Raw genomic sequence first — 144,179 nt, 5'->3', positions numbered from 1 at the left:
CTCAACTGTTGGTCTTCTTCCTGCTAAAATAACCAAACCAAATGTAGATGAAGGGGCAAAAGGCCCAAAATCCTTTGATCATGATGAAAAAGGGTTATAAATACTGTTGCGCCGATGCAATTTTTTGGCCCCAATATAGATACCCGATACTTGGCTGTGAAGTATTGGCCAATACCGATACCATCTGTTTGAAATTGATCTGTGTGAGTATATATGAAGAACTGGATACTACTTGGATATAAAATAATTGCCATCATGGCTTTGTCAAGCTGCTGCCTACCTTAGTGAAGCAGGAAAAAGACTATTACAAAGTGAATCCAGTAGAGAAATAGTTGAATAAACTTTTACCTCTCAAAATTGTATCAGTGCCCTATTTGTTGGTACTCGAAACCAGCCTGATACCGGTATACACTAGTTACAAACATTGCATGTTTTCATAGTTTTAACTGATCAGAACTGTAACGAAGATATTTACTGTTCCAACCAAGCATAAAGATAAACACAACACCAAGATAAGAAATGATTTAATTGAAAATAAATAAAAGTCACAGGCTAAAAGCTTTTCCCTAGAATGAAAATTAAACGTAATAAAATTATATTTTACGGGTAAGTACATTGATGATCAGCCTTGAATAGTCTTTTTAACAATAACATATTATGATACTAGTATACCTGTTTAATTTTAAAGTGAAATGTTAGTTTTTCCACTTAAATGGTCTAAATGAAATTTGTCCGACCAGGGTCACTAGTCAGTTTCTTAGATTATTCTGCAGATTATGTATTAATTATAATTTCCATGTTATTTCTATATGATTAGATTATCTTAGAGAACCTACACCCTGATTTTACATTGAAACATATCCTGCAGCATGTTTGTCTGTTCTACTGTCCAGATCAAAACAATGTCACATTATCAAGATGGCTCCAGGCTTACATCAGAGGTAAAAATGTAGGAGACAGCGGTATTGTATTTGCAAAGCTAAGTGCCATACTTATGTGAAATAAATAGCTTTTTTCTATCCTAGATTGCATTTCCAAACATCTTCCCCGCACAGTTCGGTACACAGCAAATTAGACTCGACAAGACATGAAATTGGTGTTTTGACTGGGGAGTTCCTCATGTCAGCAGGCTATGTGTTTGTCCCTGCTCTCGTCACAGTAAGGCTGCAAGCTCCTCTTCAGCCGCTAACAACTTCTGTTTTCTGCTCTGCAGATTTGTTTACTAAGGAGAAGCAGAGGCTTGTTTTTTTTTCCACCTTCTGATATTCAAGATGAATTGGAATCAGAGCCGCTTGGCTTTGCTGAAACCATTTCAGAAATAGGAGCAAGATCAGGATGTGTGACATTTAGATTTTGCTTTGGTGAGTGAGAGTGCTGTTTCCAAAAAGATGCTTCTTCTCTGCCTTTGTCACTTAAGTCAGTGTTTCCCAACCTTTTTTGACTTGTGGACCCATTTCGATATTTTGTCTTACTATGATTACAAGTCTTAGTCAAAAGTATTGATGATTGTCCAAAAGTGGATGTACAATAACTAATTATAAAAAAAAAAAGCTTTTTTAAGTAATTCGTTTTAGCCTGAGCATTTAATTCTTAAGCATTTCATGCTTTCCAAATAAAATCATGTTATACGTAAATCTGGTTTTATAAAACTGGAGAGAAACTCCCTTATAATAACATTTAAACTTAATGAATTGGGAACAATATTCAGAACAAAAATTACAGTCAGACCAACTTAATTAGTTTTACTTTGTTTTCATCAAGACGTCTGAGCTGCTTTGATGAGCTCTGTTAGTTCAGTGTGAAAAACAGTGGATACCAGTCTGTTCTTTACTACCAATTTGTTCCTCTATCTTGTTTTGGTAAAACATATAAGAAAAAAATCCTTTTTGGTTGTTAAATGCTTATTTATTTATTTTTCAATGGGGTCCTAACAAAGGAAAACTGACCTCAGCTGTATTTTATTTTACTACCTTAGAAATACGATATTTTCATGTACCCCTTGCAATGCACTCACGGACCACTAGGAGTACACCTACCCCCGGTTTGGAATCCATTTAGAGAGCTGGAATGACATGTTTTGATTGTCTATTTTATTTGATTGTACTAATTTTGAAATGCATCTTATTTTATTTAGTTAAAGAAACCAACCAAATAGCCTAATATATATACTTGTTAAAAAAATGCAAATTTAAAAATTTCTGAACTTGTTAAAAAAAATAAAACAAATGTTGTTGATCACATGCAAGTTTCATGTCCCAGACCTGCAGAATCAAGGAATGACTTAAGTAGAACCTGACTGCTAACATGAAGCAAGCTAAAAGATATTTAAATCAAAATCAATAAGATTAACCGGCATAGAAATATGAAATCGTTTCTCAACCAATTGCTCCACTAAAAAACAAAAACACACCGATAAAACTTCCTAGTTGCTGGCAGCTTATCAAACATACTCTAAGAGCACACTGATGACGCCTCACGGAGATCACCAAAAAAAGTCCAAAAGCGCCATCTGAAATCACTTACCTGAGCAAAGGTCAGCGTTCATAATTCAACAATAAAGAAGGAAACCTGTCAAAGATGTTAACCATGGAAAAGTTCCAAGGTTTAGACCACCGCTGATATGAAAGAAGCAATAAGAGGCGTCTTGATGGTCCCAAAAACGTTCTATTTACTGATGAGAGAAGAGTCAAAATTAACTAAAGTTATTCATCCTGGTTCATCTACTGTAAAACTAACAGCTTCTGAAAAGGCTTTAAATCATTGGAATGAGAAAAATTTAGGACATGTTAAAATAGTCAATTCTTAATAACTTGGTAAACCTTATTTAATCATCCTTTATCATTCTAGATTCTAAATTTAGTTTGGATAATATTAATAATTACTCCACATCTAACAGGGCTAACTTAACATGATTTACAGTTAAATTGACTCTGATGTAATAACGATTTATTCACAAATACAACAGAAAATTTCAACATACAAACTTTTGTCTATTTTAGATTTGAGTGTCTACAAATGTTTTACATTTTTTATTTAATGTCATCCGTTTTGTTTAGGACTTGTTTGCCAACATTTCACTTTTATCATCTAAATATGCGCCTGAAGCTGAGCGCGTAAACTAAGAAAAACCACCCCAGGCTGTGTAAGACAATGTTACTAGTAATTAATAAGTCAGGAAGTGGCAGAAAACACATCACTTCAGGTTTGGAATAATGCCATTCTTTGCCGTGTATGTGTGTGCATGTGTACAAGCTACGCGCTAAGTGCAGTATTATTACTGTGACCCCAGGAGGCAAAGTGATTAAATTATAATCAGCACAGATTAATTAATCTATAATATTTATTCCTATTGTGGCGAGGGGAAAGAAGGCACAGTGCTTAGAAAAGGTTACGTGTGCACGCTTCCTCGCTTTTTGTTTCAGTCAAAAGCGACGCTCAGGGGTGGGAGAGGCAACAAGGCCCCCTTGACAACACTCGCAGAAGGTTATTGCTGATATCAAACGCCCTGCATGCAATTATCTGTCACAACAAATAATAATTAAGAGGGCTGATAATGAGGAAATTAACATTTCCATTGTGGAGATGCTTTATTGTCTGCGAGGGTCATTGCAGAGGCGGCTTCGAGTGGGCCAGAATAAATTATCTTTTATGTGCCAGAGTGTGTGTTTCAGTCTTTAGGGGATGATAAACAGACAAGCAGAGAAATGTACCGTATGAGGGAAGAAAGCTTGTCTTTGCACAGAGGCATTTTTGTTTAAAACTACATAGCAATTACAGCTTGAAAGCAGAAATATGTTCAATCATTGACTCATTCTGTCAATTTACAACCACAACTATCAATTTATTATAAAATATATTTTTTTTTTGCATTTAATGGAATTCTCATCCAAACTGAAACATCTGTAATAATTTTCAGTTTAATAATTGGATTTTGCTCCCAGCGACATTATATTACAGCTGTAATTGTTTTTTTTGGGCGTTTTTTTCAGCTTTTCAGTTTCTTTTCCGTATTTTCCAGAATCCCACCAACACAGACAAATTTTCCAGTTGCTGCTAAAAAAAATGAAGTGTCCCACAGCATAATGCTTCCAGCACCGTATCTCGGTGATACAATTTTTAGCCTCTGCATGGCGTGGTAACTTAAAACTGGTCTTTTTAGAGTTTAGTAATTAGTAATTATCATCTTTTTGCTCTAAAAGGACAAATTTGTTGAGCGTATGCCTAAAGTACCAGACAAACTGCTTCCATCGGATTTTTCTGACTTACTTGGTGGGTAGAAGGTCCCTCTACAGACGTTTGAACTCAAAGATTTGAGTATTGAAACACAATTACAGACAACTGTCAGTATATACAAGCAGTTGCTCAACAAGTGAAAAATGATTTGCTGTTTCACTTCTTATCCGACTTTTTGTCCAAGAACAATACTGATTCAGAGATTTTACTTGGTATTTTCCCTTAAGTGGACATTTAAATTTGTCTCTGTGTCTAATGACTTTCCTATAGTTTGTTCCATAGTTTCGACCCAGATAGACCTTGGTCAGAACAAACAGACACAGAAAATCTGTTCGCTAGAACCGTGTTTCATTGGCACGACTTTACATGATCCGATTTTTCATCCGATCGGAAGCCAAATTTAATCCGCCGTAAGTCATGCTTAATAGTTGTTTGATTGACAGATACTTCAACTCTAGCTCTGAATCTCTGCAGCTCATCCAGGGTTACCAAATGCAAACCACATGCTTGTTTTTTTACTTATAAAACATTGTGAACACCACACATCTTTTTATTTCTTACTGTCAGTGATAAAATCCCATTCAGAAACAAATTTACCGCATTTTTTCATGTATTAATTACTTCACTAGAAAAATCCAAATCTAGATAAGTCATTTTTTCTTAAAATAAATTCCTTTGTTCTTGGATTGAGGAGGTAAAGGAGACATTTTGCCAATGGAACAAGACAATTTACACTTAAAATAAGAAAACAGAATTACATTTGTCTTTTTTCAAGTACATATTATCTAATTATCTTATTTTAAGAGTAAAAATACTCATTCCATTGGCAAACTATCTCAATTACCTACTCAAATTAAGGTTAAATACACTTAATTTAAGAAATTTTTACTTATTTCTAGATTGTTTTTCCAGTGTTTAAAGTACGGTGAATGAATGCAAGGTACTATATGCTAAACGAAAATAATTTTTTTTGCCCAGTGAGGGAAATGTGAAGCACAACCCATGCTGCCCCCCAAAGGCCCCACTGTTAGAGGAAACAAGGCTGGATGAGTTGATTATTAACTGGGATCGCAGCATGACACGGTGGTCTCCACAACAACGACGTGTTTAGATCAGAGGACGAGCATTCTGGCTCTGTATCTGGTGGAGTTGGTGCGCTAAGGGGCGAGGGGGGGGCGCTTTGGTGGATCTCTGGGAGGGACTTGTGTTTTCACAGGAACTTGACCCCCAGAGACTCTCACACACACATTTACACTCACTCACCATGAATGAGCCCTGGTTGCCATGTGTTTTGACTGACATATCTTTGAGACTCTGTGTGCAGCCAAGTTTAGCTCGCTCTACGTGTGTGTGGGTGTGTGTGTGGAGGAATATTTCCTGGCTTTTGAACTCCTCCTGATTGACACAAATGGATTCGGAACAGCCCCCCTATAGGTCAGAGTATGTATGTATCGGTCCGTGTGTGTTGGTATGACAACTCTTGCTCCTGCCCCACCCCTGTGGCTCATATTGGGGGTAAATATAATACCCCAACATGTTTAGGAAGAGGTAGTGACACCACATTGTCCACCCACAATGGAGGGCAGACGGAGGGAGCCAGAGGTCGGAGGGGAGGGGGTCACCGGACAAAAGGAAGTGCAAGCGCTCCCGGTTCGAATCTTTTCACCAACCGCGTCTAGACGGAGGGTCTTGGATAAAAAAGAACAGGACGGAAGCAGAGGGGAAAGGAAGACAGGATGTGGTAGAGGAGGGGTCGGAAGTTCCTTGATGTCCTGAGCATGTCCCTTACTGTCCCATCAGGGGACAGATGGGCATAAAACATCCCTTCTTACTCACCTTGGCCTCTAACATCCATAGCATCACAGCTGTGGGTAAAAGGAGAAGAAAAATATTAAGCTTAATTGATTCTTTAATTAACTTTTATCCTTATTTGTGAAAGAAATAATCCTTTAACCTTAATCTGGTTATAAAAGAGTTTTTAATCCACTCTGAATCCTTCATATTGTAGTTCGTAACAAAATAACCTCTCCAGTGTAGGTTTTTAATTCGGTAAACATGGAAGGTACAGAAGGACATAAGCAGATATGCAGGTGTTGATGACTTTACACCAATAAATGGCTTTGTGTATGGAGAGTATTAGTGTGTGTGGATGTTCTTGCTCATGGCAGGTGGCAGCAGTCGCGGCCGGGACGGAGAGACCTCCCAGCCTTCACCGAATCCTTATTTTAGCCCTGGACTAAGTAGTCCGGACCAATAAACCTTTCACCTTGAAGGTTGTAAATCAAAAACAACTGGTGTGGCTGGCCCTGCCACCCACTGTGACGCGCCAGCATGCGGGCGTAAAGCGGGCATGTCAAATGCCATCAGAGAGGGAACTCTAGAGGCCCGCCGGCTGTGTCTTTTTCTCTTGAAGAGGCGGAGGTGCAGGAAGTGGCACTAACGTCCATAGAGCAGATTTAGATGTTTCAGCTGCACATATTATGACTGACAGAGGAACCAGATCTGTGCTTCATAACTTCGTTTTAAGGCCCTTGTTTTTATTTTTCCTAATGCTTAGTTGCTTTCTCTTTCCCTGCTTTCCTGTCTGCTGATGTAGCTCCTCCTCTACTCATCACACACTCCCCTGCTCACACTCTGTCTCCTCCCGGTGCCAGCTTGGCCCCTCATTTCCATACGGGGGGCCCAGCGGTCCCCTGAGCGCGCCAGCAGACCATGCATCTCCCCCCATTCTGCTCTCATTCCCCCTCCTACCGCAAGGCCCTTCTAGATCCATTGTATTTCCGCTTCAGCACTATCTACCACCGTTAGCAGTGCATGTTATCACTCCGCTGCTCTAATATAAGGAAAAAAAGAATAAAAACTGGATTTTATGCAAGTCAAGCTATGGCACACTCTCTTCCACCATCTGTCAATAAGTGGGACAGCACTTAGAGAACTGATTCAGCTAATTAGCAATCAATTAGCTTGTTACCACCAGCAGTAATTACCTTTTATAGAGCCAGAGAGGAGTGCAGCTGCTGCCACTAATAAAACCTGGAGCCTCCCCTCTGCCTCTCCACAGCTAACAAGGCCTGTCTGAAGCAGAGTTATAGACCGAAGGGAGCAGCCACTGTGTGTGTGCGAATACGAGAGGGAGAGAAAGTGTGTGTCTGCAGGCAGGGGGCCCAGCAGAGCAAACAGCGTCTCCGAGGGGCCTCTCTCTTCTCCCTTTTTAACGGGTTTAAATCCTCTTTTAATGAATATAGGGTCAAGCTAAATGGGAAATCCATCATGGCAATAAAAGCAGGAGGCTTCAGCCTGGGAGGTTTTTAAATGTGAATGGTTTGACTTTTGTCCCGACAGGGCAGTGTTAAGGATCCAACTTTTCTCCTTTTTTTCCTATTATACTGTAAGAGCAGCTATGTTATATCAGTCTGTCCACTACTTTGACCTATTGGATGGATGGACATGGAAATTCATTCAGACATGATCTCCAGAGGTTGAAGCCTAATAACTTTGGAGAATCTTTAATTTTTTTTATTTCACTGTGGTGAAACGAACTCCAGTCCTATTGTCCTGTCGATTAATCAATCACTTTTGCACATATATTTTTCTTCCCTGATTATTTTACTTACATTTTATTTGATAATATTAAATATTTAGATAACATGTGGCAAAAATAACCAGAGGAAAATACAAAATGTAATTTTTAAATGGTTATTTTCTGTATTCTTTTAAAAGCAGCCTGAATCTGTGGGGAAGTAACTAATGTTTACAGTAACCAAGTCCTTTCTTCATTATTCAGGAAGTTTGTTCCTTTCCTCCTTTAAAAAAAGATTTAAATCCACCTTTGTTTTCTGTTCTTGAACAACATGTTTAAAGTTATGCCATAGCAACACAGCTCCAAATCTTTGTCAGTCAGATGGACTTACTCACAAGCTTTGGATCGATATCTTGCCGTATACCTGAAGCTCGCTCAAGCTGATGGTGAAAATCCCCAAATCCTCAAGAGTTTACCACTAGATAAAATAATTATTGGTTTCATTGATTATGGCGGGTGGTCTAGGCCACGCTTCTCTAAAGCAGCCCCAAGCATCCCGCTACTACCACCATGCTAGTCTTTGGGCATGATCCCTATTCTGAAAGGAATTTTTCTGTCAGTCTAAAGAATATTTTTCCAAAAGTCTTTAGGATGAACCAGTGAATTTTGATTTTACACAGGTAGATATTAGATTTGTTTTCTCAGTCAGAAGTAGTTTTGGTCTTGGAAGCGTCCAATAGAGACCATTTTTGCAAGGGAATTAAATGAGAATAGAGTAAGTTAGTCAAGGGGCCTCATGTAAGAAATATTTGCCCAAAGATTGCAGTACAATGTTTCATGCATAACTTAGCTGTATGAAATTTGTAAAATCCACCCCAGTAACCAGGTATTTCGTGCACTTTGGTTTCACAGCCATACAAACTTCAAACTCCTTTTAAGTCTTTAAACTCTGCTAAATATATAATTGTCAACAAGAGGGGTGAGGTTGCTTGAGGACCCAAAAGCAGAGATGAGTGAGGCAAAGTTGAGTTCAAAAACACAAAAATACTGAGAATAAAAAAAACAGCAAATATCAGGGAAAACTCACTTTGGGAGCCAAAGACGAGAAAGATGAGACCAGCAATGAAGAACTGCACAGGGAGAGTGTATACAGGAGACAGAAGAAAGACTGGTGTAACCGGACGATATTGAGCAGGTGTGAATGGAAGTGACTAGAAGGGAGCTATGGGAAGTGAGACAGGCACAAGGGGGCAACAGAGAGTAACTAAAGACTGGCTTAAATATAACACAACATCAAAAATAAACCAAAGATCAACAAAACAGAATTACTTAGATAGTGAAACTGAAAACTAAAAATCTCAAAAGAGGAGAACCATAACAATATTAAGGTAAATGTGCTTTAGTCTTTACCCAGCGGAGCTTAAGATTAGTGTTAATTATCCTAGAGAGAACTTTGATTCTCTTTGAAAAGAAACTATTTGTTATGAATCATGGTTTAGATTGGGCATATAGAACAACCTGATCTTTATATTGGTATGGTGCTCAAATATATAACATTCCTTGAAACTATGGTTCTCTCTGAGCTGATTTGCAAAAACAATCAAAGCTTTGACTGCAGTACTATAAACCTTTAAAACCAAAATATCTCTGACTGGACGCCCTCCAACAGCCATTTTCTAAACTTGGGGCGATCCATGAACCTCGTTGCTTATATCTGCTTATAAGTTAGCATCATGTTTGGGACTCCTTCATAATTATTAGAGAAAATCCCTGTTTTGTTTAACTTTCGATCCAAGTATTATCTCAATTTAAGATATATTTATTGATTTTCAGATTCATGTAAAGCACTTGGTGCCTAACAGTTCTCCATGCAGGCTGCTGTTCTCAAAGACCCACCTATGTAACATGAGGGGGTCGGATCCATCACTAAATGGGTCATGTCAGCCAGTGCGCCGCTTTGTGACAACAAACCTCCCTTTAAACGGGAGAGCCATGTGAGCTAAAAGTTGTTGTTAGTCAAACGAGCCATATATGACATTTACCTGATCAGCAAATATGTCTGATCAGGTAAGTGTCGTATCTGCTAGTTGCCTTATAAGATTAGGAGGGTTAATGTGGTCTTGGATTTTTGTGTAACTCCAGGACTTCGCAACTTCTGGTCTAAAGTGATCTGCTAACAAATTTTAAAACACTGTTTAAAAGAATGTTTGATATTGAGTAGGGCTGGGTATTTTCACCAAAGTCCTGAATCGATTGGATTTTGATTCATACAGTTCTAAATCGATTAATTTCAATTCAGTCTGTTTTTACTATAATGAAAGTGGCTCAACTGTGTTTCAAAATACTCATGTATTTAATTGTTTCCTGTCATATTAAACACAAACTGTAAACTTGTAAATCAGAGAGTTTAAACTTGAGATGTGAACCAAACTGTCTCAAAAGAGCAAACTTGTTCGTGAAAAGTGAAAAAGTGAAGCCTCACTCGAGCAAGCGGACGTAACACAGTGGGGACATAGCAGACATGCATGAGCTGCATCATCTTCACTGCACATACCATATTTGCAGCGTTGTCTGTAACATCCACAGGGTGTTTGCTGGTCAGCCCCCATTTGTTAATGTCTTCAGTCAACCATTTGGCCATATTTGCAGCTGTCTGGCTTGATGCCATCTTGGTGGTATGTAGCATGAGATGCGAGGTGCCACTCATTATCAATGTAGTGGGAAGTGGAAGTCACCTTAATGTCACATATCCAGCACATTATCTTTAGCTGTTTTAAATCCAAAATGGTTCCAGACTTCAGTTGGGACAGCTTGCTGAGCGTGGTTTTACTTGGGTCGGCATTTGTACACGCCTGCTCATTTGAAAATGAACGTCACGCGCGTCACTATAAAACTAATTGATTTCATTCCCTACACATCAATTTTGCATAAATGTAAAGGAATCAATCCAAAATCGATGAAATCGATTTTTTTTTACAAAGCCCTAATATTGAGAGAGCATTCAGGGTGGTTGGTGGCCTTCTAGTGTGCTAAACCAGGAAGTTATGCCTCTAGCGCCTCTAGTGGCTAAAGGTTGCAGAGAATTAAAAAGGGGTCTGTTCTTCTGTTTTCTGTGTGTTAATCTCAATTATGAACACAAAAAGATGTGCAGCCGGACCTACAATGGGCCGCGCAATATTAAAGGATTTTTATTAAAGTTGTTATAATAATGTTGAACAGAAGCCGTGTTTCCATTCAACTGAAATTCAAATTTTAAGTGAATTATTTATATCTGCTAATGTATTTCATGGATGCCATAGGGATCCTGATGTTGATGCTTTAATGGGTCATAAGGACGTATTAAATGTAAAGAAATCGTCCAAAGAGGCCTAGCTGACATGTATCTCCCCTCTTCTCCTCCTCATGTCTCTAAGCTTCCAGATGACTCCTTTTTTGAAATTCATCTCCTATAATCCACCATGCTTTGCTCTCTTCTGCCTGTGACTACCAGGGCTTTCACTATTTATTAAACGCAAACTTTGAATCCTTTAATCCTAAATGCACCACTTTATCCCCTGAAGCAGGGAGAAAATAAATCAGTTTCTTTTATCCAGCAGCACAGGGGCTCGCAAATACCTTTTCACAGCAGCAGCCCCCTGTTTACTTGTAGCAGCATGTGGGCTAACAAAGGCCCCAAGTGGCAACCAAGGTTAATCCTATATGTCGGCATTATGCAGGGTCAAGCTGCCTTGCCATATATTCAGTGTGTCATTAATTTCCAACCTGCTTCTTCTGCAGCAGGAGCAGATCCCTGAGTGCACACAGACACACACACAGGTCCATGGGTATGCAGATGGATACACACAGACACACACTCACACAATGACTCGCTACATTAGCTAAATGGCCAGAGCTCCGTCTCTCTCTTTTCCTCTCCCTAATGAGACGGGTCTCTGGATCGTGTAGTCTATTCATCATCCTGCTTGTTCCAATCTAGCTCTTCCTTTATCAGGGTTTGGTTCGCCGGCCGGAGTCGTCACAGGCGACATAAATCACCTGTCACCACTGGTCCCTGGGCTCCCATAATGCTCTATTAGCACTTCCAGCAGCATTACTGCCAAAGCAGAGGCCAGGTGCTCTGAGCACTGAGCTGCAATGATTCTCCTTTTTGTCTTTTTCAAAGAGCTGCTGCTACTTGTTCATTATTTTTGTTGTGAACTTAGTGCTAATAGTCATTACAAGGGGGATGTTGTAGTTTAGCTTTAGCTACGGTGCTTAGTTCCAGTTTTGAAGAGGAGCTATGAGGCTATGTGCAAATTAGATCTCGAACAGGGTGTACAAATAACAAGCACACTGGAGATGCAGCTACTTGACCACTTAATAGGGAATTAAATTACTGTCTGGCTGCTTGGTGTGGAGGAGCAGCCTTCATATAGCCACATTGAGGTACTTGGTTTCTATGGGTATAAAATATTTAATTTTCTGCACTTGAAAGTAGTTTTATTACATACTGTACTAATCTTAAAAAGTGTTTTTTTTTTCAAATGTAACAAACCAGCAAATTAGCGAAGAATTTTCAAATGACTGGAAGATCAGTTTCTATGCAGGTTTATATGGGAAAAAAAAACATATCTTAAATTTTACACTTTTAGGAATTGTACAAAAGAGAAAAAGCTCAATCAAATGTAAAAAAAAATCAAATGTCAAATCAAATCAAATCAAAAATTAAATGCAAAAATGAAGACAGATATAGAACAAATCAAGAGTTTATGGAGTTTAAATTAGCACATGTGTATCTTAGAAAGCATATGCCTGATGAATTTTATTATCTGCCAGTAAAAGGGCAGATGAAAATATTTCAAGCAGTTAATGGTTCATTAATTTGTTTTTTAATGTAAAGAATATTATAAAAATCTAACGTATATTTTAGCAAATGTTTCTTGGAAAGAAGGGAAATGTGTGTGAACCCTGGAGGTTTCAATAAATATTCCATCTAGAGTTGCCTATACAATAATTTTATAATTCTTTCAACCTGCTAATATAGGCTATATATATTTTATTCCAGCAACTATAGCTGATAAATAAATAAAAAAAACACTTAATGAATAAAGCTTATATTTTCCTTTCCTGGGCAACATGGGGTGAGATTTTTTCTTCTGAATTTGAATCAAATTCTAGTTCATCAGTAGCAAGCAGACGGCGCCTTACATTTAAGTTCGACGGTTTGGAGATATCTGCCCTTATTTATCTGCTTCTCTTAGGGCTGGGCAATTTAAAAAAATCAATATATATAATATGATTGATTCCTTATCTGTAGCAATAGAAAAAATGCCTGATAAAATGTTCTATAATTTTACTAACCTCTAAATCAGAACCACATAGCTTTCTGTGGGATGCTTCTGCCTTGCTCTTTTAACCGCACGGTTAGATTTAAAGCTACTCAAATTTTTTGTTTCTTCAGCCTGATTTTTTTAATTATTAGTTTTATGGAAATCGATCGAAAAAAGTATATTTTCAACGTAACTACCCGTGCAAACCTTTGTCTCTGCGGTTTCACATCCCTCTTCCTAGAATCCTTTCTAATTAAAAAATCAAACTAATTATATAACAGCAGGCTATGCGAAAAGAATAGTCCAGTTAACAGATAAAGCAAGTTTCTGTCTGCTCCAAAGTTAAAAAGTATTGCAACACATTAGACATCTTTGCATGCTGTTTATGATGGAAGTCACTGCCTCCTTGATGATTATAGCAGCTGGATAGTGTTTGCAAGACTTCACTTTAACAATAAATATAACATCTTATCTGCTGGACTATAAGTGAATAACTTTCCTAGGACTACCTGAGATCAAATTGAGTTTTTCTTTTTGTTTTAAATAATTTAAGATGATTTAAAACATTTGCTTTATAATAACGAGAGAAGGAATTTTCGGGACATCCCTAATTTAAATAGGGATCTCTGCCATATTGCTCTTATGAATGTGTAAAACCAAAAAAACTAAACGGTAATTATCAATATCCCCTAATATGAATGCTTTATATCCTGATTGTTCTTTTAATCTAATTTTTCTTAATTTCTTAGCTTGTTTTCAACCTTTATAGAGCATCATCATATCATCATCATCACTCTTACAGATGCTCGACCTGATTCAGTGTAAAATTCAAAATCATTTTCAGTCCAGGACCCTTCCCAGCAGTAGGCCATGGTATGAAAAACAGTGATTACACTACTTCTGTGTAGTTATTATACTGAAGATACTGGTGAACTCCAATCAAAGCATCCAGAGTCTGCACATATGTGGTTTCTGTTAAGCTGTGTTGCGTTTTCATCAGCTGAGATGGCCACAGACGTCCCTCTGAACATGAGAATTCTCAAATGCTTTTTGCACATGTGGCAGGTTCATGACTCGCTTCAGATACAAGGGGGGCTCTCAGTATATTTTTAGGTCACTTTAATGATGCGTCCCGAGAGGGAAGAATATCGCTCACATGCAGAAACATTTGAGCTCCCCTCAAAACTCTGAGAAATTGAAAACAAAAGCTTCCAAGAGAAGATGCCTTTGCTATCTCTTTTCATGAGACACCTGACCTCTCGGCCCCCACATCTGCTGGCAGTCCCTCAGGTCTGATCAGAAAAGACAGGATGTGACCTCATCTGTGATCTTGCGCGCTGAGGAAGTACTTCAAAAGAAATCGAGAGTTCAGCAAGGGAAGACTTGCTCAAAAGAGGAGTTTTCTCTTTGACCTTTTATGGAACCGATGCTTAGCCTTAGCTCTGCTTCATGATAAACATTTGTCAAATAGATCACTAAAAATGCTGTCTTTGTTTATTCTGCTCTACTCTGATGGACTTAGTTTTGTTTAAACGCCCTGCCAAGTTCATTTACTCATCAAAATGTCTATTACCGAGCATGCTTGACTGACACACTAAAGTAAAGGCTAACCCACCAGAGAACAAAGATTTTCGCTTTTCAATATAATGCAAACTTTTTAAATATAGTCATTATTTAATGGATCATGTGGTTTATAGTCAACCAGCTTAAAACACCTGCTTCAAGATCAGTGTACTATTAATAGAAAAAGTGTTTAGCTCCTTGCAGATCACAGATGGAACAGTAGTTTTGGAGTAACTTAGCTAGGTGTGGCTACCCCCAGAATCAAATATTAACATAACCCGTCTGATGTACGAAAGTAGCCTAAAAAGTTCTGAGCTAAGAAAATTTAATGACAGTAAAACAGTATCTTTTATAAAGAAGTTTCATTGAGTCTTCTTCCACAGATGGAGAACACATGGAACAGTGGCAAACCTTTGGAGCAGCGCTTGGCCTGTCAAAGGGAGCTCATTAAGAGCTAATTTAAAGGTCAAAAACGAACCTAAACACATCTGAAGCACTGCAAACTTCTCCTACCTTAATTAAGGTCAGAGTGTATGATTCAATGATGGCAATGAGAGACTGGGCAACAATAACGTCTATAGGGAGATTTCCGTGGCCTGAACTACTGCTGACCGCCAAGATAACACATTTTTTTCCCATGAAACATCACGATAATCAGGATCAGACTTTTGGAAATGTTGGATGTTTTGTTTGCTGACCAGACAAATGCAAAACATTTTAGAGCTTTAGAAAAAAGATTATCATGTCGGTTGTCAAACAAGCCGAAGATAATGTGATTGTCTGGGATAGTTTTTTTTTTCAGGACCAAAATGACCCGCTGTTACTGAGGAGTCATCAATTCTAGCAAAGCAATTTGAAGGGGAAACATCCAGCCATCTGTTTGTGATCTTAAATTCATGCACAATTCAGATTTGATTCATGACAATTATGCAAACACACAGCAGAGGTTTTGCGTTGGCCTAGTCAAAGTCAAGACTTAAATAAATTTCAAAATCCAGTTACTAAATAAAAAAAAAAATTGCAAAGAGACTGAAACACATTTCCTCAGTTGTAAAAGAACTAATTTATATGCTGTCTTAGTACTGGACAATAAAACAAATACAATATTTAATGTAATTAATTCCTGATCATTATCAATAGAGAAAATGCCTGATAAAGGCAGCTTTCTGGGTGATGCAAGCAGGCACAAAAAAGGCTTCTGCTTTGCTCTTTTAACCTCTAACTCCCAATTTAGATTAATTTACTCAGCAAAATATCAAGATAGAAATGCAATATGCATTGTCTACACACAATAAAACAATGCTTTGGGTCTAAATACATTTTCCTTAAATAGCTTTCTGACATTTATTCCAGCTCAATTACAGTTTAACTTACTTACAGTGCAATAATGTTCAATTTGACAATATATATTTTGCAGGTTTGATTTAAACAGTTGTTTTTGCCAAACAACTCTGTTTCTGAGTGTCTGCATGAGCCTCATTCAATCCAGCATCTAAAATTTAAGAGTTTTACATGAATTCAAACCGACCAATACTTTCTATCCCATTAAATCAAAGGACGGCTTATATTGAGCATGTAGAGCTTCACCAGGTCACCCAAAGCGACAACTCTAAAATAGAACATAGGGCTCCTTTGCTAATGATTACAATAATATGGATAAATAGACGGTCCTTGTGGCTACATATACCAATACAGAGGCAGAGAAAACTGAGTCATTGCCTCAGAAAAAAAGAGCCTCCATCCATCTTATAAAGTCATTTTAAATGCCTTCACCTGACCTTGTTTTATCTTAATGTGAAGCAGTGTTTTCAATGTCGTGTCAGAAGCACATGTAAACATTTCCTGAGCATGTAGCCTTGCCATTTTATGTCTCTTGTGTAGAAAACAGGTTATTTTCCTTGTTTCGTCAAGCAGCAGAAACATCAAGCCTCTCATTCAAGCGTGCATCTTTATGTGCGTTTTTTTTTTTTTTTTTTTTCCCTCTGCTTAGCTGCTCTCCCATCAGCCGTCGGCACCGAACGCTGTTTGTCTGGTCATGCATGGCGGTCCACGCATGTTTATATTTGTGTGAGTGAAACCGATGCAAACCAAGCGAGACAAAGAAGGGGGACAACAAGGGAGAAGATGGAGGTGATGGCATACCCCGCGCTGAAAGAATAGAAAGGATGATAAAAAAAAAAAGGCGATTCATGGGTGTGGGGGTAATGAAAGGGAGGCAGACGCTGGAAAATGGACAAAGAGGCTTTACACAACAGAGTCTGGTCTGCAGCCAAGTGCACAGATCAGTCCAATGCGAATGCAGTCTGTACACCTGTTCCAACCAGCTGGCCAACCCTACCTGTCTCAGTGGCAGCTTCACCCACAGACCGACCCACACAATCATTAAGGCGAGAGGAGGGGTGGATTTGGCAGTAGGCAGGTGGGTGTGAAGTTCTTAGAGGAGGCAGCAGTCTGAGTCTGAGATGCTGGGTGGATGTATCTCGCTGCTCCTCCAAACCAGAACAGGAATCTGCTTATATAGAGAAAAATAGAAGAAAATGGAAAGAGGCCAAATGAAACATCTTTTACCGTTTATATTCTGTTGCATAAGAACATAATGTAGTGCTGAAATATGAAGCTCTGTATACCTTTTAAAACAGATCATATTAATGGTTGCTCTTGTAATACAATTTGTAATGACTCTTGTGTTTTTTTTGTCATAATCATTATAGTAATAAGATACCCGACAGCATAAATTGATTTAAGAATAACTAAACATTCTTGAAATAAATGTTCAGTCCTTCATTTGAGCAGGTTAGTAAAATTATCTACCAATGGAATCAGTATTTTGGTACCTAAAATAGAGATGTTTGTTTCTTTTATTTCAAGTGCAAAAATCTTATTCCATTCATAGATGGTTTTACTTATCTACAAAAATTAAGAGCAAATTCACTTGTTTCATTACAGGTTTACCTACTTTTAGTTCCGTTTTTGTAGTAAGTGAAAGAATGACGGACTTTTCTCTGACTGTATTTAGCTCTCCCCCCACCTGTTGCTGTTTTCTCCCTATCACTTGGCTGAAATATCCTCTATTTACAAGATAACTTTTGCTTTGAAGTTAAAAAATGTCAGGTCAGCCGAGTATAATCTAATTTTATACGATGGCCTTTCAAAATGTGCAAAATTTTAAAATTCAATATATCACAATTCAAGTACAGATTTCTTTTTTTCTGTGTAATTTTGTTAAAATAATTGCAGCAGGTCCTAACTAGCGCTGAAAGAATTAATCAGATTAATCACGTTTAATCGATTATTTAAATAATCATCTACTAATTTAGTAATTGCTTAATCGTTAACTGGAGTATAGAGACTCTAAAACATGCCTTTAGCTGACAGAGCAACCCACTAAGGGCAGCAATTATAACAAAACTAAAGAAACATATAAACATTTTGCATTTAAGATAAGAAAAAAAACTTTTAAGTTTTTGTCAATAGCTGTATCGAGAACTCCTTAAATGGTAAAGTTTTAGTATTCCTGTGCTTTAATTCTTGAAAAAAAATAATTTTTGAGGTACCTTTGGGTATCTGATTATTAATCGACTCATTAAAAAAATAATAAACAGACACATACAAACTGCTGCTACACTTGCAAATAAAATCACAGCCTCCTTGATGATTATAGCAGCTGGATATTGTTTGCAAGACTTAACCTTAATAATAAATATCACATCTTATTTTCTGGACTGTAAGTGAATAACTTTCCTATGACTTCCTTTCTTTTTCTTGTTTTAAATCAGTTTAGATGATTTAAAACATTTGTTTTATCCTAACAAGAGAATGAATATTATTGGAGTTTTATTTATTTTTTATGCAGACGGTGCCATGGCTTTGTAAGCTTCTAATATGAGTTAAATAGAGGTATACCTGTATTTTAATGCAACACTGAAAACAAGTGGCTTCCTTGGTTGACATCATGAAAAAATCCAAAATAGGTCAACCTGGATGTAATGGAGGAAATGTGGACCTTTTTAATCTGGGCCCTTCTTGGATAAAGTTACCTGGACGGCTGTCTTTAGGAAGGTGATGCATCATTAGGATGAAGGGGATTTTATCCAAAATAGCTGAATCAAAACGCCTTTTGGGAACGCCGGCCTTAACTGGTAAAAGAGCATGGACACTTTAGAAATGAACTGATGGACAGAGATCTATATTTTTAGAAGCTGATTTTTAATGACCATAATTACAGTTGAAGGGAAGAGGGGGGAGCCTAAAATTGTAACAACACTACAGTATCCTAACAGGGCGCAAAATCCAGCAAACTGCGGCGAGAAGCTTCTAGAAAAACGCAGACAACAATAGGATTCAACACAGTAATACCCAACACAAGAATTGTTACAGTTGCCTGATATTTGTGGTTTTACTTAATCATCTCGGTTTGCCACTGCGTCTTACTTCCTGTCCAACATAAAGTACGGTCTCTGTTGCTGAGACCATCAGAGATGCAGTCACTAATAATACACCTTAATGTGTTTCAAATGCTACGAATGACGTAGCCTAATATTTGATTTTTAAAATTTCTTTTGTCTGAATGGATACGGAAAAAGACCCGATAGGTTTTGGGGTAAAGGGGCCAACTCTTGTGTCCATTGTGGTGCTCAAACCATTTTCTTATGGTTGGTTCAAGGAACAAGAGAATAGCAGCGTCCCATTAAAGGCACTGGAAATAAAAAGGATAAAACAGTGGAAATTTAGGCAAATGATTACCGTATATCTATCTTAAACTGATAAATGGTCAAATAAAAGCCAACAAAAACCCTTTGACTCCACAGATTTTTGAATTAGCAAGTTGGGGGAAAAAGGGAGCAGCGGACATTGAATAGATAATGGAAAAGGTGGAAATATCTTCTGAATGAATGAACAGATGATTCCCGACACCTCCCATCCTCAGGGCTCCACAGATGTGAGTCGGGTGATAAACGGCGGACCAATTGAAGGGGATACAACATTGAGCGTATTAAAATGGCCTAAATGTCATTTGCATGGTGTAATTACCGCTGGCTGGTCTGCTCTTTGTGTCCACGGCCACCGGGGTCCTGTTGAGAAATTAACCCTGAATGGTTCTCTACAAAATGAGGTGCGATGATGAGCAGGGAGGTCGTGTTCACAGCCAGCTGATGCTCTGAAAGGGCCAAAAAAATGGCAGGCAGCGTGTCTTTCTAAAACCCTTAAGTTGCATTGAAACCAGGATGTTTGCACCTGACTGGAATGATTGGAACCCTGCTCATAATGCGGTTCCTGCCATGGAATATCACGTTCAGTACACACATCCACCATGGCCTGAAAACGTAAATCCCACCATATTAAATGAGTGTAAGCAGATTATATGTGTGAAGGTGACTCAAAAAAGGATGAAAAGAATCAGGTGTTTATGTGTGTATTCCTTTCACCAAATCCACTGGAATAGAGTCTGAATAGAATTATATAATCCAAATGTTTATTTTGAGGGTAAACACATGTCTAGCAGTGCATCAGCTGCTTACTTACACTGCTGCATAATATTAGCTTCATTCATTAGAAGCTAAGGTTTCAAACCGCTACTCTAAATATTTATCTTTAGATTCAGACATATCAGTATGAAACATTAACCTGTCATGCTGGTGTGAAACCATTTTTAGCTTTCAGGCTGTAACCACAGATCGTCACTGATACAACACAACCAACGTTTTCTGTCTAAATGTCTTTGGGAGGATTAGACTAAGCGAATGGCAGTATTGATCAGCGATGCGTGATATCTTATTTTCTCTCCTCCAGTCATTCTACCCTTACGCTGTATGTTGTGGTATGCACTTTAATGTCGTTAGGTTAAACTTAAAGCTGCATCACATGGACTGGCAAAAACTCACCATCATAGTTGAAAATAATTTATAACTTCTTCACACCCTTCTGGTTTGTTATTAAGTTGTAAAGAGCCTAATGGTTCTCAGCCTTATTACATTGCAAAAACGATCTAGAAAGAAGTACAAAAATTCTTAAATTAAGGGAATTTACTCTTAATTTGAGCAGGTAAATAAGATCGTTTGCCAATGCAATGAGTATTTTTACTCTTAGAATAAGATAATGAGATAATATGTACTTGAAATAAGACAATGCACCATTGGCAAAGTGTCTCACTTACCCCCTCAATTTAAGAAAACAATTACTTATTTTAAGAAAAAATTACTTATTTAGATTTACATTTTTTTGCAGTGTAGAAGTTATTTTGAGGGGATTTAAAAAACAAAACAACGCGTAAGCATTGTTTTAGTTATTAATTACTTTAATGTGAAGACTAACATCACGTCTGACCATTAAAAAAAAAATTATCACAGCAAACATGATCCAAATTAGGTGCCATGGATTTGCAAAGACCTTTTTTTTTAACAAAGATGCTTTATAAGTCAACATCCCAATCCAGAATAGTTATCCTGAGCTATATTCTATATTTGTATTTATGCTGCTATATGTTTAGGCTGCTGGAGGACATAGAGACCCCTTTTCATCATTCTGCTTCATTCTATCTCTATTCTTCCATTCTGTAGTATTTGTTAGTTCCACCCATAACCATACTTTCTCCCTTCTTTTTTTTTGGTCATGGTAGCTTCATCTGGTCTGCTACTGTGACTGCGACTGCATCCTGGAATGATTTATCAGTTGTACTGCTGCCATCTCGGTTTATAGATGTTGCTTTTCGACCTGCTCTCTTTCATTCTTTTACATGGAAGGTAGGTCGGAGCTCGTCTACCTGACTGTGTCTTTCCTGGACGGGGGCGCCCGTGGAGCTAGTTAACAGTTCCCTTTTGTATCTCTGCTTCTTTTTGTATGTCTGCTTCTATCTCCACGAACCCCAGTCAGCCTCGGCAGATGGCCTTTCTGCTGGAGGATTCTTCCTGTTAAAAGGGAGTTTTTCCTCTCCACTGTCGCTGCATGCCTCACCGGTGTGAAAGTGAAATCTTCGCTGTAAGCAAATCCATGTCTTTCAAGTCAATGACCGGATGCAATCAGCTGGTTTTCCTTGACAGAAACTTTTAGCTAATCTGAATGTATTATCTCTGTAAAGTGCCTTGAGATGACAGGTATTGTGAATTGGCGCCATATAAATAAGCTAAATCGAATTGAAAGCGATGACATGGCAGCCTGCTATGCACATGCTCAGTGCTGCTTTCAGCTCTTGAAACCACAACAGGCATATAGTTTTTCTGCATCTCTCTTCCTTTTTCCATCCATCTTCAAACACAAGCGGCTTATATTTTGCCTTTTTCAAGAGAAGTCTTCTTTATTCTGTCATAATTGAGACCCTCTGTGCTTAAAGGGTGAATAAAAAACTTGAAATCTTTGTTTCTGGATAGGGTGGGTCTTAGATGTTACAATTACAATTAATCAAAAACAAACATTTGCTTTCCACAAATTTGAGCTTCATTTTCCCTCTTTTTGACTGACATATTTTTTCTTCACTAAGCCCCTCCCACCTCCCTGTCCCCCAGCGCTTGAACTACAGAGTGGGTTTTTTTCCCACCTGCTGAGCCTGTAAAAAGTCCTCAGTGCTTGTTTCGCTCTGGATGATTATGAGCGCGTTTGCGCTGTTGACTAGGCGTGCAGAAAAAACACCTCAGCACGTGCATACATGCACGCCGAGCGGCGTGTGTGCATGCAGGAGTGTGTGTAGTTCTAGTATGTGCATGTGTCAGCATCAGCGCTGCATCTCCCTCTGCGTCTGCTGGAAACTGACAACTGGATAATAGCTTTTTACTTTTCCAGAGCAGGGCTCCGGAGAGCACTAATATGATTATAAATCATTATTCAAATAGAAAGGTGAAGAGCGGCACTCGGGATTGCAAGGGAGCATGACAATAGCATCATTACCTTTTATTTATAATTCTGATATTATTTTTCTTTCATCGCAATTGGAGACTTAGTAAATCTGGTATGGAGAGCATGAATCAGAACGTTCCAAGGCAGAGACGTGAAGAAGAATTGATGATTTTTACCAGCAGGCAGTTAATGGGTTGTTGTGTTGCAGTTTGTCCAATAACCTAATTATACTCTTTTGAATTTTTTCCTCTTTTGTCTTCTTGAAATCACAGTGTTAATTTTGCGCAGCACTGTTTGTTGGAACGTTTCGCTTTATTTTAGCTGCTGATTTAATTAATATACCTTAGCTATAGAGACTTTCTCTGCATCCTCAATATTCCAAGAAGGGCTTTGAAAATAAAAGGAACATTTAGACTTGGGGGCCCGGATAAGTTTGGGATTCCTGTCGGGATGTCAGGTAGAAACCTCTTTGTTCTCTAAAAGCTAAAGCTTTTGATTTTATCCCAAGATTCATCTGTGTCTGTTTGAACTTGGCCGACATGGAAATATCAGAACCTTGTTTTATAATTAAATCAGCTCTCTAAGTCCTAGTTTCAAGGATTTATCTGATGTTCTTCTCCAGACAAAGGTTTTTGTTTCATTTGAGTGGAGAAAACCTATCTGTAATCTTACCCGCCACTTAGTTAAAATGCATCTGCTGGGCTCAGAGGGGACTGATGAGCAGGCAGTTGCTGAAAATCGGATGATGTTGCAGCTTATTAGCCAGGATGAGGCGAGAGAGAGCGGAGCAAAGCCTCCTCTGTCAGATCACTGCGATGCTGCAGGATTCCCTCAATCCCAATTCAAAACTATGTAAATCTGACAAAAGGTGAAGAGACTCAAACAATCCTGTCTAATGTTAGAGATGAATCTTCCGTTAAGCAATGTAAGAATAAAGAGATGTGGACTGCTGAGCTGATGTAGAATCAGTTTTTCCTTTGAGGTTATGTCAGCTTTTTCCAGCCTAAGATAACAATCAAGCCTTGATGTTTGCTCTGCAGAATGGTTCTGCTTAATCCATCCATATAATGAGCCTTGGTGGCTTGATTTTGTCGTGTTTTTAAAATAAAATGCATCTGTTAAGTCGGCGCACAGTTGCAGGGATGCGTGCAGTTTTTTGTTTTTTGTCCCTCATGGGTAAGAATCTCACCATTTGTCCTCCAGCTGATTTCTGTAAATGCAGTAAAGGGGGCCCATCCCGGTAACTTTATTTTTGGCCTTCCAGCTCTAAGGCTTAACAGATGTCACTCCCAGCTCCTCTGCTGTTCACTGTGCTGCAAAGAAAATACTTCTCACAAAACACTGGTTTTCATATCGGAAAGGAGGACGAAGCCAAAAAGTGTTGGTTAAGCTCCTTGAGCCACTAAGAATGAAAGGATTTTGAGCGGTGGCGTTTGGCAGGAGGGAACTACGCAGAGTTCTAACATGTGCATCACATGGTCTAATCACTATCTTAAGGAGGATAGATATGCAGTTTTCTTAATGAACGAAGACATGACACTATCCTTCCTATTGTTATGATACATCATGAATCAAAGAGATGTCAAAATACCCAGTGCTAATTCAAAAAGGCTGGAGTCATCCCAGCAGTGAGTCAGTGTAAGGCGGCGAACACCAAGCCATTACGGGGGCCTTTCTGCTTTGTTTGCGGTTTAGATTTATTTGTTGTTGGTAGCCGTGGCAGATCCACGGTTTTTATTTTAACAGCCGGTGAAAAGAAACAACTTTTTAATTTTTATCACTTAGTATTGGATATCTTTAAGAGAAGGAGATATGTTTTGCAAGGTAACCAGGTCAAAAATCCCTGTTCCTCTGCTAGTTTTTCCCAACAAGACAAAACGGAGGTGTTGCATGAAAGATCAGGAACGATTAAAAAGATTAGGAACTACTAAGTGTTATTGGTACGTACATCCATGCGGCGTCAGGTTAGGGGTTTATTGCTTGGCTTGAGTTGCTTTTAAGGTTCACTGGCTATCTGATTGGTGGATTAGCTTCGTTTTATTTAATTTAGGATTAGATGGATATCCGACTGGATATCTTTACTTTCTGTGTCTCTTATCTCTGTGTAGAAGCGGAGACTTTTAATCTGCACCCTAATAGGTAGCTACTTAAAAAAATAAACACAAGAAAGTCTCCTTGTTGTTGTTTTAGTTGTTTTAGCTGCAGAAATTAGGAAAATAATTCAAAATCATTAGCCACATACTGTCTTCTTTGGCTTTTAAACATGTAGTTCTCAGTATAAAATGTTAGCAATCAATTCTAAGAGTGAATAGTTTGAAAGGTTAGCAGGTAGTGTTAATGGGTAAAACATAATTCATGGTATGAACAGGATTTGCCTTCAGGGAGAATTTGATGCCGCCAGGGTTCGATGCAGATCAAGATTTGATCACATATCCTTTGACTTGAACAGATTAAGATCAACAGTTTATGTTCAGGCTTGTTGTGTGAACACATACCACTGCTGAATACGATTGCAGACACCATCACAACCTGCGAGATCAAAGTAAAACATCCTGTCCTCTTCATTTAGTTTCTTATAGGAACTCCTGCTGATAACGGTCTTATCGCTTCTTCCAGTTCCTGCTAATACTAGGCGCCTCGGTTAAATGTGTGGTTACCTTTCCATAGCAATTATGTCTGATGTGCCCTTAAGCAAGGCTCTGGGCCTCTAATTACCTCAGCTTCTTTATAGAGGACAAAAGAAGTAGAACGTAGGTGAAAACAGCAAATCATGCAGATTCTCCATTTGCAGCCTGTGCTAAGGTATGCCCCTGTATTTTCTTAGGATTCAGAGATGGTCAAAGAATGTAGGTTGGATCCTTGCCAGCACAATAAAATCACCTTTAGAAGCCATGACTGTCAGAGCCGCAGAGTTCTGCTGATGGATGATAAAGCAGGTTTAGGTGGAAGACTTGACCTTCCAACCCAGAGGAAGGGGGAGGCATCATTAGTGTGGCACCAGGAAGGTTGTACACTTGACCTGATAGCCCTCACTGTCGAGATAAGAGTGAAGGATGAGCTTCAAACCCTCCCTCCTTTCCTTGTTTCTTCTACCTTGTCCTCCACCACCTCAGATCAGTCCCGTTTATACAGTATTAAAGCCACCAGCCTCAGAAAGAGCCGAGAGGAATCCTCCCTGCTCTGGCTGCTGCGTTTCCTGCCTCAGCAACACTTCTTCATCTCCCTCCCTCTCCATCCCCTCTGACAGCGCGGGGACCTGTTAGAAGACTGATGTCTGCCCCAGTTTAACTAATTAATCTCCATCAACTCCAGCAAAGCCCATCAGGTCGCTGAGTGATCACACCTTGGTTTTCTCGCAGGAGATTCATCAGCTTACATCAGACAATGGAATAACTACCTAGGTTGTTGAGACCTGGCATTAAAAAAAAAGATTTGATCTGCCACAAACTATTTATTAGCCCCATTGGCTATATTAGTTTCATGCAAAGACTAATTCAGATGGTCACATTGGAGCAACTTACTGCAGTTTTGCAAGATGGGCTGGTCAGAGTATATCAGAAACTGCTGATCTATTGGGAATTTTATGCAAAGGACAGCTCTCAGCTTTCTGCAGAATAGCTGAAAAAAGGAGCAGTTAACTACAGGGAAATATAATATTGGTCTCAGAGTAGAGGGGAGACTAGTTCTATATAATAGAAATGTAACAGGGGCTCCATAGCCACTCATGACAACCAAGTAATACAGAGCAGCAACTCATCCGCATCTACTGTATGTCTAAAATGGTTGAAAAGGCAATTTAATTTAAATCTAAAATGAAATGTACATGTCCTTTTCATTAAATTACATTATTTTCCATTATGATTAAAAAACCCAAATAAGGCTGAAGGCTCATTTGTGTTTTTTACATAAAATTATTGCATCAACTTTTGCATATATACTCAGATATAAAAATTAGGACATCCCATTAATTTTGCTTTTCTTGACATTTTTGTATGACATAGAATCTGAAATATTTTCCTTAAATTTCAGTTTTAATTGTTGTACTCATTAAATACAGAGAAATTAAGGTTCTAATGAAAGAGTGGATTACTCCCCTCAGTGAGATGCTTATTTTACGCCTCTAGCAGCTTCTTACCGTCTGATGGTTTGTCCCACCGCTCATTTTCAGCTTTGAGATGTTTGAGAAGTTTTCTGTTTCAAATAAGCGTAAGAAAGAGTTCTGGGCTTTGGTTAAGTCCAGAACTTTCTATTCTTCAGCCAGTCAATGGTAGTTAGTCTAGAAAGCTGTCCAGGTGCCTCTTTAATTATCTCTATGACACCTCCACTCCTATGCTTCACAGTTGGTATGGGGTTGTTTTTTTCAGAGTAGTATTTGATTCATACATTCAAAAATTTGAGAAAATGAATTAAAAATGCAATTTTTTTGTTATATTGTTTATTCATGGAATATTTCTTGGTATTTTTTTTTATTTTTTCATCCAAATAGGTTAGAATATTCACAGTGTGTCAAATGCTGTTTTTTTGCATTTGAGACTTTTATTTTGAAATAAAGAAAGTATTTCTATGGCTGCTGTGTTAATTTCACAAAGGAGTCAAAAGTATTCATGTTTATTTTCTGAAGTAGAAATCCTACTGTTTAAAAACACTTTTGTAGAATTACGAGTATTAACTTGTTTTTTACCCAAGTAAAAGTGTACAAGTACAATTTTAAAAACTTCTTAACTTCTTAAAAATGTTAAGTACAGATTATTCACTGCACTAGCCTTTTAAAGGAACATTATTCTACAATTTTGGATGATTATTCACTCATAATTACTTTTCTTAGTTTTTCAACTAATGTGTCAACTTTAACTTTGCGTTATCTTGAAAAAATGTTGGTATGTAGTGAAAAAGATGTTGGTGCAGTAACAAGTCTAACCACAAAATAATTACATTTTGGATGAAAAAAAAAAATATTTTGCTGTTTTTTTCTTTTTAATACCAACAGACCATAAATAAAATGACTTCAAATTAAAAAATGTACAAGTTTTTTTTTTTTTTTTTATGTAAGGAGTAGAAAGTAGAAATAATTCCAAAAAATTTAAGGAGTAGAAGTTCAGTTTTCAAAAAATTTATAACTCAAGTAAAGTATAGCCAAAATTTCCACTTAAGTAAGGTCATAACATATTTGTACTTTAGTACTAGACACCTCTGTCATCTCAACTGCATCTATCTGGTTAAATGAAGGTCAGATACATACTATGAAATTACCGTCTCTCTTTTAAAAATTCCTTACGGAACCTGCAGACATGAAAACATAAAAAATATTGGTTTGGTTAAAAAAAATACGATTAATATTATTTAAAACATTTACAAGCAACAACTTAATTTCTAAACTGGTTTACAATGGCAACAAATTGATGAACATCAGTTGTGTACAAGGGGTGCAGAATCTGCTAGAACCACTCAGTCAGGGAACGGTAGCCTCTAATTTCCCTGAAGTTGGCAAAACATTGGATCATGTTCATCTTAAAATCCGACATACTTAGACACATCTGAACTCAAGCATTTAAAAAATCACACAAAACACAAAAAAAGGAAGAATATCCATCTTCCTTTTGGAAACAAGGGCACCTTTAAACAAGAAAATAGTACTAATAACCTGAAATCAATCAGATTATATCAGATAAATATTTGAGCAAAAGCAGTTTAATCCAAAGCAAATCGACTGAAAGATTTATACAATAATGTGCCTGTAATGTAGACAAATGGCCAAAACTAATCTGCCCTGACCTCATTTGTTTGTCACTGTGGCTAGTTGCTGCAGGTAATTTGACAGTGATATATGAATGCTATTAATTAAATATAGCAGTTTTAAAATCTGACCTTTTGAACATGAGCCGTTTTCTTCAGACAGTAACAAATGATGTCTTGTTCATCGTAAATCCCAAGCAGATAAGGCAGCTCCACTGTCTGGGCCAGGTAGGATTGTCTGTCTGCAGTGGAGCTGAGTATGAGCTCCTATGTCAAAGCTTCATTAAGTCCCTCTCTGTAGTGATTGTTACCAGCTGTACTCTGTGATACTACAGTTATTGCTTCATGTGTACAGTAGACAGTGAGTTATATCCCAGCCCATCAGATGAGTATCGTTGGACGGAAGACAGGAAGCTCCCAGTATGTCCTGGAAATATGATGCCAGAAAGTATCTCTGATGTGTTTTTTGTCTTTCTTTTGCTCCTGATTGAGATGACAAGACACTAAATTCAAAGTTGGAAAAAGAGCGGCATCAGTGTTCATCTGCCTGTTTTATTACAAAAAACATATATAGATATATGAAAATGTACACAAAAAACAAGCAGATCATTCATAAAAAATGTTATGCAACAAAAACAATCTATCTTATTTTTTTTTTTAATCCAAATTTTGCTTCAGATACAAAGAATGTGGCATTAGGAGCTTTATGATTGTCTTCAGTTCTTGTGAAAAGAAGATGAAAAGGGATTATCTGGAGTAGTTGTCAACAGTCATTATCTTCCTGCACTAGCCTACAATGAAATCTTAATTTAAAGAAAAAGAAAGGAATGTCCATACAAGAAAAAAACAGGCCTGACTGTAAGCCACTCAGAGTGTGCCAACATGAACCCAACCGTGATCCATTCTACCTAAAAAATCAAAAGTTTTCACTCATAGGGAGGAATATGTGGGCTTTGATAACATCTGTTAACAGTCATCTTCTGTTTTTTGGTTTATTTTTTTTGCTTTTGGAAATTACATTCCAGGACTTTGCCTGCAAAGCTAGTGGGTTGCAATCCGCTGCAGGACCAGCAGGTTCTGCAACAGCTTTTCCCCCACTGCCATCAGACTGTTGAACTATACACTGGACTCTTTATCACACTTGCAACATGCTGACAACTTTTATAATCCTTTAAGATAGGACACAACTCAATTTTCTACTGCATTATACTGCATGACTATATATATAAATATCCATCTATATAAATACTAGGGGTGGAACGGTTCACAAAATCCACGGTTCGGTTCGATTCACGGTTTCTAGTCACGGTTTTCGGTTCGGTTCGATACATGTTGATTGTTACACCGAAATCCCATAAAAATATATGGAATTAATGAAAAATATCCCCCAAAAAATAATGGATTGTAATTATTTTAAATGATCCGCGGAAACCCTGGATCATTTACGTATGTTTTGCTGCTTTGAATTTAATCATCTTGCGCATGCTCTCTACCATCTCCAAGGGACTCAGAGGGGAGCGGACGAAGCCACAGTGGGGGCTGTAGGCTTTGCTTTGTGCAGGCGGTCTGGAGCGCAGCGGGGCGGAGCGGGGGTTGCTGACGGAGTATGAGGGATTTCGGGGTTAGCATGACATGTTGGTCATGTTGCTGTTAGCGTAAACAAAACGTGTTGCACAATGCTTGCGCACTGTTGCACTTTTATCCACAACTTTCTTTCCGCCGTCATCGTAGGTCACTCTAAATGCAAAGTGGTCCCATACAGCAGACTTATAAAGTGCTGCTGGCGCATCTTCCAACTGCTGTTCTTTCCCAGTCGCCATTCCGACACAATTCTCCACAACAACTGTTTTTTTTTCCCTGCTACACCCGGCTAAGCTGCTTCGCTTCTTCTTCTTCTTGTTTACTACTGGTGGTTGGCTTTGGTCGCAGTACCGCCACCTTCTGCTCTGGAGTGTAAACGCTTCGCCTATGAGAAAAAGGAGCCGCGCATGAACCGAACGAAGCACACGCGAACTGAACCGAGACAGTCGAACCGAACGGTTCTGACGGTTTTCATAAATCGTCTCATCCCTAATAAATACCCATGTAAATAACCCTGTATAATAACCCTGTTATATAAAAAAGGTGTCATATGTGGATGTACTGTATTATATACTGTATATCTCCCATGCACCTTTTTCTTTCTCTGGCACTTCTTCTCTTTTTGACAATTTGAGCTGATGTAGCGAGTAAATTAAAAAAAATAAAGCCAATCAATCAAAATCCATCAATCATTTTGCACCATATTTATTTTGCATTGCACTTAACGTTTTCATATTAATGCCCTTTTTGCACCATTATTTTTTCTCCTACACGGGTTATATTCTGCACTTTATAAATGGTAATGTTCATTTCAATGTTTCACTTTCCTAAGATGCTCATTTCACTATTGTAAGCTGTATGCAAAGGAATTTCATTTTGCATACACTTTGCGCATACAAAATGACAATAAAATCTGTGCTACAAGTAGATGTTGACAGAGAGCTCATGATGACCAAAATGGGCAGCATCAAAGTAAAAAAATAAATTAACTTGATTGGGTTAGGAGACAGGAAGCCAGATTGGGATATAAGAACTGGGTCTAAGTCTAGTCAGACCAAGATCCCTGGTCTAGGCAGGTTGTATCATTAAAAAAGGGCATTTCTTATTATATGTAACATAGAAGAACAATGTTTATCTACAAGTCCTGCTGCAAAACCTCCATGAAACAGTACAACCAAAGAGAAAAACACAAATTTGTTTTTGGGTTTCCATTGCATTCCAAAAAGCTGTTAAACTCAACGCATTTCTGCTTCTTTCTGGTTCCACTAAACAGTTTTATCTCCGAACACTTCAGCTGCCAATTGTCTGGTGTGAATAACTGCGATGCACCGTGGCGCTGCTCCTTCATGACTTGACGGTTACTTAGTGCGGAAGAACTGCTAGCTACAGAGAAAAACAGAGACAGATGAGAGAGGAAAGACATTGGAAACCTCAGTGAACACCGTCTGCCAGGTGGATTACGTAAAATCACTGGATTTTGCTGCAATCACTCTCCAGCTGCTACGGCTGCTCTGTGTGCCCAATGGCACAACTTCACAGTCTACCCAGCAATTAGGCCAACTTTCCTCAATCATTGTAATAGCCATTAATGCCAAAACAAATGCATCCGACTCAGCAGGACCTGATCCATAAGATTACTTAGCTCTTGGCTGTCCGCATGATGAGTATCAGGTAATCAAGAGAACCGATACACCCAGCAACCATGGCATGAGTCGAACTACACATCCTGATGTTTGAAATTGTTATTTTACCCTGGGAAAACCTCTAAGCAGTCTCTAAGGTGGGTACACATCAGATTAGGCCTTGACAAGGTTAAAACTCATTGGCTTGTGCACTAAAAGCAGCTCCCTTTTTCAAAAAGCAAAAAAATTCTACAAAATTGTTTGGGAAAATCCAGAGAACCACACATAAAGCTGTGCTCACTTAGATCACAGTTGAAGCCGCTTTTTTTCAGTTCAAAAATCTGATTTCCTTTTGTAGAATGCTGTTTCACGTTGAGTTAATAAAATCACACCTAGTCCTCTGTGGGACCCTCACACTCTCACGGTGGTTTGATCCCCACACTCAGCTTCCTTCCAACGCCAATAAACAGCCATCACATACCGATCAAAGGGAAGCGTAAGTGTTACTTTTGGCTCCCTGTTCTGTGCTTTGATGTATCGTTGCTGGTCGACCTTGGTATATAGACTAAATATGTAGACATCTGCACCTCACTTCAGTCTTGTTTTATGTTCTTTGCTAACATTATTTCTTTTTGCAGCGTCGGCGCAGACAGCCACGGAAGGTTAATGAAAATCGGCTGCCGAGCGTCATTGATTGCACGAACAGCCAATTGGAACCCCACTACTCCGAAAATTGATTTCTTATAAAACAACAGTGGCGCTGCTGTTTCTTCATTTCATTAAGCGTGCCGGGGTTTCAATCTTTTTCCCTTTTTTTCTCTCTTTTCCTTCTTTCAATCCATGCCTGGTATTGAATGAAGGTGAGCCAAACAGGATGCCCTTGGATCCAGAACCATGTGGCCAACAGTGCAAATAATTATATATATATTTTTTATTCTTTTACCCCAAGAGAGAATCAACAGAGGGAAGGTCAGAGTTAAGCAGAGCAGAAAAATAAAGCATGTGCCAGATGAATTAGTGAGGAATATATAATGGAAAATGACTTCTTTACAAAGCGAGGGTCATGTACCTGTGTAGGATTTTAAAAGCTTATATGAGTTATCATGCTCTCATTCCACTCTGTCAGTGCCTTATTATTTGGAGGATCGCTGACGCTTGGATTATGTTTCACTCCGTGCTCGGTTAGGCAACCTTTCGGCTGCAGCCCTGCTGGGCCCGCTCATAACTCGAGGACTTTTAGGACTTCATAAGTTTTCCTGGGGAAAAGCCGCAAGACTGATTTAGCTGTAATCTTATCCAATGTCTTTATAGAAGCCAGACCCAGAGCACTGCGAGCTGCACAGGCAGATATAATGTTCACCATGGAGATGACAGCCACCTCTTAAGTTACAGGGTACTACTTGAGGGATGAACCATTGTAGAGGCTGCATATGATTGGTAAGAGGGAAACAAGCTGTAAAAACACTTCACTTATACAAAGGTTAAGTGAAACAGTCGAAGGGCAGAAAGAATTCTGCAGCAGAGGCGATAATGTTTAAGTACCTAACACAAGATGCCTGAAAATGTATAAAAAAATACATAAAGAAGGTGCCCTGCACTTGATCTAAAGGCTAGAGCTGACTCGGTATCATTTAGCTCAAAGAGAATAGCAGGGATCTCAGGACGAGAACTGTCAGTCAGATCAATTTATGCTGCAAAATTCTTCAAGGTGTCTGCTGAAAGCTGGAGGGGTATTCTGTGGCATGCTTGTTTACAGCTGATGAAGGATAATTTCATATTCTCCGCGCGGCAGGAGTCACCTGATATTCGCTCATCGTGCCGTATGGAAAAAAAAAAAAGAAATCGGGGCCACGATCGCAGCGGGGCTGTAATGACATATCAGTCTGCTGCAGCAGCGAGGCTACTCGTATACCTCGCGGCTGGATGGGTCAATTTAGATCACGTTCAGACAATAAATTAATCAGGGAGCTGGGGGAGAGCATTTCAATTAAGGGAACCTGGATTTAATTGTCCTTGTCGTGGGTTTTATGAACTTGCATTAATACTGTGTCGGAACAAATTTCTCACATTATTACTTGTTTAGCTATAGAGAGAAAAAAGGCAGCATGCAAGCTTTAGTAGAAACCAGATGTTTTAAGCCAGATAATATTACCAAATGATTTTTGCCCAAAAAAATAAGCCAAAAATATGTTTTTGAGCATTTTTTTATGTTGTTGCATTTGAAAGAATTGTCTTTAAAGCTGTACAATTTGGGTTGTACATTGTTGTCCGTCTACGAGGTTCTCACAATGGTTTGCTGTGAATTTGGCCCCTTCCTCCTTGCAGAACCAAAGTAACTCGATCAGGTTTATTTCAAACAGAATGATTAAAAAAAAAGTTAATTTTTGGGGGGTTTTCTTTAATATAAAGCGTGTAATATTTGGCTTCAGAAATAATTCCGGAACTCCTGCTGCTTCTTATTTGAATTCATGCATCTTTGCAAAATAAGTGATTCATATCATGCAAACTGCCAACACAAATCCCATTATTGGCTGTTTTTTTTTTTTAACCAATGCCTGAGAAGCAGTGCGTCGGCTTATCCCAAATGCAGATGTCAGGGCAGGCTTACTGCTTATCTGATCTGACATGTAACATGGCAGACGGATCGTGGCATAAGGCAGGAAATGAAAACAACTTTGGTCTCCTCTCTTCTACTTAAAGACCATTTTCCATGATCTTTGTTCCATGATGTGGTAAGCTAGACGTTGGGTAGCATAGCTTTGCTTCACAGACGTTAAGAGGTTGGATTACAATAAGTATAATGTGGCATTGGGCGACCTTGCATAGAAACTTGCTTGGGTGAAATTTTAATGTCAGAGCAGAATGGCCAAGGACCATGTAGAGGGAAAATGCCTTGTTCACAGTTTGTTTAAGATGGCATATGAACCAGCTGTCACCTTCCAGTGTGGATACCAAAAATAAAGGAAAGTAATCAGTCAGAGGTTTAGTGTGGATGCAGGAGAGAGACTTTTAATGTCACCAAATATAAATATATGTCCAGGCACATTTAATTTCACTAAAGCATCTATCTCGAATTTTTTTAATATAAACTGAAATAAGTGAAACGGTTAGTACAGACGGTGCAAATTACCATACTTAAATACCACCTTAGCTACATTTACATGCTCAAAATTTCCACAATCTGACCTTAATCTTGGTTGATTGGGAATCCAAAATATCTGTTTACATGGACACTAAATGAAATGCTTCAATCATGACATTGTTATACATGTACCAAGTATTTCATTGGATTAAATCATTTGAACAAGCGTAGAATGGTCTAGTTTTCTGGAGAAGCTTTAGTAGTAAAAGAAGTAGCCGCCTGTTTTGTGAACAAACTAATACTTGTTTATCCTCAACCTTAAGCCAGGCGTAAACTGTGTGATATTTTTCAATTGTTGCGCACAGCTACTGCTCACACTGTACGACTAAACTGCAAACATGTTTGATTTTCTCCCGACCTCATGATTCCTGATCGGGAGGTGGTCGTGAGAGGCTGATCGCCCCTCGTTACCCCCGGTACACTACACGACTCACGATGCACGATCAGGCTGAAAGTCGGACCGATTGAAAAATTCTTACACAACTGGAAAATCGCACCGAAAATCGCACAATGTATGCCCGGCTTTAGCTAGTCTTTGTGCCTGCCCCGCACATTTCTTTTTCTTCCAAACTTCAGTTGTGTCTGTTTATGTATTTGTCCCCATTATTAACCTTCGTCACATCTTTGGATCTGTGGTTTAGTTTTTGGTGGTCATTTTAGTTAAGTGTTCAGCGGTAATTATGCTACTGCTCCTTGGCTAAAGGGGTAGGGGGCAGGATGGCATGTTCATCTGCACATTACATTTAGAGCCACCTCCTTGGAATGTTAATCAGAAAAAAACCCACCTCTGTACTTCGGAATGATTGTTCTTTACGATCGAATGGAATCAGATCAGAATCTTCAGTCCGACGTCTTTACATGAAACAATTTTGATCTGATCAGGCCTTCAATTTCATTATTTGTGTCTATGTAGACCCAGCTAATTGTAAACATTGAACTTATTTGTAAACCTCTTATCTGTATCTAATTATTTTTTTTCTAACTGTGTGATTTATTGAATCAATAATACATCTTGCATCAGAATATGATCTTAAAACATAGGGATTATTGGTGGATGGGTGTAGAACAGTAAGGGTGTCTCTGTTGAGTGGTACCCCACTGTGAAACTTTGTCAAAGCAGCAGAAAGTAGGTAGCCTCAACGCCCGAGGGCCACACCAGTAGTTTCTCTATAAATTTGCCAAATATCTTAATACCCCTTTAAAACCCTTTCATCTGCATTAAGCATAAAACATCACCGGAAGGAAAGGAGCCACAAATAGGGTCTATTCTGATTCTGAGAAGATGGTACATTTTTTATAATTTCCATCACTGTTGGAGACACAGCAAACATGTTGAAGAAGGGACTCTGATCAAATGCCAGTTTGTGGAGGTAAACCGATGCTGAATACACCACCCCCAGCTTGGACCACGGATTTCACAGTAGCATCACACTGTCCAGCAAAGACGGGCTTATGTTGCTGCCCAAAATGAGAAGATAGATGGAGATGAATGCAGGGCAATCATGGACGTAAATCTGTCGAAAGCTGGAAAAAGCAGGATAAAATCCCTAAAGCCATGCATACAATGTGCAATTTTTTCAATCGTTGCACGCAGCTACAGCTCACACTGTAAGGCGAAACAGCAGGGTTTTGTCGTAGAGTGTGAGTTCACAGCTCACGATGTATGTTCTCACTCTGTGCAGCGCTCTCGATCTACCCTCTCACACTGTACGTCTAAAAACCACGTCGGACTCAGCTCCGCAGTGAGATGGCGCTGCTCGGACTCGTCTATCTGGAAGCCAAACCAGTACAAGAGGAATATGAAGCTCACTAGAGAGAAACGCCATGGCAATTTGTTCAATTTTGTGCTGAAAGCCCCAAAAAGAAAAGACGAGGACATATTTGGACAAATACAGGGCTGAGCAAACGTGGCTACTACGGTTTGTCAATTTTACAGAAAGAACTCCATTTTACTCGCACCCCTGACATGCTATTGTGTTTTCGTCTGAGAGAAAGAAGAAGAGTCCTTGTTTGCACACTGAGCGATTTGCCCACGATGGCTGACTGAAAATCCTACATGTCCTGATCGGGAGGTGCTCATGAGAGGCTGATCGCCCCTGGTTACCCCCTGTACACTACACGATGCATGAATAGGCTGAAAGTCGGGCCGATCGGAAAATTTGCGCAATGTACACCCGGCTTAAATATAGAACCAGAGCTAAAGTCTGACTCTCTGGATGAGCAAAGCAAGAGATTCACAAAGCCTTTTTTTTTTTTTTTTTTTACGACTTTATGGCAGTATATAGCAGAAAATCAAAATTAAATACTGCAAACGCTGCAGTAGCATCATGACGAAATGTGAACACATTCAGTGGGTGTATTTTTAGGATGGCAGTGTGCGCCTATTTCCCTCCTTTGGTGAAACTTTACTTCATTTCACATATGGAGAGAGAGATGTTGGCTTATTTTGTCTCGCTACCTTCACTAGTTTTCAAGGACCTGTAAAATGCTGACAGAAGCACATGTTCCTGATCACAAACCATGGTCCGATTGCTGGGATTTGAAGCAAACAACGTGCCAAATGAAGCTCACAGGGACGCAGGGATTGGGTGAGGCCATCCCGTGGGTCCGACTTGGCTCTGTGGAATACCACTCTGTAAAGGAGACATCGCTCATCACTGTGTTACACAACTTGATGAGAAGTCAGCAAAGGCTAACAGGGAAAGAGAGCAACATAAATAAGAGCTAAATACAGATGCAGCCTCAATGTGGAGAGGGAAAATGGAGCTGGTTTGTGGCTATAGACATAAACTCAAAGAGAACCCCACCCCCCCGTTGCTCTGGCGGCCTCAACGGGACGAGGCATTCGGGTACAACTCCGAGAGGTTGACATCAAACCGACAGCAAGACATGATATCTTATTTTCCTGAGCTATGCTGACACAAACTCATCTCTCTTCCTATTTTAACATGGCTGTAGAGAGGCAACATGTAGGAGGAAACTTAGCAATCAGTTCCCAGATGTTCGTCAGGTTCCTTTACATTGAATTCCTGCAGCCTGCTGATTGTTTTCTTGATGGTGGATAAAGACGTCCCTCTTGTCTTACTTTCTGATTGAAAGAAAATCCTTGACCTTCGAGTCTCTTCAAATTAGACGCAAAGCGGAAGACTGCATGTGCATGCAATTGTATCTGTCAATCCTTTTATGACTGTAAGGCATGCGGACAAGCCTTCATGGTATGTATGGGACTCGCTGTGTGTGTGTGTGTGAGAGGCTGAAAAAGAGAGATTGTGTTGCAGCTGACATCATTGCTGACATCGTCGTTTGCAGCCTAAAGAGATAAACCTGAGGTTAAAATATACATTACACCTAAACTGTTGATCGCGTCACGCCTGACAGCCGCAGACGTGTTTCGGATTTGGTCCTGTGCTAATTTCAAAGCGAGCCTCATAGCTGGTATCAAATTTTCTCTGATTCTGTGCCAGTATGTCACCTCTAGGCAGCTGCGCCCCCCGCGCTTTACTGACAGGAGCTTCAACAATTAAAGCTGAACAAATAAATGCCTATCACATCCAGCAGGGAGGTGAAATTGGCCCACTTCAAGCATATCAATCAGGATAGATATGTGTTTAGATAATAGAAGGACCACTGCAGGGCACATTTTTATCAAGAATTGGAGAGCAGGTCACAGTTCTGCTAAAGGATTCTTACCCTGTGAAGATAAGGTGTCATATCATTTCTAATCCTTAAGTAATTCAAATATTCTAATGTGGTGTCATTTATACAGCTCTGTTCCATTTAGACTTTTGCTTTTGTGGCCAGTGCACATCAAAAAACACACCAGTGAAGAAAGAAAATCTGTGATTAGTGAATCCTTTTAACTCTGGGTTTTGATAGTGTTTGAACCTGCTTCAAGTTTAGGAAGATCTAGCAGCAAGAAAAAATTTAAAAAGCTATATTTTTCTTAGTTTCCTTAAAAAGTATTAAAGTAAAATAAATAAATTTGATTCTGCTTTTTCGACTAGACATCATCAAGGCAAATTTTCATCTTCATGGGTGAACATTTAGCCACACCTTTTAGAATCCGCTGAAAGTACCAGGAACCAACTTCAATCATTATCTAAAAAAATGCATTTTAGGATTTCTTCTATCTAAACCAGTTAATTAACCATTAAACAATTGGTTAATGCGTTAACACATTATTGATCAACTATAAATAATAAAGCTTTTGAATTCTTCAGCTCCTTTTTAATATGAAGCCCTTATTTATTATGGAAAAGCATATCAGGCATGCAAGTCCTAAAATCTAATTCTGATTAATCTTCGAAATCTGAGTTTTATTTCTCTAGCCACACCCTGTTCTGATGCTGCAAAAAATAATTCAAGCAGAACCTGTCTGGCAACATGAAGTTGGCTCAGAGTTAAAAAAAAAAGATAAAGATGCGTGAGGCCTTTCATGCAGGAAACCCAGAAGACTTATTTTCACTTCATTAAACTATGTAAACATAAAAAAAACAACCAAATGTTCTTTTGCATTGTTTATCTTTGTCTCATACTATATATAAACGTGCAAAGAAAAAGGTTTAAATATGAAAAAAAGCAAAACAAACATAAAGGAATCTTGAGGTAGCCGTACAAATTTCCTGGCTGGGCCATGTTAAGACTGAGACTGAAGCAGTTCAATGTTTCTATCAAGGTAAAAGTCTGAGGATTAAGCCCCCTGTGTTTTTTCTTTTCATTAAATTTGTTTAAAGAATGTAAAGAATTTGTTTAAAAAATGTGCTGAATCATAGAATTAACAAATGGTTTGAGAAACTTCAAAGTTGGCAAAAACTTTGTTTTTTTCCCATTCCACAAGGACAATTGCACCTTTACCATTAATCGTCTGACAGCAGAGTCAGAGTCATCATGACAACTGTATTTATGTGGTAATATAAAATTTAACCATAGAGATGAGACTCATTCAAATGATGTCAATCCAAGTAAAACATATTGAAACACAACCTTTGCATTCTGATGCAGAGAAGGACGGCATGCAGAACCTGCTAAACCGCATTCATCATTCCTCAACAGCTAAAAGGCTGCATCAATAGCTGAATGAAATGTAAACAAGCTTTCAAATTTACAGAAAGCTAACAAAAGAAACTTACATCTCTTTCAAAGTACAAATGATTTGGATTTACTTAATTACTATACAGAAAAAAAATCTAAACGTTTAACTGAGCCTATGTGGCCATTTATGCCTCATACTGCTAATTTTAATCATTTTATAAATTTTCTAGATTTTCTAGTGTTATATCATCTGCTTGTTTTCTATAACTGTAAAAACTTTCAGGCAGTAAGACATTAAGATGTGAAACATCTGAAAATCTTTAAATCTACCTAGAATGATCTAAGCAAAAGGTTTTAGTTTAGTCACATGCGATCTTAATTTGGTCATAATTACAATTACAATGGAGCAATTTTTTTCTATTTTCAATTTAGATCAAATATATACAGTAGATACAAGGTTTCCTGTAATTTATTGTATGGTTTTTTTACAGTAAATTACAGGAAAGTAAACTAACAGAAAATCGTTTATAAGTAAAATGAAGAGATTTAGATCTAAAATAACACCAATCGCTTTTTACTGGAGAACTTGAGTTTTCTTTTATTTTTTTTGTTTTTGTTTTCCCTAGTTTGTTTGTCTGTTTTTAACCCCTATGGCCAAGTCTCTAGAATGAGTCATGCATTTACATCTAAAATAAAAACCCTGTCATATATATAGATTTTAGCCAGTTAAAAGGCGTTAAACCCTCAATGTTTTTCCTCAGACAGCTGCTCCTCTTTAGACAGTAATTATGAAGATTTGAAGAAAAAAAAATAACCCCGGAATAATTATCCACCCTAACAGATGTTCTCTGTGTCAAAGTTTGTTTTCAATCCATCATAATTTATTCCTGATTGAAGATCATAATTTCTGGGAAAGTTTTATATTCAGGCCACCTGCTTGCATAGGAATGCTTTGTTTTCACCCACCTACCTGCTTTAACTCTGCTCTCCCAGCCCAGCCAGGTAGAGTAATATCCAAGTAAAAGCCTGGTTCTCAGTACCAGCGGCAGCATCTTCAACTGTTTTGTTTTACTGCCACAACTGCACATTCCAAATACAGTCTCGGCTGAGCTGGAATGCGTGCAGCTCTGGCCAAAAACCCAGCCGAATTAGCATAAGTGCCATGTTCGATCCGTCAGAGGTGAACTCAAATGGCTGCTGGTTTCACTCTCATCCCATTTTGGCCTTGTTTGCAGAGTAAGTCATGAACTCGGAAAAGAAGGGAGAAGGGAGACGCAGATTGTTTAAGTTGATATTTGCTCTCAGAGTAATTTGGAGCAGATTTTTGGGAATCGGTGAAAGGGTTTCGCTGTAATTCCCTTTCATGCTCATCTTCTATCTCTGAAGTCACCATGGGGCCTAAACAGCAGCATAAGGATGCCAGATGGATTACAGGGATTCCTGTTTTCTCTCTCTCACTTCATCTCTTTCAGTTGCAACACGGTCTGTGTACAGGGATCAAGACGGCAGATGACAGAGGACCAAATCAAGCTGGCTCCTTCTCGCTGTCATCCTTCTTTTTCCCCACTGTAACTTACTTTGACAACTGGCTTTTTCTTTTCCGTCACTCCTTGTTGAACTGATTTCCTTTCTCACTTGGTGACTTGCTAGAGCAGCTGCTTGGACCGTACAACAAAAACCATTTAGGCACTTACAATGCCTATTTAAAAAATAATCTCTTAATCCCAAATGGGACATAATTTTCATTATAACGTAATATCGTTTTGCTTTTTTCCATAGAGTTGTTGTAGATGTCAATAGGCAAAGGCAGGAGGGATCTCCTGTAGTGGTCCGTCTTGCTGTGAATCTGGTAAAGCCTCTGACGGAAAACACTTGCTGTCCATAGACTGATCGAGATAATGCTCTGGGTTCTGTCATGATTTATTTAAGGTCTGACCCAAAGATGCAGAGAACCACTCAGAGAGCAAGGCTTAACAGGTTTATTGAGGTAGGGTTGAAGGGGGGAGGTCTGGAACTCAGAAAGCTGGTGAACAGGAACTAAAAAAGTCTGGAGAGGATTTCACAACGGTTAGTTCAGGGACCATAGGAATCTTGAATGCCGTAAGGTTGATGCTAGTGAGGAACTCACGTTTGGGGGGATTCTTCTCTTACTTTGAATCCAGAATGTGTGGGTTGATCCTGAGAAGAGGGGAATTGTTGAAGAGTGGACTGGGACCCGAAGGAGCAATGGAGCGGACTGTCACTTGGATTTCCGTGAGGGACTTGAACGGCACATGTGGAGATTTCTCCCCTGCTCAGTGTGAACTCAGTAAACAATCCTTGCAGGGGAAGAAGGCCAAACATCCAGTACGCAAGAGGACTTCCTGCCAAAGACAAAAACAAGACTCTGCTAATCTAAGCATGGCTAGAGTACCCAAAACTGGCAAACACTCTGGCGTCGAGGTAGTGACAGTCCACTGCTTAAGTACTCCTCCAGGTAATGATCCAAAGAGCCGCAGGTGTGCGGGGAGGACCAACAATGACAGGGCGCCACCTGGTGGTGGAGGGAGAGACAAACACAAAACAAACCATGCAAACTGGATTCCTGACAAGTTCTATCTGATGTTCTTCATTTAATGTTCCCATAACAGATCTTAGCTTCTTTATTAGCTTGTTGTACAGTTTAACAAGCTAATTGTTCAGTTATTGAAAAATTTACTATTTTAAGTTTGACCTTTTCCATGTTTAACTATGTTATGGAGAAAAAAAACTATCTAAACACTTTTTCATTGAATGGACATTCCCATCATTTACAAACCTTGCAGAAATGTTTAATATCCCATGTACACATTTCTTCTGCTACTTAAACTGCGGTATTTTGTGATGAATAGATATCCCTTATATCCTGGCCTCCCCGAGGAGACAACTCTGGATCAAATCATAGGTATAAACATTCATAAGAAGGGGGGTGATTAAAGAGATTTATACCATACTATTAGATATAAAATCTTCCTCCCTTTCCATTATTAAGTCACATTGGGAGAAAGATATTGCAGTGACATTAACAAATGAGCTCTGGCAGTCTGTTCTTTGCAGGGTGCACTCTTCTGCGCCAGACATGGGCTCCTTCCATTCACGGCCAGCACCTGTTACATATTACAAAAGAAAAGCTAGCAAAGTTTTATCCAGGGACTGATTCTGGTTTGTTTTTTGTGTGTGTTATGTGGGGGCTTTGTGAGAGCAGCTTTCACTTCAGTGACAGTTTCTAAATTTGGAACTGTGGCTGTTGCTCCTCTGGGATTTTAAAGTTTTGCCCCCAGTTAGGTTTTTCAGGTTTGGTTTAAATATATTTTACGTATTTAGGTACTCAAACTCATACCTATTTTTTCTGCAAAATTGTATAATCTCAGTCATTGGCTTTGGGGTCTGAACTTTGACTAGGCCACCCTAACAAATAAACACATTTTGCTCTAAAACAACTCCTGACCTTATGAGATGGTGTCCTCTGTTCTTTAAAGGAGCCTCGGCCCTGACACAGTAAAATTAATGGCTGATAAGCTGTTCTGGATGTCATTAAGTTTTGAAGATGCATCATAGTTGCCAGGAGGAACATATAAAAGAGGCAGGGTCTTGGGTGTTGCTGCCTACAACTTTTGGGGCATCAATGCAGAGGGATTCATGTCACCCTTCAATTATTTTAAAAAGTTAAAAACATCTACCTCCTACGAGGGGCTTTCAATAAGTAATGCCCACTTCCAGATATTAGATCAAGCTGAAATTTTGCATTTGAAGTATTTTTAATCTCTATAGATTAAATAGCAAATTACAGCTCTGAACTAATAGTGGATTCTGATTTACTGGTTTTAAAACTGAGTCAAGAGTTTTGATCAAATAAAAGTAGCTTATATTGATAATGTCCCATAATATAACCTTGTAAAACATTTTGCAAGATCATATAACAGGCCTCATCACTATTAGTTACTTTCATTTCATCAAAAGTCTCCTGTGGTGTGAGTCCTTTCCAATAAAAAAAAACGGATCACTGCTCGACACTCAACAGGCTCTGTTTCAGGCTTTACTCAGTTCAAACACCAGTAAGACAGAAACCACAAATAGTTCTGAGCTGTAATTTGCTACTTAATCTATTGAGATTTAAATATCATCACATGCAAAGTTTCAGCTCGATCAAACATCTGGAAGTGGGTCAGGGGCATTACTTATTGAACGCCCCATGTACTTTAAAATTATGTTAATTCGTTGTGTTAAAGTACTGAACACTAAACAGGGCAAAATGTCAAAGGGGTGTGAATACTTTGCAGTGCAGTTACTGCCTATTTTACATCAAAATAAACTCTCTAAAGTAACCGAATTTGCACCAGGCCTCACTCTTAACACATACTTTAAAAGTAATTAGTTAGAAATCCTCATAAGGGAATTTCTATACGCTCACGGTTCCTGCAACCTCTCAGAAACAAAACTAGCTTTTAAACTGATGAGCTGCTTCACTTGAGATTATTCCAAGCAGTAAAACCCACTCCCTACAAAGACAGATAGAGGTAACATGTTAAGTGTTATAGTGGAAAATGGGAGAAACAAAACTCCCAAAAAAATAGCTGAGCCGGCCGAGACTGAAGTCTTCTGTCTGGGATCCGTCTGACCGGATACAAAGATCCTTATAAATATCTCCCACCAGCTCATCAGCTGCATCGCTTTCCTGCCAGGATGAGCTGTGATGGACTCAGTGTGGCACGCTGATAAAACAGAGGAGCGAACGCGTTGGTGTATTTGCAGATTATCTGGACATATTTTATTTAAGCTATCGTTAGCTTGCTCTGTGTGTGTAGCAAATGATTACAGCAGTCTAGTTTTCCTGGAAACTATTCAAGGATCTAACAAAGAAAGGCAGAAATCCTAAATAAAAGCTCTTCGTCGAGGCCACTGCATCCTCATGTTAGTGCTAAAACTGCAGGCTTAACATGGATATTGTTAAAGTGACAGCCACTGCCCACTTATGCCAAGGTCTGTTTGTTGGCGAGGTGTCTGCCTGGACAGACGTGAAATCTTTGTGTTGCGTGCCATCTCCCCTGTCATGCTGCTTGTAAAACAATTATTCAGCTGCTGTTAGCTGCGACACATAAAACAAACAAACTGAGTCCAGAATTTTTCTTTTTTTTGCAAGAACTCGGTTCTAAGCTACTCTAACTCCACATGTCGTATCATATACAGTGTGTGGCATTGTAAGGATTTAGCCAAAAGCCGAGCACCTTCTCGCACCTCCACGGTAGCTCAGCCTTGCCAGGTGATTTGACTTTACAGCCACTTTTCCAATTGAGCCCTTAATACCGACACGCAGTCCCAGCTGGAACCCATTAGGTTCATGGCTGAGCCACTGGGGCCAAACTCATAACACTAGTTCAGTCAGCTGGTACAGAGGGCTGGAGTGGAGACAAGGTCACTGTTTGTTATTACCTATAAAGGTTACAGTAAATAAAAAAGGTCTAGGTAAAGTTTAGAACTCAAACGGTAAAAATATTAATGTTAGTTATATAGCAAACCGATATTGGTGAATTTCATCTTAAACAAACACTGTTTTTATGCACAGTTTTATTTTCTGGTTGCCCCAAAAAATCCAAATACAATGAAAACAAAGTCTTATTTAGACACGGATTGCCGCTCCTAATTAATTAATGCTAGAAAGCATAATTCATTATGCCATTAATTTCATCAAATTGAAATATAAGTCCTAATTAGCAAAGAAACCCTTAAGAATTACACCACTAACAAGTTTTCTTCTTTTCTTTAAAAGCTGAGTTACTTTCTGTCATCCTTGATCTCATTATACCATCAAAAATGTATTTAAAAGCCGTGAGAATTATTTCAGATAGTTTTTGCATATATTAAAAGTTTTTTTTTTCGTTTTGTTTTTTTCCTCTGCGTTCTTAGATTTCCCGAGTGACTCATTAAAGCACACTTGGGGTTGTTTAAGTATTCTAACCATTCCTGGGAACGTTCACCACTGATCCATGAGTTAATGGCTTCCTCAGTTCATAGAAGTTATTTCATAACCCTTTGCTGACAAATCCCCAAATGAAGTTTAATTTGACATTTGGTAAATGACCTAAAGGACTGGGTCACATGATTTCCATAGAATATAGAGAACCCACTAAAGTCTATAGTCCATGCATCTGCGGATCCAACTGTCAGACAAGGACTGACGAGGGGCCTCATATACAAATCCTTTTTACGCATGGAAAAAAAAAAGTTTAACGCATAACTCAGGATGTATAAATATAATTGTTGAAGTTCTGGCTGCCACACAATTTTTTATATCCACAGTAACAATCTAAAAGTACTAAAAGTTACCCAACAAAATGAAATGTTAGTCTATTCCGTTCATTTAAACTGAAGAGGATTACAATTGGCTTTCTATGAATTTGACCTTTAATTATTCAAAGCTGAGTGATAAAACTGAATCTCATTTAGAATCATGAATCACCACAACACACATTAAAAAAAAGTGATGAAAACAACCTATATATTTAGGTCATACGAACATGCTTCAGTAAATTCTTCAGCATATTCTCATTCGAACAGAATAGACGTGACGCATCAGAACATGTAACTAGTCAGATTCTTCCAGGTACTGATGTCCATGCGTGTTAGGGGCAGGGGTCAGTTGGGTACACGTGATCAATTCCACACTGATTGCTATGTATTAAAGTAGAGTGTGAGTCGTTTCCTTTTGGTTTCATAGATTTGACTTTTTAGGTGGGCCGCAAGTTTTCAAATCTTTAGCTTCCACCAAACTTTGAGAATGAAATCGCCCAGTAAAGTACAATTGAGGCCTCAGGTGTTTGTTTTATCCATCCATCTATCCATCCATCCCTCCATCCATCCATCCATCCATCCAGCCATCCATCCATTTTCTCCCGCTTATGTACAGTCTACACACTTGACAGGTTTCCAGTCTGTTGCAGGGCAATACAGAGACACACATCCATGCACACACACACTCACACCTAAGGACAATTTAGATAAGCTAATTGACCTAACAGTCATGTTTTTGGACTGTGGGAGGAAGGCGGAGTACCCAGAGAGAACCCACTCATGCACAGGCAAACCAAACTTCAAACTTCTGGCATATACTGTACAATACATGTTAATGCACAACTTATTTGGTGACTGTGATCTGAAAAGGAGTGTGATGAAGTTTCCATCCGTCCATATTCTGTCACGCTTAATCCCAGTTGGTGGCGAGAGGTGGGGTACGTCCTGGACATGTCTCCAGTCCATCACAGGGCAACACAGAGACAGTATGATGAAGTTTAACTTATATAATTACACCCCAAATAATCTCGTTTCATGTATCCTTTCCAAAATGAGGGAAAAAGAACAACAAAAACAAAATGATGATGATAACAATGATAATAATAAGTATATTAATATTTCCTTAACCAGATGAAAATAATACATACACCCATCTATATATATATATATATATATATATATATATATATATATATATATATATATATATATATAGTTCTGTAATTCCCTGCCATATTTGTCACCCATGTTCATCCTTATACTGTTGAATAGTAACTATTTTAAGTCTTTTCTTAAAATATCTCATGCTTGGACTTTGCTTCAGCTCTTTAGTGAGTTTATTCCAGATCTTCACTACAATCATAAAAATGCACCTTTTTTCATTGTTGTTCGAATATTCAAAGTTCTGAAGTTGAGATTTTCTCTATAGTCACTATATCAGTAAATCATTTTTGAAATTTTTCTGGTAATAGTTTGTTTCTAACTTTATGCCCTGTTTAATTAACCTACTCAGCTAATGACAGGAATATCAGTGGTTGAACAGGAAGTGTGACGAGGTGGAAAAGTAGAACACATTCGCTTTGGATGTAGTACCAACAGAAACAGGCTCGTTCACAGAGGAAACAGTGAATTTTTCACGCAAAAAAGTTCATTTTTAAGTTTAGTCCCAAATTAGCTTGTGTTTATAGATCGATCTGGTATTAGGTGATCTCTGGATTTTCACTACATACTTGATTTTTTAGGTATTCACGCACAAATAATTAAACAGTTTAACTTTATTCAGGTTTATTTACATCTTTATTTTTTTTATTGTTTTCATGATGTATAGAAATTAGCACATTTTAAAGTAGGCTAACAAAGTAGTGAGTTGAACCTTTTTTATTGATTAAATACTCATTTTCTACCATAATTTACAAAGTTCTTTAGAAATCCCACAAAAATCCTAATTTTGACTTTTATCCTTGAAGTGTACCTATGATGAGAATCTCTCTCTTCTTTCTAAGTAGGAGTACTTGCACAATAAGTAGCTGACTATATACTTTTTTTCAATTATCTGTTGTGTAAAGTAAAAAGGGATACACTAAGCAAAATAATTAGCCAAACAAAAATCTGTATATATTTTTATACAGCAAGGAACAACGGAGGATATTGCAATAATTTCTGGGTCAACAGACAAGAGGAGCACCTGGTGAATGCGGGATGTCTCAATGTACGGGGCACATCTATTATGTACTGTTCACATCTAATGCAGTTATTTTAAAAGGTAAACGATCAAGGAGTTAGCAGATGGTCCCTCGGGTCAATCAGGGCACAACCTGGTCTCTCGATGCTCCTTTGCTGCGTGACGCCAACAAACACAGGCTGGTTTAGCCTTTGGCTGACCTGGCCTTGGCATCTTGACCGCTTTTGCAGCATATGGTCCTTGTGTTAGCAGGTCGTGGACATATTTCCAATTCTGATGAGAAAAAATTAATTTGTATCAGAGCTTTTATATTCGCCTCGTCTATTTGAAAGAGAGGAAAAAGATCCGAATTTGCTGCAGATTATAGACGTGGAATATAGAGCAATTAGATAACATTAATGGGTTTTTTTCTTTTAGGTAATTAGCATTATTCACCTTTTGCATTGATTTTTGAATTTTAAAAATGTATGTATTTTTTAAATGACTTTAGATGCTAGTTGGGACGGGGGACTTTTTCCAGGATTAAATAACTGACTCTGGTTTTGCATGGTCTGCTCTGCGTTTTGGGAGGTTGAGTCAGCTCTAAGGGTCTTTAAAGGTCCGTGGGGTCGGGGAGGGCTGAGCCAAGGCGAACAGAGAGACATCTGTCTGGGCCTGGAAGGATTTCACGCTTCTGGCCGTCCACATGATTTAGGCCCTCCAAGACTACCTGCTGCGAGGCGCTCCCCACGGGTTAACCTGACACAGATGGATCTCCACCCAGCTCTGAACACACACATGGACAGACTCACATGCACATACGAGGTCCGTGGCAGACGCAGGTGTGGATTTGTAGGAGCACATTCAGAGCTGACACTCAGAAAGCGCGCCGACATGATCGCACAGGCTGAATTTCACTGTCAACTCCTGCTCGTACAGCAGGAGGACAACACAGATGCACATTTTCTACAGACAGACAGACTGATGGATGTTAATACCACACAGGCATTACTGGGATTACCCAGGTGAACAGGGACGACATTGGAGAAACTGAACATGTGCTTTCTGTTTTTCACCTGTTTGAGGCCCATTTTATTTGAGAAGTTATTTTAAGAAAATCACACTGGAAATTCTACTTGGTCAGCTGCAGCCAATGTAAATAACTTAACAGCATTTATTCCCCTTTACATTAAAACCATATTTGAGTTTTAATTGCTAACGTTCTGAAAAAAAATCCCTTATTTTAAACTGGTCCAGAAAATTAGTTTTTATTGAAATGAGCTGAATTTCAAGAGAAGGAATTTACAAAGTATATTTCTTCTACTCCAGTCAATAGGATATTAGTAGAACTACATTTCCCTATAACCAGCTGCTTGCCTCTATAAAAGTTGGAAGTAAAATAACCATCACTCTGGTCTCCCACTTTCAAACTTCAGAAGGCTTCAGATGTTCAGAAAATGCAATAAAAGACCTATTATTCCTATTATATATTATTACCAAAGGGCAGAAGTTTAAAAGTATATAATTTATTACGCCGTCTCTAAAACTGTAGTAACAGAGCAAGGAGTTGTAGTAGTTTACTGTTAAATATAATCAAGATGAGTTTTAAACCATTGCGGCAACATCCTCACTAAATGAAATTGTGTTGTTTTGTGTTGGTGATAGATTTAAAGTGATACGAACACAAGAAAATACTTTTTTTCTTTTTTTTATCTGATTACTTGATGCTATATTTAATGGGTTTAGAGCTGCAACTTTGGAAATAAATCTGTGGCTTTCCAAAATTAATGGTATAGTGGAGGATGTCTTTTTCCAGGTGGATCATCAAAATAAGTGGTCGCCCTAATTGTCAATCATTCTGATATGTTTACCTAAGGCCATCCTGCGTGTTCGTCCCCATTTTCACTCACTGGTGGTGAGTTTGACATAGTGGAAAAATTGCAAATCTTCTTTTGCAAAGTAAGCTTGTATGAGCGATGCAACTGCAACTTTTAAACAGAGCATGCACAAGGAGAAATGGGCTCGTTCATGCTCTCTCTTTAAAAGTCGTTCCCTATCGGGTGCAGGTAAAGGGTTATGCATGTGCATTTTTTTTTTCAAAAGTGAAGAGGGCAGGTCTTTTCAAAAATTAGGCAAAATCCTTCACAATACCTTCAAAATACCGATCTCTTTAGGATTGGACATTTCAGCCTCTCTCTATCTCATAAAGAAGTCTTTGATTTCTTTTTATTATGTTTCTGTTAAGTCGCGCAAACACAAATCAAGTTTCTGCAAATGTATATAGATGTTAATAAATGTGTTACATAGGTAAACATGTATGATATCACTGTAGCTGTACTATCTGGTCGCCATGGCGATGATGATGTTGATTATATGATGATACTTATTTCATTTCAGAAAGACATCTCTGCAACAAAATATAACAACAATATATACTTTAATTTTTCTAAATGTAAATACAGTACCTTACTATCAAATTTACAGACTCAAATACATGTTAATGCACAACTTATTTGGTGACTGTTAGTCTGAAAAGGAGTGTGATGAAGTTTCCATCCATCCATATTCTGTCACGCTTAATCCCAGTTGGTGTCATAAGGGTTGCTGGTGTCCAGCTGTCTGTGGGCGAGAGGCAGGGTACGTCCTGGACATGTCACCAGTCCATTGCAGGGCAACACAGTGTGATGAAGTTTAACTTATATAATCACACCCCAAATAATCTTGTGTATATATATATATATATATATATATATATATATATATATATATATATATATATATATATATATATATATATATATATATATATATAAATATATATACATACATACATACATACACAAACCTGCACCCAATTTCCCAAGTCATCCCCAGTTCTTTAATTCCCTGCCGAATTTGTCACCCCTGTTCATCCTTAAAATATTAAATAGTAACCATTTTAAGTCTTTACTTTAAATATCTCATGCTTGGACTTTGCTTCAGCTCTTTAGTGAGTTTATTCCAGATCTTCACTAAAATCATAAAAATACACCTTTTTTTCATTGTTGTTCGAATATTCAAAGTTCCTAAGTTGAGATTTCCTCTATTGTCACTATATCAGTAAATCATTTTTGAAATTTTTCTGGTAATAGTTTGTTTCTAACCTAATGCATAAACTGTGCTGCTTGAAAATACAAAATTTGGAAGTTTCAAGAAATAGGAATCTATAAATAAACTGTTGGTTTGACAGTGAAAATCAACCTTGTGAACTATTCGAATGGCTCTTTTTTGTAATGCTATGTTTAGCTATTTTAGGTTTAACATATTTAATATGAGGTTTCCAACAGATCTTATTATGAATCAATACTTCCAAATATTGAATTTTAGTCTTTCTCTCCACAATCACATTATCAATTATATTTTTGAAATCTATGGATGTTAAACATGCCTTGATTGAGCCAAATCGAGTTTACAGTGGGAGGTTTCAAATCACCCGTGGCGTTGGTGCCAAGAGTGAGTCAGACACGGATGCAAGGGAGAAAGTCCATTGATTTTTCAAAATAAAACACTGAAAATAAGCCAGAAATAATGGAATATTATTTCTTCTTTTTGTGCAGCATGGTAACAAATAACCTGGTACCGGGCTGGAGCTCAAGGGTATCGCATGATGTTAATTGCAAACTTCCTAATAGAAGTTGAATAACATCATATGTGACAGACGGATATCTGTAGACATCATATTGTTTTTAAGCAAATCAATACAACATAGTATCATGATAAAGCTGGTGATTAATAAATTCCAACATGTTGGTGTAAAAATTTAGAGCAACCCTGATCTATTTTGTTCTAGAGCAGAAATATGATTTACATTTACGTATTAGCCGCCATTTTTTCCATATTTTACTATGACAGATTATTTTACAGCATTTTGAATAATCTGAGTCTAAAATACATATTTTATGATACTTAAAGAGGTCAGATTATTAGGTAAAGGAGGCTTCCTTTTCATGAATTTATTAAACTGATCCAAGTTTAGCTGCAGAGTGAAACCAAATAATTTGAACTAAAGGACAGAAAATACATTGATGTTAAATTAATTATCATACTGATGCATTTCTCATTCTAAAATAGAGAGTTTAAGACAGATCTTATCATCTATTATTTGTCAAGAGACGTAAAATTATTTCCATTGGCTAAATGCCAGAATAATGGGAGAAAAATCATTTTTTTTCCATTTTTAAATCAAAGCTTTACATCGAGTAACATAATTTTTTTTCTCCAAAGGATGCTGGAAAACCTTTAATCATCTTTAAATACAACGTCCAGATTAGTGTGACATCTATTTAAACCTGTTCTATGTAAACTTCCTGAAAATAACCCTGTTTACCAATTTAGTATTGTGTGATTAAGCACAGTGGTTTGCAACAGCTGTTATAAATTTCTAAACTCTATGCCATATTTGGTAAAGAAGGCAGACAGAACAATTTCATTTTAAAAATGAAATGCCTTAATTAATTATAATAATAAATGCAAAAAGAATACTGGGCTACACCTTTTGGTAAACATTCCTCATTTGTAGAAATATCATTAACATTACAATTGATTGAATTCTAATAAGACTATTAAGGTACACGATACTTTACTATATGTTCAGCTGAATAATGTACCACCCAGTGAGTAAATAAAAGAGGCCATTTTTCTTTAAAGTTGAACTAGATGTGTCCGGTGGGTCTACCCTGCTCGTCCCAGTTGTCTCTCCTAATGCGATGTAAACTCTCTGCTTCTCCACTGTGGCAGGGATCAGCAACATCTGGCTAGGACATCAGGAAACGCCTCGCTTTCTCCCTTTAACACACACACACACAGTGAGGCACAGTGGTGCTGCAGTGAGCACTCCAGCGAGCGTGAGGCTTTGGAACATCTGGCTTCCCAGACTTCCCAGGAGGGAATCAACTTTTTTGTTGTTTTTCACCAACTGCTTCTCATTTCAGATTTTTTTTATTTATTTTTTTATTGTATTGCACTTGGTCCGTGTAAATACTGACAAACTTGGCTGTGTAATCCTACCTGCCATCCATACTGAAACCAAGAGTTATTTTGAAGTTGGTTAAAAACAACAACGTGCTTTGATGTTTTTCAAGGGAAAAGTTGAAGATTGATAGGCAAATACAAAGCTAAAAATAGATATTGCACGTTATTTTTACCCCTTCGACAACATTTTACCTCCTTTAATATCTTGCACTTTCTTATTCAGGTTTTCTTTACAACAGTAATCACTGTATAATAACAAAATCACTTAAATTTCATTACTTCTATGTTTGCGTCTTTTTGGCTGCTCCCATATTAGCGGATTCCCACAGTAAATTATTAGAATTTGCTTATAGACTTGGCAAAGTTTTTTAATCTGGACACCTTTCTAGAAGGAATCAGGATTCTAACCCAGGTTCTCCGTATCCTGCACTGAAAAAAAAATGACTTTTTGGTCCTGTAAATATTACCTTGGTTTTTATTTAAAATTTACTGCAAATAGCGATGTAAGTTTCTTTACTTCAGAATGATATTTTGTAAATCTTTATTTATCAAAAGACAAGTATATTTAATTCATCTTATAAAATAATATTAACAAAACTCTTTAAATAAATTCCCAACTTAACAGATGCAAGTAAAATCTACTTTGATATTAGGAGTAAATTTTGTTTTTTTTATCCTTTCCGTATCATGTTTAGGTCAGAAGTAGAAGATATTTTTTACCTGTTGGCTGCACAGTGTTGCAGTGTATAGCACTGTTGAAATGCAGCAGGAAGGTTCTGGGTTTGATTCCCGGCCTGCGGGCTTTCTGCATGGAGTTTGCATTTTCTACCTGTCCATGTGTGTCTTCACTTGGTGTACTCTGGCTTCCTCCCACAGTCCAAAAAACATGGCTGTTATGTTAATTAATTCCTGCTTATTCCATCAGGAATGGATGGACGGATGGATAGACGGATATTGACTTTTTTGTTTTATTCACCAAATGCACACTATTTGTCTGAATCTGATCAGATTACTTTCCACTGTTTTCATACAGCCCAAGCCTGATTAGCACAGTTGCAAGTTGATATACAGACTGTGTGTTTGGTTTAACACTGTTTTTGGGGTTTTGTTTTTTGCTCCTTTAAATTGACATAAAAGGTTTGTAGTTTCATAATGCTATATTGAGGTTTATTGAATGAGTTGTGTATATTGAAAATAAAAAAAAAGTATAAAGATGAGATTTAAAGCAGTTGAGTAAAACGTATTTAAATATCAATTAAAAATAAAGCAAAGAAAAATCATTACTTTTTTAACTTAAGTTTCGGAATTGAATAAATTAGGGTGCAAAATTTACCAACAAAACAAAAGTACATCTTTTATTGATAAGAGAAATTTGGTAGTAACATTTTCTTGAGTTTGCTTTTTAAAACAACTCTAATTAGATTTTATTGAGTAAACATTACAAAAAAATTCTATGTGGAAAGGTTACCAAGCTTTTTCTAAAGTTTCCAGATTTGTCTGAACATCCATTTTGGTTCTGATCCCTGTTAGAAAGCTCAGATTGGGAACCCTGATTAACCAAGACACCACTTGTGATTAAAGAAAACATTTTTTAGGATAATATCACTGAATTTTAATGAACTATACTATGGTCTGTATAAAATGTCCAGTACTAGAGATATCCATTCAAAACAGGAAGAAAAGAACAACCAAAACACTAAAGGGTGAGAAATGAAAAACACCCAGTAAAAAAATAAGTCTAGGTCAAAATTGATGAAACACTTTTTGACTAATTAATTTGTTTATATGGTAAAGCCCAAAATAATTAAACTGGAAAATATGAATTTCAAACCAGTTTGTTTTTGTCATGATGAGAGAAACTTTTCTAATAAGTCAATTAAACGAGAAATCTATTTTAAAAATTTGCTCTTTTTTTTTTACTGCATATCAAAATTTGATTTCTATCTTCATCAAACAAGGAATAAAATATTTCTATGACAGTTTTCTATTTCAGTTCCCTAACCCTAATCCTTCCAAAGATTCTCCATCAGGTTTAAAATTCTGTTTCAGGCTGCATAACGTTAATATCCCTCTTGCTGTAGACCATTAGCACATTCTGCATGTAAACTGATATACAGACTGAGCAAAATGCAGAAATATTATGCCAACTTTTTCCTGTTAATGTCTGACTAAACAATAGGTTGGGCTTGACAAAGACACATAACAGTTACAGCTTCTATACTCCATGCGCCATTTCTGCACTGTACCTAATATTCTGGTTGATGCCAGGAGAGAGGTCACAGTCCAGACCACAAGCTTAGAATACCACATAAGATGTAGAAGTAGAAACCTCAGCTGTTTTCAACATTTTCAAGGCCTCTTAATGTCATCCAAGAGCGACACTAATTTCTTTTCAAGAGTTTTTTTCCCGATCTGTCGATGGCGATGACATTTATGGCCAAATCATGATGTCTCTGGATGCTTTTATTTGCCAACTCTCGACAGTAGGAGCTGTCACTCATCCGCCGTGTTTACGAATTTCCCTAGGTTCACCGTGTGGAAAATCAGACGCCACTCAGAGCGGCGTTGATGCTAAAATGACGTCATTTTGTCGACTGACCTCACAGACACATCAAGCACAAACCAAGGTTTTTCAAATCTGCCAATGAAGAATCATGATGATGAAGGAGGAGCAGCAGGTGAAGGCATTTAAGCTTCCAGAAGAAGTGAAGACGACTTGCTGCTAAAGTGCAAACCAAGCGTCACAGACAGGAAGGAAAGGGATATACTGTAGCGGCTCTGAGGGGGTGAATGTAGTGACCAAATAGTTTTTCTTTGTCTTAGTTATTTTAATGTTTTTAAAATACAAGTATCCCCCATAGTATCCGAGATTTAGGTTTTTATTAACCACATTTTCTCATCAAATTCAAATCTGGCTCAAATACAGAGGCTTATGTACCGGTAACCCCTATATCGGAATTAATAAAAATTCTGAGAAAAACAATAAACAGGCTTGTTTTTCTCATAGTAATTAGCACTGCTCATTTATTTCTCATTTATTGCTCATTTATTTCATTCTTGCAACGTCTGTCATCCAATGCAGAATTAGCAGGTTTATTTCTTTTTAACCAGCATATTGTCCTGAATCTAAAAAACACATTTTATGAGCAGGTCGTGTTTTTATTGTCAGTTATTTGAAAACGTATATGACTGCTGAGTATTTCCGTAGCCTCCTTGTAGAACCACATATAGACTGACTGTGGCGTTTTAGTTTATTACAAGTTTTTTTTTGCATGGTAGAATACTGTTGTGTGTATATTTGTTTACCAGAAACAATACATTTTCTGGAGAAACTCTTTTCTCACATTAAGCTCTGAGAAAATCAATCATGGTTGTTTAGCTGCTCCACTGGATAGATTAATAAAACTCATTTGACTCATCATCCAATCATTATTCATCCTGCATAACTCCTAAATCTATATTTTGTAGAATCTTAATAACATGAATTCTTTGCAAGATATTTTTCGACTTGTTCTTGTCAGCAAAGTCTGGAGGAGGCTCAACTCACACAAAGCACTCCTCCTTTGGCATTCCTGTTTAATTCATCTGTTTAATCCCATTTGGACTCCGTGGGGCCTATTTTGGTTTCTTTTGTGAAGCAAGTGAGCCAAATAAACTGTCGAAGCGAGCTACTGTGTTCCTTTCCTCGGGGGGCGAGCGCTGCTTTCCCCTCAGCCCATCGGGGGCCTGCTTCTACGCACATTAGTGGTTAATTATTATCAGCCCGCAGCCATAATGAGCTCTGCATCGACCTGTGGCTGTTATGTAGCAGCAATATTACTTAATGGAAAAACAATCACCCCACTCTTCCCATCGAGTGTTTAAGGGGTTTGCATAGAGATCAGATGATAGATCTGAGAGTAAAGAGTCAGAGTTAGTCCAGCAGTGTTATTTCTCTATTTGCATATGTGTGTACCCTGTTCTTTCTTTAAAATCGGGTGAAAAAGATGAAAACATCTAAAATAATCAGAAAAGGCTGCTTTCTTGTCAAGATCATCTTTGTCTCAGGCAGAAGTTAGGGAAAGTCCAAGAAGAAACAATGCGACTCTGTAATGGAAAAAAAGCTTTTCACATCTGTCTTTAAAAATCATCCAAACCTACAAAATGTCTTTATGGAAAAGCCCCTCAATTTTAATGTAATAATTCAGCCCGTCACTGTTCTTTTTTAAATAACACAATAAGGACCTGCTATCTGAACTTTTTAGACTGATTTAACTATGTTTTAAAAGCAATAAAGCCCACACACTAATATCTGTTTAATGTGTGAGGAGAAAATGTGTTTAATGCCTGCAGCTATGGCACATATTAATTTGCTATTGTCAGGTCTAGGTCATATGTATATGTAGCTCTATGAAGCAGTTCTACATTTCTCTGCCTGCGTTGGCATCTGAATACTCCCTGGGGAAACATGTTTAGCCTTTCATGCCAAATGAAATGAAATTTTCTGATTATCCTGTCGTTTTTGGTCCACTTTTAAGCATAGAGACACAATTGCAACAAGATGTATAAACTGAAGGATAGACACCATTTATCATTTTCCATCTCTCGATGATTGAATTATATGGGTAGCATGTCTAAGAGGGAAAATTCTCTCTGTGTTTTTTCCTTCTGTGACTCCCAATAAGTTCCCAGGGTAAAATGTTAATGTACTCTTCAAAATGAGTTTTGGGTTCATGCTGAATCTCTTCCGAGTAAGACGTGCCTCAAAAACCTCCAAAATAAATATTTCAAAGGCAGATGTTTGAGCTACAATATCTGAGGGATGCAAATATGCTGTGAAATCAGGACTATGCAGCAAATACAAAAGTAGCACAAGGACCAAAAAGAGACTAAGACACAAAATATTTGCAAAGGAAAAATGCTGCAAAGGACGAATGTTGAAATAAGAGATGGAGAGTAGCAAAGTGCATATACAAAAATAAATACTGACGCAATAAATACAGGACATGAGAAATGCTACAAAGAGCAAAAACACCTGCAAGAGCTAAAAGAGCTGCAAACTAGCGCTACATAGCAGAATTACTCCAGGCCACTAGGGGGGAACAGTCATCTTATATGGGACCAGAAACAAGATATTTTAAGAAATAATGTCCATGGATCAGACCCGTACCAAAATCATAAACAGGATGCCAGCCCCGAGGACATTTAAGGGAAAAAAGTCAAAGTAGATTTTTCTTTGTTCTTTTTATTCATCTTTAAACAACGCTTTCTGTTTATGTCTACATTACGAGTTGGTGATCATCTCCCCCTAGTGGCCCAGGCAATTCTGTTTCCGGTACGGATCGGGTAATGACAGAGCTCAATCACTGTGCATTCTGATTGCCCTGGATCTAAGAGCACTGTATTATCTTAAAATGGCTGGATCCAGTTAAGTCTCCTCGTTTACAAACATTGGTAAAATGTGTCAGGATGTGACACTTGAGATGTATAAAATGCTTCTTTTAACCATTATCTGGGGCTGCTGCTGACTTTGAGACAAAGTGAGCTTGATGGTCCTATCGTATCCCTGCAACCTACCTGGCCTGAATAAGATTACAATTTTGTTGAAACTGTCGTCATGCTTTCTAGTCGTCTAAAGGCCATTTATGCTTCTGAAGCATAGCCTCTGCAACCGTCAAATTTGTCTCTGTGCTGCAGTTGTCGCTCACCTAAAAAAAAATCCTGACTAGGAGTTGGATGGTCGCAAAACCTGGCAGACCTCAAGCTTAAGTGCGCAGACAAAAAGCAGCTGTGATTGGTCCTTGGTATGGCTTTCAGTGCGGTCATTGGTCGTCCTTCTCAATTTAGTGCCGGGGTGCGCCATTTTTAAAAACCGAGGAACAACTACAATGGACAACTATGACGAAAGGTTAATAGAGGAGGTTCGGAAGCACAATCCATGAAAGTTCTTGTGAGTTCTCGAATAGATTCCCCCTTGTGCTTTGGTGGGAAACTGCAGTGCGTCCCTAGAAATTCCAGACCGACGGTTTAGAAGCATACCAGCAAAACCGGTTCGCGACCAGAGCCAAGTGACATTGGATGTGTGCGGTTTCAGAAGTCTAATCTGCCCTTAATACATAAACCTTATAAAGTGTACAGTGTTAAGATGTAAACACACAGCTGTCCTTTCCTATGCTTAAGTCAAAGACTGACGCCAGAACTGGTAAGGAGATATCAAAACCTTTTTATTTATGATCCATCCTCCTATACAGTATGTAGCAAAGTTAACTTTATTTCAAACTGCTTTAAACTGTCTTGTAAAGTCCTATATTTACTCAGTCCTCAATGCCTACAGAACTGTTGCCCTGACATCCCACATTATGAAGGTTCAAACAAAAGTACTGTTGGCCCACCTGAACAAGCAAGCAACCTTCTCTCAGGACCCCCTTATAAGATATCATCATGCACTCATTTAGACAAGTTGAAAATCACAGTTATGATAATGTTCTTTAAATTCTCCAGCACATTCAACATGATTCTTTTTTATTTGCTTTGTTAGACATTCGTCAGGATCAAAGACTATCTGAAAAACAGTCCACAGTTTGTAAGACGGAAGAGCGAAGTGTCTAATCTACTAGTTAATGGCACAGAAGCACCACAGGGAACAGTACTTTCACCACTTCTTTTTACTTTGTACACCTCTAATTTCTATTACAAGACGGAGTCCTGCTTTCTGCAGAAATACTTGGATGACTCTTCAGTCAAGAAGCTAAGTACAGAGAGCTGGTGAAAAGCTTCGAGGCATGGTGTGGAAACAATCATCTACACTGGAAAAAAACGAAATCTAGATTAGTCATTTTTTTCTTAAAATAAGTGGATTTGTTCTTGAATTGAGGGGATAAAAGGGACATGTTGGCAATGGAACAAGACATTTTACACTTAAAATAAGAAAACACAATTCCATTGTAGGGATGCACGATATAATCGGCCCCCTATCGGTATCGGCCTTAAAACTGAATATCGGACATCGGCCACCCCACCGATATTAACCCGATAATTGATCAGCTTCTGAGTTTCTAAAGTCTAAAAAAAAAAAAAAAAAAAAAATACTACTCTTCTTCCTCAAAAACTTATTTTTTACGGACTTAAAAACTTCTAAAGACGAGGGAAAAAATATTGATACATTAAAATATCACAATATCTTCATATGCTGATATATTGCCATTTAAAAACACCATATCAATCTCTTTTATTAATGATATATTGCCATTTAAAAACACCATATCAATCTCTTTTACTAATAAATTATAGCTATATGTCATCGTTATGCTACGAAATCCCCTTGAAAATTCACAAAATGTTGCCATATTTTTATATGTTGATATATTGACGCGGTATCGATCTATTTTACTAACAAAATCTCACAAGAATTTGCAAAATATCACGAGAGTTTGTAACAGAACGATGAAATTTCACGAGATTTTAAAATGTAAAATAAATCGATACCGCGTTTTTAAAAATCTATTTGATATCAGCATATGAAAATATATTTGAGTATATTATTTTTCAAAGTGTCAGAGATGGATAACAAAACTGCTATTTTTAATGACTACTTATTTTTGTCCAGCTTTAACATCAGTATCGGTATCGGTTATCGGCTACATGAGTTTTAAAATATCGGCATATCGGATATCGGCCAAAATCCCAATATCGTGCATCCCTATTCCATTGTCTTATTTCAAATACATATTATCTAATTATCTTATTTTAAGAGTAAAAATACTTATTCCATTGGCAAACTTTCTGATTTACCTACTCAAATTAAGGGTAAATACAGTTAATTTAAGAAAGTTGTACTTATTTCTAGATCGTTTTTGTAGTGTGATCAAGAATGAGAACAAAACAAGGTGATTATATATTTAAAAAGAAACAGGAACAAGTTGAATCCTATAAACATCATGGGAGAAGATGTGGAAGTGAAGGAGTAGTATGAATATAAAAGACAGAACTGTGAAGTTGTCTACAAGAATGGACAGAGTAGACTGTACTTGTTGAGGAAGCTTGAGTCCAACAAGATGCTGCATAACTTCTATACGTTTGTGGAGAGTGTGATCTGTAACACCATCAGAGCAACTCTTCTAGAGCCAGTGGATGGAGATGATTTTACAAAGAAGAATACTTAATTATTAGTAGAACACAGACAACGCTGATCCTACTCTTCATCAGATTGTCGTTTAACAAGCTCTTCAGTCAGAGGCACTTACAGAACTGCTGTAAGACAGAAAGATACGAAAGATCCTTCATGCAACAAATTGCTGAACTACCTTTTAAATATGAGGTAAAGCAAGATTTAATTTCCTTTAGGGATTAATGAAGTGTTTTTTTAAGTGAATTAAATTGCCAAATGGCAAGCTAAAGGAGACAGGACAATTTCTTTGAAAAGTTTGCTGTGACTGAGGTTTACCCCAACTAGACACGCTCCTTTCAAAAACCAATGCTTTGAGGTCCTATCCATTGTAATCACAAATCAGACCAGGCTTAGCCCTAAAGGAGTCCAACATGCAGCAGGAACAAGTAAGAATGTCTCCATACAATAGGTGGCATCAGTCAGTCCAAGCAGTCATATGCTGCACTTATCTTAGGTCTAATTTTAGCTTTCTTTTTTTCAGCTTTATGCTGAACAGTTCTGTGAATTACTGCCTCCTCATGGTAACAGAAAAACGTTTATCAGAAAAAAACAATTACGGCAAATTTATGCGGTGGTTTTGTTCATTATTTGACCATTAAACAAGCAGCAGTATAACACTTCTTATTACCTTTTCATTTATTTGTATTAGTATAGATGTTTCATCCTATTTTCCAATGTTAACTGTTAATCATAGATCTATTAGTTTTAATACCTTGAAGTAGCAAAGGCTATTTTATTACATAATGATAAATCCCACTTTGCATGTAGTTTCTTCTAAATTCTTTTTATTGTAGGAGGTCGTCTGCTTACAGACAGAAATCTGATCCCTGACCAGCTGTTAGAGATGGCTCTTCCTCTGTCGACAAACATCTGTGGTTCGGATCCACACTTTTGACAGGAAAATGCAGGACTCTGGCTCCCTTCTGTTCCTCTTTTTCCTCCTTTATTCCCGATCTCCATTCTCTCTCTCTGATGTTTGTTTTTCGCCTCAGAGCCATCTGCTCTCGATATTATCTGAAATTCTGACTTTAATAGAGGCAGGCTGAGATGGAAAGAGAAGGGCTGAAATTGAGATCAGAGCTTCTGCTTTATTTTCTTCTCCTTCCTTCTCAGTGTTGAATAAGGCTTCAACGGTCGTGGAACATGTCTTCCACATTGCATGTTTGAACTTGCACCTCTGATTCGTCATAGCCGGCATGCAGGTGCTCAGCTTCACACCTGCTAGCCAAAAACAGGGTCAAAGAGGTCAAAACACATCAGGAATGGACCTTTGACCCAACGGTTTTTAATTGGGAATATTATTTTATAATAAGAGATAAATCGGTTAGCTCTGTTTACATTATCAGTTGGTAGCTAGTTAATATAAAAAGTCCACTCTAATCCAAATGCAAGATAAAATCCATAGACTAATTTATTTGTTGCCCTTGTTAAATATTTAATTTAAAGATTTAATCATTCTCAATACAATTCAATTATATTTTCAAACTAAATTTAATATCTAATTTAAATATGTTGAATTGAAAATTATATGAATTATTGAGTATTTTCATAGTGTGAGTATAACGACAACCCTAGTTGGTTGTAGCAAAAAAAGGGTTAACAAAAGAAAGAAAGAGCTAAGTGTATCATTTATAGAAGGAGAACACGAAGGCGCCATGCAGAAACCCGGGTGATCCTGTCTCTAGGTTCACAGCTTAATTCCAGGCTGGATGTAGCTATAATAAAGAGATAAAATATACATTTAAAAGTTGCAATAGCTGCAAATACATGCAAAGTTGTAGTATGGTAGGAGAATGTAACAGGGGGAGGAAAAGTTGTAATCATGCCTTCCAGCAGCCTAGCCCTTTAGCAGCATGACAACAGTATAACCTATGCCACTCTAACAAAAAGTTTTATTAAAAGGGGAAGTTTGTACCCTAGATTATAAAACAGCATGATACCTGAAACATCTGGCAGTCCCAATTCAGTACTAGTCATTCAGTGTGTTGACAGATTAAAAGTAGCATTAGCAAATGGCTAAGAATATTTGGTTGTACAGTATATTTACATATAAAGTTGAAATTAAGTGTTTTTTTCCCCTTAAAAATGTATCTTCTTAAACCTGAAATAAATCACTCCTTTGTATGTTAGAAGCTAAAACCAGACAAGGGCTCTCACAGGCGTACTGTATCCTGTTAAATAAGAAGCATGATACAGATCCGAAAGTAATTTGTCTGTTGATATGCAGACCAGGAAACAATTTGCATTTTGGATGTTTAACTGATTTGCTCATCAGCCATAAAACAGCATGGATGGCAATTTACCACATTAAAAAAAAAAAAAACTCTTGAGCTGCTCCGGCATAGAGCTTTAGGACTTTTCTGCATAGAAAAATCAATGGTATGCTGTGTCACCAATAATAACATTCATAATGTTATGAATGTAGCTCACACATCCACACATGCCTGTAAAACTAAAGCAGCTTGACAGCCTGACGTCAAGTAAGCAAACACACAAACAAAAGCACCCTATTAGACAGACACAGAATATGGAAGACTGTATGCTGCAGACCACACATTGTGCTGGCTTCATGTTAAAACAGTCATTCATGCTCTTGCATTCTGCTGCCCAGATACAGTTGAGTCGGCTTTGTAACCACAACTGTTACCCAGTGTGAGTGTTTGTGTGTGTGTGCATGCAGCTTATGTATATGAGAATTTCACCCTGACTTTAAATGTGTATACTTTAAAGAAAGTGGAAATTACTGGAGTTAATCTGTTGCACACATAAGTTGCCTTCAAATTGCATTTAATGTTTGTGACGGAAAAGTGAGATTCACTGAATATAGGAAGCTATAGCCTTCAGTAAAACCAGGCCTCATAAATAACTTTGACTTCCTCCTTTGGATTCCTGCCAGTGGATGATCACTGGAAGCTACACAACCCTTCATGACTTAGTCCTCAAGCAGCCTTCTGCAAAATACACCTCCGGCATTTGACCCCTTGAAGAGTCATGGAAATGGTGCCATAATCTTATTTATGTCATGTTTTTTTTTTCATATTTATTCATATCTATCTATCAATCTGTCCGTCCATCCATCCATCATTTAAAGATAGGTACAAGTTTTTGAATCAGCTTTGGTTTGAAAGTAAAAGCAACCAATGAGATATATCCCTTCATACTTACCTTTAAATACTGCTTATGTTGTTAAACTGTGAGATGGAATCAGAACATTTCTTTGAATTATAAAAATAAAAAATAATAAAAAAATATTTTTTTTGTCACTAGTTTTTAAGAATTTGATTTAAAAAAATAATATATTATTTGCCTTGCTGGTTTTATAATGTAATACCACTTATTTCCAGCAGTGGGTAGAATACCCAACAATTATATTTAAGTAAAAGTAGCACTACTTCCTAATATTTTTACTCAAGTAAAAGTAAAAACAAGCCTTTAAAGTAATTATTGAATTAAGAGTAAAATAAAAGTAGTGATAAAAAGGTTACTCAAGTAACTGGTCCACTGACAACCCATGATCATAACAACTGATATAAAATCAATAGTTACAGTATGTAGGATGGGTTAATTAATAGTATACTGCATAGTGTACTATCACTCTACTCAAAACATGGAAAATAACATTTACTTGAGTTCAAAACAGAAGAAAGTGTCTCTTAATGTTGCATATTTGTTTAAAACAAGCTTGTTTTTGTACAGTAAAGTTACTCACAATGGCCATACATTTTATTCAAGTAAAAGTAAGGATACTTTACAAAAGGTTACTCAAGTAAGTGTAACTGATTAAATGGACAGTAACTAGTTACTACCCATCTCTGCATATTTCCTGAAGTCTACCGCTAATTGGCCGATTAGGACTTTGTGATAACTCCTCTCCTGAAAACATATTCTGGCCAGAGCTCGGCAGATGTCTGAGTCTGAGAACCCAGCTTACATTTGGCTCATTAGATCAAATAAGTATGATTCCCCTCTTGAATTTGGTTTTGATAAACATTTGCATCTGTATCAGAGACATTGCTTCATTTGTCTCATTTCTTTGTTAAATTGCAGGATTTATGCATTTTTGTTCCTTTTGTGGGGACTTTTGTTGGGCTTTGTTCAGTAACTCTGACAATACCTTTTTTTTCTCTATTTTAGCTTGGTCGTGAAAAAAAAAAAAAAAAACACCATGACATTTAGTGAACTGGGCCAGAAACGCAGCTGCTGGCTATGATTGGTGGATCAACACCCATTTCCACTCCGCTCAGTAAGGAACTAATTTTTTCTTTGGTGCTGGTTTCGGTGTTGAAAGCTTGTGGCTTTTGTGGGTTTCAAAAATTCTACATGCTCGTCCTTTTTCCCTTTTTCACCCTGATTAATGTGAAATATTTAGAAGTTTAAATTTTAGGGTTTGTTTAGAGTATTTTAAAACTTGTAGATTTTGTGAAAAGAAAAAAAATTCCCTAAGTACTGTGCATGAAAGAATGAGCAATAAATGGACAGAGTCACATTATATATGCCTATAAGGTGATCCATCTATCCTGATAGTGTTTTGATGATCCTTTTGAGCTTAAATAGAATTCCAGCACCAGGTTCGACGACTACACATACACAGATGTTTGAGCATCTGTCTGCAGCACTGCAGAACTATCAGAAATCCAGATGGTGGCAATATGCAGCTGCATCATAGAGGTCGGCCATCATTCAATGCATCATCGTAAAGCAGCTTGGCGCAGTCAAAGACCAACGTTTAATAATAATGAATTAAACCAATTGATTGTGACTTTAAGTTCTAGTGAAACCTTCCCAGCGCCTCCTACCAGAACATGAAGGACTAAAAAAATCAAATAGGGACACATCATCAAGGTAAGAAAATATTTCAGTTAAATATATTTATAAAAAAGTAAACGGGTAAAAGCTTATTTATTGTAATGAACCCAAATTAAACTTATTAAAATGCTGTTTCCCTATGAAGAGTAGTATTGCTAACTCTAGGAGATGTATTTATGATAACATTTACTCAAGCATCTATCAACTCTGCAGCAACATCTGAATGCATCCATAGTTTTAGCTCCCGCTTCAGTGAACGCCAACATTTGTTGTTTTCCATTCTGGATATCGGGAGTTTTCTTCATCATTTCAAGGGCTAACTAGCTTAGCCACATTACTTCATAGTTACCCCCAGGCACACATGTACAGGATTGTACCTGTTATTGTAGGTTCAAAGGACTTTATTTACAAAAAACTTTGCAAAAACAAAAAATATGCTAGCAGGATGTGGTTATGTTTAGCTACTGCTTCATAAATTAAAATAAAATGTTATTAAACATAACTATGTCCCTTTAACAACTTTTTCCCTTTGTGTTTTTTATTTAGTTAGATCAAATCATTTCTAAATAGACATTTGTATGATTATTAAGCAAGTAAAATACTGATTGCGTTAATTGTTAATTACTGTTTATTTTTTTCTGTTATCATTTTGGTATTGACCCTAGAAATATTTACATTTCTTTAAATTTGCAATAAAAATGAAATTATTATTATTAGATTTGTATTTCTATGATTTATTAAGACTCATATTTTAGCAGACTTTCATAAATTCTATAAATAGTAATACTTATTAATATTAGATGTATTACATTCAATTTAAAAACACTTTACACTACTCTGTTGTAGGGGTGGGTATTGGCAAAGAAGTCACGATGCGATTCTATCACGATGCATCACGATACTTGAAATATTGCGATGCATCGCGGTGCTTTAAGCTAATAAAATGAAAACATTTAAATGTATATTTCCCCTTTTGCAAATGACGTGCATCATATCAATTTCATTTTTACCTTCTTAGTTTTTAAAGCCAAAATGCATCCAAGCATCTGACTTGAAATTTGATGGAACCGCGGGGCGAATTTTCATAGTGTCCTCCATGTTTTATTTCATATGACTCATCGCAGTATCCCACGGCCGGACATGCTTGTGACACAAAGCAGCGGGCGTCAACACATCCACAGCGACATCTGCTGGACTGGAAGTTGTATTCCACTTGGTTTGGCTGATGTGCGCCAACCATTAATGTATTTTATTTGTTCATTTTTTTTTTTTTTATAATCGATTTTTGCCTTCAAGAATCGATGCAGTAGATCACAAAAATTAGAATCGCAATGCATCGTTATGACGATTATTTTGCACACCCTTACTCTGTTGTGGAAATCACTTTAAGCACTCGGCATGCAGAGGTGAGTGAAGCTCAGTGAGAGAGTCTGCATACAGCAGTGTCATTTACAATTAAGAATTAATGCTGCACATTTGTCAAGAGCTTGTAGTAAAGATGGCGCCTAACATAGGATTTTGAACAAATTAATGCGGAATGGACCAGCTAGAGATCCATTTACACTCTATTTAGATCCAGGGATTAATTAGACTGATGGGGTATTAGAGACATCGGTGAGATACATAAAATATACAGTAGGACTCACATTTATGCTTTTGGTGAAAAGCCTAATGTAACTTAATAATGCATTTGGTTATATTCAAACATTCCTCATGTGAACCCAAAGAATTTTCAATGAACATAAATTCCTCAGTAGGAACCAAGAGTTGATCTTTAGAGATGTTTCTGTCAATATAAAGACAAACCTTAAGCAAGAGTTAGGATAACACTTCCTGCCTGATTTCTTTCAGGGTTGGACCAGTATTTTGCTGTATACACAGGAAAAAGTAAAGCTCATCCACCAACATCACCGCCTATAAACACACAGACACATAGAAAACTGCTACCCCACATTTATCATGCTGCAGGAACGGTGAAGCTGCTCCCAAGAGGGAAAGGTTCTCTACCCCCCATGACAGGGAGAAGTCTTCCCATGCACCGGGTCGCCAAAGAGGGCCCCACGCACCGATGACATCACTGCTCAGCCTGGAGGAGTTTTGTGACAGCCATATGTAAATTGAATATGACAAATCGCTTCCCTGAATCACCTCTCGGCACCTCTGGGCCGCCGCGAAGAAAGACAGAATGGGGAAGGCAGGCAGGCAGAGATCCATAGGCGCTTGTGCTTTTGAAGTGTGAGAAGAGGGCATGAGGGTAGCCAACCACACGGACACACAAGTCAACTATTGTTTTTTGTTCTAATAAATAAACTAACAAATGGCTTCATAGATTAAAAGAGTATTACATTTTGGCTAGTTACCTGCTGAAATACGGTCACGGGTCACACTTGCTCGATGTTTTCACCACTACTGGCAGTAGAAACCAGCATGCCGATCTCCATAGAATGTTCTGCTTTGCTTTTACAGCGCATAGAGGATGTGGGTCAGCGGATTTAAGGACGATCAACATTTTCATCGATGGCCATCCCGTTCTCACGGCTCCGGCTTTCCGAGTGTCTTACCCTGACGATGAGATGAAGTGAGGGAGGAGTGAGAAGGTAAATGGTTTCCACATTTGAAAGACATCAAGAAGAGGCAGAGGTGTATGCGACCACCCATACACCAGTGGAGTCCCAGGTGGATAACTGTGTGCATTCACACGTCTCTGCAAAATATGTATTTATTAGCGTGGATTTGAGAATCACACAATGTGTTCACACACAGAAAATACTTTAGTTTGTCTGTTTTCTGCAGTTTTGGGATAACATTTCTATGAAAGACCTTTTAACTCTCTCTGTAACTTTTGCACTAGTTGTATTTTGAAGCTATGAAATGTTAATTAACCATGAAAAGTAACGTTTCAGGGTAAAACTAGTATCGTGAAAAGAAATTATTATTTGTCTGTTTATTTTTTATTTTAATCTATAAGGTGATTAACGATAAGCCTCAAAAGAAAATAAAAAGTACACTTGACAATTGACATTAACTTTGAAGTGGGCTGGTTGCGTTACATGCGGGGTTATCAATGCCCGACGCTCCTCTCAAATCACCCCCTGACGAGCAGTGTAAACAAGTGGCGCTGTGTATATCCCCCATGTAATCTGGATTTAGCGCGGTGAGATCACGGCTGCTGGAGCAAAGAGCCCCCCTTGATGCTCAGCTGCATTGTGGGAGGTTCCCTCTCAATGCCACCTTTGTCCATTTGTGTGTGTCACTCTGAGATAGTGTGGTCCCGTTGACAGGCCACAATAAGCAAAGAGTAAATTTCCCTCGTGGTGAGAAGCAGGCTGTGTACTCCTGCAGCAAAAAAAATAATAAAAAAAGAACTAAAAAAATGAGAATCAAACTATATGAATTTTTTTTTTTGCAGATCTTTTCTAAGCCAAATTTGCACAAATAGTGCAACTGTTTTTGATCCCATGATGATTCAGTTTGTTTTCATATTATTTCTTTCCCTATATAATTTTTATTTCTTTATCTATAGTAAACCACTAAAATACTTTTATATTATAATGTAATGATTACTACGTTTAAGCATATAAAGATAAATATATGTAGTTACTGTAAAAAATTTAACTAGCTCTTGAAAATCTATCCAAAAACATGTTTAGCTTTAGTTAAAAAAAATTACTGTCAACTATGGATGAATGTGCATTTTATTTAATTGTACATTTCCTAAAACAGTAATTTGTTGCTTTGTAAATTTATATATATTTTTGAATTTATTAGAAATAAAAACCTGGAGGAATTGTTGCTAAAGGTAAGGCTGACTCTTTAGCATTAATGGGGGAGACATCCTTTGTTAATTGTGACTTTTTGTGTAATTACATTTAAACTATTTTATATATTTTTTATGTCTGTATTAAAGTAAACATTCAGGTTTCATTAAAATTAGGATTTAAATATTTATAAATAATCTAATTCATCAAAAAACTGACCATAAAATTAGATATCAAAGAATTATTTTTTAGGTTTTGCTGTTTCTCTCTTTTAATTATCTTATTTTTTAAACTTCTGGTATTTGCATCATAATTGATACTGAAAGCATATTATTCTGCTGTGTTTATCGTTTGACTGTATCAGCTGCTCAATTTTGTTTTTATTTTTATTAAAAAGCCACAGCTGCACCTAAATTGCGCTTGCAAGTGTTTTTAATTTGCCTAGCACACTCAGAAAAGACATATTTTTAATGTAAAACATGTTTTTTATCCCAGTTAAAAAGACAGAAAATTAAAAAAAATAGCCAGTAAAAACAAGTCATTTTCTTCTCTTGTTTCGTCTATTGTTTGTCTGTATTCGTGTTTTAGATGGAGAAAGGTGTAGCTTTTACAATTACTAAAGGAAAAACGGCACGGAGGGACACACATGAAGGGCTTCTCTCTTTGTCTCCCTTTACTTCTACAGCTCGGAACGAATTACTCCAAAATGCTCAACATTGCACCTCCATCGTCTCAGGGTGGTGATCTAAGAAGCTCTTTGAAATGGCTTTGTCCTTGTCTGTGTGTGTGTGTGTGTGTGTCTTCCTTTTCATGCATGCTTGAGTATTTTATTGTATGTTTCTCTATGCCTTTGTAGCTCCAACAGGAAGCACAGTTATTGTGTGGTCCCATCGTGGTCCAAGGATATTCCTAAACTGCTTTTTAAAAGGAGTAGATGTGTTTTTTTTTAACGGTACGCTAAGTATTTTTATATCAAATAAATTACTGAAATAAAAAAATTTAATTTTTTTTTTCCTTCTCTACCTAGCCTACCATTATGGAGAAGAATGCTTATTGGAAATGGAAAATGACAGATTATGACAGTAAATGAACTTAAAAACATCAAGGCTTCACAGATATATGTTATTCTGTATTCCTGGTGACTTGATGTTATTCACTGCTTCATATAATTTTGCAGTAAATCTTATTAAATTGTGCCCTGGCTGTTTGTGCTGCTCTGCTGCTGTTTTCTCCAAGTTATATAACTGTGTTGTTCTCAGCCCAGGCTCTTCATGCCTCATTTTGTGGATGTGCACTACCTGCGTTAAATCCAACTCTTCCTCCCTATTAAAGAGCAGAGATTTCCAGTGTGTATTCTCCCTTTTATTGCTTTCATTTGCATATAAATTAAATCCATATTGTGCCTGCAAGGCAGACTATGCTAACTATGCAAACGATCCCTGGCTTTTCTTTGTTTTACAGATAAACCCTCGCCTTCCTCGGTGACAAGGTGGGAGGGAGGGCAGCCGAGGCAGAGAAATGCTCCCGCTGTTTCATAATTGTATGAATTTTAAATACACTGTCATAAGAGTCTCTTCCGCATTCACAGCGGGGGAATGGGACTATCATGATAATATTAGAGCTACAGGGTTAGCTGACCGTGAAGAGTGAGGCGCTCTCGCCACCTCTGTTCACACATGCAGGCCAGATGGCCGGAGAGACTGCATTCAGAATCAAATTAGGTGTGTGTGTGTTTTCTAAACATAACCTTTTTTTATTGCTATTATTAAATTCCTTCCTTCTCCTAATGCAAAGGTGCAGAATATTACTCATAAAGTATTTTGTGCTACGTTAGCAATTGCAGGCTGAATTAGAAGATGTCCAACTAAAATAAAGTCCTATGAATATTCAAATATGATGCTAAACAGTGATATCAAATTAGGCCTAACTGAAGGACCTCTGGAGGTTTCTGTTGGCTGCAGGAGATGCTGCAGGCAGACAGATGGTTATTAAAGGGGAAGTTATTCGCATCTGATACAAAGCCATCTAGAAACAACCACTGCATTCTGAAAACAAAGCAAGAAACTAAAAGATTAAACTAATCATCAACAAATATGCTCTTATGTTGAAGTGTTAAGATTTATGCACACTTTGCAATTAATGGATGCAAAAAATATAAACAAATGCATTTTAAACTCACAAGGTTAAACCTGCTTGTGAATCATTTGCTCGTCCCTGAAATCAATTAAAATCACCCTCGACAATGCGCGCCTGCTAACCCTCGGCTCTCTGAGAAAAAAATCAAAGAACAAATAATTAGAAAAAAGTCACACAAAAACAGCAAAGGCCTTGAACTCCTCAGCTGCAGATCTTTCACAGCCTCGTTAGCCCTTAATTGAATAAAACTGATCATAGGTCAGCGGAATTAAACTGTGTGATGAGCAGAAATGATAGGAATGTGCAGTCAGCCTTATTAGCTCCTATTACAGGAAATTACTTTTGTATTTAAAAAAAACTGAACCTGACATCCCTGAGGCTCATTTAGGTATTTCTTTGCATTTTTGACCATGGTACAGAAAGTTACAGAAAGTACAGAAGCATTTTCCTCCCCCTAAAACGCTTTATTTTATTCTTTCTATTGTTAAAACCGAAGAAGCTTTTGTGTAATTTATGTCGTTGTGAGACTCCTGACACATTCCCTAACACTGCAGGGTTTTATGAGCTCTGTTTTTCTCCCATTTTGGTTTTTTTGTAATGAGGGACATAAAATTTCGACATACATTCACACTTTTCTCCAAGCAATGGGCGTCTATTGACATATTTCATAGCCATTTAACCGTAGACAACTATTGCATCTAATTTAAGTAAAAACAAATACCCTAAAACATCAACACTTTCCTCATCTTTGACAGAACGAGATGCCTGGATCATCCCTCAAGAACGTACCTACAATTTCTACCAAACAAGGTAAAACGTCCCTCACTTTTTGTAGTTTAGTCACTTATTTAGGAGGTTTCAGTGTTACAGGAAATGCTTATGTTTGTTTTTTTATTCAAAATTGTCTCTGTCTGAACTTAAAAAACTAATCCAGAGAGCGGAGGTCATAGGTCAGAGGAGATAGCAGCCAACAGGTCAGGAGGAGAACGCAAAGATTCTGAAAAACCAAAGTATGTGGAATGCCTTCTCCGAGCCTTAAAGTAGACGACCACAACGGGTGCTGAGGCTGTAATTTACAAGGACGCACCAAAATTGGACAATGATGTTTTAGAAAAGATTATGGTTTCTATAACTCTTGAATTAAACTTTCAGTTTAATTGGAGGGTCAGGTGGAGTCGGAATTTGGCATAAACAACACGAAAACCTGGATCAGTGTGAAAATGAAGCCAGTTATTCATTACTAACAAATTTTACATAATAATCAGTCATAGGCGGGTATGATGACAGTCTGAAATTTTAGCCAAATGTATGCCCACTCCAAATCTCGGCTCCCTATGAGTTGATAATCATCATAATAATATCGAACTTTATTGATCTAACATTGGAGAAATTCAACTCTGCATTTAACCCATCCCGTTGAGGAGCAGTGGGCTGCCATTGTGTGGCGCACGGGGAGCAATCGGGGATTAAGGGTCTTGCTCAGGGACCCAGAGTACAGGCTGCGGGGTATTCGCTTCTGGTGAAACTGGATAACCTAAAGTATGTAAAAAAATCTCTATATATTATACATATTAGCACATGTGTAATTTTTCTGAGGAGATATATTCTGAATGTATTTATATTAAATAATCAAGCAGTTTTTACTTGAGAAGACACAACTTTTGTATCATTTATGCAACTATATGTATAGCTTATGTTGAAAATGTGAGTCTGAAGCCTGTTTTTTAAGGAAAAATCATATTTATCCAAATTGAAACTTACCAAACCAGCTAGTTGAGGACTTTTTTTTTATTTTTCATCCCATCATTTAGTTTTTTTTTCCCAGAAGGGATTCGATTTCTCTGCTACCAATGACCTCTAGAGTAGAGCACCCAGAAGCACCGACACACTCTCTGTTTCAGCCAGCTCACAGCTAAACTGTGTAAACCTCAACCTGAGGGGGTCAGACAGGCTCAAACATGCAGCAAATAAAAAAAAAAAAAAAAAAAAAAAAAAACTGCTAAATGACAAGGACAAGGCCTCTGTGGTGAGTAGGTTAAAGCTCAGCGATGAGCTGGTTGGAGCAGCGTCAGCATTGGGAAAACTTGTAAATGACTAAAATAGTTTAATGGGGGAAACGGTATCCAGGCGTGGGATGGGGGGAGGCGGGGTGTTGGAAACAGGAACTGTACCTGAACTGCATGCATGTGTGTTAAAGCTTTTGGTTAAACTGTTGTTTCTCACGAGAATCTATCTAAAAAAAAAACAAAAAAAAACTGAATCATATTTTAAGAAACAGCTGACACTAAATAGTGGGTAAAGTTTTAGCTTGTAGTTGGGAGGGGAGAAAAAAAAGGAAGAAGAAAAATGCAATTTATGTTTCTATAATAACAGGAATAATTCAAATGGATTTCTATAATAATAAAAAGTGTAAATTAGGCCGTTCTGTCTTGCTCTTTTCTTTCTGTTTTATTTCAGACTACATGTGAACATAGTAAAAATCTTTGGCTTGGCTGAGTCCGGTGGACTGGTTAGCTGAAGGGAAATATGGCGCAAACATGAAGAACGAGGAGAGCGAGACAACCTATAAAATCAGACATCCCTAAAAAAAAAAAAAAAAAATGTTGGATTGAATCTGAGCCTGGAATCTAATATGCAGTGATGTATACAACATGATAACTGTGTGGCTATATAAATTTTAATAACGGTCGTTCATTTTTTTTTATATAATTATGTCCATATACTGTTACCATAAACAGAAATCTGTGTTTTTAAATAGCGATCCCCCCACTTCCAGTTCTGTTTTTTATGTATCTCCATGAGTCCAGAGTCAGCCAGCCCAGCAGCAGCCCTGCGTGGGGAAATGTCCCGAGGAGGGGTGGGGTGGGGGGGCCCTCACTCGCTCTCCTCCTTCTCCTCCTGCACGGTGGTCGTTGAGTGGTTGTACAGTCCCTGCGCCATGAGCTGCAGCGCCAGACCGTTCTTGTAGCCGCTGGCCTTTTTAATCTTGGCCCTCTTGTTCTGGAACCAGATTTTAATCTGGGACTCGTTCAGGTTCAGTTCCTGGGCGAGGGACTGTCTCCTCTGCTCTGTTATGTACCGGTTGGCCTGGAACTCGGTTTTGAGTCTCTGCAGCTGCTCAGCCGTAAACGCCGTCCGGGGCCGCTTGTCCTCCTTGCTGTTCTTCTTCTTCTTCAGTTTCCGTGTCCTTGGGCCTGGCGTGGAAACAACAAGGGGAATAAAAATATTTATTCTACGGCTGGTCACCACAGCCTTATTAATCCACCATCTTATGTTTCCTTCGTCGTCGTTATTCCAGTAAAAATATCTTTGGGATTTATTTTTTTTTTTTTGTAAAAAGGCTAATTTATTATCCATCTGCCGTGGTCCTTCAGATGGGGTGACGAAAACCCTTCTAGATTAGCTGGCGGGTTTATATGCATATCATGTTTTATGTATTCATTTTATATGCTTCAACAACTTATAACATCATTTAATTTTACTTTGTATTGCACCCCTATTTGAATATCTGTCACTCAATCCTGGCCCCGCCTTCTTTTGAAAACATTAGTACTTGCTAGTTTAAAAAATATATAAATATATATTTTTCTTTTCAGACTCAGTGGCTTAAGCAGTGGAAAAGTTAATCAAATTAATTTATTTTTGCTAAATGTGTGGCTAAAAATATGCATTAACAGTCAAAGCAGCCAGGCTAAATGAAGCTCCTTTCTGGAGGTGTCTCTGCTTATCACCTCTTGTATTCTAATGTCTCAATTTTTTTGATTAAATAATTTAGCAGGGAGCTAACAAGCAAGTTTCTGATATAACTTCTGATTAAATGTATGTTTTGCACAGATACTATTTTAAATTAGTGCACATATTTCTGTAGTTTAATAACTGGTAAATGCCTTTCATAACCCTGCACTTCAGCATGTCAGAGGAGACAGCAGGAATCTTAAGACGTTTTAAAAAATATATATTATTTCACCACCAAATAGACACCCTGAAATGACTTGGGTCCCTTTTTTTTTAAACAGCTGTAAATATATCTAGAAAATATAGACATTTTTGTCAATTTTAAGAACTGAAAAAAAGGGAGTTACAAGATAAAACTGTTGTTAACTTTAACTGTACTAACTAAAAAAAAAAAAAAAAAAAATGCTTATTAGCAGGTCACCATGTTGGCACCATCCTCCTGCATGTGGCCCTGGGCATCACTTCTGCTCCAATAAACACACAAAAAACTCCCTACTGTTCTTACTTCATGAAATAAAGCACATACTTCTATAAATTCTACTGTATGTAATGCTCCTCTATTGTACATTACAATCTTTTTCAAAAAAATCATCATAGATTGTGTATTTAGATGCTGATGGGCCAATCCAGCCTAAAGTTCCCAACCTTTAAATTCACATAGATTTGCAGAAATTATCTTTTAAAACTCATTTTTGCTGTATTTAGTTTTAAAATAGTGAGCTGCTTAGTTGTTCTGTATGGAATTCGCTTTTATTATTAAACTTAGCTAATCAAGTTGGAAGTGTGTACAACTGTGTATCAACAAGGGTGTCTGAAAAAAACGATTCCTTAACTAAAAGATAATAAATAGTTGATATAGGCAGAAATGATTTAAATTGAATAAAAAAGTGAATGGAACCACATAAAACGGAGTTTGTTTAGGTATAAAATGTTTAGTTATTAAGGTACACACATACCAAGCTGCGGAGAAGCTATTGATCCATAATTACAAGTCCCATTCCGTGTCCATCTAAAGTTTGAAGGTGGGTTTAGTGTTGAATGAACCACAGCCTATCTCAGCAAGCTTTACAAATGAGTAAGTTACAGTTTGCCCAAAGGCTGTGCAGGTTGCAACATTTCACTGCTCTTCCTTTCTTTAAAAAGAAAAATAGCATGTTGCTGAATCATACTTTGAATTTAAACCCGACACCAATCACGTTCACGGCGTTACCATTTGAATCAACTGTTAAGTTTTCTTAAACTATCTCTAAAACCAACAAAAATAAACAATCGCTGTGAAAATGTTTTAGTTTAGCTTGTCATTTTATTTACATTTTCTTAGATTTTTCCTAAAGATGATGCACCAAGTAAAAAAAATTATTTATAGCAGCACAGTATATCCACAGTGATAAGTCAATTCTCTGTTAAAACAATAGGATTTTTACACACACACACACATATATATGTGTGTGTGTGTTTTTGGATCATGTTTAAACTGTAAAAATATTGTTGTTGTATATATATATATATATATATATATATATATATATATATATATATATATATATATATATATATATATATATATATATATATATATATATATATATATATAATGGACCCAGTTTTTTTTTTTTATTTTATTTAAGAATAAAAGTAAAATGTTCATGTGCCGGCTGACTTTGGAGATATAAGTTTGACGCAATTTTCTTTTTGAATTGAAAAAAAAAAAAAAACTGCACAACTTCAATTGGTGTTTTGATTTGTTTTTTTTGTTTTGTTTTTGATTTTTTTTTTTTGAGGGGGTCAAGCGTCACCATTTATATAAAATGACAATATGCCATGTAAACAGGTATAGACCTAAAGGACCATGAATAGTGATGTGTATTAAAGCTTATATGTGTTCCAGCGTGGAGTTACGCCACTTCTGGTATCATTTACGGCCATAAAAAAATATTAAGTAAATATGCATTTAAGAGGAACCAACGGGGACATCTCATATTCACTTTAACAGCCCCACACAAACATAAAGTGAAATTAAAGTTCATGTCTCTTTAAGGATGCGAGTCCGTCCATAAGATTAGACTAATTAATTATTAATAACAGGTGCGCTAAACACAGAGTAAGGGGGAGGAATTAACCAATCAGATCACAGCACGCGGCCTTACAGTGAGTGGCGGCAATTAAGGGAATTAATATGCAGCTGCAACCCGTTTAACCTGCTGTAAAAATGTATAAAACATTAATACTGTTCCTGAGAATATAAGAAGGCTTTCAAACGAAGAGAAGAAATTGAAGTAAGTCGAATTTGACTTCAGTTTTCTTTTACTTTTAAACTCTAAATTATCTCTTTATATACTAATAAATGCGTTATGTATAGAGTTAGGGACGGGACAAATAAGCCAGCTGCAAACAGCGCTATAGAGCATTATCTAGCGGTACAACTAATATAAAATAATAATAATAATTCAGTTTTACTCTGTATTTCACTTCCATGCACAGTCGCAATTTATACTAGAAAAATGCAAACAAACGAGCCTACATTTAGGCCCTAATATCGGTAAAATATTATTTTCCAAACCTTAATTGTAATATTTGGGTGTAAATATAAGCGCGTGCCCCTTTAAGACTCTGAGGTCAAAGCCATTAAAGGTCTATACTGTATAGTACCAACTGTAAGGGAACTAAGCAGTAAAAGTTAATTAATAAAGAAGACAAAAACACAATAAAATAGAAGCTATATGTGTTTTTATCTCGTCGATAAATAGCTGTTGTGCGTCAAATGGCGCAGACTGACTCTGTGCACCCGCCGCTCTGTTTCAAATGCAGAAAGTCGCTTTTCTCCAAATATTAGGAATGACAGCAAAGGAGGAAAAGGTGAAACGAAATGAGTCTGATGACCACTGTGTGACTGCGCTATATACAAATCAGCCGAGAAATGTCTAATACTAAGGCACGCATAGTATAATATACATACTTATTTAAATAATGTTTAATTTGACTTTAATTAGCCTGATAAGATATTGAAAATTCTCAAATTTAGTACAATACACTGTGTGTAAGACATTACACACAATCACCTAATAAAAACAAGATTATTTGAAGCATTAAAACTCAAAGACTACTAGAAAATAAAGCAATACGTGGAATATAAATGTTTAGTTATATATTTGGTTTAAATCATCTATACATTAGTAATCACGGGCATGCGGGTTGGATTAGATTAGATCCAAATAAATTTGAGCACTTTTTATTAAAATAAACTTCATTATATAGAATAAACCTAAATTGTTTTGGCCTACACACACATCTATACATATATATTTTTTCTCATTCATCTCTAGTTTTTTTTTTTTTTGCTTTCTTTTTTTTTTTTAAGAAAATGATTTTTCATTTATATATAAATGATTTTAGGTGCATCTAAAACAAAATATTTAAAGAATATATTAATTATTACTAATAAATGAAAGGGAAAACCGAGCAAGAGCAGCCATCTTTAGTATAAGTTAATTATAATGAAAATAGTATTATTCATGTAAGGGTTTGTATCATACCATAATATTTCTTTCATATTTTAGATTATTCTTACTTTTTTTTAGTTTGTTATTATATTATATAGAGATTTTTTTTTTTTATATAACGCTAAACTCGTTTCCATCTCGCAAGGAGTGTAAATAAAGCTGATGCAAGAATAGGATAAATATTTTAAATGAACTTATTCTTTATTTTTATTTTTTTTCCCAATGGTCTCTGTTACATAATCCATAACATAGACCAATGTTTTTTGGGTTTTTTTTTTTATGTTTAATAGTCTCTTACAAGCTTGTTGTTTAAATCTATTGATAAATTTTCCCTGCATAAAGAATCTCAGGGAAGAAAACCATTTATTTAAGAAAGAAAAAAAAAAACATAAACACCTTTGCAGCCTGGAGGTTAAAGCATTTTTAAAATATATATATAAATAAATTGAAAGCTCCTGCTCGGTGTATTTCGGGGACTACTAGCGCCTTACCAGATGAGGGCCGGTCCGAGTAGCGCGTACAGTAAACCCAGGCGGGCCACAGCAGCGGCTGGCTCTCCTTGGTTCCAGGCGGAGAGCCTCCATTGCTGCCGCTCATGACCATTATCGACGACGGACTGTCCGCGTATCTGCCGCCCCCGTTGCCGGTAGCCTCCCCCGGCTTGGACGAGCTCTGCTTGGACGCGGGCGACGAAGACGTGGAAGAGGAGGAGGAGGGCGAAGAGGAGGCGCTGTCGCTGCTGCAGTTGGAGTCCAGGCAGAGGCTGCCGGCGTGCGGCGGCCTCGCTCCCAGCGGGTTCACGTTCTCCCTGCCCGGCGTCTGGCTCCGCTCGCGGTAGCTGGGCTCCTTCCTGCAGCCGAAGTCCGGTCGGAGGATGTTGTCGATGAAAAAGTTAGTGGTTCTGTGGGCCTGCTGCGCGGCCGGATGGGGGATGATCATGGCAGGGGATGGCAGGTTCGGCGAAAGGGACATGCTGTCGTCCTCAGTTGAGTCCCGGCCGCTGCTGGGCTCCTTGTGCTCTTCCATAACAACTGGTGATGGTGAGAAATCAGCCTCTCCACACCAGGTCCCACTTGTTGCTCGCGCTCTCTTCGGTATCCAGTTCAATACAACAACAAAAAAACAAGCTTTTCTCATAGAACAAACGCCTGACTTCTATTATAGCATCAACTGCAGCGGCAGCATGTCTCCTGATGACCTCCCGATGCTTGGCATAACCATCAGCTCCACAACACCCAGTGCCTGCGCCTCTCCACGTTGCAGCATAATATCTCTGTTTTCTCTCCTCAAACTCTCCTAAAACCAGATCCCCCCCCCCCCGGTCCAAATCCCGTGTGCTACTCGGCAGCGTTACACCCAGTGCGCGCGCACACGTGCAACGCACCAATCAGATGCACGGATCGTCTCTGTCACGGCTTACGACGGCCAATAAGCGACCGGAACGCTTTCCTCAATAACGGCACGCGCGCGACGGTGATCGATATTGAGGAAGCGCACGTGCACGCGAATGTACACAGCAAAACAAAAACAAGAGGGGGCAGCCACCATAATAAATGGAACAAAGAGAGGAAAAAAGCTTTGGTTTTGAACACACCTCAGACTATTTGAGCTTCAACTGTTCACGTGACGTTTTAGTCATTATTTTAGTCCATAACTCTGTAATTGACCCACACGCTCACCTGCGTTTCTTAAATTTTACTAGATATCAGCAGTAAACCACCTAAATGCAAAAATAAATCCAAGCATTTTAATTTTAGAACTAGAGAAATGTTTTAAATAAAATAAAGAATGAAATGCACAATTTTGTATTCGTTCAGTGTTTATTTTTACAATTTTTACAGCTAAACATTCATGAAAGAATTTTAAACCTCCTTTATTTTCCACCTCTTGCATTCATTGTCTTTATTAGATATAATTTAGAAAAAAATAATGAAAATAAAAAAAATGTTTTAGTTTATAAAAATAACAGCAACCCATATGTATTTTATTATAATTATTTAATTAATGTAAAACAGAACAGTAGCCTTTAGGTTCTAGTTATTCATTTATTTTATTTTTTTTGCCCCTGTGCTATAATATACCTGTATGCCATTTTTACAAAACACTATTTTAAGTAATTATCCTTATTCTCACTCTATATCTGGCTGAACGGTTTACAAATACTCTGAAACATATCACTATTACTGGTTTGACCACGCGGGTTCTAATCCCTCCAGCTTTCAGCAGAATTGTCGGATCATTCAATGCAAACATGAATGGATCAGGAGCGTCTAAGAAGTTAAGAAAATTATAAGAAAAAATGTGATAAAATTGTACGAGAGATTTGAACATTACCATCATATTTATAATAAATAGTGAAATGCCAAATAAAATAATAGGAAGTGGGTTTAAGTTTTTTTTTTTTGTTTGTTTACAATGCGCAGTCCAGCATTAAAATAAATAATTAAACAGAATTCTGATATATTGTCCTTTATAAATATATACAAGTAAATTATAAGGTTGTATTCCTTTAACCTGGTTGCTCCCATTTCTCAATTACTCCCCATTTCCTGCAACCCCACTGGTGTTATGACAGCTCCCAGCTCTCCTACTGAGCAACCTGTCATAGAGCTCTTCTCCTTTTGCTCTTTAACTCTTGTTTTGTGCTCCGGAAGAGAAACCCCAGCTAGTGCAAACCAAACCACTTCTGATTCTGTTTACCACTTGGAAGCATAGAGATGCGCACAGTATTCATCATTACGCGGACTGAAACCATGCGCACGAGCTGGGTCTGAAATGCAGTTAAATCTCTATCATATTAATAAAAATGGCCATCAAGCAGTGCAATTAGTGAGTTGAAATAATAATGATAATATTTCTAATCATAATGGCGACAGGAGGAAAGTGGGGACGTGTTGATGGTTAACTATGTAAAAACGTCATCCCACAGGCCGGACTGGGAAGCCTTGGCTACTTAATTAAATTCCAATTAGGACAGCATCCATGCGCTGCGCCTTTGTGGCTAAATGAGCTGCTCTTATCTGGCGCCGCAAAGAGGGCTCTGCATGAGAGGGGCCACGGAAGATAATTTATAGCTTTTAATTAGTCTTTCCTCCGCCCGGTCCGCTCGGTGCTCATCACGGGGAGCGGCCTGAATAAAACCCGAGTCACAAAGCGCTGTCACCGCCGCCTGGCAGGGCCCTTCATCAAAGTGAAGCAGGGGCCGCGCTACAAGCCACGTAATTTCAAAGGTGCTGATAAAGCTTGTTGAATAATAGCGGGGGCCCTCAGAGACACCATTTACAGAAATGACTTTATTGACGGCTTAACGTTGGTGATTCATTTTACCTTTCACGAGCTGGGAGCCGGATTTGTCGCCGTAATAGGATGATAAATGCACTGACGGATCGCAGCCGCGCTTTTATTGAGTAGCCCATAAAGTGGAGGTGCTGCAGCGCACGCGCTTAGGCGCACACATTTGCACATACAAGTTCATGATGAACCTCTGGTTGGGAGGTTGCTGTAGAGCCACTGGGACTGCTTTTCTTCTTCAAGATTAGTCTACAAATATAATAACAAATTTGAAATATCTCTGCACAAAACAACAATTTATTACGTTTGGTGGTGTCAAGTTAAATCTGTTAAATAGCTCAATATCCAGTCTTTTCATCATCTGTTAAAGAGGGCCAAAAGCGCGCTTTAAAATTATTTTATTTCTTCTTATGTTAACAGCTTTTTGGTTATTATAACGAATAAAACATACTCTCTGCCAAAGTTTTAATATTCAGTTTATATTCTCTCTAAGCGTATTTATGGATTTAATTCTGCTGGTAGAATGTTATCTTTCATTAGATATATCAACTCATACGAATAATAATTTATTTTCACCGAACTTCAAATTTGCGCGTGAAATTGCGTAAGCTGGTTGTTTAATTATTAATTTAAATGGTGTTGAGCTGTTTGTTGTTTGGTTTTAATAGGTAAACTGTATTTTTTTATTATTATTATTTTTGTTGTTTGTCTTATGTTTTTCACTCAAAGTTGCTTGAACACAACCTTTAAACTAAGTAGGAGTGAGACTCCACATGGGTTGCAAGGTAATTTAGCAGAAAGTTGTGGAACAATTTAGATTATTAGTCGCGGGCTTTTGCTGCCACCTAGTGGAGAAAAGGCGCAACATACAAATTCTTACCCATGTCCAGAAAAACAGGCAGGATTTGTTTGGGATCTGCATTTTTTGGATTTCTTATCAAAGTTATTGTATTATTCTTGTCTGTTATGTACGGAAAAGGATTAGGGCCACTGAAAAAAAACAAAAAAGTTAACTTATTTAAAAAATTTATTTCACAACAACATGAAAAAAAAAGTCAGAATTCTGACTTTAATCACAGAATTCTGACTTTAATCTCAGAATTCTGACTTTCTGAATCTTTGATCTTAATTCTGAATTTTGGATCTTAATGTAGATGGGCACCATGAAGGAAGAGATGTGGGAGCACTCAGCTTCACTGACAAACATGTGAGTTGTTTGAGAGGGCCAGTAAACATTGGTGAAAAATTACGGAATTAGGCAACTTTTTGTTTGCCCGAGGGGCCCCCGGTGAGGCCATTTCATTAATGGAAGAGCAGAAGGTGATTAAAACAAGAGAGCTAGTTTAGTCTTTAAAACAGACATATGGCTTGATGCTAACATGTTTGAGCCATCTGAGAAAAAAATCAGAATTCTGAGAAAAAAGTCAGAATTCTGAATTTTTTCCCATATTAAACTGAAATAATATTTAAAAATCAGTTAACTTTTTTTTTAGTGGCCCTGATCCTCTTCCATAGTTATGTTTGTCTTTGGCTTTCCTTTAATAATTCATTCCTGCCATTTTCCCATGAGCTTTAGTGTTACTGGAAACGCATCTTTCTGCTTAAAAAAATAAGCCAAAGGTTGCTGTTGTACAGAGACAATATCTGGACCAAGGTTTCTGGCTATAATTAATTTTGGAGTCATTCTAACATGTATATTAACCCAATTCCTACTCTGACCATTAATAAGCGTTCCCCACGTTTCAGAGATTAGGATGCGTTTAATCTCTTGGTGTTTAAAGGCCAAATGTAACAGACACACAGTAATGCATAAAGAAGTCGGCTGCATCAGTAGCAGGGTTTTTTTTTTTTTTTTTCAGGCAACATCAGTTTTAAGATTTTCTTAAAGTGAATAAAAAGGTGCATCAGAATACTGTTTAAGGGAGTCTATAACATATCAGTGACTTTAATCTTGGAGACAATCCGTGTGACTTTAGCACCACCTGCTGGTTGAGTGGACCTAAGTTTTATTTTTTTAAACCAGAGTTTGATAGTAAAGCTCCATTTATGTTGAGATTTTATACGGAGTTCTTTGTAAATCAAGCAAAAACTGATGCTAATCAAATGCATTACTCCAAGTTTTTATTGTCTAGCACATTAAACCTAAAGTTTTTTTTTTAATCTTTTCTTTTAAATTTACACACCTGCCTTTGTAATTTGTAATGAATTATATCCAACTATTAATTAGATCTATCATTTCTGATTAGTTTATTTTTAACTTAAATTACATATATTGTGTATCTTAAAGTTTCCCAAAGCCTTATCCTTTTTAAAACCTAAAAATATGCACTCAGTTTAATTATTTGTTCAGAGTAATAACCCTTCAGAGTTATCCCCTGAGGCAACTATGATGCAACTAGAGCTTTACTCGGGTTTCCTCACTTCACAACTTTTTTTAGGTGAACAAGAATTTTTGCAAATATGAGCTGGTTTAGTTCAGAAAGACCAGACTGTAACTGCTACATGTTCTGATGCCAAGTAGATTCTGATTTCTACTGATTACAATTTCAACTTAAAGATGCTCCACAAATCCATTTTAGCAGGTAAAATCAGTGTTACAGTTGCTTCTTCAGTGAATTTGTTTACAATAATTTTATTCACTGTTATAACTGAGCTAATAAATCTTAAATAAAATCTTAAATCATGCAAACAATGTTTTGGGGCGTAACCCTTTATGCTTTTTGCTAAAATTAACAAAAAGCAAAGCATAAAGGGAGCAGTCAACTTTATTTAAAAATGTTTTTTAAACTTGAAAGGACTTTCCTGTTTCAATAAATAAAATATAATAATTTGCAGCAGTAAATGGACTAAACATAAACCACAGCCTATCCCTTAACAGACAAGACTAAGAACAAATAACTCGCATCATATGATGATAGCCTTTATTTAAACAGATGAAACCTCACTAAGATCTAAAATCTTGTATTGTGGTGAGATGAGAATTAAGAATTAAGGGTCTATCAGTGCAATTTGTTCCAAATGGAAAGTAGTAAAAAGCGTAAACCATCAGAAAGGCATGAGAGTGAAGACATGGCATCAACAGAAGTTAAATATTTCTTTTAGAGGAAGGAATACAGTGCTAAAAAAGGATCTTTATAACTAAAACGCCCTGCTACACTCTTCTAATGGAGAACTGGTGACCGTCCCCTCTGGAGGTGGTACCACCATAAACCGCGGCATTCTTCCACACCCTAAAACCAGGTTGCTTAGTACAACCAAAAAAAAATTGTTGAATTTCACAAACCTGGTTGGTAGTTATGTGTCCAACCCATCCTTTGGTTTAAACTACCCATCTCGGGCGTGCAGGTGGTGTAGTGGTTAGGGCACACAACCCATGTGGGAAGGCCTTAGTCCTCGATGCGGCCGTCCCGGGTTTGAATCTGACCTGTGGTCCTTTGCCGCATGTCTCTTCCCCTCTCTCATACCCCCTTTCCTTTAAGGCGACTGTCGAAAAAACGAGCCACTAGTGCCATAAAAACTCAAAAAAAAGAAAAAGAAAGAAAAACTAGCAACACTACACCAATCATTGTGTAATGTTTGGTAAAAGGAAAAATTGATACAGATTGGTCACTTTGACCAAATTATCAGTAAATTAGTGTAAAAACATTGAAAACAGGGACCAAGCTTGAACCACCAACCCTTTGGTTTTATGGCGAACCTCTGCATCCAACATGAATGTCGCTGCTAATGCGTCTTGGAATTTACTAATAGTTAATACTAATCCTGCAACTAAGGTCAAAGCCAAGATTTGCATGCAGTACATGAATGCATCACTGTAATTGTTCTCTAGGTCCATAACTGTTACACACTACAGCCAAACAGTCAGATTAGTAAACCATCTGTTACCATTTTTATTGTTAATTGTTATTTGGTTAACCAGTTAAATTGATTGATCCGTAACCAATGGCTTGGTTTGGATAATCTGACCAAAATTGGTTTAACCAAATAGTTTATTTTTTCTCTAACCAATTCATTCTTGGAGTGCAGCTTTTCACTCTCAGGGTTTAAATGTGGTCGAATTTCAGCCTTAGATAACAAAATAGGGATTCAGTTGTTACACATTTCCGCAAGAAGTTCATTTTCCGTCTAATGACTGAGTAATGAATATAAGTAAAAGAATTACTGCATTTACATTTTTTTAACAGCAGATTATTGTGGCAGCAGTGATTAACGTTTTGTTAAAAATGTTCATTTCCTAATGAGGGCTGTTTTTCTCTACTGAATTACGATAGTCAAACGTTGTTTTCTAAATTTGAGATGAATCTACTGTACTGTAATGGAAAAGGAACTTAAAAAGCAACCACACCAGTTGGTGTGGAGTTGGCAGTATCTACTGCTGATTTAGCCTCTAGATGTGAATATAGTTAATAGACTGAATATGAAGCTCATTAATCTGTCATCATGCTGGGTTTTTATGGATTCAATAGCTTTCAGTCATTTATGCTATATGTCATTTATAGTATTACATTTGAAATGAATGCATTTACTCTGCAACAAATTGCAAGAAGCAAGGAACCTCTAGTACTATTGCTGCACTCCATTGTAGCTGCACATTAGCTGTCAGTATCTCTTAGTTATTTTACTTTCCGCTCTTCTAAAGTTAAAACTAGAAAGTATCCAAATAATCAAATTGTTGTAAAAATCTGTCTGATAACATTGATGGTTTTTGAATTGGATTTTATAAATATTTGCTTATAATTACGTGAACTACAACTGATCATGATTTTTTTTCTTAAAAAACAAACAAACAAAAAACTGCTTTTTTAAAATGGTATTTATTTAAAAGCAGTGCACTTACTTATATGGCCACTAGGAGGCAGGCTAGAACAGATTAAACTGTTGTAAAAAGGCAAACTAAAAGCAATCCAACATTATAGATGGCCCCTGGTGAGTAGTTTATATTTTTTCTCGCTCATCAATTAATTTGAGGCCAATAAAAACCTTTATTTCGAATAAAGGGACAAAAAAATAACTGTTGGTTTTAAATGCCATAGTGCTCTAATGCCAGAGTGCTCTAAATCAACTAAAATGCCAATAAAAAAGTGGAATCTTATGAGATTTTGTTTCAAATATTGATTTCACCTGATTTATCTTTAACGTGTCATTTTGAAATAGTTTTGTGTTCAAAGATGACAAGCTAGATTAAATCCATTCCACTTTTAGGTGAGGGACATTTTGGTTTTGCACGTAAATGATATTAAAATGCCAGCAATGTGTAGAGGACATGTATGCATACCAAACAGCAATTATTATTCACTGGGTTTGCTCCTTCTCTTTCTTTGTCCCCCTCTGTCTGTATCTCTCTCCAAGGTCCTGGCTCTCTGCAGTAATAATACATGAACAGCTCCTCTCCCTCATCCATTAATCAGGAGGGAGGCTGAGGTAACGCCAGGCTGATCTTTGGCCCTCACACACACACATACACACTTACCTTATCGCTAATAACTGAAAGGATATTAATGCAGATGAATAATTAAGCTTTGGGGGATCTCTTTAGCGTTCTAATGAGAGGTGGCGACAGATTGCTCCGAAATCTTATTACGTCTCGCTGAGAAGTTTAGGAAAGCTTAAAAGTGGTGATAAATGGCCTCCATCTGGCAATTGGCAAATTAAATCAATGCAGGTGCTTTGCAGATTTACCAATCTGAGCTGCCACTCGTTGATCTAATGAAGAAATTGGCTTCCTATCCATACTGAATTCTGTCTTTCTGAGGGACAAAGTGAATCACATGATTAGTAAACTAGTTTGGTTTAGTCCTAAAGTTTGAAATCAACTAGCAGAAGTTTAGACGGGCAACTATTATTATCAGATGTTTAATTCATTTATGTTGAACCTCTTTTTTTTATTAGCATTGGTGCCATTTAAACATGACATCCAAAATCTCTTCTGGTCTTTTTATAATATTTAAATTAAAGATTGTGAAGCAAATTTTATATCAGACAAAAATAACCTGAATCAAAAGAAATTCTGCTTCCAAATGATGGTTTCATCCATGAAGGGGGGGAAACTAAACTATTCTAAAATATCAAATTTTTTTAGTTAATTAAATCTTACAGATAAAGGCAAATACCTTTCTCCCTTTGCAGGTTTGGTGTCCTTAAGTTGTGCAGCACATAAGTGTCCTTTCTATTAGACAAAGCACACAGCGCCTTAATTTTAGAGGCTATTTTATATCCCTTTTAACTCACTTTTTTATTGTAAAATTGTTTTTAAGCATAAGCAGCCTAAGGTATTTCCCTTATTATTCCCTGATCTCCCAGCTTGACCCAACTCGTTTAGGTCTTATAATTTGAGTTGTTTTTGAATATCAGAAGAATGCTGAGTTGCAGCCCCTAGAACACCATACCTGAAGCATGGCGGTAGAAACATCATGCTTTTCAAAAGTGTTTTGAGGTCCAGGAGTTGTCTGACCAATCTCCAGACCTCAAACCCATAGAAAGTCCATGTGGACACCCCCATAGCATCACTGCTCTAGATGAGATCTGCATGGCGTGACCAATACTTGTAAAGTCCTAGAGGAGACCTTTGACTTATTTGACCAAATACCTTAATTCCTACCACTGTTTTAATATATATATATATATATATATATATATATATATATATATATATATATATATATATATATATATATATAATTTTTTTTTTATCATATAGTATGATTTCTTGATTTTTTTTTTTTTTTTTTTATTCTGTGTCTAGTTAAATTGCACCTATGATAATTCCTACAGAGTCCTGTCATCTTTCTCAACAGGAAAACTTCACAATCAGTGGCTGACTAAATACTCACCAAAATGATCTAAATGACTGATAGTAATATATAGAATCCACCTGTGTGTAATCAAGTGTAAATCAGAATCAAGTTTATTGCCAAGTAAGTTTACACTTACAAGGAATTTGACTTGGTGCTAGTGCAGACAAATACGATATATGTAAAGAATCTATTGCTATATACAATGCAAAACATACAATATACTATATACAATATATATTACACAGCTATATACTTTGTACACAGCAGAGTGTGCGTTACTGTAAGACAAGAGGTCTGGAGATGCTACGTTGGTGTAGCCTCTAGGTCCTGAATGTGGGAGATGGAGAGGTTGTGTCACAGTGGTCTCTGGGCCTTACAAAAAAAGTAAAAAAAATAACAATCCACTGGACTTTCTTTCCAAGCTTGAAGATGTTTCGCTTCCTATCCAAGAAGCTTTTTCAATTTAAAATGTCAGAATTAGCGTTGAGGTCGAAGCTTTATAGAGTAGCCCAACAAAGCCTTGTTTTGCCTTAGGAAACATGCAAATAGGGAGTCGTTTGGGTTCTTTGTTAGCCTGAAATACCCGATACTGGTCTATGCCTCTGTAAGGGGGGTCGTTAGGGGTGTTGTTGGTCTGGTTGGCCAGGCGAGATGTTTTGGCTCCCTGTATTAGGGTCTCTGGGCCTTGTTGATAATGCTGGTAGTGGATGGAAAAAGCTGTTTTTGTTGCGTGAGGTTTTGGTACTGATGGACTGCAGCCAGAGGGAAGTGTCTTAAATGCACCTGGTCTGTGATTTGATCCATGTCATGACTGTGTCCCACTTGTTGATTCTTCACAAAGAATTACAATTTTATATCCTTAAATGTGGAAAAGGTTGAAAAGTTCAAGGGGGCCGAATACTTTTGCAAGGCGCTGTATATTTCTATATACTATTTAAAGTGTTCATAGCTTCTAGCTGCTGTCGATCCATGCTCATTGTAGCACCTTCGAAAACCTCAAAATAAGTCAAGAGTGTCATTTTAGATAAGAGTGAGATTTGCTGCAGAAGCCGGGTGTTCAGATTTGACATTTGTAAAATAAATGGTTGGGTGGCGTGTTGCACCAGCTGTTGTCAGGCCTTAGAGATGTGCTACAACTAGCTGCAGGTGTTCGGGGTTGTAAAATAAAACTCTGCCAGTAGTAGGGCTCCTAGGATGGTTATTTTGGTTAAAAGTGTCAGGACTGAAACATCTCCCTACAGCTGGTGGAGAGTTATCTTTACATTTGGATCAGCATTCACTGTTAATCCATAAAAAAGCTGCTTTATATGACACAAAAATAAAAATAACAGCCAACTTAGCCAGCCAGAGGCAGAAGTTACAATAGAAAATTGGCCCCGTACTTAAAATAAACAATCTTAATTTCCACATCCAGATTAAGGGATTGGGCTTCTATTAGAGAGTCCTTGATTTTAAGTAGAACAAAACAGGACAACATCGAAATAAACCTGTTAAACTATCTAATTTAAGAAATGTTGATCTATGTGCTGCAAGGCGTTTAGATAATCAACTTAACAGCCCATCAAAGTTGTAGACTGATTATAAATCTAAATTGGCCACCTGTGTGAAACATTATGGGAGCAATAAAGTCTCATTGGTATCAGAGTTTTATTATAAGTCTGCAAAATTATTCTGTGCAGATCTGTAAAGCAAGGCATGCTTTTCACTTTGTTTGCAAGTCAAAATGTCAGCAGTAAAAATTGGTCTTCAAATCTGTTGATGTTCTAATAACTCTAGCCAAAGCAAATGAAAAGATACAGACAAAGATAATGAAACTAAACTGGCTTCATTAGTACCTGGCATTTTGTTATATCTGCAAATGTATCTTTGAAAGAGGAACAGCTAAAGAAATATAAACGTAGGTTGTTGTAGTTTCTCTTGGTGACTATTTGCTTAAGCCATTTTTTTGGGGGGGGTAACTGTGATTGGCCAGAACCAAATTTTGCTATGCGGGCACTAGCTGTCGCTCCACGCAGTCAGCTAAGTGTCTGCTGAATGTTCCTCCTTTGCCTGAACAGATTCAATGAGAGCAAATCCAGATTGATAATGTGTAGAACTAAACCCAGACTGATGCACATTATAAATCAGCTATTAAAGCCATAAAAAGCGACAATTTAAAAGGGATAAAATGATTACAAGATAATTAATACTTTAATGATTATAAAGGTAAAGCAAGATGAGTTTATTTGTATTATCCTGGAATTCTGATAGCACTGTAATTACTCAGTAGCCACTATGCACACACAGGGAAACACTCTCGTTTTCACTGCCGTCAACTTTGGATAACCAGATCCAGCTTTTAAACTTTTTGCCAGAAGTGAATCTGATGGTTAACAATATTGCAGGTAATATCTTTCTGTTGCATTAAACCACTTTTATTTTTAAACCTTATTTCTGCAGTTGAAGTTTGCTCTGTGAAAATGTTCCAGGGAATTTCTGTAGGTGAACTCTTTGCAGGCAAATTTAAAAATCACATACATAATACATAAGATAGAAGTGCCTTTAGTTTGACCTCTGAAATAACAATTACGTGTATGTGCTGTGTGATGTACTGTTATGCTATAGCCAGGCTGAAATACTCACCAGGAAAGATATACATTTTTCACCGTGGTAACACTGCAAAAATTTAAATCCAAATACTTAATTTACTTATTTTACTTAAAATAAGGGCATTTTCTCTTGAATTGAGGAGGTGAGACACTTTGCACATGGAACAAGACAATTTACATTTACAATAAGAAAAACAACTGCAATGTCTAATTTGAAGTGCATTATATCTAATTATCTCATTTTAAGAGTGAATGTACTCATTCCATTGGCAAATTATTGTATTTTCCTGCACAAATTAAAGGTAAATAAACTTAATTTAAGAAATGTTGACTTATTTCTATATTGTTTTTGCAGTGTAGTGTTTATTGATAATGGCACTGCTAATCAAAAAACATAGAAGTAAGAATATCTCAGGAAAGACAACAGAAGTAAACACATATTTGTTCAACTGTATGCAGATGACATGATGGTCTGTGGTGGGAGACAGAATAAAGAGATGCGAAATTAACAGAATTGATGTGTGGGAAAGAAACTGATACACGTGAATCATGAAAGCTGTGATATTAATATGGATGAGTTATAGTAAGAAGTTAATGGACATTTTCTTTTGACTTTATAACTGTATTTGAATCTGACTATAGATAGAACCACACTGGAAATACCGAAAATAGACAAAAATGGATTCTGAAATAACTACAAGTGATCTTGGACCTGCTTCGTTTTGCGTTAGGTACCTTAACTTTAACTGTAAGCTGGTGCTAAACGAATTGAGTTCAGTTAAGGCCTAGATTAGTAGCCTGACGTAGTCAATTCTAGTCAGAATATGAGTCTGATACTGCTCCATAGAGCTGTGATTATGGGGCGTGTTTCGAACGAACCAGGAAAAAAAATGCCTCTGCACTCAATTGGATAGACCTACAACCAATAAGAGCAACGGAGTGTGTGACGTATGTTAAGCCACGCATAGCCGTTGTCAACAAAAATCAAAGCGTGCAGTTTCACGCCTAGAATAAGAAGATGAGCCTTGATCGCGTTTCTCTGTTCCTCTTTTAAAATTAATTTGCTGTCGATATCTTCTAGAACAGACCTAATAGCAGAATCTACACACCTCAACTCTCCAGCGGCAGCCATTGTTGTTGTCACCCATGCGCGCTTTGGTGACGTGGTTGATTACGTTACTGTTGATCATCTGTCCATCATCGCCCTGACAATTTGATTGGCCCACCAGATATTGTGCGAGCATACTCGCGCTACTATTGAGCAATGCCAGACCGAACTTCCCGACCTCAAACGTTGTGGGCGGGACTAAGTTCGGAACGGCACCCAGGCTACTAGATTAGGTAAGATGATGACAAATGTTTCCCTCTTTAAAGGAAGTTGCAAAAAAAATAGAATAATAAGAAAACTGTCAAACAGTTAAAGTTTAACAGTTTAAAACAAGCATATTGTATCAAAAATCACAACGATGTACCTGGGATATTGTTTTTCATCATTGTGTTAAAAATTAGTGGAATAAATATTGACAAATTTTAAAATGTACTGTGTTTTTTTTCATTTCCCAGCTTCATTCCTTATTGTAAAATACATGAATACACTAGTTAGGTTTTAGCAAAGAAAAATTGTTGTTTTAAAAAGTCTTTTCTCTTGTTGCAAAATACTTACCTTCACTGCACTGTGCAGAAAATAACAAACAAATTGAAGGAGCTTGACGGAGTCTGAGTGCAGAACCAGAACATAACCTAGAAATCAACGCTAGTGATCTCTGATCTCATAGCAGCCAATTCATCTTCTCATCGATTCTGACCAGCTTCCATGTTTGCATCCATGACAGCATGATGCTTTCAGCGTTATGTTTGACCATCTTTTATAAGATCAAATAATACAAAGCTACACTAACTGAGACTCTTAGAAATTATAAAGACATGGTTGAGGAATAAGCGGGTATAGAGTCCTGTATGCAGCTCAGAGCTGTGCACAGCACACAATGTCTCAAACTAAACCATTAAGCTCATATACTTCCTTCTTTGTAAGAACATGTGGTAAATGTTGTGAGACAGAATAATAGATGAGGTAAAGCTGCACCATTCTGTGTTGCAGTCTTGGAATGAATTAATAGATGGATGAACATTACCAAATGGGACTAAATGGGAAATATATGAAATATATTGAATTTATAACACCTGCAATAAAACATTGTAATTATTCGCTCTGGGCTTTCAGTTTAAAGAGCCTATAGTTCTGAGAGGGTCCCATCTTGTGATGTGTAATATAGCGTCACTGCTAATGCACCTTTTAAAGTCATGAATATGAGATTTGAACATTAACATATTTATTAATTTCACTCTAAAGCTCTGGCTTAATAGGCTCAATCATTTTTTTTTCTGCTTGTGAAACAGTTTTTCTACATGAAGAAATGCATGCAGCACCTTAAGCATGACCGGCACTGGAATGGGGGGTGTCAGTGTGTGTGTCTGTGTGGAACTTCATCAGCCATGCTGCTTGGGGCCAATCTAACCTTTCAGTCTACTCTCTAAGGAGCTCCTCTCATTCTGGCTTTGCTCAGCCTGTCACAGTCTTCAGCTAGACTAGAGATAAAACATACAGTCCTTATTGGCTTTGTTACAATAAAAGCTGCCTGCTTCACTGACTTCCTTAACCTTTTCTCCTCTGTTAAAAAATGACAGACTGCACCGAGTGGTGAGTGAAAATATTCTGAGGTATTTTGTATTAACTTTAATCCGAACGATTCCCTCTTTTTTATTTTAACTAACTGAGTATTAGATTATGACCCAGACATAAACAAGTCTGCACTGGAAGCTCCCACTGTGGTGTGGAAGAGCAGCGCTCCAAGCTAAATGCAAATGTCATGCTCGCAACCACAGAGAGATGTTTAGCGGCTGCAACGCTTGTCACATTCAGTGTGCCAAGCTGCTAACATTCACCAAACATGACTCCAGTTGGAAAACATTAAGATGTACATTATATAACTGCTGATGCAAAAGCTGTAATAGAACAATCACAATGATTTCCAGATTATTCACACACCTTGAACATTTTGTTTTGTCACATCAGTCCTGCAAACCTCTGATAGAGGAACATAATTATGAACTAGGAGGTTCATTTTATATGATTTTCGACTATTTTTCACAAATATAAATGTGTCTCATGCATGTGTTCTTACTTTATACCAATTGACGCTTGGTACTGTAGAATGACTTTTCCCTGTAGTTACATCTCAACACCTTGTGCTTGTTTAGTCAAGCTCAGTCAGGATTGGATGAAACTGGGTAAATAACAGAATCTTTATAAAAATGTAATTTGTTTGGGGCTGCACGTTGGAGCATTGGGTTGCAATGTTGCCTTGCAGCTAGAAGGTACCGGGTTCGTATCTCGGCCTGGGGTCTTTCTGCATGGAGTTTGCATGTTCTCCCAGGGCATGCGTGGGTTCTCTCTAGGTATTCTGACTTCCTCCCACAGTCCAAAAGCCAGACAGAAACACAAGACTAAGGCCCCGTCCACACGAAGTCAAACCCTGGCCTAAACGCACAAATTTTTCACCAAACCAGCCTCTCATCCATACGAAGCCGGCGTTTCGGGGGTCTGTAAATGATCTTTTTTTTATTCAGCCTTCAGAGTGGGAAGATTTTGAAACGCCGTTTTCGCGTTCCCATCTTTAAGCTCTAACCGCATTTTTTTTCTTACACGCATGCGTCATAGCGTCGCCTCTAAACACGCATGCGCCACACAGTATCACAACAACAATGGCGCCGTACTGTGTTGAATGGATGGTGGTCATGCTACTCACCCTGCTGTCAGGCTTACAGCAGAATCTTCTTCTTCTGGAATATCTCCAGGAAGAACAGAGCAATATCGACGACATAGTTCAGCACCTGAATTTGACTGAACCACGAAAATGGACCCGCAGGGCACCCATGTATAAATATTAGTGCGCATGCCCAACATTTCGTTGCCTGTTTTCACCTATTTTTGCTTTGGCACCTCAGCGCCACTTACAGGCCTGGCATACATTTTGCATCGTTTTCATGCATTCGTGTGGAAGATCACATTTATTTTACGTCTCCGTCTTTACAACAAACGTTCTGGAAAATATTAGCGTTTCGTGTTCGTTTTGACTTTGTGTGGACTTAGACTGAGACAGATTTATTTTGTCATTCCGTATACAGAAGTGTAAACAAAAACCATTTTCTTTAGAAGAGCTCTCTAGACAATTTAATTTTTTAAATTGCAGCCTTTATAAGCTAATCAGCAGTGATAAAAAAAACAAACCCAAAACAATGTGATATTAAGTCACTATATCTAGTTATGGAATGCGCATCATTCATGTTTGCTAGGCAGCAGTGATGTCAGACACATCTGGATAGGATCTAAGCATCCAAAGGGGATTTTTCCCCTGGTGGAAGAGGATCTGATGCTGGAGCATTAGGGGTCTGTTTCCTGGGCTTCACCCCATCAGTTGTTGTTGAGCTGCTGCTACTGCCTCCAGCTCCTGAAGCACTCACTTCTCCTGGCTCAGGGGAGGAAGAGGACGATGAGGACGTTGCTGTGAGGGTTGTAGCCCCCTGGGTCTAAGAGGCTGACGTGGTTGAAGCAGCAGTGGTGCCATCGGCAGGTTTAGCAGTGACAGACGATGCTGGAGAAGGTGTGGAAGCCAGAGGGGGCCGGGAGGAGCCGGCTGGGGATGTTTCAGCATTTGGTAGGGAAGCATTTAAAGTGATATCCTCATTTTCACCTGCAGAGGGCTGTGCTTCCTTCCTAGATGCTGAAGATTGCCTGGGAACAGTCTAAGAGGAGTTTCCATTCATGCAGAGCTCTTTTTTTCTATCCGTGCGGTATAGCATTAGCCCATCCAGGCTAATAGCATTGTCCGATATTGCTGGATTCAGCCAAGAATCCGTCTGATTTTGACCTCTACTTAATAATATGTTGTTATAGTAACGCAATTTTTTTCATGTATTGACAGGATAACATGAAAAAATGTGTGAAAGTAACTAAATATCATTAAGTGGAATCCAAAAAATGGTTTTACAGTGTAGGTATGGAAATGTTGTCTTTCCTTTAGGTTTATTTTGTGTTTTTCATGTTGAGAGACCTATAATTATCTTTAGTGTTCTAGTTGATGGAAGAAGGTCCAAGATTTTGCATAATGTGGTATTTTTAATCAGCCTATAAATGCATTAAAATGGTCCTGTGCCTTGGCAGATAAACCGATCCAAAGCGTAATGCTTTCACCACCATGCTTTATTGTGTGGTAATTGTTTTTCTAGTCATACTCAGTGTTTCTCTTTATCAAAATATAGTGGATGTTATTTTCTTAGCTATTAGGTTTTATTTGAGTTATGCCTCACATCTTATTGCTTTTTTATGTTTTTTCGTTATTTGCTGTGTACTGGGTTCTATATTATTAGTTAATCCCCTTTTTGCTTAGTTGTTTTGGTTTATTTTTGTGTTCTTGTTAATTTAATTGTTCTCTTAGATATTTCCCCTATGTTTTTGCGAGTATCAGTTCGGCCTCCTTTCTTTTCTTTTTTTCTCTGTGCCTTTCTCCCTGCCTTAGGTGCCACTCATGTCAATTTAAATTTAAAATGAGTGAGACTAAATCCTGAACAAGATTGAAAACTTATTTTCGAGAAATGCAAAATCATTTTCTAACATTCATACAATGGTCTGACTTTTTTTTCTTTCTAAAAGTAGAAATCTTCCAAGAAAAAGTTAAGCCCTCCAGATAAAATTCATTATACATGTTCTGATCCTATCGGAATTTGGAAAAAAAACTTTTTCAGTCTCCTGTTCTTTGTTTTCCTTCCTCCTCATTTTGCCGATTAAAGCAGAAAGTAAATCTCCAAAGTGCAGACTGACAGATAATGAGTCAGCATTGGCAAAAATAATTATCCAGCATATGACTCTCAGCTGTGTTGGTATCTTGCCTACTCAAAGTACTTTGGATTTGCAGAAATATACGATGCATCATCTCTTATCGTCTGGAGCATTAATATAAAAACTAATGAGAGAAAGAAATTAACAGAACATGAATGTGATGAAATTATAAAAAAATTAAATGATAATCAATCACTTTTTGTTCAAAGTATTTGATTGTGCACTTACAATTATAGTTTTTATATAAAAAACACTACATTTTATTATTTAAAGCACATAATAGTCTAATTCAACACTGTTTTGTTTATTCTGTAAAATAGGAAAAGTGATATTTGTCAAATATAACAGATAATTTATCAAATTTGTTGTTTTGCTGCATCTTAATGACAGACTGTCTGAAAAAGGGAAGACAGAGTGGAGGTTGTTGAGGAATAGCCCTCATTAGTGAGATTATACTTTTCCTATTATTTCCTTCTCCCAGTATTACAAAAACAACAAAATGATTCAACTCATGTTACTATAATAAGCCAGAAAGCAAAAAGTATTTATCATGTTGAGCTCTACTTTAATTTGTTAAATCAGACATTTCTTGGTTCCAGCTTACATAACCCAATGCAAACTAAGTTGACTAGAGAAAATGAGTCATGTTCATGTTCATATCTAGAATTTGAAGTATTATGGAAAAGTGAATTACTTTATTTAATCCAATTTGGAAGATATTTTTAACTGTTTTTTAAAGTAGATTATCAGCGAAAAATGATTTTAAGCTCAGATATATGATCTAATGTGTTATCTTCCTTCTTGATAACTATCCACTACAGTTATTAACAGATTGAACTACAAGGATAAACCACAAAAAGGTAATTGCTTAAGAGAGTGGCCATGTGGAGCGCCCTACTGTACATCTAGACTAATAAATGGAAGGTTAAATGGATGGAACAAGTTTAGTTGTAAAATATGCACAAATAGTGGATTTTACAATATTGAAAAACAACGTGAAAATAGTCCAACAGGCTAAGTTAACGCTACATGCAAATTCGACTGATTTACGACTTTTTTACCCCTCAAAAATATCCGATATGAGTCACTTTCTATGTGGGACTGAACTGATGGTTATCAAAGCATCTGCAGCCTGAATGATCATGCCATATTTTACCTGATTCTTATGTCATTGCCAGGGCTCCCTCTAAACAACCACAGAAACATTTCTGCAGCAGCAATCACTGATTGCTTTGAAAACAGTCAGTGTCTGCTGATTGCTTCTTAAAAGTTGTGCTGTTTTTAACTTCCTTTTTTGTTAACAATATGGTCAGAACCTGCAGTGACGTTAGTATCAGCAGAACCACAGGCTGATCACCTCCATGCCATGATGTGATCATGAATAAATCATCTAAAAGGAGAACCAAACAGACAGTAAGTGCAGCATAGTTCTATAAACTTCATTAAACTCAATCCAACTGAAAAATAGTTAATAAATCCCAAAGGGAATCGAGATATTATTGCAGTTGGTCCAAGTTTAATTTAGTGTAGTTTGATAAGACGAAAGTGGAGGAGGTCACACTCTTCACAACTTGCTCTCCTCCAACTAATCTTGAAAGCTAGAATTAATTAGTATGGCTACATGGACATAAATTCAAGTAAGGTCATATATTTTCACTAAAATATATATTACTGATCTTCAGTAATATTTTGATATTCTCTACAATCAAATGGTTTCTTTAAATATCTGGGAGAAAGGGTTAGAGTTTGATCAGGACTATGCAGGCCAGTCAAGTTCAGACTCTACCATCTATTTCTTTATGGACATTGCTTTGTAATAGGGCTGAAACAATCCGATGTATCTTTATTAATCTATTATTGAAATAATTGTCAACTAGTTTAGTAATCGATTAATTGTTAATTGGAGTAGAGACTCTTAACATCCCTTTAGCTGACAGAGCAACCCACATAGAGCTGTAATTGTATCAAAATTGTAAAACAATATTAAGAAATTTTGCATTTAAGATAAAACAAAAATGGTTTTAGTCTCCCAATATGCTTTTAGTTTCGCCTGGTTCCATTTTGTAAAAAAAATTATTTAAGGAACCTTTGGCTAATTGATTATTAATCGATTCATCAAAAAAAAAAAAAAAAAAAATCAGATTTACTTGCAAAATAATTGCAAGTTCCTACCCTTCTTTGTACACTGCACAGTCGTGTTGCAAGAGGAAGGGCTCCAAACTGTTTGCAAAAAGTTCAGGACATGGAATTGTCCAAGATGCCTTGGTATGCTGAGCTCCTAATGAACAATCCCCTCCATCAAACTTTACACTTGGCACAATGAAGTCAGACAAGTTATCATAGCAAATACCAAACCCAGACTCCTCCATCAAATTTGCACGTAAGCACGATTCGTTACTCCAGAAAATGTATCTAAACTGCTCTGGAATCCAGTGGCAGTGTGTTTCACACCACTGCATCCAACGCTTTGCATTGCACTTGCACTCTCTGCTCTTGAGCTAATCTGAAGGCCACATTAATTTTGGAAGTGTGAAGTAATTTAATCTGCAGAAAGTTGGTGACCGCTTTGTGCCAGAGTTACTGTTGTTCCACCTGCTTATGATACAGCTGATAGTTGACTGTGGAATATTTAGAAGGGAGGAAGGTGGCATTCTTTTTCAGTTCCATGCTGTCATTCATAATTTTTATTTTTTTTTTTAACAGTTTGCATGCCAAGGTGCTTGCTTTTATACACCTTTGGCCAATGAAGTGATTATAACACCTACATTTAAATTATTTAGATGGTTGAGCAAATACTTTTGGCAATATGATGTATTTTGATGAATGGAATTGAATTAGAATGCATTTTTATTTAGATTAAATAATAATGTATGTGCTGTATTAATCTATAGGTGTGGAAAACTCAGTATTCCCTGTAAGCAATAAGGAATTTACATCATTTTAGCTTTTTATTTATAGCTTCTATTCAATCATTAAACTTGGAATTGTTTATTAAAATGAAGCTAAAAGGCCTTAAGGAGTATTAGTATTTTCTTAATAATCCTAGATAAAAAAAAAGGTTCTTCGCTAACTGTGTAATCATTCAATTACATATAATTATTTTCATTTAGGTTCTGCGCAGACTCTTTGTCTTTCTCCACGCTTCCATCTTTAATGTGATGACTCCTCGGTTTAACCTCCTTTATTTGGTTTTCTAGTGAGACTGTTGCTCTCCCTTAGCTGGGAGGTTTGTGAGGTGCACCGGCTTACAGCACAACAAAAGAGAAAGATAAGCAGAGGGTTTTAAAAGTGTCATTCAAAGTGTAAATTCTCAGCATGCCCCCTCTCTAGGGTTTTCTTTTGATGTCCCTTTTTATATTTCACTCATGCAGCGTTGGCATTTGCATCTCAAGGCGTGAACACGGATCAATCATCGCAGGGAGGGAACGGTTGGAGTGAAAGAATGAGGAGAGGTTTTAAAAATGCCCCCGATGATTGGCTGCTTGTGCAAAGAGCTTGTCAGCAGCAGTATTTCAGGCCAGTTTGGCTTGTAGACACTTGCTGTAATCAGGTTAAACAGACCACTCGTTGCTACTGGTGGCATAGGTCTCAGTAGCATGCAGGTGTATTTTATAACGGGAGGATTAGACTCTATAATCAGTGTAATCAATTGCAATGATCATCAGAGAAATGGCAGTTACAACAGCACAGCCACTCTAAAGTTGGCTTGGTTCAGCAGCTGGAAAGCCCGCAGACACATGCTATCATTACTCCAATATGATGCCTGTTGCTCAGCTGCCTGTCAGCCTGAATTCCCCTGAACAAGGCATGTGTGTGTGTGAAGGCTTGGCCCACTTATCTCATCCATCAGAGAATTTCAGTACTCAGCCTGTCAGTCAGCAATCGCTCACAGCGCCCTGACCGAGCTTGCCGATCATCTATCCTGTTTGGAGAAACGTGAGCGTGAGAGTGCACGAGCATCAGTCAGCCACTTCCTGACACGTACTGCCGTTGATGTCTCAGTTGGTGTCAGCAACTCCACTTTTCATCCTAAATGTGTCTGCACTGGGCAATGAGAGCCGTTACAGGGCCATATTTAAGCAGAAGACCTCCGCTGGTGACATCATCGCTTCGGTTCATGTCTCTAAATCTCTCCAGAGAACATCCTAAAGGGACAGACAATAAAACCTGGCCACTGTGTAATAATACAATTTCCAAATGATCTACAGAGAATGTCAAACCCTTGCCATTTTTAAAACTGGTCGAAGATCATTTAGTCGTATTTTAGTAAGTTTCACTCACTCAAGGATTTTTTTTCTGGTTGTTATCATCTGGAGCTTGACCAATGACCACAACCTATCTTGGTGAACTGGGAAAAGGTCAACAGTAAAGTGAGTTAACATACAAAGATAAATTGGTAAATAAAGCCAATTGGAAATTGTAAAGCCACATTGGACCTAATATTGAAACACTTCTAACTGGTTTGTAAGATAAGAAAAGGGAATTGCTGATTTACAGAGATGGCAAAAGTACTCACTTTCCGTACTTGAGTAAAAGTACTGATACTTGTGTTAAAAAATACTCTGGTAAAAGTGGAAGTACTGATTAAACTTCTTTACTCAAGTAAAAGTAACAAAGTACAGGCTTGTAAATTTACTTAAAGTATAAAAGTAAAAGTAGAAACTACTTTTTTCATGCCGTTGCCTACATTTTAAATGGATGTCTGCCAATAGGACTAGATCTCCGTTGAGTTCATTTTCAATCATCTCGTCGTCCATACTGCTATGCTAACGCCGCCGCCACCAAGCTGCAATGATTTGCCGCGAATGAATACCGCCGAATCTGTCGATTCATCTTGTAGTGGTGCGTCAAATGCAACGTAGATTCCCATCCAATTAGATTGAATTTGGTATTGATGACGTGAAAAATAATAACGTTACTCCATTGAAATGATTCAAAACTAAAGTAACGAGCCAATTTTTTAAAATGTAAGGAGTAGAAAGTACAGATATTTGTGTAAAAATGTAAGGAGTAGAAGTAAAAAGTCGCCATAAAAATAAGCAAATAACAAAGTATTTGTACTTCGTTACTTCCCATCTCTGCTGATTTGTTGTTGCTGTTATTACAAAGGCTAATTCCTAGCCATTTATCTGCAAGTTAGTGTCAAGATTTGTTTGGAAGTTTTTATGAGGACCCAAATGCAGAGGCTGACAGGCAGGGGTGAGTTCTTAAAAAGTTTAATGAAAGATCAGGCAGCAAAAACAGGAATCCAAAAATCCAACTTAAAAATCAAACACAAACCAGAACACCAGACATCGGGGGGGGGGGGGGGGGGGGGGGGGGGGGGGGGATCAAGGAGCCAGGGTGAGAAAAAGTAAGACGAGGAACCAACAAAGAGGGACTGCAGATGGAGTGTATTTATGGTTGACTGAACAAAGGAAGGACTAATGAGCTGATGAGGAGCAGGTGTGACTAGAGCTGATGAGGAAGCCAAGGGAAAAAAAAAACACAAGGGGGCAACAGAGGACAGACAAAGAAAAAAACCTAAGAAACTTAAATGAATCTAGAACACACCAATAAAGCTAGAAAACAAGGAAAAACCTGGATGAACTTGAAACTGAAAACTTAGAGAAAAAAACAACAGAACCAAGATCATTGCAGTTAGCCTGAAATATTTTACCTTGCCTGCAAATGAGTTCCTCGTCATACCTGTATGTTAACAAACACACAAGAATCGATATTGTCATCAGTCTTTAACTGTTGGAGAACCAACTCAAAATGCTTTGGATCGTCATGGTGTACTAATACGGAATACAGATGTGAAGAAAGAGGCTGCAAGCCCACAACTAAGCCAAATTAAACATGGCAGCACAGAAAGATGTATCTGCTGTTAAATCTGTTTGCATCTAATGCATCTTTAAAGATGACAAGCAAAAATTACAAAAGATATTTGTACCTTCTTCCTTACTACTTGGCTGAAAACCTTAGATAGGTGGACACTTACCCCTTTTCCTTGGCCAAGTGACCCGCGTTAAAGTTACCTCGACTCTAATTGACATCCTGTGGGAACACCAGAGCTGGTACATACAAACAACAGCCGGTCGTGTGTTAAATAACCAGCTAAAACAACTCTGCTTGTACTCGGGTAACATGGCACAGCACTGGCAAGATAGAGCTTTGTGAGCTCCTTATGATCTGCAGAAAAGAGGAGATTCATCTGCAGGTTTCAGGCACCTTTCGAGTATGCCCCGGCTCCCGTCCATGTTCCTCCACAGTATTTACTTTACAGATTTCCGTCACACTGTCAACATCAGCAACACTCACTCAGCATGATGCCATCACCAGACACGCAGTAGTGGGGGGACAGTGGCCACGCAGCTTGCTAGCTTTTGGGTCCAATGAGAAAAGAGCCAAAAGCCGATTTTTAGCAGGTAAATCCGATTTTGGAAAACTCAGGTTTTCAGTGTGAAAGTGGCTTAAGCTTCACTTTGGATAATCAGCTTAGATAGCCCTGCTCAATCTTTCTCTTTTCCCTAAATGTTAGTGAGATCAAGCCCAGATTGATCATGCATGCTGTGCTTTACATTGTCATTCTGAATTGCCAGCTTACCAAACCCCAGGCCTGCTTCCAAAAGAGTGCCAAAGGCTCCCTTCTCATTAAGAATTAAAACTGTTTGTTTACTTGCTTGTTATCTCAGAACTCGCCTCTTAAAGTAACCCCTCGCTCTGTCCCCCAAATTGTCAAATCATACTATGTAGCCCCAACAATCACCAAAGCACTTTAATCCTTCTATTCCAGTGCTTTAAGTGGGCCGATGTGCAACAATAGTCAATGCCATAAATTCTAAATTTTACCACTCAGCATACTGGGACTTTTTCCATTGTGCAGTTGAGACTTCTACCTTCATTTCTCCCCATTCCCCAGAACTCCCTACAGTTTAAAGTTTGCAGCCTATTTGTCCATAAAAAATACATCAAATGGAGGTGGCAAAGTAAGGCCTGTAGCTCTGATGTTTGCATGGCTCTAAAAGGACTCAAACAAACCACAGTTGAATAATTGCAGAGGTTCTCTAAGCAGTCCTTCGTTAGACAAGGAAATTAGCTCATCCAACAGGGGACTGGATGCTTAAAAAACACCCTGGACATAATTTTAGATAAAAGCTAATATTAGGGGAACTGCCCTGAATACTAATACACCTACCTGGAAAAAAAAATAATATAGTATTTGTCCGTGAATTACTAAACATTAATGGCACTTTTAATAAATTTTGCACCAACAATGGTGCTTATACTTTCACAGGAATTAAAATGAAGGAACAAATAAGGTAAAATGGACAAAATGCAACACTTGGGAGTGTAACAGAACAAGGATTCATCCTATAAAGGGCTGTTATTTGCTATTTGCACAGGATTAAAGGGTATAAATAAATAAAAACATTTGTGTTTTCTTGGCCATTTTCAGAGAATATGAACAATAACACAAACACTTCTTTGTCACCCATGGTTAGTGTTTAACTAAAGCCATTTATTGATAAGCAAATGTGTTTTCACTTTTTAAATGATAATGACAACAAGAAATATCTAAATGACCCTGACGAAAAGTTTGCATACCCGCATATTTTCCCCTCTAACAATTTAAAATCTTTTGTGTTAGTTGTGGATGAGGCGCTTTATTTTCTCAGATGGTAAAGCTGCTCATTCTTCTCGACAAAAAGCCCCCAGTTCATCTAAAGATCTCGCTTGAGATCTCCCTAGAGGGAGTCAATGATGCTGAAGTCAGGAGACAGAGATGGCCACTCCAGAACCTTCACTTTGTTCTGCTGTAGTCAATGACAGGTCGACCTGGCTTTGTGTTTTGGATCGCTATGTTGGAACGTCCAAGTAAGTCCCATGTGCAGCTTCAGGATTGATGATCTAAAATGTGCCCTCATTATTTTCTCATAACATGTTACGTTTATCTTTCCTTCAACTATGACCAAGGTTCCTGTTCCTTTATAGCTCACTCAGCCCCAAAACATCAGTGATCCTCCTCCATGCTTTACAGTAGGAATTATGTTCCTTTCCTCATAGGCCTTGTTGACACCTCTCTAAATATAGCGTTCATTTTTCTCCTCACTCCAAGTCACCTTGCTCCAGAGTTTTGAGGCTTGTTGTGCTGTTTGGGATAATGAAGGTTAGATACTTTAGGTAATTTGTTAAGTAATTGCTGCCTTATTGTGCATCCTGAAACAGCCTTGCTGTTCGTTTTCAGAGCGTTCTGTATTTCAGCTTCTATTTATGGGTTTTTCTTTGCCTCCTGAACAATTTTCCTGACAGCTGTGGTTGAAGGTTTTGTTGGTCTGCCTGATGGCAGTTTGGTTTTACCAGAGCCTCTGATTTTCCATGTGTTAATCACGGCTTGAACAGTGCTGACATGCATGAGTGATTCCTTGGATATCTTTTTGTGTCCCTTTCCTGCCTTGTAAAGTTCATATACCTTTTGCCATAGATCAGTTGACAATTCTTGTGCGTTCCTAATGGCTCAGAACCCAGAAACAACAGTGAATGAATGAAATATGGAATCGCCTGTATCCCAGAGACTCCCTCTACTTTTATGCACAAACACACTGATTACAAGCAAACATTTCACAGGTGAGGATGGTTACCACTAGAAGCCATTCAAACCCATTCGTTTCTACTTTTGTGCATGTTATCAGGCCAAAATCATCAGGATATGTACTTTGGATCAGGGTCATTAGGTTGTTTTTTGACTTCATTATGATTTATGAATAGAAAATACAGCTGTTTATCAATAAATGGCTTCACCAAACCACTAACCATCCATCTTCTCCCGCTTAGTCCATCAGAGTCCAGGTGGGACCAGTTCCTATCTCTGTCAGTTTTGGGGTGAGAGGTGGGGTACACCCTGGAAAGGTGGCAAGTGTTTCACAGGGCAACACAGAAACATACACACACACGCACACACACACACGCACACACACACACACACACACGCACGCACGCACACACACACACACACACACACACACACACACACACCTAAGGACAATTTAGAGATGTCAGTTGACCTAAGAGTAATGTTTTTGGACTATGGGAGGAAGCTGGGGTGAATCCACGCATTCAAGGGGAGAGCATGCAACTACATGCAGAAAAGCCGGGAATCGAACCCGAAATCTACAAACTGAGTGAAAAAATTGTATTTTTGTTATCATTCGTTCAAGATTCTCATCATCCAGGCCATATTCATTCCAAAAAAAGAACATTAAAAACAATCCACCGGACTTTGTTTCCAAGTTTGAAGATGTTTTGCTTCCCATCCAAGAAGCTTTTTCAATTCAAAATGTCAGAATTTGCGTTAAGTTCGAGGTTTTTATACAGTAGCCCAACAAAGCCTTGTTTTTGTTTTGAAAACATGCAAATTGTGACGGACAAAGGGGTCCACCCCTTTGAAGAAAGAAAAAACTCTGCAAGGGTATGTAAACTTATTAGCAAAACCCCATGTCTGCTTTTTATTTGCCAATTTACACAGGATAACCGGAGCCTACGATTCAGCTCAAATGTATGGCATCTATTCCGTAAAAGTTTTTAAAAAATCCACTGGACTTGGTTTCCAAGATTTGAAGACGTTTCGCCACCTCTCCAGGAAGCTTTCTCAATTCAAATGTCTGGATCCGCAGTGAGTTTGAGTCTTATAGACAAAGCCTTGTATCGCTTGGATTCCATTACAGAATGACTATGACCTGGATGACTGGGAATCTTCATCAGCATGTATGGCATCTACCTTTTGCATTTATCAGTTTTGGTGTTTTCCTTTTATTCAAAGAAGTTTAGTGTTGCTTTAGCAGTGGATAACCTGTGAAACCATGCTTTGCTGTTTTCTTTTGGGTTGTTTTTTGTCTACAACAACAAGTGAAAAACTCCAAATATTGTTTTTGTTTCTCTCCCTGTCTCTGGGCACGCTGGGAAAAAGTAGACAGGGGCGGAACAGAGTGGAGCATTGGGTTGTTGAAACCAGGCCTAATACAGAGAAGGAATATATTCTACTGGAGGAAATCATAATGACCTTATTGAAACATTAAGTTCCAGTTACTTTACGTTTTAAAGATTGTTTATTTTATGCATGAATTTTTTTTATGTTTTCTATGTCCATGTTAACACCATGGTGCTTTAATTTAAGAAACATGTTGCCATGAAACTTTAAGTTTTGGTTCATAAAGAGTAGAACTAAACTATTGGTCTAGGTTTATTATTCTGTTGCATATCTATGTGATATTAAAGGTGAAGGATTTTTCAAAAGACCCGCCCTGTGCCAGAGCATGCACGAGCCCATTTCTCCTTGTGCACGCCCTATTTAAAATGTGCTGTTTTAATCGCTCATACAAGCTTACATACAGCCCACATACAGCGGGGACTATATAGTGGATTTTATAGTTAACTGACCGTTCAGACAGATTATCTCTGCTTTTTAATCCCCGTTGGTCATGTAACTTCTCCTCCACCGCACGGTACCTGTGCCATCTTTGTTATTAGTTGCCATTGTCGGGTAGCGGCAGCCTATGGTGAAAGCCAGCCGCTGTGAAAGCAAATTCCATAACACTTTGCGTAGAGAGCTCTCCGTGCAAAGCATCGTGGGATACATCTGCCTCTTCTGAGGCCTTGCTTTTCTTCATGTACACTTCATAGACACTTTTTCTCTTATGAACCTCTGACATTTTCAAATAACTGTGGTAAGAAAGGTGAGCTTCAATCACTGTATGAAACCATGGCTGACCACACATATGCGGCTGGAAGTGCACATGCACAGAAAAAGATAGTGGATGAGCATGTAGGACGGCCTTATATAAACTTATCACCAGAATGATTGACAATAAGGAGGAGCAGGAAAGGAGGAAATAAAACATTGTAATAATTTAACATTATTGTGCTTCCAGGGCGCCTTATTTGTGCATTTTCAAGTTCATTCTACTTTGAGGAACCACCTATTCACACTTTGAACTCTGTGAGGCAAACTGGGCCATAGGAGACCCAAAAACGTTGCTGGGGACTTTCACTGGTAAAAAAAGACATTAGGGTTTCCTCTGTAATTCATGATTAAGTCATGGCATTTAATGGGCCCAAAGGCAAAAATGAGAGAAATCCTTTGGTCGGGTAATTTCCAGAATGCTATAGCTGAATTTCCCATTCTAGTTTGCTTGTACACAAAATATTGTTGTTATGATAGTCATCATTTTCCCAAGACCGTAAGATATAGTTGGAACATAGAGAGACTGATAAATAAAAACGTTACTTTTTGGATCAGTTCTTTCTTTTATAGAGAAGTCTTGTTCTACACCATGCTGAGGCTGACCGTCTCTTGGCAACCAACTACTCCTTCACCCAACCTTGATTTTCTCCACCTGCAGGTCAACGTTGAGTTGATGTCCTGTTAACGTTTTTGACTTGGGCCCTGGCTCAGTCAGGTAGACAGTGGTAAACCATACTAACCCCACTGCTGGCAGATCCAAGGCCTGGCTCTGGAACGGTGTTATATTATCCATTACTGGGCAAAGTTCATAAACTCAATCTAAAGCCTGTTTTGATTCTATATTTGATGCAGGTCAGGCTGGTTTGACACAGATTTGTTTGTCTTGTGCCTGGTGATGGACTGGCAACCTGTCCAGGGTGCACCCTGCCTCTCACCCATAGACAGCTGGATATAGGCACCAGCACCCCTCGCAACCCCAGCTGGGATAAATCATCAGACAAAAAAGGATGGATGGATGGATGTTTGTCTTGTTGATCATCATTGCAATTTGGGTGGGATCATTTACAGCGTAGCAGCCCAGCGGTCTAATAAAATGAACACAACACCAGAGCACAGTCTGCTTCTCAGTCTATACTGTAGCTTTGAAGCCGTGTCAAACAGAGGAATTAAGAGCCAAAAGTTAGTTGATGGTGGGCTGAAGCTACCTAGTGCTAGCTTGCTAACATAGCGCTCATATACTCAATCAACTCGGCCCTAAACAATTTAGATTTTGCATTTTTAATACTTTTTCATTTTATTAAATTTTTTATTTGATTTCAATTTTAATTGAACTTTATTGATCTCACATTGGAGTATCTTACCTCTGCATTTAACCCATCCCCTTGGGGAGCAGTGGGCTGCCATTGTGCGGCGCCCGTGGAGCAGGGTGGGGTTAAGGGTCTTGCTCAGGAACCCAGAGTGGACTTGAACCAGGTACTTGCAACCCTCTGAGAGCCCTTTGAATGAGACAAATTAGCACAAGGGGGGAATGGGGGTCTCACTTTGGACAATGAACACTTGGTGTCTTGACAGGGATGCAGATAGACTTCTGATTGGAACTCTAATTGTAATTTGAGGTCACCTCCAAACATGAGTGGGAGCATGAGTTTGGGGTCGATTAGGCAAAATGTCCAAGTTTGCCTTCATTTGTGAGTAAACCGGGTTTATATGGCTAGCTTTTACACATTATCTAAAAATTATATAAAATATAATAAACAATAAAAGTGTAGCATGATATTTTTATGAAACTATACATTTTCGATAATTCAGTACAGAACTGCCACCAAAAACAGAGATAAAGCACCAAAAGTGGCAGTAACAGGTGTGTTATTAGGAGCCATTTTCCTCGAACAGCCAAGGAGCAAAACAATCCCGTCTGAGCTCAGCCAAGTTTGGATGTGTGGAGCAGGAGAAGAAGCCAACATCTTAAATGAGGTTTATCAAAGCAGACATACTAATATTTGTTTCTCACCAATTCCATTCTAAGTGACAGGAGTGGTGTGTAAACAGCTGGTTTGTGTGCGTCCCAGGGGGATAGGCATTAAAAGGGAAAATCCAAAACGCACACAAAACAGCCATCATCTTAATGAGGGCTTACAGCGGTTTGTGAGGCTGGCGCACTATTTGCAAATAGCTCATCAGGAATGAAACAGAGAGAGAACGAGGGCTCGGCTATCACTCAGTTTCATATTTCACATCGCTTAAGATTTTTTTCAACACCTAAAGTACCTTATTTATATTCCATCACCTTATGTCATATTAGGATTTTCTCTGATCTCTGTTGTCAGGAAGCCATGTGACTGTCCTTCAAAGTAAAAACGAAAACAGTATTTCAAGTGGAGCTGCACGTAAAATGTTTTCGATTCCAAACTGTCACACTTAATTTAAACAAAAGATTTATGTGATGATTTAGGACAGAAGCTGCACAATACATCTTTATTATCTAGTCTTGGAGCTTTTTTATTCTAATTGTTCAAATCCAAGTAATATAACACAAGTATGCATTCCCATGATTCAAATCACGTTTTCAAGTTTAAAGCTTAACTTTCAGCAAAGGAGACTTTCTTTGGAGCATTAACTTAAAAAAAAATCCCTAAGCAGTGGAAGAACAAAAGATTTCCAGGGATGGCCCTAAATGGCTCTACAGAGACTCCCAATTTGTTCATGAAAATGCATCACAGCCCATAAGAGCAGGCAGCTATTATTAGTGCCAAAATATGTGCAGGCAGGTTACCAGCAATCTCTCTGCTTATATGTAAAAAATGACTACTGAAAAAGAAATAGCTAATTTCAGAGAGCAGACAGAGATTTGGATTTATTTATTTATTTGACAGGGACAGTGTACTTTAATAAGCATTCCTGCAAATTCACAGGAATTCTCGCAAATCTTAAAATTGTCTACCAAAAAACACAACAGTGCCTGGTTCTGCTGGAGGTTTCTTCCTATTTTTCCTCTCCACTGTCGCTACAAGCATGCTTAGTGTGAGGGATTGCATTTGAGTCAATGATTCAATGCAATCAACTGGTTTTCCTTAGATTAAAAACTTTGAATCAATTTGACTGGATGATCTGGTGAACTGTAAAGTGCCTTGATGACATGTGTTGTGAATTGGCGCTATAGAAATAAACTGAATTGAAATTATGGATTTTACAATAAAACATGCAAATATGAAAAGAAATAAAAACAGCACAGCGAAACATTTTAAAGTTGTTTATTGGTACATATGAGAACAAATCAACCAAGAACAGAACATGACAACAGTTTTAGTTAGAATAGTTATTTTGTTAAAGACAGACCACTACACAAATCAGCACAGTGTGGCATGCTGCAGCAATCCTAGTAGCCATCTTCTTGTATCATTTTAATGCATTCAGAATATTAGCTCTGTTGAGTTCAGCTTTTGCAGTTTAGTGATACAATTTCCAAATTTCAGCACATTGCAAAACTGGCTTAGAGTGGTGCTTATGTAATGTTTTAAGAATACATGCATGCTTTACCTTTTTTAATATTCCTCAAATCTATAGGCTACTGACTTGTCTCCAAATTCACTACTCCCTGGCTTCCAGCATGAGATATGAAGAAAAAAACCAACATAGATATGTTTAATGATCTCCAGCATACAGAAACACAAATGCATACATGATACAGTATCCCTGCTGCATTATAATGTAAAAACCTAAAGATTTATTTTCTGTCACTTACAATCCCATTTGTTCAGATTTAACCTTTAAATCACATATCATATATTTTGGCTCAAACAGAATGTGCATAATCTTTCTGAATGGCTAAAGATAAACAAATGCTGGCTTCAAGTCTTACTGTAATATAATGAAAAGGGAGAATTTGAGATGCTTTATTGGCATTCCTTTTAATATTCTATAATGGACATAAAAAAACAACTTAAACTCTAGAGTGATCTCCGTATCTTATAGTACATTTAATTGTATTTGGCTCAACAGGGATAAAAACAAATCAAACTGCTTAAACATAGAAATAATATTATGTGGGAAAGGAACATTTACAACACACTATATCTTTTTTTTGTTCCTGTAAATGTTTTTTTTTAAACTTTGACAGTCGCCTGAAACCTGGACAAACATATTAAGAACAGTGTTAATTTGGCTAATAAGCTAACCACAAGATACATAGAATGTTTGTTTTTTTCAAACAAACTTAGTCCCTATTCTTGCATTTATTTGAGGGTAGCAAGGTTTTAGCAAGTTTAAAGAATCTTTTTATAAATGTATTTTTGAAAAAAGCTAGCGTACTTAGCTAAATGAGATTAATCTGACCAAATTCAACTTGAATTGGAAGGGAAAAAAGCTGCTATGGGGATTTTTGATAACTAGCATGCATGTGAAAAGTTTTCTACTTTGTTCTGGAGATGTTTTGATTTAGATGCAACAATCACACAAGTCCAAGAACACTGTTTTTATAAGAAAAACAAATGCCGTGTAGCGCTGATGTCCCTTTAAAAAGCTGTATTATATCTTTATTAATCTACCTGTTGTATTTATTTATTCCTCATCCATACAACTAGATGTTGATGTCAATCCAAACTCCAATTATAAACCAAATATGACTAATCTAATCATTTCAATACAACTTAAATGAAAGAAAGATAGTTATTGTGTCCAGTTAGTTCAACGTTTTATTTCCTAAAGACACAATCACAATAGCTCTTAGCTTACTAGCTAAATCAAAGCTGTTCTGAATATTTTTTTAAATGGTTTTAAAGTGTCTTCACAAGGAAAACAATTGGTTGGGTTTTTTGTTACTTAAGCCAATTTACACCATACATAACCAATTGGCAAATTCTTCATCTCTTTGAAACTGTCATTTGCCAAAAAAAAAAAAATAATGTTTAGAGTCAACTGTTAAATAGTGACTCTCTTGCAGTACTTTCATGCTTTTGCGCTTCCTTTGAAATATTGCTGTTATTACACAAGGTGCCTTAGAACCCATCAGCAAAATATCAATAACCTTTGAGGCCTTTTATTGTCCTCAAATGGTTTTAGAGTTAAACCAGGAACATTTCCTCCAAGATCATTTATGGCGTTCTGTAAATCTGGAACATGAAATTTCTCACACACAGTTTTATATTAATATATTTAAACTTCAGTTCAAATAAATATGGATCATATACAAAACTCCTTCAATATGATTTTTACAGCATATAGGTTCAGATGAGTCTGTAAACTTGAACAGGTGTGCAAAAGAAGAACAACATAATTAACCTTTATTTCAGTCCAAAGCGCTTGCTGTGTTAGCGGGTTTAATCAGGGTACAAGATGAAACCAGAGAAGGTGCTATACTTGTTGTTATTGCCTCCATGAGCTTTTCCTCCATCCAATTTAACATAAACCTCATCTCCAGAGTCCAAGTGTAGCACAGCACTGTTACTGGCGTAGTCATAGTTCTGGTCTGCGTCTTGAGCTATTGCACTGGCCCGGACCTGGTGTAATAAGAATAAAGAAGAGTAATTATCACTTTATTAAACATATTGGATATAAAGACTGAGGGGTAAAAGTTCACATAGACCTAAGAGGCAAAATAGAATAGCAGTGGTGTGGAAAAAATGTTAAATTGTAATTTCAAACCTTCAAAAGTTGATTCAAGGCTTAAGTTAGCAATACAATATGATAGAATATAAATACAATATGATAGAATCAAATCTAAAGAAGCAGCTTAGAGACTTCAGGATTTAATGCTTTGTTAAAAGCCTTAAGAAGTATTTGTCATGTTAGTCTGCAGGATGGAAGGCCAAAAGTGCCACAAACCCTTACATTTTATAAGGTTTTAAATCATGATTATAAAATTTAAAGCTTTAATTTATTATTTACTAATTCATCATCTGTTTGGTTATTTCAGGGTTAGTTCTGTCAGCCTCGACATTCAAATGAGTTAGCAGACACAACGATGCTCTAAACCAGGTCTGTAGTTGAATTGCTTTGGATCTTAACCAATCACATGTCATACTATACATTACACATGAAAGAGAAATAGATTTCAAATAACTGCAATTTTACTCTGATGATTAACTAATGAAATATTAATTTTGTTATAAGTTAATGAGACATTTAAAAATAAATATTTATTATATTCATTTCTGTTTTACATAATTTATGAACAAATATATTTGATGTTGTAAACTTGTCAAAAATAAAATGACTTGATAGCTTGGTATAATTATTTTTTATTCTTTATTCTACCATATGTATACAATGATTAGTTCTAAATTAAGCTTTGCATTTTCAAATCCATCCATCCATGATGGGCGGGGCACCAGTGGTCACAAAAGATTATTAAAAAACCCTAATTTTATGTATGAAATCTAAAATTGTTCTCATTATTTTCAATATTCATATTGAATTTCTTTACTTTGCAAGTTTTGGGGGAATGTTTAAAGTGATTTATAGATGTATAAATGTATATATAGATTTATTTATCCACTGAAATTATTGGGTTTTCATACATGACTCATTAACTTTTAGGATTGTGTCTCTTTCATCCTTAAAATGCATCGAGCTGCAGATTTAAAGGAAAGGATGAAAGAGCAGCCATCCAGAGGATATATGGAATAGTAGCTCTTAAAAAATCTGGGAATCTATGAGAATAGAGACTGAATTTATCGAAAGGTAGCCTATATTTATTGAAAGTTTGAAAAGATTTTGCGTCAGGTAAAATGAAAACGAGGTGCCTGTGCCATGCTGTGCGCACTGCATGCGTAAAATCCTACCCAGCTGTATAGCTTTAGACAACATTCCCCATAAGAGAACCTAAATGTTATAGAAATGTTGGTGGAATATTCAGACTACCCATTGAACCCTCCTCCATACTCTGAGTCAGCTCTACCTGTCCGTTTTTGCACAGGTCGGCCCACATGCTGGTGCCATCCCCTCCGCGCATCAGCACATGGTAGGTGAAGAAGTAGATCCCGGACACATGGCAGGTGAACTTCCCTGTGCTCGAGTCATAGTGGTTTCCCAAGTTTGTGATCACGTCGTCGAACTTGAGCACCTCATATCCCTCGTGTGGGTTTTTCAGCCCCACGTAAAAAGCGATCCTGTAGCCGCTCATTGTGGAGTTTGCGCCGTCTCCATCACCGGTGTCCCCTCCCGCAGCTCCAGCAGCTCCAGCTAAAGCGGTGAACGCCAGTTTATTGTCCCCCCTCTCTCCCGGCGGTCCCCTCGGTCCGGGGGGTCCAGGTTCCCCCGGAGGACCCCTGGGTCCGGGCTTACCGGGTCGCCCCGGCTCGCCGCGCGTCCCTTGTGCCATCGGCGGCAGGGGAGCAACCCCGTTCACATTCTGGCTCACCTCCATGGCGGTGGCTCCCCCCGGTTTGGGGCTGTACGGGTCACAGACCATCCGACAGGTGCCCATCATCTCATAGTAGTGAGCGGAGGTGTCCGGGGAGCGGAGGAGCAGCAGGGGGACAGCGATGGTCAGAGCCAGGAGAACCATGGCGACGGCGGTCACCGCAAAGACCACGGACCACTTCCTCCGGGCCGCGCGTGGACCGACGGACGCCAGAAAACCCGACGAGCCGCGCTGGAGGGCAATTGTGACAGTTATGAGAGGGAGGCGATGAGGCAGGCGGAGGTAGAAGAAGTTGTGAAAGTGCGCTGAAGTGTCTCCACCGCTTCAATCCGCGTCTTCAGTCCCCCGGGCGGCTGTGAGCGAACAGGAGATGCGCGCCTTGGCTGGATGGAGGGGTGAGCGCACACAGCTGCGTCCAGCTGTTTGCACGACCGGAAGGGAGAACTTCAAATTAAAACAGCGGGGTGTACGCATGAATGGGAGTAATCATTTACAAAATAGTGTCTAAACGAACGATTTAAAGTCTGCACCTCTGGAGGTCCGGGTTAATGTGGACTCTTTTGCAGCTCAGTGTCAGATCTAATGAAATTTAACTCTGTGCTACTTTTCCTCACATTCAGTATGCTGAAACTAACAGCCTCCTTACAACTTTGCACCACCATAATAAAATCAGTGTTTTATTCATTCCTGAACATTTTTATCAAATTAAATATCTGAAAAGTGTGGCATGTATTTATATCCACCCCTGAAGTGAAGAATTTGTTGAGTCAACTCTTTGATTTCTGATTCTGATTCCTGCAGATTTTGATATATACAAGCTTGACCCCACAAATGCAGACTTTGACTGGGTCATTCTTAAAAACTGATATAGTCCAAAGTGCACCCTATAAGGGAACTTTGCAGCCTTGGGTATGCAGGACTTATCTCAGACACGTATAAATATGTAGTGTCAAAGTACATTGACTCTTTTAATATTGCCACCACTTTTGGCATTTACTTAATCATATTTAGTTACTTCACGCAATTGATTCATGTTAGCAGGGTAGGACATGAAACAATTGTGCTTAAGTAACTACCGGTAAATATGATTAAGTAAATGCCAAAAGTGGTTGCATTATTTTTTGTGAACTGGAGTAAGATACACTATGTAGAGAGTTAATTTAACACTAATTCATAGTGGGACCAAAATCACTTGGATTGGTGTTAAATTTAACTCTTAAAGTGTTACTTTTACACTGCAAAATTTACTATATATAGTGAACTGTTGGATGCATACATTTTTGCTAAATAAATTGTTTCTTTGCCAAAATATTTTTTACAATAAATCAATATCTTTTATTTTAAAAATAATGAATAACATTACGACTTTATATTATCTTAAGGGAAGCAAAACAGTTCAGGAATAGTAAGAATTAGAAGTTCTATACCTATTTACAGTCAACTTTATAGATTTTAGAATTGATTGATTTGAGACAATTATGCTGGCTTCTTTAAAGTTTTTTTTTTACTGTTGAGATAGTTAAAAATTCAAAATAAAATGATGATTAAAAACAAATGCCATATTACTTATCTTTTATATATATATATATATATATATATATATATATATATATATATATATATATATATATATATATATATATATATATATATATATATATATATATATATATATATATATATATGTGGGGAATATATATTTAAAGTGAGTTTTAATTAGTTCAAAATATTCTTTGAAATCCATGTTCTGTGAAATAAATGTGTTTCAGTTTATGCACCTCTTCACTTTTTTTAACTCAAGATCTCTCGATGGCACTCAGGTGTAGCTGTAAATGAATGTGATTGGTTATTTTCTTCTTAAACATAAATGAATCCAGGTCAAAGTCAGATTTAATGAACAGCCTAAACTCGCAGCAGCTAAATACATGACCAAATGTTTGACTCAGGCAGAGAGGGACACTTTCAAAGTCACTTCATATGGCTGAGGGCAGGTTCACAGTTGTGTCATCAGCTGACTGACTGCATTGGTCACTTCACACACACATTCGGAGAAAGAGAGAGGGGGAGGGGGGGCAATTTATGCATGCTGGATGCGGACCAGGGATGTCTTCGGGCGGTCGACACTCTCGGCTCCATGCTCTCTGTGACTGCAGGGACATATTTGATGTCTTGTTTCATGCGACTGAGGGCCACCGGCCTCGGATTTAGATTGGCTATCAAATTAAAATTCATTCCATGCAAATCATTACCCTAGTGCATGCAGATGTGTCTGACATGCCTCTTTAACCTCTGTTTTAAGTTTTCCTGTGAGACCCTACAACTCTCGCTAATTATGTGGATTCTAACTGCACTTGTGTTTCTACCATTAACCCGTTATTCAATGAGAGGGGACGCTTTTTTGATGCTTAATATAAGCCAGTAATTCTTTAAAAAAAAACATTTATTGAAGAACCTTATATACTTCTAAACTGCGGGCCAGCAGAGCTAAGCACCTGGAATTGGAGTGCAGGCCCCACATCCACAACAGAGGCTTTACAGCTCAAGGCAACGTGCAGAAATCTTCAGAGGTTGAAGACGAGGCTTAGCCTCACGATCCTACTGTCCCCCAACCAATTCCAGCTCAGCTATAACTCCCCAGAACACGGCTGCTGCAGCTGCTGGCATGCTGAAAGTGAGAAACAGCACGACGAGCAGCGGCAGCTGGCTGAGAAATTAAAACCCAAGTTAAAATCTGAGGGAAACGCTGTGGTGGCCAGAATGAAAACATCACATCCTGTTTTACATTTTCATCCCCCTTCAGAGCTTCAGTAGTGAACAAAAACATACAAACTAAAACCCTAAAAATGCAGTTGGACCCACAGAGCGCATTCTCTTTGCTAATGCAGCTGCATGACCTTTAGAAAGGATTAGTACAGTGAACTATGTCTTTAGGCTACGGTGAGCCAAACAATCCACATTACGCACTGCAGCCTCTTAGATTATCCCAGCCTGCAGCTTTGCCATGACTGCAATTACACTGCATGTTTCTGCACTGCTTCATGATGCACAAAAACCTTATGCTGAGGCCAAAGAAGAAAAGCAGCAGCCTGTATAACTTTGGGTGATTGTTCAGTGAGCAGAGAAACTGGGAGCAGGTGTGTCTTTTTGGACTAAAGGGGATGCTCTGGGGGTGTGAACCTATTGATATTAACATTATCTTTCAATGAAAAAGGTTTGTCAGAGAGGATTGATAATGAAACAGCATTATAAAGACAGGGGAAGCCTGTTGTAAAAAGATATTTAAAGATTTGAAATTATGTAGAGTATCTTGTAGAATTGGAAAGACTGCATAGAAACTACAAATCTGACATTCATTAATAACCTCCTCCACTAGCAGGCTGAGTAAGGAGCATTCAGAGGCCAACAGGTCCCAAATACAGATGCTGGTCATAAAATTAGAATATCATGAAAAAGTAGATTGATTTCAGTAATTCCATTTAAAAAGTGAAACTTGTATATTATATTCATACATTACATACAAACTCATATATTTCAGATGTTTATTTTGTTTAATTTTGATGATTACAAATGACAACAAATGAAAATCTCAAATTCATCATATCAGAAAATTAGAATATTACTGAAGACCAATAAAAACAAAGGATTTATAGAAATGTTGGCCAACTGAAAAGTATGAACATGAAAAGTATGAGCATGTACAGCACTCAGTATTTAGTTGGGCCTCCTTTGGCCTGTATTACTGCAGCAATGCGGCGTGGCATGGAGTCGATCAGTCTGTGGCACTGCTCAGGTGTTATGATAGCCCAGGTTGCTCTAATAGTGGCTTTTAGCTCTTCTGAATTGTTGGGTCTGGTGTATTGCATCTTCTTCTTCACAATACCCCATAGATTTTCTATGGGGTTAAGGTCAGGAGAGTTTGCTGGCCAATTAAGAACAGGGATACCATGGTCCTTCAACCAGGTACTGGTAGCTTTGGCACTGTGTGCAGGTGCCAAGTCCTGTTGGAAAATGAAATCTGCATCTCCAAAAAGTTGGTCAGCTGCAGGAAGCATGAAGTGCTCTAAAACTTCCTGGTATGTGGCTGCGTTGACCCTGGACCTCAGAAAACACAATGGACCAACACCAGCAGATGACATGGCACCCCAAACCATCACTGACTGTGGAAACTTTACACTGGACTTCAAGCAACGTGGATGAAGTGCCTCTCTTCTTTTCCTCCAGACTCTGGGACCTTGATTTCCAAAGGAAATGCAAAATTTACTTTCATCAGAGAACATGACTTTGGACCACTCACCAGCAGTCCAGTCCTGTTTCTCTTTAGCCCAGGCAAGACGCTTCTGACGCTGTCTGTGGTTCAAGAGTGGCTTGACACAAGGAATGCGACAGCAGAAACCCATGTCTTTCATACGTCTGTGTGTGGTGGTTCTTGAAGCACTCACTCCAGCTGCAGTCCACTCTTTGTGAATCTCCCCCACATTTTTGAATGGGTTTTGTTTCACAATCCTCTCCAGGGTGCGGTTATCTCTCTTGCTTGTACACTTTTTTCGACCACATCTTTTCCTTCCCTTCGCCTCTCTATTAATGTGCTTGGACACTGAGCTCTGTGAACAGCCAGCCTCTTTAGCGATGACCTTTTGTGTCTTGCCCTCCTTGTGCAAGGTGTCGATGGTCGTCTTTTGGACAACTGTCAAGTCAGCAGTCTTCCCCATGATTGTGTAGCCTATAGAACTAGACTGAAAGACCATTTAAAGGCTTTTGCAGGTGGTTTGAGTTAATTAGCTGATTAGAGTGTGGCACCAGGGGCCATCAATTTTGAACCTTTTCACAATATTCTAATTTTCTGATATGATGAATTTGAGATTTTCATTTGTTGTCATTTGTAATCATCAAAATTAAACAAAATAAACATCTGAAATATATGAGTTTGTATGTAATGTATGAATATAATATACAAGTTTCACTTTTTAAATGGAATTACTGAAATCAATCTACTTTTTCATGATATTCTAATTTTATGACCAGCACCTGTAAGTCTGAAATAAGCAGCAGAAATCCGCTGCTCATTTCAGAGAAACTGTCGACAGGAAAATTCCAACCAAATACTTAAATATTATGGAATTTATAATGAAAAAGAAGGAATCAGGCATCTAAATAATGTTGCTAAGCACTACAACCAACCTGACATCTCTCATTAGTCAGAAAAAAAGAGAAAAAAGTTTACAAATATTTAATTACTTTCATTATTATACAGTGAATTGTTGGCCAGCCACTGTATTTCTGTCTGTTATGCATTTATAAAATGTGTTGTACTTATAGGGAGTAAAAAATCACAGCTCATATTTGTAAATAAGCCATCTGTGAACTACAACAGGACAGCTATGAGAATTTGCAACATCAGCTTCTGTCTTAGCGCATAACACTGAACCCACATGAAGCCCACTGAAGACACCTCTGTCCCCGATTGCATGCAACATACTAACAGTGAAAACCTGTCAGACGATATCTAGGGCTACCTGTCCACCCGACGCTTATGACCTTTTCTTTCCACAATATTAACCTATCTTCCTGTAAAGAAAAGAAACTGGTGTATTATTGAAAAATCTGAAAAATGTAATCCGGATGCAACTAGCTGCAACCCTAAGCGAAATAAACAAACATGATGCCACAATGGAGCCATGAGGGTAAAAAAAGGGGGCTGGTGTGTGCGAGACGTACATGTTTGTGTGCCGCGACAATGATGTAGCACAGCCAGCCTTGGGGATTCAACCTTTTGCAAGTGGCAAAGGCAGACATGATGAAGTCATGGTGACAGCGTGTAACCCGCGGTCAGACATCTTTTTAACACGCGTTTGTTTTTTTTCCCCCTACCAATCCCAAGGCCAGTTTATCAAATACACCAGCTTTACACTAGGGAGGGGAACAGCAGGACTTCAATATTAAAGAATTTCAGAGAGAGGGAACATGAGATTAGCCTCAAACCTCTTAAGTGTTGGTATAAAAAGACTCGCTAAAGGCCACTGTCATCATATGCTCACAATGCTAACACCTGCTTATATGTAACAGGTGTAATGGGAGCCAAATTACCTCTTAAATTAGTGCTGGCTTGCTAATATGAACTAATCAGCTCTTGACTGTGTATAATCCTTTGAGGCCATGGATGGGATGTTGGCGACGGTAAAATTAAATTAAGATCTAGTGTTTTACACAGTAAATACCAATACTGGTTCCTTATATGTAAATTGGGCAAAACATTTTTGCATTTTGTCACAATACAACCAAAAACTTCAATGTATTTATTACGATTGTTTGTGATATATGAATAAAAGATTGTATAGTTCAGAAGTTTACATGGTAGATATAGAAATCTAAAACACTTCCAATCAGAAATTATTTTATATATTATTATTATATGACATAACAGATTTTATTTGAGATTTCCATGGCCTCCATTTGCCAGATAGGTTTCCCATTAGGTGAATTGGGGAACTCCTCCAGATCCTCAGTAGCCTAGGGAAAGGATTACCACCAGGCTCTACAGCAGATATCATCTATGGAAAAATACCTGGCATAAGTTCCCAAAACAAACCTTACATGCCAGGGCATAGCAGGCTCCATCTGAAGAAAAGTCAATCTACAGCAAGATGCAGCTGCAGCCATCTTTCTCTGTGGGTACTGGTATTTTATATGAATGACAAGAGTCCGTGCTTCAACCCCGTCCCTTATCTAGACATCATGGAGAACACAAGAGAGTTTTATCACACAGAGATTACATCCACATCTACCTGACAGAAACCTCTCCAGCTCTTTGAGTTAACACAATTTCTCTTTTTCAGAAGGTTTTGGGCAAATGTTTTCTGATGTAGCCATCTTCTGCAATTACTTGACTATTTTTTTTTTTTTACTTTTATATTATGATATATATAATACCATATACTCTTTTGCCAGTTAATACCTCTGTGCTATCTGTTTTTCTGTAACCTGGGTGCAAACTATGGGGTTGGCAAATTGATGCTTTTAAATTTATGTTCCTGTTATAGTAAGATAGCTTAGCTTTGGTTACAATCAGCCAGAGTGACTATTATCAGACATAAATGTACTTTAATAAAATGTCATGTGTGAAATGTATGCACACATACCCCCATGCAACCAGATTGGTGCATGTTATATTTAGTATTTTCTCGCTTAAATCTTAGTTTTATCTATTTGTTTTATCTATTTGTTTAGTAAGAATATTAGATTAAAGGTAGAGAGTTTAAACATTACTGTCAGTTGGCATTTATCAATATTAACCACTTGGTTGATGTCCTGTACATATATCCGCAAGCTCCTTTGTCATTTCAAACCTAGAGGCAATTTTTTCCAATACTGCTATCTGTTATCATCATCATCATCATATCATAAAGTTCTACGTTAAAAGTGTGTCAGTAATGGTTTAAATGGGCACATACAATTATACAGATAGATCTCTGCACGCTTTGATGGATTTTCCTAAAATAAATCTGTTTTAAAATGAAACGGGCATACAAAAAAAAAGTTATTTTGATTTATTTAATAAAAAATAACTTTACATGATAAAAATTTACTTTACTCCATTTTTAAGTTACAAAAACATAAAAAAACATAATTTTCAAATTTTTTGAGTTTGCTTATTTCTAAAAGTCCCGTTACTATCCAGCTCCTTTCATATATTTCTCCTGTATTCAGTGCCATGTGACGTCACTCTCCATACACACTTTATATAATTAGTGAGTACGGGTACTTATCAGTGTGTCCAAAATGAGTTTATATTTGTTTATTAATTACATACTTTCTATGTTTTTTTTTTTTTTTTTTTTTTTTTTTTTAAGAGTCTGCCAACAGCAAGTCGCAACAGCGCCCCCTGCAGCCACAGTGTAATAAGGCCTTGGGAGGTTAAAAGTAAGATTATCTCTTTTTTTTTCATCCTGCCTCCAATGCATATAATAGGAGCAGGGCGCCATAGCTTTGGAAATATAATAATATCCAATATAATTCTTTGTTTGCAAACAAACCAACCAACAAACAAAAAACTCTTAAAACAAATAAATGAATTTATATTAAGATAATATTGTTCTGTTTTTCAGTCTCACCACATGACCGCAGAAATAGCAGAAATATATTTTTGTTTAGCTTTAAAAAGTACCATTATATTATATATATATTTATACAAAAATATTATTTATTATTATTATTATCAATTAATTAAAAAAAATCAGACATTTCTCGGTTAGTGGTACAGATATAAGAACTCCCATAAATACAGAAAACACTTTTCTGTTTTATATACAGCCCTAAACTGTAAACAGCACAGTAAACAATAAAAGTCACACAGTGGAGATCGCGCGCCGCAGATGTGTCGCGCGCTGCTTTATCTTGCCCTGACAGGCGGGGGGCGTGGCTTCAGTTGCGTCGTCTTCCTACCAGGAAAGAGCCGCTCCAGTCTATCGAAAACGGAGCAGAGGGTAGAATAAGCTGCTGCCAGTAAGTAAAGTTTTACTTTTAGAACAAAGTAGAAAGGTCAGCGTGTTTTCGGAGAGGATGGATCCATAATTAAGGTTTCGTTTTTCTTCTAATGTCGCGCTTAAAGTTAAAAGGAGGTAAAGTTTGCACGAGTTCAACCAAGGACAGTCAGCCAGCATGGTGGCTTCAACTCACTTTTCTGTTATGATAAACAATAAATCTGTATTATTCAGTTTAGAAAAACACATTCCAGAAGTTTTAAAACAACCTTAAAGAAGAATAGGCTCAGTTTCCTGATTATTCGCGGTTCATCTGATGATTTATAACTTTAGAGGTAGGTTTGGTAGATCTGACTGTGTTGGTTGGGTTGGTTATAACTAACATTAAAGTAGCTCCTACCATATTTAGACCTGCCTGATCTCCATTTCTGCTAATATTGGATGGCAGCAGCTTTGACAGATGGAGGACATGCCAGCTGAGACTCACAAATAATAGGAACAAGGCTTCTCTGTACTCAAAACAAGCAGACAGATGTCAGATGCAAAGCCACTGGCAAATCTATTAGTAGTGTTTCTCTTATTTTAGCTCCTTCAGACCAGGGTCTGAATCATGGAAGAGGATTAGGGCCACTGGAAAAAAAAATGATTTTTACATTTTATTTCAGTTTAATATGGGAAAAAAGTCAGAATTCTGGAAAAAAATTCAGAATTCTGAGATTAGAGTCAGAATTCTGAAGAAAAAAAGTCTGAATTCTGAAGAAAAAAAGTCTGAATTCTGAGATTAAAGTCAGAATTCTTAGGAAAAAAGTGAGAATTCTGAGATTAAAGTCTTCTGACTTTTTCCCCCCATATTAATCTGAAATAATATTTAAAAATCAGTTAACTTTTGATATTTTTTCAGTGGCCCTAATCCTCTTCCGTACTGAATAGAGCAGTTTGGATAGTAGGAAAATCACATGATCATAAATCTAACCCATGATCCTCTCTGCAGATTTGTAAGAACATCATGCCGGATATAATGTCAAGACCCTTAATCCGGGAAAGAGGCGTTGAGGGGGCCAGGCAACTGGAAGCCTCTGTGTCTGATCCCAGCACTCCAGTGGTCGGCATCCTGGGCACTGGAGACTTCTCCCGCTCACTGGCCAGGAGGCTGATGGCCTCTGGCTACCAAGTAGTGGTGGGAAGTCGGACCCCCAAACGCTTTGTAGCTCTTTTCCCAGAGGAGATTGAGGTGATACACACACTCACGGTATAATTGGTGCTTTTGTTTCTTTCCCCTCTGGGGATAATTATACATCCTTACTCTTTTCCCACAAGGAGGTAATTACAGTCAGACAGTGTTAAACAAGTGGCTGGATTAAAATTTATTATTAAAAGCAATGTTCTTTTTATTAAGGCGCATTTATTCTATTTGCTTTGTAGTGAAAGATTTCAAACACAACATTTCAGATATGTTTTGAACTGAAAAACAATTGCAGATGTTTCACTTTCATCAGGTTGAACACCCCCCCAACACACACACACGCACACACACACACACACACACACACACACACACACACACACACACACACACACACACACACACACACACACCCTTTCATCACATTTACACTACCCGTTTAAAACCATGCAGAGATCGGTCTGAGTACGGTAACAGAGATAACTGTTGAGTGTAAATGGCAGGCAAAGTGAACTGGACCATGCAAGACACAACAGAACCGTGCTAAACTAGTACTAGTTTATCAGTAGGCGCAGTTCAGTTCTAGCTCAGTTCTTAGATAAAAAAGAGTGCATGAGCAGACTGCGCCATCTCCTTACAGTCAGCCTCCTTCATGACTTACTGACAATAAATTTCAGACATTCATGAAAATACAAGCTTCCCTACCGTGCCACATGATTTCCAGTGATGATGCTGCTTAGCAGTGTGCTGAACTTCAATGTCTGTTGTGGTTTCCTGCGTCTGTAAGACCTGATTAGACCATCGATTAACAAAAACCTACTCTGTCAAGTTAATTCACCAAAGGCTGCCTTCTTCGCCTGACTCTCCGCAAACAACGAAATATCACAATTATAACCAAACTTCCTGAACGTTTAGGGGCGCCGTCTTGTTGATTTGCTTCTTTCCATCTAGAGAAAAGTAATACCGTAAAGGGCAGATTATACTTCTGCAACTTCACGCATCAAATGTTGCTTGGGTCTGGTCGCGTTCCAGTTTTGCTGTTATGCTTCTGCACCGTCGGTCTGGAATTTCTAGGGACGCACAGCAGTTTCCCACCAAAAGCGCAAGGGGGAGCCTATTCGAGAACTTACGAGAACTTTGGCGGATGGTCATGAGAACTTTGTTTTGGCAGAGACCTTGGCATCTTTATATAATTATTCTGAGACATTGCACAAGTGGTTGCACTTCCGAACCTCCTCGAGTAACCTTTTGTCGTAGTTGTACATTGTAGTTGTTCCTCGGTTTTTAAAAATCAAGTCAAGTCAAGTCAGCTTTTATTGTCACTTTCTTCATATGCACAAGACATACAAGGGAAATGAAATTACGTTTTTTTTCTATACCATGCCAGGACAAGACATATACAAGAATGACATTTTACAGACTGACATAAAGTGCGGGACATGACAGGTAACAGTGATGGACTGGCAACAATAAGTGGTCAATAATAAAAAATGGCACAGAATCTAGAAGGAAGACCACACAGACAGCAGGAAAGGCATATGAAGGACCAATCACAGCTGCTTTTTGTCTGCGCACTTCCGCTAAAGGTCTGTGCGGGTTTGCGACCATCCGACACGTAGTGGGGATTTTTTTTGAGGTGTGCAACAACGGTGGCATAACCTCTGCGTGGGGGGGCGTGGTCACGCACAGAGACGATTTCACGGTTGCAGAGGCTATGCGTCAGAAGCATAAATTGGCCTTAAAACAGTTGAAAGGAACCAAACTCGGCACGGATAACAGATCCAAGCTCGGTCCAAACTCGGCACAGATCGGTTTTCGTAGGGTAGTGTAAATAGGGCTTATGCTATGTCTCTCCAGCTCTACTACTAAAACTAGTAACAACAGGTGTAGTAATTGGTAGCCGTTAAAATCAGGACCTCTTTGTTCCAGGTGACCACCCAGTTGGAAGCAGTCACTCAGGCAGACCTGGTCTTTGTCGCCGTTTATCCCGAGCACCACTCGACGCTGGTGGAGCTTAAACCCGCATTGGCTGGGAAGATATTAGTGGATGTTAGCAACAGCATATGTATCAGTAAGGGTCCATCCAACGCTGAGCTCCTGGCTGACTATTTTCCTGAGAGCTCCGTGGTGAAGGGGTTTAACACCATATCTGCCTGGACGCTGCAGATGGGCCCCAGAGATGGAGGCAGGCAGGTAGGAAACATCCACAGTTCCAATGATGGTTTCCCTTCTGACTGAGATCAGTCTGGAAGCAATAAAGGTTTGTTTTGCCTGCAGGTTTTCCTGTGCAGCAACAGCCAAAAGGCCAAGAACACGGTGAAGTCATTATGCCACAGGATGGGCTTCATCCCCGTCGATATGGGCCTCCTCTCGTCTTCTCTGGAGATAGAAAATATGCCTCTCTATCTTTTTCCCTCCTGGCGAACACCTGTTCTTGTCACATTTTCTCTTTTCATCTTCTTCTACCTGTACAACTTCCTCCGGGATGTGTTGCAGCCCTTGGTCACCGAGAAAAAGAGCGTCTTCTACAAAATGCCGATTGAAGTTGTCAACGTCACTCTTCCCTCTGTCGCCTTGGTGATGCTTTCGCTGGTCTACCTGCCTGGTCTGTTCGCTGCCTTCCTCCAGCTACGCTCGGGGACAAAATACAATCGTTTTCCCAACTGGTTGGATCGCTGGCTGACCATGAGGAAGCAGTTGGGACTCTGTAGCTTCCTGTGTTCAGTGCTGCACGCTGTTTACAGTCTGTGTCTTCCTCTGAGAAAGTCTGCTCGCTTTAAACTGATCAACATGGCCTACAAACAGGTGAGATGAAGAAGCATTTGATTGAAATGTGTTCAAAAAGTGCATATGAACCCCTATGTGATATTTCCTTTCATAAGGCCCAACCACAGCATAACATATGCTCCTTTGAGTTCTCTTCTAGCTAGTTTAGTTCTGTGTTTGGTGTCCAGGTGAAAATGGGTATCGAGGACTCGTGGGTAGATGAAGAAGTGTGGAGGATGGAGCTCTACCTGTCCGTAGGCATCATGGCGCTCGGACTGCTCTCCCTGCTGGCTGTCACCTCTCTACCTTCCGTGGCCAACACCATCAACTGGAGGGAGTTCAGCTTCATCCAGGTACCCACTTACAGATATGCTTCATGTCACCCTTCTTTTTCTTTCACTTACACAGCCTGACGACAGAGAACGAGAAGGCAGACGTTGCAGAAAGGCAGGTGACGTTCCCGCAGAGACACACTCTGTCTCCCGCAGGTCTCAGCCAAGCTCTGAATGTCCCACACGTGTAAACAAAGAGGTTTTCCACTCCTGCAGCTGCCCCAGATTCACAGCTAAACTTATCCATTGACAAAGCCACCAAAGTGTTGTGACTCAGCACACACTTCCTCTCCTCCTGCTCCTCTTTTTCTGCTGGCCTGTGGTCTTCCAGGACTCAGTCGGCCAGTGCTGCTATTTTCTTTTCATCCCTCGGTAATCCGCTGGCCGTCAGATTAGTCATGTGCCGACAAAGGAAGGGCAATTTGTGCTTGGTGCATGTGGAGTCGTTGGGCAAAGCTGCAGGATGGTGTGCTGCTGTGACGGAGCATCTTACGCTTGAACTGCACAGCTTGAATGCATGGACAGTATAAATAGTCATAGAAAGAGCATTATCGTCCTTGAATTCTCTGGTTTTGCTCATAGGGTCTTTGTGAAAATGATATAAAAGTACTTAGAGTGCAACTAAAGGTGCAAAATAACAAAGAACAGAGTCTGCCTTTATTTTTAGAAACAAAGTGTCCGAAATGGTTCAGTACCTTCTTGGACTTTATCGTTCGCTCACATAGCTGTGGAGGAATTTTGGTCCAATGTTTCAGTTAAGGTTTGCGAATTGTGGCTGTTTTTAAAGCCCACCCTCCACTGAATTTTGCCTAATGTTTGACCTTTGACTGTAACATTTCTGGATAAGATTTGCTGCTGTTCTTATTATGCTTTAGTACAAAGACAAAGTCATAATCGATTTACTGACTGAAAGATGCTATGAACCTAGGCCAAACCATTACACCTCCTCTACTGTGCTCTTCCATTGGTATGTAGTGTTTGTGCTCATATAATGTGTTTACTTTTCACCAAACACGGTGGGATGCATTTTGAAGAGTTTCTGGTATGGGTAGTTAATAGTGAAGCCACAGCAAAAAAACAAAAAAAAACCCAAAAACATTTGTAATCGTATACTGTGTATTTATACACTTATTTTGATCATAATTAGTGTTTAAAATGAATAGAAAAAATCATGTAATGTAGAAATGTACATCATTTAAAAAAAGCACTGTCTTACTTCAAATTGGGTACTATTGTCATTTTGTATGCACATAGTCTATACAAAATGAAATTTCGTTGCATACAGCTTACGACGGTGTGATGACATTGCAGCTGGAATAAGATAACATTGTGACAATGTAGGAGAAAAATAGTTTTAAAATGATGATGCAAAAATTTTCAGTGCAGTGCAAAATAATATGGTCCAAAATGCAGTAGAACGTAGATTTGTTTCCTATTTTAAGGTTTATAAAAGTTCAAAGTCGTTGGTAGTGAAAAATAATGTTGTGAGTGTGATGCAGAGTCCAGTTTAGAGCTCAACAGTTCAGTAGTCTGATGGCAGCAGGGAAAAAGATGTTGCAGAACCTGCTGTACCTGCAGCAGATGCTGCAAAGCCTCTTCCTAGAGGGCAGCAAGCAGAACAGTCCAGTATTAGTCAGGAAAAACTAGAGATTACAGTCCAATACAGACTTAGCGACTTTGTCGCTATATATTTAGGAACTTTTCAAGGTTCTCTTGCAATATTCTTAAACTTAAAAAAAAAACAACTTTAAATTTGCCCTAGAAGGACCGTTCTCGTCTTTCTTAGCTCCATCTGCCGCCTCTCCTCTGCTCCGGTGCTCTTTCTGCAACGCTGTACTCTCTCGACCTTCTGCTAAAGTTTCGTTGCTCCAAAGAATGTCTGCTTCTGATGCTCTCTGCCAGGGTTCTTGCTTTGATTTTCCTGCCTTTCCTCTCTGAGCTCCAGAACGCTGTCCCACATTACCTTAGCATGAAGAGCCAAGGCGACCAAAAGCGTTCTTGTTTATTTGCAAAAATGATTTTGACGTGTTTATACTTCTATGATGTTAAACAGTGCTGTGTAGCTTCTATACCACTATATCAAGTCTCCTTTTTGACTGACACCATTGCAATCAACTATGTCCTTATTTTGCACCTCTAAAATAAATAAACAAATGTTACCAACAGCAATAACTCTCAGAATGCTTGTATTATATTTTATTATACCCAAAATTTATCACTAAAGCATGAATATTTGAATTTTTCAGTCTGTATGACAAATTTATGCTTCATTATTGTAAAAGTTATCCTACATTTCAAAGTTGCATTAATAGATTTTTTTGTTATTGCAGATTAATTAATAAACATTTAATTAAAGAGATTATTAACGGAATTTGAAATTTAGGCACAAGATTTGGTCTCCAGAGGGCGATAATGTAACAGAGTAGATGCGATGCATATTGCACATGAATGCAGGATATTAGCTTGACTGGTTTTAGCATCCATGCCCCTCCCCGATGCAGCTGCAGTTTAGAAGAATGTTCCACATAAGAATATTACAAACAATCAGATTCTGCAAACCAGGTGTCGGCAACGTTCTTGGATACCTTAAGCATAAACCAGGTTTAAACTACCTATAAATATAAATATCAGTGTATTGTGGTACTCATGTGTTCTCAACAGTAGGAAAGCATTCAATAAATATATGTTTTAGCTCATATTTAGAAAATACAAACCCTATTCAAAGCGTTCGGGTCGAATAACTGTAGGTCCATCAGCCACCACCTAAGTGTCTCCACCAACTTTCATCACAAAGTTACTCCCTTGCTTTAATGTAATGTTTTGTCCATTCTCTAGAAGGCGAGGTACTAATCTAAATAAACATCATTGTTCATCTACAGGTTCTCTGAATTCAGTAGAGAAACAAAAAACATAAACTGCCAAATGGAGAAGGACAGAGCAGCGTCAAGTCCTTTCTGACAAAAGGACTGCAAATGTACAGCCAGGGACATCCCAGACATAAGGCTATAACTGAAGCAATAATGCAGGACTTTATATTTCATGTAACCCCCATTATCTTTGATCGAAAAGCCTAACTTTAAAAACATTATCTCACAGTACGTCTAAGTGAGCTCTCTTCAGTAAAAGTGTCCGAGTTAATCTTGGACGAGTTAATATTTTTAGTGACTGAGATGGAAACACAAAAGGAAATAAACAAGCATGCCTACGTAATTATTGCACTTATTTTGATTAAACATGTAATTAGAATTTACTATGTGATTAATTGATTATTACAACAGGCATACTCAAGACTTGAGACCTGACTTTGATTTGCAAAAAATGACTTGTGAACATCAACGTCTGTTAAACGGCCCACTATTATAGAAAGATTGAACTATACACCAAAGTACAACAAACCCACCAGATTGCTCATAAAGTGTTCATGAAATAACTAACTTTGCTCCAGCATTTCTGATAGGGCAGATAAATTAATCCAGCAATCCCTGATTGAATTATTCTAACTTACTGAATTCCTCCATTTTATTTATTCTTTTACTTTTTTTTAAAAACCTGATTTTTACTTGCGAAATTAGTGGCTTTCTCATATATTGCGCTGCTTTCCCCCGTAAGGATATAGCAACAATAAAAGTTGTACATTTGTTGGGTTTTCTTTTACACTTATATGTGTCCTTGACTTAAACAGATGTAATCATATATTAGTTTATCATTAACTCGTTCATTTTAAATCTTACGTTCACAAAGTGCACTATTACATGTAGCTCTTAAACTTATGACGGCCTCAAAACCTGATCGACCTTTTGTCCCATGCTGCTGCAACTTCCCAGATTCACAATATCTACACTTCTTTTGCAGCTTTCATATCTTCTGCATAAAGATGGTAGTTATGTAAGATGTTATCATTGCTTCTGTGAAGTAGAAATTGCTCCAGTTAGCTTCCGCCGTACCACAGACAACCTTGGGACGTTTCTGGTGGCATTTGGACCCTGAGGGTGCTGTAAGCTGCTCAGTCAGTCACAGTCAGAGAGGAAAACACCAATGGGGTCTCTTCAGGTCAGCAGTGGTGGGTCAGTGTGTGTCCTCAGGGTCTGCTGTGGCCTCTGACACAGTCGGGTAATGCTATGGACTTGCTGACTCTCAGGTTCTGCCTCTTTGTAAAAAAATTTTTACACGTGTTTCATGTGCAGTATAAGCATTTCTCCTGTCATGCATTGCCTTATAAAAGTTTATACTCAATGTTTAAATGTTCTTTAAAGGTTTTTCCTCATTTTAAAACAATAAAGGGCTGGTTATACTTCCACAGCAGTGTGTCGCAGTGAGCTTGTGACAGGTATGACTCAGATACTTTGTTTTATCACTCGTCTCTGCCCGATCTACACCGGAAATGTGATCCTACGCTACTTGCGGGAACTAACTTATTCGGCTTTGGATTTAAACATAAATCTAGTGTTTTTTGAGTTTTATGTTTTCGTTTCGTTTTAACCTTATGCTATATAGTGCGTTATCTAAATAAATAAACAACTAAAATGCATATAAACATAGTTTAAATATATTTCGACGGACTGCTCTGAGCTAGAGGTGTAAATCACATCCATCATGGCGATTCGATTCAGTATCGATTTCCTGACCCAACGATTCGATTATCTTCAATACTCAAGAATACACTTCGATTCGATTAATCGGTACATTTTTTTATTTTTTTATTTTTTTACACCTTACAGGCTAGACAATGTTTCAAGTTTGAAATAAATCAAACTTGAAACGAAAGCTGTAATATCGTTATGCATTTTTTTAAGAAACAACAGCAAATAACAGAAGTAGAAAAGTTGCATTAAAAAATACTGCAAAAATATTGCAGAAAATCAGTGCAATGAGTGCAATGCAATACCTCGGCCCTAGACGTCCCGCCCCCTTGAGAGATGCTCCGCTGCTCCTCTCCCAAATTGTAGCTGACCACAAACAGTGCCGCAGACAGGAGGCCGGCTGGTTTTGTTTTTGTGACCGAAATTCCGGAAAACAACTCGTGAAGTTTGACCCGCTAGAAGAGCGAGCTGCGCCAGAACGCTGGGACCCTTTTTCCACCTGGATCTCCGCTCTTTTTGACCCTCATGTCCCTCCGTCATCGGTCTAAACTCGCCCCGACTTCCTCGGCCGCCTCGGCCGTATCTAGACCCACAGCTTGTAGCACAGACCACGCTTCAATATTGAGTATAATTTAAAAATGTCTGTGTCAAGCTCACTGCAACACACTGCTGTAAGAGTATAACCAGGAAGCGAGGTAGCAGGGCAAAATAGGTTTAGCGCCAACGCAGCACGGGAAGGAGAATTACGCCCAGGAGCAAATTAATAAAAATAGACCGGAGAAAAAAAAAAAACATGAATCGATTCTCTTGCGGACGTGTCGATGCATCGGATCGTCGGCTTTTGGATCGATGCATCGATACAAAACCATTATTATTTACACCCCTACTCTGAGCACGTCTGATGATGTCAGAGAAGCAGTTTAACGATGAAAATGTAAAAAGCATTCAAATAGTCTCACCGTCATAACATTTTTTTTACAGATTGGTATTACTATTCTTTAGTGAGCTAAGGATAAAAATAAGTAGTAAGTTTATAGACACCCAGATATATATCTGTTCGCGCATGCGTAGAACAAATCGTGCTTACGGGTCGGATTGGGTAGTGACATAAGGTACCAAACACAAAATATACATAGTGTAGAGCGGATGTTAATTTTGACCAATCAGAGGCCTCCTGTCTGCGGTCACCTACAATTTCGGAGAGGTGCAGCAGAGTGTCTGCGGAAGGGGCATATCTACGTTAACTGCGACACACGCAGACGACCTTGTTTCAGCATAAACCAGCCTTCAACTATCGATGTGTTTTACTTGGATATGATTGGAGAGATTAAGAGAAAAAAAAAATAAATTGATGATTTAAAACATTACAAAGGAACTGAAGCTTACGGGTGAAAAATTAATTGTGGAGATAAAGCCCTAAAAAGTTTTGTTTGTAGAAGCTGACAAAGCTTGAAGGGGATTCAGCAGACATGGAGGGAAACTCGGAGGTGACGTATCATTCTGTGGGGATGCTTTTCTTCTGCAGTATAGAAAAACTGGTTAAAGCTGAGAGGAGGTTGGTTGATGGCAGAAAACGACAAAAGACATAGAGCCACGGCTGAAAAGGAATATTTTAGAACAATGTAAATTTATGTTTTTACTGTCTTAAAAGTGTCATTTCATATTTTCTGAATTAATGCAGCCCTGGTCTGGATGTTTGATGTTTTGCAGTCCTCGCTTGGTTACTGTGCCTTGTTCATGGCCACCACCCACACGCTCCTCTACGGGTGGAATCGGGCCTTCGATCCCAAACAGTACCGCCTCTACATGCCCCCCACCTTCGTCCTGGTGCTGATTCCCCCCTGCGTGGTCCTGCTGGGCCGCCTGGCTCTCTGCCTGCCCTGTGTGGCCGAGCGGCTCAGGAAGATCCGCCGTGGCTGGGAGAGGAGCAGAAACGTCTGCTTCACGCTGCCTTCTGAAGGCTACCGCAACGGGCTGGAGGACATCAGCAATGTGTGAGATATGCTGTTGCTTTTGAGAAAAAAGGATGAATATCTACAGAAGAGGTAAAATATTTATACTAAGCTGGAGTCTGTCGACGACTTGCTGAGGTTCTTCTCAGTGAGGTGGAGGGAAGACCCTGAGAGACATCCGAGCAGGCAAACCGTTCAGCACCACACTCTGAGATGATCTTTAATTTATTGTTTTCTCTATTTTAAGTGTCAATCGTAGTAGAGAACAGCAGCTCTTTCAAATTAAAACATCCTTGCTCAGCATACTAAAGTGCTTAAGCTCACCAAAGTAAATTTATAATTAAATCCTCATTAAGAACACTTCCCATGCAATTGTTTATATTTAAAAATGAAGCTTGAAAATGAAAAGAAACAAAGCAACTAACTGGTTAGATATGTTTATAGATGTCTTCAGTGTTATTGATAGGTTTCATCTTTTTCCTACTTATTGTACTTACCATTTTTAGCATGTTTTCTTTTTTCATAAAGCTGCCTTCAAGACAGAGCCAGAATATTTTTTTTACAGGTTGTGCCTCCATTAGCCCTTAGAGTATTAAAAATAATTCAATCCAAACTGTTCCAAAATAGTTAAGTTAGATACATTTGAATACAGATATTTAAAGAGGGCTAAGTAAATAACTAAACCACACATCTCTGATTTTTATACACCATTTGAATCCATCTTCTTGGCCATGTTGAAAAAAACATTCTCATTGTGGTTCTGTTGTTGAAAAGTGCAAAACATTGAGCCGTTCACAAATACGTCCCACCAACCAGGTGCTATTCAGTTACTCAGTGGGAAATAATCTGGTTTGTTTTATGTTTTCCGTCACTACTTTACCCTTTTATTGTCTGGAATTATATTTTGTATAGATTTGCTGCCAATGAACATGTCTTTTTGTAAGATTGTAGCTATTTTGGACAATAAATCACCAGAACAATAAATAAAGTTAGTTTTCTACAATAATGTGTGTTTGTGTTTAAATTGACTGCATAGAAGGGATTCACAGGCTCACCCAGAATGTAATAAAATCATGTACAGGTCCTTGTCAAAATATCAGCATATTGTGATAAAGTTAATTATTTTCCATAATGTAATGATAAAACTTGAACATTCAAATATTTTAGATTCATTGCACCCTAACTGAAATATTTCAGGTCTTTTATGGTCTTAATACGGATGATTTTGGCATACAGCTCATGAAAACCCAAAATTCCTATTTAGAATTTCCTCCCACCAACAAAAGAAAATTGTTCTTAATACAAATAAAAGTCAAACTTCAAATAATTATGTACGGTTATGCACTCAATAATTGGTGGGGAATCCTTTTGCAGAAATGACTGCTTCAATGCGGCATGGAGGCAATCAGCCTGTGGCACTGCTGGGGTGTTATGGAGGCCCAGGATGCTTACATAGCAGCCTTTAGCTCATCGACAGTGTTAGGTCTTGCCTCTCTCAACTTTCTCTTCACAATATCCCTCAGATTCTCTATGGGGTTCAGGTCAGGAGAGTTGGCAGGCCGATTGATACTATGGTCAGTAAACTATTTACCAGTGGTTTTGGCACTGTGAGCAGGTGCCAGGTCGTGCTGAAAAATGAAATCTTCATCTCCATATTGCTTTTCAGCAGATGGAAGCATGAAGTGCTTCAAAATCTCCTGATAGCTAGCTGCATGGACCCTGCCCTTGATAAAACAAAGTGGACCAACACTAGCAGCTGACATGGCACCCCAGACCATCACTGACTGTGGGTACTTGACACTGGACTTCATGCACTTTGGCATTTTCTTCTCCCCAGTCTTCCTCCACACTCTGGACCTTGATTTCCAAGTGACGTGCAAAACTGAGCAACAGTTCAATGCTGCTTCTCTTAGCCCAGGTCAGGCGCCGCTTGACCTGGAGAATGAGGCACCTGTGCACGGTGGCTCTGGATGTTTCTACTCCAGACTCAGTCCACTGCTTCCTCAGGTCCCCCAAGGTCTGGAATCGGCCCTTCTCCACAATCTTCCTCAGGGTCCGGTCACCTCTTCTCGTTATGCAGCGTTTTCTGCCACACTTTTTCCTTCCCGCTGAGGTGCCTTGATACAGCACTCTGGGAACAGCCTATTCATTCAGAAATATCTTTCTGTGTCATCTCCTCTTGCTTGAGGGTGTCAAAGATGGCCTTCTGGACAGCAGTCAGGTCAGCAGTCTTACCCATGTTTGGGGTTTCGAGTGATGAACCAGGCTGGGAGTTTTAAAGGCTTTAGGAATCTTTTTCAGGTGTTAAGAGTTAATTTGTTGATCCAGATGTTTTGGTGCATTGTTTAGAGACCTTTTCATGATATGCTAATTTTGTGAGATAGGAATTTTGGGTTTTCATGAGCTGTATGCGAAAATCATCCATATTAAGACAATAAAACACCTGAAATATTTCAGTTAGGGTGTAATGAATCTAAAATATATGTTTAAGTTTTACCATTACATTATGGAAAATAATTAACTTTATCATTTGTTTATTTATTTAATGTATTTGTTTTTTTAATGCTTTTCTTTTTTGTAGTACTTTTTTGTAGGTATTTTTGATGAAAAGTGCAGTAGAAATCAAATGCATTGTTATCACAATATGCTAATATTTTGAGAAGCACCTATATTCACCTTTAAACCGAGTCAAATATACACAAAGAATCATTATTTTTAGTTTTAGCAAATGTTAAGCAGAATGGAGCGAAATAATACAATGCTTCCATCTTGTGGCAGATTTGTGAACTGCAACCTGAACGACCCGAATAAAATATGTAAAAAAGCGAATCCAACTCAGAAGAAAGTCGTAAAATAACCCCAAACAGACTCCAAACCTGTTTCTTTATCGATCTCTATTGATTGTTGTTAATTATTGCTTGCATCGTATGATCGCTTTGGAAATCCCTCCCACTCATCCCGGGCTTATCGCGCGCGTGACATGATTTGCAGGAGGAGTTGAGGAAGTTCAGCCACCAGGCAGGAGGTTTCCACAGCAGCAGGCGTTGTCCCCGTCATCATGTCTGTAAGTGCTGTCTTGTTTTAAACTAACACTATTTTCTACAATCTAACGGAACTGATCTTGAAAATGTGAATCTCTGAGATTATTGGGGTTGATTGCGCACGTGGAGTTCTTTCAGGCTCACGTGGTCTTAAAGTCCCCTTTCTTTCATTCTCTCCCAGGAAGCTTTTGAAAAAGCAGCAGAGGAGGTAAAGGTCCTCAAACAAAAACCAGACCAGGGAGAACTGACTGCACTTTATGGCTTATATAAACAAGGCACTGTTGGAGACGTCAATATTGGTGAGTTTATAGTGTGCAGGTTTTCATGGGCGGGGTTTAAGAAGGATTTGGGAAAAGAAAGTTTAGTCTAGTGAACAATGACCTCATCAGAAGGTTTCAAAATTTCACAATATGTGCAACCCAGCCCTAAATCGGACCAGGGGCGGAGCTAGATGGAAGCCCAGGGGTGGCCATGGGCCATTTATCAAAAAATTGAATCTGATTTCAAATGCTGCATAGGTTTTCCTAATACATTGGGTGCATATATATCCTTATTTTATAACTAGAATCTATCAACCATGTTTGACTTTGTACCTCTAGTTATATTTAGGAATTCATACATCCAAAGTCAAAAAGGTAAGATGAGGGAAAGCATCAAACAACGAAACGGAAAACAAGATGGCCGACTATGCTGCTAATTGCTGCCTGACAGTGATGTTGAGAAATGCAAAAAACAACAACAAAAACAAGGCGTTAATTCAAACAATACGTCAAGCAATAACATCTACAGAAGTGATAAAAACACCGATAACATGGTTTAAGCTACCAGAGGTAAGCTGTAAATAAAAATTTGTCAAATAAGGAGGTAAAAAATAAGAAAAATATCTGTAAACAATAGTTGGGAGATCTAGCATATCAGCACCCTACACAAAGATTTAAAAGCCTTTTTGACTCGAGCAGCATTCAAATTTCTGCGCAAGTTTGGAGTCAGATTTCAGTCAATGGCTACGTTCACACCGCAGCCTGAAGTGACCCAAATCCGATATTTTGGCCCATTTGCTACCTGGATCTGATCTTTTTCATGGCTGTTTGAACAACACGGATCCGATTTTTTTCCAATGCGACCCAGGCCACTTGGCTATGTGGTCCTGAATCCGATACGAATCTGATCTTTTCAAATGCGACCTGTGTCTGAACAGCCAGGTCGCATTCATCCGACCAGAACGTCATTAATACCCGACAAAGGTCACTATTCTGTGTCTTGCTAAGCAGAAGCGGCAAGAAAAACAACAACCATGGCGGACAATGATGCGGAGAACAGTATTTACGTATAACCATCCTGAAAAGATTGGGTTTTTATGGTTGGAAAAGACCGCTAGATGCACCCCGGCACTACCATCCATGTTTACTTCCGGGAAAAAAAAGCATGCTGGCATCAGTGGCCTGTGATTTCATCGCGTCCTCTACTGCGCATGCGGGACACTTGCGCTGTATGACACATAGAAGTTGCATATATTTGGAAATATGAACGGCAACGTAAAAAAATCGGATTTTGCAAAATAATCGGAATTGAGCATCAAGGCCTGCAGTGTGAACGTAGCCTAATGCAGATGGTGGCAGCAGAAATACTCTGAAGTGGAATATTGGGGTAAATTATACACATCAATATACTAACATTAAAGATAAGCACAGAGTTCGTGCTCTTTTCAGAACTAGATTTTGTGTTATATGGGGTAAAGAGAAAATTGTGTCTGCAAGTTATTTAGGAGTTTTCAGTGAAATCATAGATAAATAACAATTTTAATGAAAACTTATCAAATAATCATTTTATGTAGATATTAGGGCTTGTAAATATTAATGTTTATTGATATAAGTAGATAAGTAATGACGATGGAAAAGATTTACACCCTAGATCTCAAAACTGAGTTTATCCACTATACCTTTTATCTAGAAATTACAGGTGTTTAAATATATGCATCTACTTTGTAGCAAAGGCTGTAGGAAATTATAGTTAGTCTTTATTTAGAAAATATGGATGTTTTACTTGTTAATTTTCCTGTTGAAACAGTGTAGATTGACCCTGAGTTTCTGGTGCCGATCTGCTTTCGGTCTCCCCTCAGAGTACATTGGTTATTGCCTGCCTACGCCCCTTGAGTCGGACATCTTTATTCCCTTTCACCTTTATTCCCTTATCCTGCAGCTCAAAGCACAGTAGACCCATGTGACCTCCAAAAAAAAAAGGAATCCAATAAAGCAGGTTTAGCTGCACACCGTGCAGTGCCGTTTCATTATGCAACAAAAGTCACTTTCTTTGTTTCTTTTTCTCAATAAGTTGTTACATTCATGCTGATTTTGCACTGTTTCTAGCTTAGTCAGTTAAATAACATGCTGCTGTCATTTTTCGCACATTTCTGATGTTGCTGCAAACATTTCCATAGCTGTTTATTGGTTATTTATTCTCAAGGTGCACAGTTTTTTTATATATAGTTAAAACACTTTACAATATTTAGTTTGTTTATTTTTTAACTCTTTACAATCGTTATTCTTATTTACTTTTCTAATGTCCACCATTTTTTTCTATGATCTTTTTGCTGCTGTAAACACCAGAATGTCCCTATTGTGGGACAATAAAGGGATTTTCTATTCTATAATAAACACAAAGTAGAGCAACATTTAGTTTTTTTTTTTTTTTCCAAATTCTTTTATATATAAACATCTGAAAAGATCGGTGTGCGATTGTTTTCAGATCATACTTCCAGTCCAGTCTATATCCTATAATAATATCCTATACAGCTGCACTTTGGGGCATTAAAAATATTCAAATTCTGCCTCTTTCTGTATAAGTTTGATGAAACTGTCTTTTTAAAAGCAGAATTTAGCATTAATCTCTCTGAACAAATAATTTAACCTCTGCTACTTTTTAAATACAAATTTTGTATTTACAATTAGCAAAATATAATATATGCAGTAACCCTCTGTGTCCAGTACCAAGAACTTCCAGGAGGGGGCGACTTATGCCCTCCAAAATACCTAAACCATCTCAATGCATGTAGTCAAATTCAAAGACATCTCCAGTTATTCTTAGTGAGGAGTTGAGACTTAAGACTTCAGATAAGGAATGGGAAGAGATCTGACTGGTATTTTATCTCTACTTTAAGTCAAGTTAGATTTTAAGGCTCCTTGTGTGGGGGATTGCTTGAAGCTAAATGGCCACAATAAGAAATATTTTGCCTTAAAAAAACCTTGTTTTTATATCCACAGATCGACCAGGGATGTTTGATTTTACAGGAAAAGCAAAATGGGACGCATGGAACGCAAAGAAAGGTTGGATTCATCAAGCTTTAACTCAACATCTAATAAATAAACAAAAAAACTTTCCTACAAATTTGCTAGAACGATATGCTTACTGTTTTCAGGTCTGTCTAAAGAAGAAGCAATGGCGGCTTACGTTGAGTTGGTGGAGAAGCTAAAAGAAAAATATGGAATCTAGATTTCAGAGACGCGACAATAAACAAATAATAAATACCTGAATGTCTCCTTCTCGTTTTTGCATTCAAACATCAGGACAGAAGATGTATTATTTTACCATTAGATATCTTTAAGTAGAGCCGTCTGTCAAAACGTTTTACAGTTTTAATGTTTCTTAGCCCAGCTGCTGTGGTAAGTTATGAGTACCATAAGGTGCTTTTCTAATTTGGTTTTCTGTCCATTTGCTGTCAGGATTTATTCTATTAGTCAATTTCATATATAGCATCAATGAGCACAGCCAGCTTCTTTAGCAATGATCTAACAGAACGTGGTACGATGCAAGGAAACCGAGGTTTGAGTTCGGCTCTTCCAGCTGATTCCCAATAATACTCCAGTATGAAATATCATGAGCAAGTTTTAACTCGTGATTTAAAAATGTTTTCTTTTTGCTTTTTTATTTGACCTCCTACAGTAATTGAATTATTGAGGGATACAATTGCAACAAGCAGAAGGGTTGTTTTCATTTTTCTTTTAACAATCATGTCCATTCATTATTACAGAAGAGGATTACGGCCATTGGAAAAAAGAAAAAAAGTTAACTGATTTTTAAATTTTATTTCAGTTTAGTATGGGGAAAAAGTCAGAATTATGGGATTAAAGTCAGAATTCTGAGGAAAAAAAATCAGAATTCTGACTTTTTTCCCATACTAAACTGAAATAAAATTAAAAAATCACTTAACTTTTTTTTTTTTTTTTTTCCAGTGGCCCTAATCCTCTTCCATACATTACTTAGCTGTGATGATGCTGGATAATACTCCTTTCAATTGTTCACTGGATGTTAGAATTAAAACGGGGAGTGTTTTCACAACACTTTCTTCTGCAGTTGCTTTTTCTGTTTATATACAGGTGCTGGTCATAAAATTAGAATATCATGAAAAAGTTGATTGATTTCAGTAATTCCATTTAAAAAGTGAAACTTGTATATTATATTCATACATTACATACAAACTCATATATTTCAGATGTTTATTTTGTTTAATTTTGATGATTACAAATGACAACAAATGAAAATCTCAAATTCATCATATCAGAAAATTAGAATATTGTGAAAAGGTTCAAAATTGATGGCCCCTGGTGCCACACTCTAATCAGCTAATTAACTCAAACCACCTGCAAAAGCCTTTAAATGGTCTTTCAGTCTAGTTCTATAGGCTACACAATCATGGGGAAGACTGCTGACTTGACAGTTGTCCAAAAGACGACCATCGACACCTTGCACAAGGAGGGCAAGACACAAAAGGTCATCGCTAAAGAGGCTGGCTGTTCACAGAGCTCAGTGTCCAAGCACATTAATAGAGAGGCGAAGGGAAGGAAAAGATGTGGTCGAAAAAAGTGTACAAGCAAGAGAGATAACCGCACCCTGGAGAGGATTGTGAAACAAAACCCATTCAAAAATGTGGGGGAGATTCACAAAGAGTGGACTGCAGCTGGAGTGAGTGCTTCAAGAACCACCACACACAGACGTATGAAAGACATGGGTTTCTGCTGTCGCATTCCTTGTGTCAAGCCACTCTTGAACCACAGACAGCGTCAGAAGCGTCTTGCCTGGGCTAAAGAGAAACAGGACTGGACTGCTGGTGAGTGGTCCAAAGTCATGTTCTCTGATGAAAGTAAATTTTGCATTTCCTTTGGAAATCAAGGTCCCAGAGTCTGGAGGAAAAGAAGAGAGGCACTTCATCCACGTTGCTTGAAGTCCAGTGTAAAGTTTCCACAGTCAGTGATGGTTTGGGGTGCCATGTCATCTGCTGGTGTTGGTCCATTGTGTTTTCTGAGGTCCAGGGTCAACGCAGCCACATACCAGGAAGTTTTAGAGCACTTCATGCTTCCTGCAGCTGACCAACTTTTTGGAGATGCAGATTTCATTTTCCAACAGGACTTGGCACCTGCACACAGTGCCAAAGCTACCAGTACCTGGTTGAAGGACCATGGTATCCCTGTTCTTAATTGGCCAGCAAACTCTCCTGACCTTAACCCCATAGAAAATCTATGGGGTATTGTGAAGAAGAAGATGCAATACACCAGACCCAACAATTCAGAAGAGCTAAAAGCCACTATTAGAGCAACCTGGGCTATCATAACACCTGAGCAGTGCCACAGACTGATCGACTCCATGCCACGCCGCATTGCTGCAGTAATACAGGCCAAAGGAGGCCCAACTAAATACTGAGTGCTGTACATGCTCATACTTTTCATGTTCATACTTTTCAGTTGGCCAACATTTCTATAAATCCTTTGTTTTTATTGGTCTTCAGTAATATTCTAATTTTCTGATATGATGAATTTGAGATTTTCATTTGTTGTCATTTGTAATCATCAAAATTAAACAAAATAAACATCTGAAATATATGAGTTTGTATGTAATGTATGAATATAATATACAAGTTTCACTTTTTAAATGGAATTACTGAAATCAATCAACTTTTTCATGATATTCTAATTTTATGACCAGCACCTGTATAAGCTGCCAACAGATGTGGAACGTTTCTTTAAAGGTGACAAACGGTTTTGGTTCAGTGGTCTGATTTCATCAAACTGGCAAATGAAAGTGTT

At 38.0% G+C, this 144,179-nt stretch overlaps 4 protein-coding genes and 1 long non-coding RNA gene across 7 annotated transcripts; 3 read left to right on the top strand and 2 right to left on the bottom strand.

Annotated features, from left to right (window-relative positions):
- Positions 1 to 70,992: 70,992 nt before the first annotated feature.
- On the top strand, positions 70,993 to 123,681 carry LOC119789707. The gene is made up of 5 exons (XR_005281615.1): positions 70,993 to 71,094; positions 71,210 to 71,288; positions 72,640 to 72,694; positions 87,760 to 87,831; positions 123,619 to 123,681. It is a non-coding gene; the product is annotated as an uncharacterized LOC119789707 (long non-coding RNA).
- Positions 74,310 to 80,434, bottom strand: en1b (engrailed homeobox 1b). Of its 2 annotated transcripts, none has more exons than XM_038294755.1 (2): positions 79,611 to 80,434; positions 74,310 to 75,090 (listed from the first exon to the last, which is right to left on the bottom strand). In XM_038294755.1, the coding sequence occupies exons 1-2, from the start codon at positions 80,254 to 80,256 to the stop codon at positions 74,759 to 74,761; spliced, it is 978 nt and encodes a 325-aa protein (XP_038150683.1). In that variant the 5' UTR covers positions 80,257 to 80,434; the 3' UTR covers positions 74,310 to 74,758. The 2 variants fall into 2 exon arrangements, with proteins under 2 accessions (XP_038150683.1, XP_038150684.1); XM_038294756.1 differs by having other exon boundaries at positions 74,310 to 75,078; positions 79,611 to 80,431.
- Positions 111,647 to 116,281, bottom strand: c1ql2 (complement component 1, q subcomponent-like 2). Its single transcript, XM_038294757.1, has 2 exons — positions 115,307 to 116,281; positions 111,647 to 113,906 (listed from the first exon to the last, which is right to left on the bottom strand). The coding sequence occupies exons 1-2, from the start codon at positions 115,913 to 115,915 to the stop codon at positions 113,727 to 113,729; spliced, it is 789 nt and encodes a 262-aa protein (XP_038150685.1). The 5' UTR covers positions 115,916 to 116,281; the 3' UTR covers positions 111,647 to 113,726.
- A 493-nt stretch (positions 123,682 to 124,174) lies between the features above and the next one.
- Positions 124,175 to 136,064, top strand: LOC119789703 (metalloreductase STEAP3-like). 2 transcript variants are annotated; one of them, XM_038294751.1, is made up of 6 exons: positions 124,175 to 124,270; positions 125,240 to 125,479; positions 127,361 to 127,624; positions 127,709 to 128,236; positions 128,386 to 128,550; positions 134,820 to 135,107. In XM_038294751.1, exons 2-6 carry the CDS (start codon positions 125,255 to 125,257, stop codon positions 135,105 to 135,107), a joined length of 1,470 nt encoding a protein of 489 aa, XP_038150679.1. In that variant the 5' UTR covers positions 124,175 to 124,270; positions 125,240 to 125,254. The 2 variants fall into 2 exon arrangements, with proteins under 2 accessions (XP_038150679.1, XP_038150680.1); XM_038294752.1 differs by lacking the exon at positions 124,175 to 124,270 and having other exon boundaries at positions 125,255 to 125,479; positions 134,820 to 136,064.
- Positions 136,065 to 137,966: 1,902 nt separating this feature from the next.
- LOC119789706 (acyl-CoA-binding protein-like) lies at positions 137,967 to 141,624 on the top strand. Its single transcript, XM_038294758.1, has 4 exons — positions 137,967 to 138,125; positions 138,284 to 138,401; positions 141,363 to 141,425; positions 141,518 to 141,624. The coding sequence occupies exons 1-4, from the start codon at positions 138,120 to 138,122 to the stop codon at positions 141,589 to 141,591; spliced, it is 261 nt and encodes an 86-aa protein (XP_038150686.1). The 5' UTR covers positions 137,967 to 138,119; the 3' UTR covers positions 141,592 to 141,624.
- The last annotated feature ends 2,555 nt before the right edge of the window (positions 141,625 to 144,179 follow it).

Source organism: Cyprinodon tularosa, unplaced genomic scaffold, assembly GCF_016077235.1.
Source record: "Cyprinodon tularosa strain WSP-4 unplaced genomic scaffold, ASM1607723v1 ctg344, whole genome shotgun sequence".
Classification (NCBI taxonomy): Eukaryota; Metazoa; Chordata; class Actinopteri; order Cyprinodontiformes; family Cyprinodontidae; genus Cyprinodon; species Cyprinodon tularosa.
The sequence above is the reverse complement of the archived record's forward strand: the minus strand, read 5'-3'. Positions and strand labels throughout refer to the sequence as shown.

Coding starts and splice junctions, on each gene's coding strand:
- LOC119789706 (XM_038294758.1), top strand. Junction 138,402..141,362: donor TGTTGGAGACGTCAATATTG/GTGAGTTTATAG, acceptor TTATATCCACAG/ATCGACCAGGGATGTTTGAT. Junction 141,426..141,517: donor CGCATGGAACGCAAAGAAAG/GTTGGATTCATC, acceptor TACTGTTTTCAG/GTCTGTCTAAAGAAGAAGCA.
- c1ql2 (XM_038294757.1), bottom strand. CDS start 115,915: ATGGTTCTCCTGGCTCTGACCATCGCTGTCCCCCTGCTGCTCCTCCGC. Junction 113,907..115,306: donor ACCTGTGCAAAAACGGACAG/GTAGAGCTGACT, acceptor TTATTACACCAG/GTCCGGGCCAGTGCAATAGC.
- LOC119789703 (XM_038294752.1), top strand. CDS start 125,255: ATGCCGGATATAATGTCAAGACCCTTAATCCGGGAAAGAGGCGTTGAG. Junction 125,480..127,360: donor TTTTCCCAGAGGAGATTGAG/GTGATACACACA, acceptor TCTTTGTTCCAG/GTGACCACCCAGTTGGAAGC. Junction 127,625..127,708: donor CCAGAGATGGAGGCAGGCAG/GTAGGAAACATC, acceptor TTTTGCCTGCAG/GTTTTCCTGTGCAGCAACAG.
- en1b (XM_038294755.1), bottom strand. CDS start 80,256: ATGAGAAAAGCTTGTTTTTTTGTTGTTGTATTGAACTGGATACCGAAG. Junction 75,091..79,610: donor CTCGGACCGGCCCTCATCTG/GTAAGGCGCTAG, acceptor TTCCCCTTGTTG/TTTCCACGCCAGGCCCAAGG.